The sequence below is a fragment of the Lissotriton helveticus genome, chromosome 5_1 (assembly GCF_964261635.1).
Source record: "Lissotriton helveticus chromosome 5_1, aLisHel1.1, whole genome shotgun sequence".
Taxonomy (NCBI): domain Eukaryota; kingdom Metazoa; phylum Chordata; class Amphibia; order Caudata; family Salamandridae; genus Lissotriton; species Lissotriton helveticus.
Window position 1 is genome coordinate 427,138,359 of NC_136065.1, and position 144,179 is coordinate 427,282,537.

The window sequence follows — 144,179 nt, forward strand, 5'->3', positions numbered from 1 at the left end:
GGACCGGTTTCTGGCTATCAGCCTTCATCAGCCTGGATAGCTTGACTCCAGTGGTGTGGAGAGCCTGGGACTCACGTCTGAGCATACCCAGCACACTCGGCATATAGCCAGTGTCTAACCCAGGGTGGTGTGGAGTGCAAAAACACGATGTATTTAGGCCCAGATCCTTGTACTGGGGTGAATGTATTACATTGTTCTACATTCTGTCCATTAACTGTGTTTTTTGCAATTTTCACCCCGAGTGGGCTGGGTATGCTCAGACGTGAGTCCCAGGCTCTCCACACCACTGGAGTCAAGCTATCCAGGCTGATGAAGGCTGATAGCCAGAAACCGGTCCTTGGATGCTTGATTCCGGTCTGGGAAAGACATGGCTTGGTAGTTCGGACTGGACTGTTCCCATGAGGCACAGGGTCAGAGCTGATTTGCATATAGCCAATGTCTAACCCAGGGTGGTGTGGAGTGCAAAAAAACGATGGATTTAGGCCCAGATCCTTGTACTGGGGTGAATGTATGACATTGTTCTACATTCTGTCCATTAACTGTGTTTTTTGCAATTTCCACCCCGAGTGGGCTAGGTATGCTCAGACGTGAGTCCCAGGCTCTCCACACCACTTGAGTCAAGCTATCCAGGCTGATGAAGGCTGATAGCCAGAAACCGGTCCTTGGATGCTTGATTCCGGTCTGGGAAAGACATGGCTTGGTAGTTCGGACTGGACTGTTCCCATGAGGCACAGGGTCAGAGCTGATTTGCATATAGCCAGTGTCTAACCCAGGGTGGTGTGGAGTGCAAAAAAACGATGGATTGAGGCCCAAATCCTTGTACTGGGGTGAATGTATGACATTGTTCTACATTCTGTCCATTAACTGTGTTTTTTGCAATTCTAAACCAGCATCCCCGGACTGCTCCTAATGAAAGAAACACTCCATAATAGGTGCTAATTTAATATGCATTGTTTGGGGATAATTTGATGTCCACATCTTGTGGAGTCTTTCTGAATTGTACCTTGAGGTATTACAAATGTTGATTTACAAAATGAAGGGTAAAGTTAGCAGTTCATATCTGTTTATTAAATTGGCCGTGTTAATTTTGTGGTAAAAAAATACGTTTTTTAACCCCCTTTTGAACTGAGGAGCTGCATGCACCTATCAAAGGCAGTGGGTGTTTTGTGAGCTTTTCTGCACTACTCGTGGCTACTCTCCTCGTGCATTTGCTTGGCTGTGGCAGCGAGCGTTACCAGCAGCCTTTGAGCGGGCCAGTTGAGTAATGAGTGGTTTCCAACAGCACTTACTACCCGCAGCTGTATCCTCTGCATGTGCAGCGGTGAGAGAGACAGTAGCCCGTTTTAAACATTCAAACTCTTCTCGTTTGAAACTTTGTCGCTTCCTTACGGGTTCACATGTGGAATTGTGATACTTCCTGCTTGGCTTGTCCGCTGCCTGGGTTGTTATGGAGCCTGTTGATGATTCTGCGATTCCGCCTGGGTATATTGCTTATTGATCGCATGTGCAAAGATGAAATATGGCAGGGTTCAGCATTACAGGATCGTATTCATGAGGCAGTTCAGGTTTTTGTAGGTAAACCTCAGGCCCAAAAAAGCTGGAGGGGAAAGTTGATGTGGATGTGGAAAACTCCCCAAGGGAAAGAATGAGCAAGAAGAGTTCTTTCTGGCATGTTGGCATATATTCACATAATACTGGGATCTTGCCCAGATTGTCTGGTGGATGAAGTTTTTGTTTCCCCAGTGCAGTTCTTCAGCAATTCGCCTCAGCATGGCATTAGCAGGGACATTCTGGCCTATGAAGGCAGGTATGTCGAAATGAGAGAATTTGGGGATCCATACCCACAGGGTCTAACGGACAACTCCATTTCGTCTCAAGCAACCTCTGCTTTTGGTATATGGGCCAGTGTGTATTCTCCCTGTGCACCACAGGCCCTCCTTATAGAATTTGGGCAACTATTTGACTATCTTCAGGATCTGGGGGACCCACCACCTATCCTAGCTGGAGGTGTTGGCACAGTACTATCTGATGCCATTTTTGATGTCTTGTGGGCTCTTTCCTTCTCGGTGAGGGCTTATGTGGCAGGACACGGCCCTTGTGAACTAAACAGTGGTGGTTCCTCTGCAATGGCGGCAGTAAAAGGTAAGTTTAATTTATTTGTTGATATTTTATTCTTCTCCGCGCAACTTCAGCCGCCCCACCACCCTTTGTCTATGGCGGCTGCCGCTGGAACCAAACCATGGCATCTGGATGCGGTACAGAATTCGCTGCTCCATATGCTACTGTCTGAGGGTCCGAAGTTGGTTGGGGACAAACTAAATGCTTGGTGCAGAGATCAGCTGATGAATGGCGATATTGAAACTTTTCATTCTGTCGAGAAGAAGACATCGTTTTTCACATTCAGAATTTCAGGCCGTGTTTTCCTCCTTGCATCCCTTTCCAGGGATCAGGGGTGGGAGTTGTCATTCATCTGCCAGGGGTTTGGGTCCCCTTTGTCGGTTTTCGTCTGATGGGTCAGTTGAGGACTACCCCATGTTCAGGGGACCTCCACTAATGAGATGCTATGTTGTGAAGGGTGGAGACACTGCTCACCAACAAGGCAATCGTCTAAGTGCATCCTGGAGAAGAGGGACTGGGGTTCTTCTCCATTCCCTTCTTGTTCTGCAAACCAGATGACTCCTTCTGGTCAATCTGGAGTTTAACAGCTCTCAACAAATTGGTGGAAGGGGGCTGTTTCAGATGAAGTCTTTGTAGTCTATAAAATACTTTGGTCAAGAAGGGCAATTTGTGGCCACCTTGTATTTGGAAGATGCTTATTATCAGCTCCCTACCCATGCACCCTGCCCCACGTTCTCAGATTTGTGATGAAATTCCAGGTGTTGCCATTCTGTTAATTGCTCCTTGCACCTTCACCGGGGTATTGGCTCCGACTGTTGGGGTTTTGCAGCTTTGGGGTACTCAGGGTTTCTGTTCCAATTGATTTGGGCTTTAACTCTTCCCAGGGCTCTGATGGAAGTGAAGGCAATGTTTTCTACTCTTCAGCAGTCTATGGAAACAAAGGCTCAATGTTCCCATAGGGACTGGGTTCCTTTGTTCCTCTAATTGGTGGGAGTTGGCTCCAATTTGGGTGCAGTTCTGGTGTTTCTGTCTCATTTTCAGAGGGCAAATCTGCTGATGTGGCTCACACAAACAGGTGGCTTGTTGTTCTTTGAATTGCCAGGGTGGTACTTGAAGCTCACATTTGTATCATCTGATGTTCCTGTTTTGTTCCAAGAGAGAGTCTCATCTCCTAGCAATGTGATCTGTTTACATCCAGGGGCAGCTGATTGGTCAACAGTTTGAAGCACAATCTCCCCTCCTCTGTCCTTTATGCTCTGTTAAGGGCCCTCTTCAGGGTCCTTTTTCTCCTTTGGGTTTCAGGGCTTACTGTCTTTGCCTTTCCTCACAAAGCCCTGCTTCCTTTCGATTCCTTGGCCCTCATGTCTTCTGTATGAGTTCCCTTCTGTTATCTTCTCCCAAAGGTGCTGCAGAGAATTCAGGTGGAGAAGAGGTAGGTGCTCTTGTAAGCCCTTTTTAGCATTATTGCCTTTGGTTTTGCTCAGTTGCTCCAGGTGTCTAAGGGGAACTTTGTCAGGTTGCTGGTGATTGCATCACCACTTCAGTTACTATTGCTGTCCTTGCCCCGTCTTCATCACCATTAATTGACAACTTGACTCTTGAGTGCTTAGCATTGGACACAAAAGGATTCTCTTCTCTGTTGGGAGCAGTTGTTTTGAAGTCCTGTAAGGATTCTACTCTTTCATCTTGCAATAAAAATTGGGGTTCCTTTGAGCAGTGATGTGCAGTTCACAGGGTGGATCACATTGCAGGGGATTGGGTACAGATCTATAGGTTTCCTTTTGGAGATGGGTTCTTGTAGTATTTGGCCCCCTCCAATTTAGCTGCTCGGTGGGCTGCTATGTGAGCTTGTTGTGATCTAGCGGTGCTCTCAACGGGATTGCTCCCTGGTGGGGAATTTTTTAGCTTCCTCACCCAGTTTCTCCAGTATTTGGTTAAGCCTGGAACTTGCTAACTGTTCTTCAGGGTCTCCAAATGCCTCTTTTTGAACCTTTAGTTGAGGCTACCTTGATGTTGTTGTCTGCTGAAATGGCTTTTCTGCAGATCATTACGTTGGCTTGAAACATAGGGGAGTTTGGGACTTTACTTGTGTCCTATGCCTATCTATAGATTCTGCCTGATGCAGTGTTTCTGTGGGTGGATCCTGCTTTTACTCCTGAAGTTTCTTCACAGTTCAATTAGTAACAGGAGGTTTTATTTTTGTTTTTCCTGGTGATGGTGATACTGTTCATCGTGCTCTTCAGATCTATTTACAGCACGCTGCCATTGTTTGCCTGTCTCCTGCTCTGTTTGTTTGTTGGAGGAGTTACTAAGGCGAACAAGGTTGCTACCTCGACTCTCAGTAGATGGGTAAAGCTGGCAGTTTTTCAATCATCTAACTTGGATCTGGTTCCTCCTATTCAGGTTTAGGGGCACTCTGCCAGATCTGTTTTTCACTTCCCGGACTGAGGCTGCAAGGGTTTCTGTCCAGGAGATTTGTACGGCTGACAGTTGGCAGTCGCTTCACACTTTTAGTGAGCACTCTCGATTGGATGTGTTGCATGTTAAAGTGGATAATTTTGCTGTTGGTGTTGTGAAGCAGCAATGTTATAAGCTTGATTATTACAGTTGGGTTTCCCTGCTGTCTTTGTGTCAAGCTTATTTTTTGTTTGGGCTTGTCAGGTCCTCCTACTATAATGACTGGGATGAGGAGGACCTTTGAGGAGGTAATGAGCAGTTAATTACCTGTAATCTTCAGTCCCCCTATTAAGGTCCTCCTTGTCCCAGTCATAGGAGCTCCCTCCTCCCCTCAATTGTTGTGTCTGGTCTTGTTACTGGCAGGCATGGAGGTTGGTGGGAGGGGCCATTAATAGCTGAAGAAAAAACATACAAGAGTGTTAGGTTGGCTGTCAGAACGCGGGCCCGCCTCATGATGTAATGACTGGAACAAGGAGGACCTATGTGGGGGTAATGGAGAGACAAGGCTCCAGTCTTGATCCTTATTTGCTTTTGCTGTGAAGTCCGAATCCCAATTCAACCTGAAACCTGTATTCAAGTGAACACAACATTCCTTTATCAGTGCTTATGAAAGGGAAGATCAAAAACCCACACTGCCTGGTAGGCGCCATGTTTGGTGGGTCTGGGTGTATTGTAGTTGCATCTTGTCTTTTACTTTATGCAGCCTACACATTTGGGCGCAGCACTAGTACAGATGCCTGTAATCTTAAACCAGCACTCTTGGACTTCTTCTAATTAAAGAACCAATCCATAAACAGGTGCTAAATGTATATGTATTGTTTGTGACGTCACAAGCGTCTGCGACCCTTCCTATAACACCAAAGTGTACTTTCTATAATATGGCCCCTGGTCTATCACCTGGACCTTCCAATTCCTTTTCTAGCTCCTGGACCTATCACTCCTCCTTGATTTCCTTATCCTACAATCTCTCATGTTACCTTCTGGAAATACTGGTAGTTCATAGTACTTTAGAGAACAATGGTTCTGGAGCCTCTGCCCAACTACTGTGCAGCCTGTCAGCTGTGAAACAATTACGATTTGTTATGCACAATAATGGGCACATGCATCAACCTATTTAGGAAGTGCAAACGGTGCGAATCGGTAAATTCGGCCGTTTGCACTTCCTAAATACGTTTTTGGGATGCATCAAACACTTTTTCAATATTCGCATTTTTTTGCATTTCTTAAAAATGCGAATGCATTTAAGGAATCGCATTTGTGCTATTCCTTAAATGCAATGCATCAATTTAAAAAAAAAAATGCAAATTTTGAAATTGGAAGTGCAAATTAACACGAGGTTGACCCTCGTGTTAATTTGCGAAAATCTTTCAAAATACAAAAAAATGCATTTTTTACACTGTCATGTTACAGACATACATGTCCTTAGGCCATGTGTGTTTGAAACATGCACTTTCAAATACATTTCAGTGGTGCAGGGGGGGGGGTCCTTTGGACCCCCCCCCCGCACCCTTGGAATGCATCAACAAAGTGCGAATTCGTAAATGCCTTCCCATTGACTCCTATGGGCCTTTCGGCCCATAGGAATCAATGGGATTTGCGAAAAAGCAGTTAGGAATTCGGTATTTATTTGCGATTCGGTAAAAATTGCGATTTTTACCGAATCACAAATAAATACCGAAAAAAATGATGCATAGCATTTTGCAATTCTTAATTTGCGATTCGGTAATTTTCGCAAATTAAGAAATGCAAAATGTATGAATGATGCATGGGCCCGTTAGTTCTTATAATTTATGCTGGGATGTGTTTGAACCTCTTATATGAAACGAAGAAAGTTGTGAAATAACAAAAATAAGTGAAATGACACACGAGCTTTACAATTAATTTGAAGCTCTAAGCTTGCTGAATTAAAAGCAGCATTTAACTCGAGACCAGGCGCTTGTGTATTATTTAAAGCTCTGAAACAACAGCAACCATGGTTGTACCTATACCAACTGAAACATTCGAAACAAAAAATATACATCCCTATACCATACCCCCTGGATAAACAATGTTCTCACAGAGTTTCACTGACTGACTGCAAAATAACTTACCTGCCTTTCATAAAGCGATTCACTAGCTCCTATCAATTTACAGGAGTAATATTTCCCTTGAAAAGTATCTGTCCTTTTCAACTCAGATGCGTCATTCAAACTTTCAATGTTAACTTAATGTTTCAATGTTACAAACTTCAACGTTTCTCTTCCTTCTCTACCACAAAAGTTTACATTCAACTAGAGATTGTATTTCTTTAATTTGTTGACAGCTAATGCTTTAGTAGGCCTTTGAAGAAAGACATTTTCCGACAGTACCACTCAACTTAAGATAGATTTCAGTGCACATTACAAGTAAAGCAACATTGGAGGATGCCAATATTCTTACGGCAATGGTGAAGAAAACCAACGAATATTAGATTCAAATATAAATCAAATCAACCAGAGAACATGAGTTACTAAATAGGAAGCGCAAGGCAGGTAGGCATTCGACGTGAAGCAGACAATGGTTTGGGGAGGACAAACACGAGAAGGATTTGGCCATGAGGTAGGATGGAGAGATATATAGGAGGTCAAGATGGATGAAGGGGTTGGAGCGGGGTGAAGAAGTGCTGGGGAAGAGAACAATGGTGCAACAAATGGAAGAGGGTAGGTCAAAAGTCAAAGGTGAGTAGAAGTTTGTGATAATCGGGAACATGGGAATGATGGAGGATAAGAATATGAAAAGGTTTAGGAGAATGAAGAGTTACATGGCATCAGTTAACCCGAAAAGATAAACAAGACACAACAAAGGAAGTGAGTGAAGGAGGGGACTGAGATTGAAGACAGAGAAGAAACAAGAAATAATTTAGACGCTGTTTAAATGGAATTTTATGGAACATATATTAGCAGACGACTTCAAGTAGGGATTTTCAGAACATAGGGCTGCTACAAGAAGATCGAGGAGAGGCAAGGTGTGTTCTAAATTTCTTAGATTCAAGTTTGAAAAGCTTCCAGCTTCTGAGGGTTTTACATTCTCCAGTTATAATTAACGAAGAATATAGATAGGCTGACTTATGTTGGTTTGTGGCTTTGAATGCAATGTTGGCAAGTTTGAATTTAATTATGGCTTAGACATGGCAGCCAGTGAGGAACACAACTTTAGCCGTGGAGTTCATCAAGGCAATAAGTGGTGACAAGTTGAATTTATTTGATAAAAGTTAGAACGGAGTTTTCATAGTCCAGTCCATGAATTGAAAATAATCGGATGAACCCTCGAAAGTATTTAAGTTGGAGAATAGGCTGTAATTGTTTTAGGGAATGTGAGAGTGTTTCTAATTCAGCTGCACGGTCTCTCACCACATAACTTTGCTCTGGTTTGCTTCTCATTAATGTCAGCCTTTATTTCTTAATCAGCTGCATCATCTCTCAAGCCATCGTGAATAGAGTTCTGGCCTCTATTGGTGGCAAGGTCGCCACTTCTGATGACTCTTTGCACAACCCCATTGAGGGCTCCCTCAGACTGGAGAAGAGAAAGTGCAAAAAAGAAATAACAAGGTGAAACGTCTTCCCTATCTATTTATCCCTGACTCCATCCGGACACAAAAACCTGACTGAAATTTAGGAAAGAGATGAAGAATAACTCCTTTGGCAAAATGACACCATGGCAAAGTAATACTCTGCTACAACTCTCTTAACCCTGCTATGCTTCAAATCACTTTCCCTCTAACTCTATAAAGTACTGTCTTTCAGCCAGTTTTGAACTACAAAATACCACATGCATATATCTCGCATTTGCTTCTATGATTTATTTATGAAAGAGAGAACAATCATTGTGCTGCAACAAACGGAACTCAAGAGGCAGTCACACTGGTTCCCACAAACAAACCTCTGTCACTGCAGTGCATATTTATCAGTGGCATTCCCCCCTCATCGCATGTCTGCCCGAGGGCACAGATATGTGAATACATTAGGTAAGGACTCAGTTTAACCCTGTCCAACCGGTGGGCAGGTACCTGATGGAGTGATTGAACATGTTTTGGTTACTAAACTGAAGGGTGTTCTTTATATTGATCCTGGAAGGCATGCTAAACTATTGAAAATGGAGGACGAGCCATTATTCTGCATTTGGGGGAGATGGCGTGCCTCTAAACGTAGAAGATTAGTCATGACTGGTGGACATTTTTTAATTCTGAAAATGGCAGACGAATTTGAATTGAAAGCTGATGAACATCTATGATTCTTACACTAGTTGACAGGAAATGGTCTTGGACCTTTTGAGCTCTTCATGGTCCTGAAAGAGACAGGCCAATATGGGAGCTGGTGGTTCTCATGGTATTGGAGACATTGGGGCCCATTAGGATGGTGGGTGGACTTTAGTCCATCCGCCATACTCGCAGTGCTGGGACCGGTAGCCAGATGTGCGGCCGTCCTGCACTACTAATTAGGACGCAACCACCACCCTGGCGGTCGCATTCCGCACATTTGACATTGCGGCGGGTGCTGCTGTGCGCAGCACCCGTCGCAATGCCAAATAAACATGTTGTGCATCCCAATGTACAACGTGGCAGTCACCCCGTGGTGCCTGCCACCGTGTGCATGTGAATGAAGGGTAGTACCATGGGGACCCCAAGTGCACCCCCACCCCCCACACACCCCTTGGGGCCTGCAACGGGCCCCAAAGCACATCCCCGCCAGCCTTTCCATGGCATCATTGCCAGCCTTCCATGACCGCATCGCCACCATGAAAAGGCCTTTGAGAACATGCATCCTAATATGGATGGCGGTTCCTTCTAGGCACCGTCACCATATTGTGCCCCAGCTCTGCCCAGCCGGCATTCGCAAAGATTGCAGACCGGCAGAAAAGCAGCGGACGCACTTTCTGTCCGCCGCGATACCCCCGCCATAAAAATATGGTGGGATTAAATCAGGTTGAGTTGGCGGGCGGATCGCCACTGCTGACCCGGCGGTGGCGATCCACCCGCCATCATAATCACCCCCATTGTGCATGAATAAGAGATGGGCAAGTCATATCTGATGGCTTTCCATGCAGGAGGTACAGATTGGGGGAATAAGAGCTAATTTTGGCTGGGGTAGCAAAATGCATTGTGCAGGTCCCGGTTTCAGTAAATACGCAGATGTTGCTGATCACAGGTGACATGTAACATATACGTTCAAGATAGACTGAAAACTTTTGACATAATTAATGCAAATTCTTATTGGACTGGACATTTCACAGGAAGTCAACATTGTCTCAAGACAAATGGTTGTACTTGATCAAAATATGCTGTAAACACAATCAAACGAGAAGCTTTTTTCTGCTATAGATGATTTCATTCAACCAGAACGAAGAGGCCCTGTGTAAAGGGATTTTCGTGGCCACTGTTACAAAAACATTAGCCATTATTTTCACGTGGAAAAAATATCATTGGGACACTCATCGATACTGTGTTTTTTCCCATGCATTTAAATAATATAGCCCTTTTTATTAGACACATCATGCCTCCGTCGATAAAGCATTTCTTAATTTGAAATATCATGTTTTATTAATAGGTTTTATTTAACTCTTAATAATAAATCCATCTCACCAGTGAATATGGGATTATCGTCAGAAGTGACAGTAGCGCTGATGTCGTTTTTAGGTACATCAGGTACATCATATTTGTTTTCAACCAGCAACACACATGGGTGATTAGTTTCAACAAAAGGCACATACCATCTAAAATATTGATTCGTCAATGACCTCAAAGCTTCCATCTTTTCTGTTGTGCGTGTGTCTTGGCTCTGTTCAATTTCATCAGTTTGCTGCGCTTCATCGTATTCCCCAAGTATACCTACAGTTCTCACTAACAAGTGAAAATGATGGCCATGTCTTTATTCCCTTGTTGATATCGTGTGCCTGAAAGCCTCTCTCATGCGATTCTGGCTTCAGACGTCCACTGTCTGATTTACAGTGCTCTTTCGGAGGTGACACTGGAACCAATTTGTACAAAACAAAGTTGAGCTCAGCAAATCTGACCACTTAAACGCGCCGACTTAAAGGCATGCATAAAGAAGGACTCTAATTCAGGCATTTGTCGTTTTCATACATCAGTCACTGCATATCAGCCGCTGACATTATTCTGTAGGGTAATGTGTCTGCTCCTGAGTTTTATAAGCCAACTGCAAGGCAGACTGTTGTCTGCTGACCTCCTAAGTAGATAACTACAGGGGGCCTGATTCACAACAGTAAGGTACACTTTTGAGTAAGTTTACTACTTTCCGGTATTCACAAACTGCATTTTTGTAGTAAAATACACTTTTGTAGTAATATTATTTTTAAACTCAGAATATGTTATTTAATATTTTATATTTAAATAACAAATATGTACTATTTTAATATAGGTTTTAAACATTATCATCATTTATATTTTTAAGTATTTTAAACAATTTAACTTAATTTATAATTATTTCCTATGGGGTTTTATTTGAAGTGCCTTGCCCCATTATTTTCAATGGCTGGGTGTTGCAGTACCACTGGTTGGCCGTGCATAGTGTCGGACTAATACAAAGTGTATGCTTCTAAAAAAGTATAAGTTACTGCAATAGTGCAGTTTATGACTATCGAAAAGTAAACTTACTCAAAAGTGTAAACATATTCAAATGTGTAGTTTATGACTGTGAGTGGAACACTAGAAGCATCTTTTATTATTTATTACATTTCGCATTTTTCCTGAATTAGTTTACTAAGGCAAGTGCTCCAGTTTATGCAAATTAATATACACCACATACGGCCTAATTTACAGCCTAATTACAATGTCGGTCGGAGGCTTTCCGACTGACATTGTAGTTTTAAAGTCTAACTGCCATATTATGATGATGGCGGTCAGAGTATAAACTGGGCGGGGAATCCAGTGTGGTTCCAACGGGCTCAAGGATCCTGCCGGGCAGTCGGAAAGACCTCATAATACCTTAAGGATGGCGTTTCCACCATCTCGAGTATGATGTTGGTTTCTGACATCCAGTCCATGGGGCCGATTATGATGGAGGATTTTTGAATCCTCCGGGCCGGCGGAAGCCACCGCCGGCCCGGAGGATGCGGAAAATCCTCTGCGGACCCACCAAAGACCCACCGCCACATTAGGATGGCTGGTGGGTCCTGGTTTCCGTCCGCAGCGTTTCCGCCGCGGATGGCTTACAACCGCGGCGGAAAAGCTCTAATATGGTAACGGTGTCTCTCAGACACCGTCAACCATATTAGGATGGGCTGTGCAAAATGCTTTTCCGCGGCGGATTTTCCGTTGCGGGCCCCCTGGGTGAAGGGTGGGTGGGGGTGCACATGGGGGGTACCTATGGTACCCCCCTGCATTTGTATGCAGAAATCGTCAGGCACCGCACGGTGCCTGCCGCTTTCTGCATACAAATGCAATGTATGCATTTTTACCATTGCGGCGGATGCAGTTTGAAGCTGCACCCGCCGCAATGGTAAAAATAGAGGATGTGACCGCCACGGTGGCAGTCTCATCCTAATTGCACAGGAGGGAACTCCGCAGGGCATGCGGAGGTTCCTTCCCACTCTATTGTGGCGGACGGACTCAGGTCCGTCCGCCATCATAATCGGCCCCTATGTTGGCTTTTCCGACATGAATTGGCTGTCGCAAACTGTTTTTGGAGCCCCTCTCAGGACCCCATTCCCCGTCCCCTTCGCATTTGCCCCTGGATGGGTACCTATTGAGCACCCTCAACATCGTTGCACCGTGTGGGTGCCTGCCGCATGGTGCAGAGATGTTTAGACATTTCCGTTATTCAATAGGAGCTTGTGCTGTATGCGGTTTCAGCCTACTGCTCTCGCTCTCATTGAAAAATTAAAGTTTCTGACCGCACCATGTGCGGTCGCATCAAAATAATGTGGGCAGAACTGCCGACCTGAGGTCGGTTGGTTCCCAATCCGCAACGGTGCCTCCGACATAGTAATGCGGGCCATAGTGTTTGACGGAATGAGAGCACTGATTAAAAGTGATGGACAACCCATATCCACCAAACCTGCAGTCATCCATCATCTGCTGACAGTAATCCTTGATCTCAGCACTCCATCTACAACAGGATTCCCGCATCCTGGAGTTAGTCACTCCTTCCTATTGAAAGTGGGGAGACTGCTCCTGTCCACTATGTGAAGAGTGGGCAGGAAAAAAGTATAATGGTCTCTCACATGCAGGGAATTCAATTACTTTCATGCATTGAGCAATTCTTTTTGTTTAGGGGAAACAATCTCCTTCATTGGCAGCTCACCTTCTGTAAATGAAAGGGTTTGCAGAAAAAGGGTCTGATTCACATAGGTAAACTTACATGTTTTTGTTAGTTCACACTTTTTCAGTTTTCACAAAACTGCATTGTAATAGTAAGTTTACACATGCCAAGACTCCGCAGTTCGCCAGCGAACTCCGCATACAAAAACATAAGCCTGTCCTGTCCTGTCTCTGTATTCCTAAACTTCATATTAAAGCAATTTTGTGAATACTTTAAAACTGTAAACTTACGTGTAGGTTTACCTTCGTGAATCAGACCTCAAGTGGTTTGAACATGGTTCCTTTCTGGCAAACCTGGAGTGCTGTGAAGTTAGACACCACACCCATGGCTCCCTTCACTTGTGGCAGGCGGGGATCACTAAATAGAAAAGACAGCCCTTCACACGTGGTTGAAGGTTGCAAGAGAGTTTAAATGACTCCCTTAGTGGCAGTCTGCAGCTGCGTAAACTAACGGCATGCACAATGTAAAACCATGGGGCATATTAACAACCAATAGAGATAATTTTTGTCTCTAACTTGTTTAGAGACAAAAATTATCGCCGCAAATCGGCGATTTTTATCGCAGATAAACCTTGCTATTAGCAAGGTTTATCGCAAATGCGATAAAAAACGGCCGCAATGCATGAATATCGCTGAAAAGTCAGCAATATTCATGCATTATCGAGCAAATGCTCTTAGCCATGTTATCCACCTCCCATTGGATAACATGGCTAAGAACTGCTCCTGGGCAAGTGTTAGCTTTTGGAGATATTCGCGCTTAGCGCGAATATCTCCAAAAGTTGGTAATAGGAGATAGCGATGTTAGCGACTGTTTTCAGTCGCTAACATCTTGGCACGCCTACTTTGCATGTCATTAGTGATAAATATCACTGACATGCAAAGCGGGGCCCAAGATGGTCACTATCTCCTATTAGCTGTCGCTAACTGGTGTTAGCGACAGCTTGGTAATAGGGAGATCATTGTATCTCCGCTTTCTTGGCTTTTAAAGCCAAAAAAGCAGAGATAAAGCCCCTTGATAATATGCCCCCATGTTTTACTCGCACTCTATTTTCTTACTCGCCATTGTTAAAATAAAACACAATATATCAGGAAACTCAAAAGTCTAGCATGTATTTAAAGCAGAAATAACACGCAGCACAGCAAATAACCAGCAGACAATTGTCATTTCAACTGACCAGAGCTCTCGCCCAAAAAGGTCAGTTGGAGCATGTAATACTAAAATGTATTCAATTTTGGACAGTTCTTTATATATGTTTTCCTCTGTACAAGTCTATGGTGCATAATCAAGTGACAGAAACTTGTTATTTCAGTAAAACATATCTAATGAGCAGGTCACAGGATCTTTTCACTGACAAAAATGAGACTTTCTTGCACCTAAGCTGCAAATTAATGAACGTGCTACTAAATTATTAATTTCCTAAAATCATGTTTCTGGTTGCCAACATTGAAAACAAAGGTATACTGTATTACGAGATGCAGGAATCATGTAATTGCCTCAAATAAAATAGCTTCTATGCCTTCGAGTGTCATGAAACTTGGCATTCATATTGTTGCGAATGGGCACTTTAGAGTAGTGAAGAAATAACATTGAAATTTGATTGTACATTATATCATTTTATATTGTGGTATACATAATCAGAGTGACATTAACTTTAAAGCAATAGGAATACATGATTATGTTTTCACACCTGTCCCTTTTTCTTTCTCGGAGGAAACCTTTCTTTGCAATATTTAATTGACAAATAATATTTAAACTTCCTCTTTTTGATCATTATAGTCACTGTCCTCATCATCTTCTAAAGTGGCAAGTAGAAACGTGTTTGCACTGCCTTTATTTGCACAAGTGCGTAGTATGATGCAAATTATTTATTTGATAAGCACATATACAACAACCTTAATTACAATTATTGCAATGATTCTTTCAAATATTTTCATTTCCTCAGTGCCTAAGTATTCCACCTAGCCATGCCCAGATGCCACTGAGATTATAATCTAGCTCGTTCTGTAAACCATATGGTTTCTTAACACTATTCTTAATGTGGTTTACTAGCTTATGTATGCTGAGTGAAGTGCTTGAAAGATGAGTGTAATTTACAACAAGGGGTGGTGATGGACAGAGTCTCTGAATTAAGCAGAGTACTCTCACCCAGTCAAGAGATCAGGGCTAGATCCAACACCGTTTTTTAGCTCATTGCACCATCCCAGTTTCAGAACCTGGCTGTATGCAAATTAGTCTGTCCCTCTCCCAGTGCATCATGGGAACAGGGCAGACCAGACTACAAAAGCCAATTCTTACACTGGGAAGGAAACAAGCTTCCGGGGACCGGTTTCTGCCATTTCAGGCGTCTTCGGCCCGGCTTGCTTGAATCCTGATGGTGCAATGAGCAAGGGACTCACATCTGCGTATGCCCTTCCACGCTTAGGGTGGACAAAATAATTTACAACAAGGGGTGGTGATGGACAGAGTCTCTGAATTAAGCAGAGTGCTCTCACCCAGTCAAGAGATCAGGGCTAGATCCAACACCGTTTTTTAGCTCATTGCACCATCCCAGTTTCAGAACCTGGCTGTATGCAAATTAGTCTGTCCCTGGCCCAGTGCATCATGGGAACAGGGCAGACCAGACTACAAAAGCCAATTCTTACACTGGGAAGGAAACAAGCTTCCGGGGACCGGTTTCTGCCATTTCAGGCGTCTTCGGCCCGGCTTGCTTGAATCCTGATGGTGCAATGAGCAAGGGACTCACATCTGAGTATGCCCTTCCACGCTTAGGGTGGACAAAATAATTTACAACAAGGGGTGGTGATGGACAGAGTCTCTGAATTAAGCAGAGTACTCTCACCCAGTCAAGAGATCAGGGCTAGATCCAACACCGTTTTTTAGCTCATTGCACCATCCCAGTTTCAGAACCTGGCTGTATGCAAATTAGTCTGTCCCTGGCCCAGTGCATCATGGGAACAGGGCAGACCAGACTACAAAAGCCAATTCTTACACTGGGAAGGAAACAAGCTTCCGGGGACCGGTTTCTGCCATTTCAGGCGTCTTCGGCCCGGCTTGCTTGAATCCTGATGGTGCAATGAGCAAGGGACTCACATCTGAGTATGCCCTTCCACGCTTAGGGTGGACAAAATAATTTACAACAAGGGGTGGTGATGGACAGAGTCTCTGAATTAAGCAGAGTACTCTCACCCAGTCAAGAGATCAGGGCTAGATCCAACACCGTTTTTTAGCTCATTGCACCATCCCAGTTTCAGAACCTGGCTGTATGCAAATTAGTCTGTCCCTGGCCCAGTGCATCATGGGAACAGGGCAGACCAGACTACAAAAGCCAATTCTTACACTGGGAAGGAAACAAGCTTCCGGGGACCGGTTTCTGCCATTTCAGGCGTCTTCGGCCCGGCTTGCTTGAATCCTGATGGTGCAATGAGCAAGGGACTCACATCTGAGTATGCCCTTCCACGCTTAGGGTGGACAAAATAATTTACAACAAGGGGTGGTGATGGACAGAGTCTCTGAATTAAGCAGAGTACTCTCACCCAGTCAAGAGATCAGGGCCGAAGACGGCTGTAATGCCAGAAACCGGTCCCCGGAAGCTTGTTTCCTTCCCAGTGTAAGAATTGGCTTTTGTAGTTTGGTTTGCCCTGTTCCCATCATGCACTTGGACAGGAACAGACTAATTTGCATACAGCCAGGTTCTGAAACTGGGATGGTGCAATGAGCTAAAAAACGGTGTTGGATCTAGCCCTGATCTTTTGACTGGGTGAGAGTATTCTGCTTAATTCAGAGACTCTGTCCCTCACCACCCCTTGTTGTAAATATTTTTGTCCACCCTAAGCGTGGAAGGGTATACTCAGACATGAGTCCCTTGCTCATTGCACCATCAGGATTCAAGCAAGCCGGGCCGAAGACGGCTGTAATGCCAGAAACCGGTCCCCGGAAGCTTGTTTCCTTCCCAGTGTAAGAATTGGCTTTTGTAGTTTGGTTTGCCCTGTTCCCATCATGCACTTGGACAGGAACAGACTAATTTGCATACAGCCAGGTTCTGAAACTGGGATGGTGCAATGAGCTAAAAAACGGTGTTGGATCTAGCCCTGATCTTTTGACTGGGTGAGAGTATTCTGCTTAATTCAGAGACTCTGTCCCTCACCACCCCTTGTTGTAAATATGAAAGATGAGTGTAACATTCAAAAGCTAAAATGCACAACTCCCACCCCTTCGCTGGTAAAATGCAATGTAATGACATCCTGTTCTGAGCCAGCGTTTTAGCACGGATGTCTATACGATCCACACCAATCCTAAAGCTGTTCCATGATCTCAGCATTTTTCCTCATCTAAAGAAACAGTTAAACAACAAATTGGAAACAAATCAGAAACGAATCTTGTAATAATTGAGGCTGCCTACCTGCTCCAACGTCAGTGTTAAGAATGATCACTAAAGTGTCTCATAGCAGGGATAAATATATCTCGGGTAACAAGTGTCAGTCCAATCTAAGGGCAGTCATAGACATGCTCTGGATCCACAAATGAAATTTGCATAGCGCCTCTGCGACACCACTTTTCAAACGACAGTCCATGGGGAAAACGGAATTCATTAGGTAGTAATTCAAAAGGAACAACATTACTAGATGTATTTGCTTTATGTTACATGTAAATCTTGACTCAGTCTGTGAAAGATGAGACAAGTATGGTATATTCGAGTTGAAAGGATTGTTGAACTGGTCAAAGTTCTGATTAGAAGTGTGGGATATGTCGGCACAGTCTGGGGGTCAGTGTCCATTATAGAAGAGATCAAGGCAAGTGTCATTCTAACTAAATGCACCAACATTCAAAGGGATACTCCACCTTACATCAACAGAAAGGGTGTGCCTACCCAGAAAGAAGAAATAATAATTGGTTCTCTGCACTTGTATAGTAGTATTAAACAGGATAGTTCCCTTATGCAAAGTGCAAGGATAGGTTCGGTACATTAAGCCCTTAGAATGATTGTCCCATTCTGCAGCAAGGATTTATCCAGCCGCTAACCAGACACTCAAGGCAGTGGAAAACATAGGAAGCCAGACCCACAAAGGGATCCACTATCAAGGAGGGATGGGTGCGTACCGTGGGCAGAGGTGGTAATGTGAAAGGGCATGAAGGCAGCATGTTATGGTAGTAGTGGAGCAGGCAGAGAAGGTGGTAGAAAACCTGCCCACCCACAGATGGCAAGATATCAGAAGAAACACTTCCAGAAGGGAATCCGGATCTGAGACAAGGCAAAGATCAAAAATCCGAAACTGAACCAATATTCTCTCTAAGATGAGCAGCTCAATTGTAGTGAGATGAGTGGATCTATGTCAGCAGACCATAGCATGCAGCATTTAATGGCTGAGCTGGTGATGAGCAGGACCTGACAGGGGTAACAACACCAAGGCTTCAGTGCTGTCTTAACACCTCCTCACTGGGCTGCACGGCATTGCAGAACTCCATCAGACAGTGAGGTAAGGTTGCTTCAACCTGAGAATGGAAACTGTGGAGTAATTGTATATACGTTCTGTAGTATCGCAAGGCTACATCATGCATTCAAATTGAAATTGAACTTAGCAGCTGAGACTGCTAGATTTGAAAGCAGCAGCATCATGGCAAGCATACATGACTATTACATATAGGGTTCAATGAAGGAATTGCTCTGATGGACCATAGTACTAGTAGCAGGTTAACAGACCATTTAAAATGTGTTTTTGAGCATACCTTACCTAGCTTGTTCTTGAGGCTATCATTGTTCATTTCTGCTTGGCTGCTAATTCTGGTTATATGCGCAGTGGAAATGTTTATTTATCCCTAGAGCCTTGCACACTGCCTGTACTACTGCTGTCACAATGCGTGTCCTGCATTTACTTAGAATCCACTAAAGTACTCTGAACCAAGCGATAAAATCTCGGAGCAACCACTTCGCTGCTGTGATTACATCCTACAGGTATGGGGTACTCTGAAATCATCCTAAAAACATAGAGCCAATAAATAAGACATATTAGTGTTAGTACAACTTGGCATCTTGATAAAACCCATCTGAAGTTGTAGACATGGGCCCCAAGAGGGAGGGTGTACAGCGGGGGATTTCATAATACCATTTTTGGCATTGTGTGACAGACATACAACACAGGGCTGCCACTTTAGGACTGATTGTGAGTTTGTCTGTATTCCCGACATACCACCAAAGCTGTGGTCGTAGGAAGCCATGGCGGCGGCGGTCTCCCAGCTGCCGTATTTCAATGTCACCACTGCCGACCGAAAGCCAACTCGTAATTCCGACGGCAGTGAATTTGATGCCCCCTGACAGGTGCTTCTCCCCTAACACCGTCATGGCAGTTTGCGAATGGCTGGCAGTATAAACAAACAAAAACATCTGAACCAGTATTATTGAGAAGACTAGTTATCAAGCATGCACAAATCATTGGAAGAAAGGAAGGTAGGGAGACTCATAGTTCGTTTAAATGTGCTCAAGGCGTCATGTATTTGAAAGAGTAGAAGACAATTACAAAACAAAAGAAACAAGGGTTTGGACGAATTGAATGAATGAATGAATGAATGAATACGCTCTTTTATAGCGCATGGCTACCCTGAGGCATCCCAGCGCTGTTAGACCAAAAGACAGGGTGGAAACAATCAGTGGAACAGATGTGTCTTTAATCACTTCCTGAAGGCCAGATGATTAATTTCAAGCCTGATGTTATCTGGGAGTTTGTTCCAGCACTTGGCTGCTTGGAAGGAGAACTGGCGGCCGCCCATGCGGTCTCGCTTCACTCTTGGTACTACCAACCGATTACGCTGATTATATCTCAACAATCTAAGGGACTGGTGTCGACGGAACAAGGGCTGAAGAATGATAGGGCCGGTGTTGAAGATGGACTTATGCGCCATGCACAAAGATTTGAACGAAATTCTTTCGTGAATCGGCAGCCAGTGGAGGGACCGAAGTGAGGCCTTCGCCGAACTGTGTCTGGGTACCTTCATGAGCAGCCGGGCTGCGCCATTCTGCACGGTTTGCAGTATGTGAATGGACCCTGCTGGGGCCCCGAGGTAGGCAGCATTTGCATAATCCAGCGACGAAAGAATCAACGACTGGACCAGCAATCGTCTGGCCTCAAAGGGAAGAAGACTCAAGACCTTCCTAAGTACCCTCAGTAGTCCATAGCAGGTCGCCGCAACCTTCTTAGCCTGGACTTGAAATCCCAGGGAGGAATCAAGCCACACACCCAGGCTCTTTATCTGGTTCTTTGGAGTGGGGGGAGGGCCCAGGCAGTTAGGCCACCATGGGTCGAGGTTGATGGGGGCTTTCTAACCCAGGAGCATGATGTCAGCTTTGGCCCCATTTAGTTTTAGAAATGAGGAGGTCATCCAATCCAAAACTTTGGTAAGACATGGGGTCCGGTTGTTAATCCCCTGGTCTATAGCGTCATTCCTTGCTAGGGAGACGACCAACTGAGTATCATCAGTGTAGGTGATGAGCTGAATTCCCCAGGGAAGCACCACCTCAGCCAGTGGTCTCATGTAGATGTTAAACATGTTGGGGCTAAGTGAGGATCCCTGGGGAACGCCGTGATCCAGTTGAAGTTGGTCGGATGACGTCTCCTCCTCAAAAACGGAGAAAAATCTCTCCGCCAGAAAGGACTTGAGCCATTTGAGAGCCATTCCAGCAACCCCTGCAAGGCGGAGACGGTGGAGCAGGAGGGCATGGTTTACCGTGTCGAAGGCTGCGCTGAGGTCCAACAGGACCACCGCAGCGCAGCCTCCGGCATCCACAATACTCCTGGTCACCTCCACCACCGCCACCAACGCGGTCTCTGTCCCCTGCTTGGCTCTGAATCCCATCTGGGAGCAGTGAAGGGCTCCTGTGGTCTCCACGAATGATGACAGTACCTGATTGACATATTTTTCTGCTATTTTACTGAGCCCAGGTAACAACGAGATGGGCCTGTAAATGGCTAAGTCATCGGGATGGATACAAATAGTTTTTTTTTTTTAAAAGGGCCATGACTTTTGCCAACTTCCAGGACGGGGGCACCACTCCCGACTTCAATGACGAATTGATGACATGCATTATAATAGGACACACCGTCCCCGACACCTGTTTAAGAGCCGCCGGGGGCGCAGCATCCAAAGGGGAGCCCGATTTGAGATTACCAAGTAGCCTTTCTGTAGTGGGCAAGTCAAGCAACGGGAAGGCTGTCGAGGCATCCAGCAAAGCCAGAGTATATGTTGGTCACCTTGGCAGCAAAGAAAGCGGCCAGATCATCACAGCGTTTCTGTGGATCAGGTAAGGCCCTGGTGGCCATGGGAGGGGTGACCAGAGATTGAAATATTTTAAAGATTTCTCTGGGCCTGTTGGAAGCTTCCGAGATTTTTTCCTGGAAGTAGATCGATTGTGCAGATTGTAATTGTTTTTTATGTAATCTGAGCGTTAATCTGTATTCATTTTTTGCGTTGATTGCGTAATCTTTACTCCATTTCCTTTCCGCCTTTTTACAGCGTTATTTGAGCTGCTTAAGATCCCAGAATACCATGGTTTTTTGTTTGGGCCCTCCCGGTGGCGGACAACCTTTTTGGGAAGGATGGAGTCTAATGTGGAGTCTAACCACTTATTGAAGGCCTCATTGGCAACGACGGGATTATCATGAGGAACCGGCGGGGACTTCTTCAGGGCACTCTCCCAGTTCTCCACCGATATTCTCGACCAGGTCCGGCTCAACTTCTTGGACAAGGTGACTATGTGGTTTTGGTCCGATGGAGACCAAACGAAGGAGAGCAGGGCGTGGTCAGACCAAGGAACGAAGCTGGGCTGGTCACATATAATATTACTTAGATTCGTGAAGAGATGATCTAATAAGTGTCCTGCTACGTGCATAGAGCCCGACACGATTTGTTCTAGTTGTACAACCCCCAAGGTTTCCAGCAAACACTGCGATGAAGAGGCTTCTACCTCATCGAGTTGTATGTTGAGATCACCTAGGATGGAAAAATTGGGAGTATTGCTGATAGAGAAAGTGATCTTATCCAGGAGGTTATTGCAGAAACCATGATGGTCTCCAGGTGGCCTATAAACAAGAATACCTGAGAAAGTACAGGTAGGAGAGAGGGCGATGGAGAAGCCTAAACTCTCACAGTCCAGGAGAGGGCCCTCCGAGGTTCTACAGACAAAAGAGTTCCTAAAGATGAAGGCCACTCCTCCTCCACGTCCTGTTTGCTGGTCATACCTACAGGTTGAATACCTAGGAGGTAGAGCCCGGACTATGTCTGGGTCTGATGCCTCGGTTAGCAACGTCTCTGTTAATAAAAGGGCATCTAGGTCTCGGTCCTCCAAAAGCAGGCAAATTTCCACCGCGTGCCTCGGGAGGGACCAGCAATTTAGTAGGGCGAAAGAGTATGATTTTATTTTGCAGGTCGCTGGCCCTATATGATTACAAAGTGGACATGGTGCCCTTACCTCCTCTAAAGGAGCTCAGCCGAGACAGCGGACGGTCGCGCTACTTCGAAGTGCCCGCAACTGCTCCCCGCTATAACATAGTAATTGTGGCGAAGGGGGTCCCATTATCAGCGCCCCTGGCCACGTCCTGGCCCGGCCTGGCACGGACGGGCACAGACGGGCTTTCCTTAGGCGCTCTTTTGGCGTGGGAAGGCGCGTTCGCTACCGCGTACGCTGCGCGTAGAGGGACCGTCTGATTTTGAGCGCTTGATCGCGTCGTATCAGGCGCCTCTTGCCAACCCCTAGAGCAGCAACCTGCTCCTACCCAAGATGGCCGCCAAAGTAGTCGGCCCCTCTAAGCCCCGAACTAAGTTCAGCTCCTACTCGGCTGAAAGGTGAACAAAACGGGTCCCTAATGTGGCGAAACTAAAGGTGAGCCTAAGCGCTCAAAGGTAAAGGGGATGCACACCGGGTAGTGTAGATCACGATATAAAAACAATCAAGATCTTAGTGCAGGAAAATAAGTCAATAATTAAAACAGTTGGTACAAGCTAGCTCTAGCTCCCGGCTTTCTGCCTCAGGAGCAAATAAAAGACTCTATGTCTAACCAGACCGATCCCGTCCCCCTGAATTTAAGCGCTTGAGCGCGTCGTATCAGGCGCCTCTTGCCAACCACTAGAGCAGCAACCTGCTCCTACCCAAGATGGCTGCCAAAGTAGTCGGCCCCTCTAAGCCCCGAACTAAGTTCAGCTCCTACTCGGCTGAAAGGTGAACAAAACGGGTCTCTAATGTGGCGAAACTAAAGGTGAGCCTAAGCGGTCAAAGGTAAAGGGGATGCACACCGGGTAGTGTAGATCATGATTTAAAAACAAGCAAGATCTTAGTGCAGTAAAATAAGTCAATAATTAAAATAGTTGGTACAAGCTAGCTCTAGCTCCCGGCTTTCCGCCTCAGGAACAGTTGTATCAGCACTGTAAGCAATTAGTGCGTAGGTAACCCGAAAACTTGGTGCACGTAGGTGCTCGTGACACTCAAAGGTGGACAGCGCACGTGACAAGTGAAAAAACAGCGACAGCGCAAAGTGGAAAAGTGACAATTATATACAGAGGTACTTGTGGTTCACAGTTAATTATTTACATGAATATAAAAGATTTTTAAGCGTTTTGTGAACCATAGTAAAAAGGCGCCAGAAGTTGCGCTGGCAGTGTCAGCAGTACTCGGGCGGTGTTTCCTCCAAAAGAACTTCAACAGCGCAATTCAGTGGGCAGACTGCCAACTGTGCAGAGGGGAATCTGACGCTGCTCCAATGGCAGTTCCCTTACAGCCTAACTTATAATCAGGCCTGAAGTCTGGGTTGTGGTAGAAAAGAAGGGTGCATACCAATGGGCTGCTGTGGCATGAATCAAACTGTCCTTACCAACATGGGCAGCTACGTGATACAACTTGGCAAGGGTGGTAAGTAGAAATACTAGTGCAGCCTAAATCCCAATGCTATCACTCCATAGTTTATCAGGATCTCTTTTAAATTTCTGCTCGTTTCAAGACTGTTTTTTTACCCTCAGAGGCTTGTCCCTGCAATTGTGACAAATCCTTTAGTGATGGGGAGGGAAACAAGTAATTTCTCATAATATACAATGCAACATCAGTGGTTTTGGACAAAGCACATGTTTAGCAACATTGGGCCAGATGTACTAACGTTTTTTGCGGATGCAAATGGATTTTAGACCCGTTTGTGACTGCAAAAAATGTGTGGCCAATGTACTAATCATATTTTGCGAGTCACAAATCAATTAGCAACTCTCAAAATAGGATTAGCAACTAGCTGTTAGGAAGTGTGTCCCTTCCTAATAGCGACTCCTGAAGCTATGTATGACTGATTTGGGACTGCAATTGCGGTCGCGAAAGAGTCGTAGTTTACCACCCTTCACAGAAGGTTGGTAAACCTCTTGCAAAATGGAAGGGGACCCCTTCTCCTTTGTGAGTGGCTCTAAAAATACTTGTTATGGGCAGGTTTGCCCCTAAAAAATGAAACTGGAAAGTTTCACTTTTATTTTTTAAATGCATCATGTTTTCGTGTAAGGAAATCGGGCTGCATTAAAAAAAAAAAAACAGCTTCATTTAAAAGCAGTCCCAGACTTGGGGGTCTGCTGACCCCAGCATGCCACCATCCCTGGGAGTGCCAACCAGTCCCAATGGGGTCGCAAATTGTTACAGCCTCATTAATATGCATGAGGCATGCAATTTGCGACCCCATAGGGAATTGCAAACAGTGGAGCAAGATTGCGCCTGCGTGATTCTCACCACACTACCGCCCACGGCGTGAAGGAAGCTCGGCTGTTGGCTATGCTGCCTGGCTCAGGGACACAGTTTTGCAAGGCAATGGGACTGCTTGGAAAAGCCAGCCGCCGCTACTCAAACACCGCCGGTCCTGGCAACTGTATCGGCAGTTTACGGTCTGTCTCGGTGAAAAAAGCTTGGGACACCCTTGTGTGTTGGTCTGCTGCTGTCCTTCTGCTCTGCTTTACTTCATGGAAGAAACTGTGTGGGCCCTCGAAGAAGCTCAACTTCCTTCCTGGCTGAGCATGTCTTCCTGAGGAGCAAGAGGGTCTAAAGCTAAAGCCTCTTCTGTCAGTGCCGGCCGGGGTGATGTGGAAGGACCGGACACCGCGCATAAAGGTACACAGGAGGCTGGGGCCTACAAAAGGATTGTGGGGAGAACGGGGGGTGGAGCTTCTAAGGAGGTTCTGATAATAACCCGGTGTCACAGGATCCTCTGACTCCTGAACCTACCGGTGAACATTTTTTTCCAGTATCGGACGGTTCTGACTCTGCTGCGGAAATTTGCTCATCTAACTCAAGTGATGGAGATCTACCCAACAAAAACAATAGCAAAACCCCTAAAGAAACTGGGACTGTTCAGTGACAGAAAAGTGTGCGCAGTAAGTCAAAGAGGTGTAGCCAGCGTAAATTGGATTATTCAGATTATCAGCTTACCTTTCCCTTTGGCGAGGAACCAACCAAAACCTTAAACCTGGAGAACACAAGAGTCGCACCAGAACCTATGGAAGAGCCCTTCCTAACGTCTATACTGGTCTCGATTAAATAGTTTCAGGAACAGGTTCGATTAGACAGCCGTCTCGCCAAGGGTGCGAACAAGAAACTGCAAGGAGGTGTGAGGAAGCTGAAAAACATCTGCACTGACATTGGTGATCGGGTTACCGTGGTCGAAGGCCACACTGAAAATCTGGAAACTGAAGTTACAGCCTTGAAAGAAAAAGGTTCTTCCCAAAGTGCTTGCTTGACAGATATGATGTGGAAGTTGGAAGAACAGGAGAACAGACAGTGTCGGAACAACCTCCACCTACTAAGGATTGCCGAAGGGGTGGAGGGAGAAGATCTGCGGCGCTTCATTTTGAAACTCCTGTGAGGAGCCTTTCCAGAACACTCGGATTGGAACTGGGACCATGAGGTTCAACGAGCCCACCGCTTCCCCTTCAACTTGAAGAAACCGCATGATGGCAGCAACCACAGTGGGGAAAACCCAGGGCCTTTTTGGTGTTTTTTGGGAACTTTTTGCTCAGACAGTTGGTCTACGACCAAGCCCGTTCAATTCTCAGAAAGACTTTGATGGGGTGTCTGTTTTTGCAAAGCCTGATTTTTTCCACACTACGGTCGAGTGGAGGTGGTGCCTTCGCCAGCTATTTGCCCCCTTCCAGCAGCTGGGTGCCCATGTTTTCTTAATGAATCCTGCCAGACTAAAAGTTATTGTGAATGGGGCTACTCGCACCGTCATGTCAGATATTAAAGCACAAGAATTCCTTGGGAAATTAAGTCAAGATATGGGCACAGTTAATTAATACTCTACTTGATAATTCTGACAGTTAGTTATTTTTTTTTATTTTTTCTATAGCGGTTTCATGGTGGCTTTTCTGGCCTATAAAATTCCAAAACCTCCGCCTGATAAACATGGCATGGTTGGGTGGCGGGGACTTACAATAGGCGACCATCATTCAGGTTTTTCCTGATTGCTCTAATTTGGTTGGGATGGGGTGGGGGTGGAGTAGGTAAGGTTGTGCTGGGGTGTGACATTGGGTTCTAATTTGTTTGTTATTTATAGTCCCTTCAGGTTTAAATGCAGAGAAAAAAGGAGAGCTTGAAAAAGTTACAAAAAAAGTGTGTGTCACTGTGTTCAGGATATTGGTATTCTCAGGGTCTGGAAGTGTACGGTAGTACCAGACATATTTTGGATGTAATTCTCATACTATTCACTCTTTGAATTTTATAAACGCTTTAACATTAACATTACAAACAGTTTTAGAATAGTTTCCGCAAATATTTGTGGCTTAAATGATGCTTAGAAGAGACAGAAGGTGTCCCATGAGTTGCGATTGCTAGGGGCCGACGTAGTCTGCCTATGGGAAACATATATTGAGGGATCGCAGATACACTTTTTAATCTCTTTGGGGTATAGAGTAATTGGGGGGACATCTCATGGAGCCCGGGTGAGAGGCGTAGGGAATTTGGCCCAACTGAACCATTTCCTGCAATCCACTAATATGAAGTCTAACTCTCTTGGGAGATGGGGCATAGCAGAATGCCGGCTGTCAATCAAATTTTTACTTTATGCTCCGTATACGGAAGCACTGCGACCCTGGTGTAATTAACTGGATCTCAGGGGAACTAGCCCATTGGCCTCTTCCAGTTCTTATATGCGGGGACCTCAATATCAATTTATCCAGCATCTGGAGAGCGGATAATCAGTGGAGGTATACAGGCCGAAAGTCAAAAGTACACCAAGCTTTAAGAAACTTAATGCGTACTCATGGGCTTATCAATGTGTTGGCTAATCTCAAACCAAATCAGACAGGTTTTACATATTACTCAGCCCCGCACCTCTCCCTAGCAAGGCTAGATTATTTCTTGGTTTTGTCCTCTGTGATTTGTGCCTGTGCTATTGCCTCCTCCCAGCGATATCTGTCAGATCATAATCCGCATATTCTAGACATAAAAGGCTTGGCGTCCGCAAAGAAATTTTGTCCTGGAACTTCGAGAGAGCACCTTTGTATGATACTGGTTACCAGACTTATATGAAAAGCTGGATTCAGGAGTTCCTTGAAACAAACATTGGGTCTGCCCCAGCTACGGTTGTATGGGATACGCTGAAAGCTTGCATCCGCGGGGAGATCTTACGGTACTTCATAAGGAAAAATAAACAAGAAAAGGCACAGATCTTTGAGCTCCAGAACAAGCTGGCAAAGGCAGAAGAGAAACTAACTGAGGCAGTCCAGATGGGGGTTGAAATCGAAACAGCACAACTAGAAGCCGCAGTCATCAAAGCTGAAATCGGGTAATAGTTGCAGTGAAAGTCACAACAAAATGGGCCGTTGCTCACGAAAAAATATACGAGTGCAGCAAGCTAATTGGCCATCAGTTGGCCACTAAAACTAGGCAGCAGGTCACCACCAATGAAATACACTCAATACAGGTTTCCACAGGGGAGATTACTAGAGACCCGAATAAAATTAGTGGGGCTTTTCGGGAGTTTTATAAATGCCTGTACACAGAATAGGACACCGGCCCAAAGGAATCTAGGCAGGAAGGGATCACTAACTATCTAGAAACAGTCCCTTTAATGCAACTTAGTGCAGAAGCTAATGACCAACTAGAAGACTCTCCCTCATGGGAGGAAATCGCTACAGCATTATCAAATCTACCAGATGGTAAAGCGGCTAGCTCTGACTGCATCACAGCAGAATTTTATAAAATCATTTCTTCTCAGCTAAAGGATTTTTTCACTACCTTAGTAGTTTTAATCTTTAACGGTGCTCCTCCACCCACTTCATGGTCGGCAGCTAAGATTATATTCTTCCAAAAGAAAGATAAATCACCTCTAGAAATGGGTTCCTATTGGCCAATTACGCTCATCAATGGAGACTCCACAGTCTATTCTAAAATCTTCGTGTCCAGAATATCCTCCAAAATTGAACATCTTGTTTCTAAGTGGAAGCACAGGTTCATTCCTAAGAAAGACACCATAGACTACATCCAGCAGACCATCACCTTGTTTGACGCTGAACAGATTATGGGGGATATGAGGGATATTCTCAAGAATGTCTGATAATTATCGAAAAATTAGCTTAACGCAACTTTGCACATTGCAGTCTATCGCGACCAAATAACACTGTGTTAACCTTGTATTCCCAACCCTGCGCCACCATGTGATAGTCTCACGATAGCACGCAAAATGACCACATTAAAATTAATGCAACAGCGAAACAATGTGAAACACAAACGCAAAAAAAGTTACGATGCCCCAAATCCTGATACAAGAATCATTGATAACCAGCGACAGGCCTGCAATTCCCATGCGTCATGCGGGAAAATGCACTATAAAAGCAACAGAAAAACACACTAAAACCAAAATAAACTGCGTAGCAACATTGGATGCACCCGGACCGAGTGCAGAAGACAACTCAAAACCCACAAGCCAAATGGAGGACCAGACAGGAACCCCGTGGTCGGGGAAGGGCAAGGAGAAGAGGAAGAGGAAGACGGGGTTCAGTCGGCAGGAAAACCGTATCATCGTCACGGAGGTGATAGAACACTACCAACAACTGTTTGTCACCTCCACTGTGTCATTGGCAACACAAACAGAAATATGGCAGTCCGTCGTGAATAATGTGAATGCAGTCGGAGTGTTGAGGAGGTCAATAGAGGAGGTCAAGAGGCGCTGGCATGATGTGAAAAGACAAACCAAGCAGAAACTTGCTGCCCACTGGAAGGCATCAACTGCGACTGGAGGTGGGAGTCCTGCGCTACAGGAGGAGCTGGATGAGCGGGAGGAAATGGTGGCCACAATCATCAGTGTGGAGACAGTGCAAGGAGTTGGGATTCCAGACACAGCTCGATATGACCTGACCCAACAGCAACAGGGTGGGTAACGACCAGGGACTGGGGGGAACGGGGGAGATGGGCACAATGGCACACATGCACAATTATGTGCAGCACACTGCAGACCCACAATCCTTGTGCAACATGTCCCTGATACCCTTGGCACACTGCAGCACACATAGAAACACCAAGTAGGCCCCTGTCCACTATGTGCACAAAGGGGCCCCCCTCCCTATATAAATGTAAATGTCATGGTACTTATAGAGCGCACTGTCACAGACGGTCACCTTGCGGTGTCGCCTATTCGGTTTCCTGACGCTAATACTCATACCGCTGTGGAACCCCTCCTGGCTTTCCCTGTGAAGTGTCCACTCCTGGGCACCCCCAGGGTGAAGCCAGGCATCCTTAGCGCTGTTGGGGCCGGTGTGGAGGCTAAGCAAGCTATTGCCCAGAGTTGCAGCATGGGACCCGTGATTAGAATAGGCACCGAGGCGAGTATTAACAGGTCCGAGGAAATTAAGCCCGAGACCCCGCCAAGGCGGGGTTCGAACCCTTGTCCCTGGCCAGAACTCTGCATCAGGGTCTGCCATTCTAACCATTGAGCCACACTCTTCCCTATCACCAATCCAACAACCTATCCATGCACATGTGCTGAATCCAGCAAAGCAGTGGCTCTCTGAGCCACACTGACAATACAAGTAACATTGCATGACCGATAGCATTGCTGCAGTCAAAATACAGGAGATGGTGCACGACACAACACTGAGGTGGCCCAGTGTGGATCACATCCTCAAAGTAGCAGGTCACACTCTGACACATCCACGTGCACATACAACCCCTGACATCAACAACACATCTGCAGACAAACAATGCACAAGAGTACAAAAAACGTCCAAAGTACAAATGACCCAAGTCACCAACATTTCAGCACCGTAAAAGAACACAAGTCAAAGGTGCACCACCTCAAAGGGATAAGGGGCTGCTAAATCAGAGCTGCAGGGGAGACTTGCCCACAATGCAACACACACACATGGCAATCACAGCACATAATCATTGACAGAAATGTGGTACAAAGTGCAACACTTTCATTACAGGACAGAGGACACAACTGGTGCTGCTTGTGCTTAGAAACTGGCCAATAACATATGGCATAGCAGGAAACTGTGAGATGATAATATACATGTACAACCTCACATCCGTCATGTAGTCGAAATCTCCACTGTCTCCCATCAAATAGCCAGCTCCTCCAAAACAGTCACAATGTACATTGCCATGCTGTCTGTCTGTACATTGCAGAGGGACAATCAATACCTCCTGTAGAGCAGACTAGACATCTCTTCAGGACCCCCTGGCCATCTGCTCTGATACCTTCCAACAGCTCGTGGACAGTCTCCGCACCACACCTCCAGGAGCAGGGCAGCCTAGCTGCATCAAGGTGACCCCACCCCCTGCACAGACCACACAGCAGAAAAAACCCACCACCACGGCTGGCTCCCAGCACTTCACGGAAAAACCCATGGCCTTCCAACGCCTTGTGTTAGACTGCCAGAGGGGGCTGGCTGAACAGGTGCAGGTGGGTTTTGACTTCATGGCGGCCAAACTAGATGCCATACGTGGGTGTATAAGTCCCATCAGGGACCACTTACAGTCTCTAACGGACACCCACAGTCCGTTCCATGCTCTACAACAATCCTTGGCTGACCTCGCTGGAGACATTACTACATTACTCAGATACAAGAACTGTCTAGTCAGACAGGCTCCAGAGATGACAGCACAGAGTTGGCACAGCTGCGGAGGACAATGGAGAACATGGAGCGGATGCAGGCTGGAAGGATGGCTGCCACGGCTGAACACCAGCAGGATGTAGCTGGGATCTTCCATGCCCTGCAGATCCTCATATTGCCATTGCTGCCACAGAGCCTGTCCCAGATGACTGCTGTAGGATAGTCAACACATACATCTCCGCCCACTGATGTGACAGTGGCACACAGTGTTGCAGCCATACCACCTCTACCCCCTGATGTGTCAGTGGCACACAGTGATGCAGCCATACCACCCCCACCCCCTGATGTGTCAGCGGCACACAGTGATGCAGTCATAACACCACCACACACACCTGACACACCTGACACATCTGACACAGAAGACATATCAGAGGACTAAGATGTGGATGGTAATGACTGTGTGCGAAAGGGGGTTGTAGCATTCTTACCCTCCATATAGCATGTTCCAGTTTGGTTCAGCCCTCTACATCATGCCCTGGAACAACACCTCCCACTAACCTACTCTGCGACATTCACCTGAACCCCAACATGGACTGTCATATCTGCTCTGGTTACTAATGACACAACAGTCAGGCTGCAGACTGAACTCTTTCTCTTCCGATTAACTTATCATTCCCTAAAGGCCCTCCACTGGGCAACCATGTAATGTGTGGTTTGCATGGCCAAGTAATGCCCTAGCTCCGACACACCACAGAATGTGAATAAAACATTCCAATCACACAGATGTTTCATGTCTATTTTCATTCAAGTATAAAAGTATCTATGTTCATTCAAGTATAAATGTATGGATGAATATAGGGACATTGATTACACAAAAAGGTACACCCTGGGAAATTACGTCAATGCACATGTTGGACCCTGACACCCATGGCCAATTAGATGACTGTGAATGTGTGAACTTGCTGTGGCCTCATTGCTCATGAACAGCAATCTTGCAACCCCCCAAAGTAGCCCCATGTTATGTATCAAATAGAGCTGTGTGTAATGTCAAATTCTGTAGCAGGCCCAAAGTAGTGACCCCATCACATGTGACAACAGAACATCTCTTCACATACCTACTCACACTCAACTCTGTGGACACAGCCTGTTTTGATGGATCACATTGATCCACATGGAAAGAAGTGGACACCATACTCACATTGCTGAAGACACGTAAGAGCACAGGTCTACCAGCAACTATCCGAACCACAAGGTCTGGCTCACAGAGGTGGAGCTGTCAATAGGGACTCACCCCCAATGGAAATGCATCAGTCAGTCCCTCCCTGTGTACGGACAATGCTCATTGAGGCCCACGATTTTTCATTCTAATCAACACTCAACACAGTTGAACACTAGTGAAGTTGCATAGACTTTATTAGCATGTGCGTGTCAGTACGGGCAAGACAAGGGCCACAACATGCAGACCAATGCATCAGACACTAACAGGCAGCATAGGAACATGCAGAGGTGCAAGAAATGGGGAGGCACCAATGAACACCAATCATTACGGATGGCAACGGTCTCAGCCCACCTTGCCTTGCTGGGCGAGTCATGTGATGTTTGGCGTATGCTCATTTCCCCATGTAAGGGGACACAACTCACAGCCCACGGGATCTGCATAGTGCTGTACCACCGGACTGCGATGACTGTCTAATCTTCTGACAGTGAGCAGGTGAAAGGGTCCAACAAGGTCACATGTAGTACTACATTGCCATGTGTGAACTCTCCCTCCAGCAGTATGTCAGATTTAGGAACGTTGTCAAACGATGCTGTGCCCATGGGACTACCTCACCTTGCACAGGTGTGTGTCAACACGGGTAGGTGCACGCGCATGCATTCTCAGTCCAGGCCAATGCAGACATGCCCACTGTTGTGGTGGGATATGTGATCTTTCCTCCAAGATGCAACAAGGTGTTGGGACCTGTGCTCTGGGTTACAATCAGTTGTGGCTGCAGGAACATAGTTACTTGTCCATGAATGTGAGCTCAGCTTCCTGGGCAATCAGTACCAAAAGCACTGGTTCGGACAGATGTGCTCCGTCCACGGCGCATCACCAATCTGCAACACAGCCTAATAGGGGACTGCCTCAATGTGGTCACTGCACACACGGACTTGTGCAATCTCCCATGCCCAACTGCAAGCACATATGCCAAATATCAAGGCATCCCATGCACGGGTATCACGGTTACACTACTGGTCGTGGGCCAACAGGGGCCGCACACACAAGTCAAATCCAGTTAAGCTACTGTTGTGTTGGATAGGCAGACATCCATGTGCCACTCGGATGTGCATGATCGACAGTGGAACCAGGGCTGGACGCAGGTGACGTACGCAATACGGAAGCTCAGACGGTAACTGATGCGCAACACTGCCAGTGGCAGTGCCTCCAACAAATGCAGCATACGTGCACGGTACAGTTCCACTGTCCTGCCATTGCATTGTCGGCTCTCGTAGAACCAGCACTCTTCTGACCTGCGGCAGTTATGTGGATGATATGCCACAGCTTGGAGCAATGAGTCATATGTGTGTGCAATGTTTGGACGTATGGGTTGTTGTGTACGTAAGTGTCAAGGGCATCCCATGCAGGAGTACCTCAAAAGGGGACCTCTGTGTGTGGGGTGAGGATATGTTGGTCTTTCATTAGCGCTGTGCGTGGTGTGGGAGTCGTCATCATCTGCTATGGTATCTCTCTCAGGGGTGCCAGCCGCATTCAAGACCAAGGTCGGAGATGCAGACGTCCTTCCGCCTTATGTATAGAGACAAAGGAACTTTCATCCCCAGTGTTAGTCCGACTACTGCTTGCATTCTGTAAATGTGACGTGGCTTTCGCGCTGCAATTGAGGCCAGGCATTGGGCTTATGGTGCACCAATAGCGATTCACACACATGAGCCAAGAGACCGAGTGGCCTTGCGCTCCTTGTACAGTCTCTCTCTTCCTCTCTCTCTCTCTCTCTCTCTCCCTCTCCCTGTCTCTCCCTCTCTCTCTCGCTCTCTCTCTTTCTCCCCCCTCTCTCTCTCTCTCTCTTTCTCCCACTCTTTCCCTCTCTCTCCCTCTCTCTCAGTTTTGCTCTCTCCCTCTCTCTCTCTTTTGCTCTCTCTCTCCCCTCCCTCTCCCTCCCTCTCTCTCTTTCCCTCTCGTTTCTCTCTCTCTCTCTCTCTCCCTCTTTCTCTCTCTCCCTCTCCCTCTCTTCCTCTCTCTCCCTTAATCTCTTTCTCTCTCTCTCCCCCTCCTCTCCCTCTTTCTCTCTCACCCTCTCTCTTTCTCTCTCTCTCCCCTCTCTCCCCCTCTCTCTTCCTCTCTCTCTTTCTCTCTCTCTGTGTCTCTCTCTCTCTCCCTCTCTCTTCTCTTCTCTCTCCTTTTTGCTCTCTCCCTCTCTCTCTCTTTTGCTCTCTCTCTCCCTCCCTCTCCCTCCCTCTCTCTCTTTCCCTCTCTTTCCCTCTCTCTCTCTCTCTTCCCTCTTTCTCTCTCTCCCCTCTCCCTCTCTCCCCCTCTCTCTCCCTTAATCTCTTTCTCTCTCTCTCCCTCCTCTCCCTCTTCCTCTCTCACCCTCTCTCTCTCTCTCTCTCTCTCTCTCTCCCTCTCTCTTTCTCTCTCTCTCTCTCCCTCTCTCCCCCTCTCTCTTCCTCTCTCTCTTTTTCTCTCTCTCTGTCTCTCTCTCTCTCCCTCTCTCTCCCTCTCTCTCAGTTTTGCTCTCTCCCTCTCTCTCTCTTTTGCTCTCTCTCTCCCTCCCTCTCCCTCCCTCTCTCTCTTTCCCTCTCGTTCTCTCTCTCTCTCTCTCCCTCTTTCTCTCTCTCCCTCTCCCTCTCTCTTCCTCTCTCTCCCTTAATCTCTTTCTCTCTCTCTCCCCCTCCTCTCCCTCTTTCTCTCTCACCCTCTCTCTCTTTCTCTCGCTCCCTCTCTCTTTCTCTCTCTCCCTCTCTCTTTCTCTCTCTCTCTCCCTCTCTCCCCCTCTCTCTTCCTCTCTCTCTTTCTCTCTCTCTCTGTCTCTCTCTCTCTCTCCCTCTCTCTTCTCTTCTCTCTCCTTTTTGCTCTCTCCCTCTCTCTCTCTCTCTTTTGCTCTCTCCCTCCCTCTCCCTCCCTCTCTCTCTGTCCCTCTCTTTCCCTCTCTCTCTCTCTCTCTCTCTCCCTCTTTCTCTCTCTCCCTCTCCCTCTCTCTCCCTCTCTCTCCCTTAATCTCTTTCTCTCTCTCTCTCCCTCCTCTCCCTCTTCCTCTTCCCCTCTCTCTCTCCTCTCTCTCTCTACTCCTCTCTCTTTCTCTCTCTCTCTCTCCCCTCTCTCCCCCTCTCTCTTCCTCTCTCTCTTTCTCTCTCTCTCTGTCTCTCTCTCTCTCCCTCTCTCTTCTCTTCTCTCTCTCTCTCTCTCTCTCTCTCTCTCTCTCAATTTCTCTATCTCACTGTCCTTTGATGAGTGCATGACACACCTTCTTATCTTGAATTTTGTCTTGCAGGTTGTGACTTGCAGATTGTCCAGGGAAGTCCCGACGAGACTCTTCCAAATAGTTGTTTTGAGTTAAATTTGAAGGAAATTTCACTGATGAATGTATGATTCCCCTTTTTCTTACCACACATGAATGTTAATTGTTGTAATTGTGCGACATCAGGCAAATTGTTTTGTTCATGAATTTGTAAAGTTGATGTGTAATATCTTTGTCTGGGGGTTGCCCGGGGTAAGGCGGGGCGGTTCTGGGGGTGGTGGCAGTGGCAACTGTTTGTTCATCTTTGGGAGCAGGTGTGGGGATGGGAGGGCCCTTGGATGGGTGTGATTTGTAGGAATGTGAGACTGAGGCCTGCTTCTTGGCCTGATGCCTGTGAGTGTCACTTGAAGGGCTTTTGCCTTTGAGCTCCTGTGTGCTTGTTTTGTGGTTTGGGGATGTTGTCTGTGCTCTGGGTCGCTAGGAGTGCTGCTGTTGTGTGCTGTGTTTGGAGGACTTGGGGCCTGAGGGCTGTGGCATGTGGGCACTCTCATCAGGTGGTGCCACTGGCAGGGTGGTTGCTGAAGGGACTGGAGCTGACTGAGAGCCTGTGACAGCTGAATGGCTGCTGCCACTGTGGACAAAGTCTGGACAGTTCTGTGTTGCCCACCCACATCAGAATGAATGCCCTTTCTGAAGACAATTACCTGTGCCAACTTCTTGTCATGATCCTGGAAGGCATTCAGGAGAGCAGCCTGACCCACACACAGCTGGCGCAAAAGGTCCACCGCCTCCAAACTGAGAGCAGCAGGGAGACAGAGGAAGGGGCAGCGGTGCCTGGGGGAAAGACACTCTACCCTTCCCCGGGCTGCAGGCACGGACAGCACTCGTGGTAGCAGCTGAGAGGGTGGGCACTGGACGATGTGTGGTGGAAGAAGAGGCAGATTTCGAACTCCCTGTGCTCGCCAAATTGAGGAGTCACCGGTGGAGTCTGATGATGTTGACGTTGGTGTTTCCGGCGTGATTCTTCCAGGGCACTCCTGTCCCCCTCCAAGGCGATGGTCACATCAGTGTGTAGCAGTCGTGGCAGAAGCTTCACCACTGGTGTCCGTTCCCCATCCTTCTGTGCCTACAAGGAGACGTAGGTTCAGTATAGTGCAATACTCACAGATATCATATGCAAGCAAAGTACAAAACTAGAAAATGATACCCCCATGTTGCCCACCACCATGTGCAGTCTACATGTACAACCTTTATGCAATCCTCAGAAGGTGCATGGAAACATACATAGTTGACATTAATTACCCATGTGACGTTGACACAGCCAAATAGATGGCCCATGCCTCCTTGTAACCTAACATACTACTCTCTGTAAGCCTACCTACGTGCCTGTAGGTGAAATAGATATACATCTCAACATGTTGTCTCTGTCACATATGGAGTCACTTTAAGGAAACAACACAGACACTGACTCCCAAATGTCCTTTGCAATGGCCATGAGCTACTGATACCCGCCATGTTGTGCTTTGAAGCACAACTACAGTTGCACATTGGTGTCAGATCACAATTTCCAAGTTAAGCACCGCACACATCGATGGTGCACACTGCTGTTCACTGCCGGGTGATGTCTATGACACCCATGATGCAGCATATGTCAGAAGGCCACATCTCATCTTGCAATGTCAAGGGCCATTGTATTAAACACATGTAGCGAAAATGCATGACAGCAGCACTCAACACAGATGCTACTTACAAGCCATTGCATAACACTACAAATATCACTGAGGTGAGCACTGGCTCACGTTTGGGAAACATGCAGTCACTCACACCCAAAGTCACCCTTTCGCAGAATACTCACCCCCAAGTTGCTGCAGATGGGCCCTCAAACGTCCATCCAGCTCTGGCTGTGTCACTGACAAAATGCGGGCCATTAGTGGTGTCATGCTCCTGAGCACCAACCTTCCAGTCCAAGGGAGCATCCCCAGCGTCATCTCTGCCATGTTTTTGCTCAGCCTGCAAATGTCATCCCACCTCTTGTGACAGTGTATGTGGCGTCAGTTGGAGACACCTAGAGCCCACACCTTGTGTGCAATGGCCCTCCATATGGCCCTACGCTGGTGGACTATAAGCTGCAGGCGTGGGAGACAAGAAGAGGAAGTTTCAGTGACACTGTTTTATGTAGCACTGTGTGTCAGTACATGAGCATGAAAAAACATAGCACACCAATGTATACATGTTGAGCAGAGACCATACAGCATGACACATATTACATTTGCATCAAATAATCTCATAGAAATATATACAGGTATGATGATGGACACAGTACCTGACCATCTCATACACATGCAGAGTGCCAGCACAGAAACCAATGTGAAGAAGACCCTCATCTGTGATGCAAAATGTGAGTGAGCAATACATACAATACATTTGAAATTATGTGTTGAGGCAGACTCACTGTGCCCAACACTACATACCCCTCAATGTCCTTGGCCAGTGAATGGCCACTTGTGTAATGGAGGTCACATTTAGGGCCATGATCTTACATTCTCACACTCTTCTCACAAGGTGTAGGCCTGTCTTGTGCAATCCTCAGGCCTAAGATAGGTCATTGAGAAATAGGGTAGCAGGCAACACATATGTTTCACTCTGTCCATTTAGTGATGTGTCCCTGTCAAATTGGCAAGTTTCTGTGCAGGCCAGGGGGACTCACACTGAGGTTAAACGTGGGCCATCAGAACATTCACATGCATGTAAAATATGAAAGGGCAAACAGTGCCTACACATGCGAGTCAGTACAAATTATGAAAACAAGGCTGGTATCTCAAAATTACATTAATCTGATGCCTCATAGGTGAATTACCACCAAGAGTGTTAGACTCAGGCATTTAAATCTTGTGCATAATGCACACATATCCATGGTGGCAATATGAAAAATGTACACACATTCTTCAGTACCCTCTGGACGAAATACATTTGTGATGTCACAAATGAGCATGTGAAAACCTCATGGACAATGATATCACATAGCATAAGTAATGTTTTTTCAGACTTCGACTGTCCAAACCAGCAGTGTTACTGTATGGCTGCAAAAACACTGCATGTCCCTCCCATCCTTAAATGCAGCCATGGAACTGTGGAAATAAGGCTACACACCCCATTGGCATGAAGTCAGCATGCTAGGCAGTGTATCACACATATACATTACCCAGTCTCAAACCAATATTTGTATTCTTTTTTGCTGAAAAAGGGCTGTAGAAATGGCCATCTTGCCATCCTTCCCAAATACTCAAGTGCAATATTTACAAGGCCATGTATGGAGCATGGTTTTAAAAAAATGAGGGAGACTGCACATTAACTTGCACTCACAGTCACATACTACTTTCAGAGCAACATCATGTGAGCACTCTCAAACGTTCACTCTGAAACACTTACCAGTACATCTGGAGCACCATATAGCCTCCCATACTGTGTAAGCACTGCATCAAACAGGACCTCCTTCCTCTGTGGTGAAGGGACGGGCCCTGATGTTCTCAGTTCTCGCCATCTCTGGGTCCAGGAGACAGGAACAGCAGCAGTTGGGGATGAAGAATTGCAGGCAGCAGTGTCTGGATGCAGTGGAAATGTGTGGGTCTCTCACAGACCTATATAGCCCCCTGGGGTTGTTTCAGTGGTACTCAGCTGCTGCAATTGGTGTTCCAGGTCAGCTTTTTTCAAATGTAGTCAATGACCGGGACCGCGGTGGCGGTGCATGCCTACCGCGATTTTCAAATGTGTAATTCACTACAGCTCTCCTGGTTCCCATTGACTGAAAGGGTATGGGCATTGGCGGTGTCACACCGCGGGGGCCAGGCAGTCGCTACCACAATCATGCATCTTTCAATTGAACCCAATGACCAGGCCCACGGTAGCGGAGCCCGCCTATCGTGATTTTCAAATGTGTAATTCACATTGGCTAAAAGGGCATGGGAATCAGGGTGTCACACTGCGGGGCCCAGGTGGTCGCTACCGCAATCGTGCATCTTTCAATTGTACCCAATGACCAGGCCCGTGGTAGCGGAGAATGCCTACTGCGAGTTTCAAATGTGTAATTCACTACCTCGATCACGGTTCCCATTCGCTGAAAGGGCATGGGCATTGGCGGTGTCACACCGTGGGGGCCAGGCGGTCGCTACTGCAATTGTGCATCTTTCAGTTGTACCCAATGACCAGCCCCGAGATAGAGGAGCACACCTACCGTGATTCTCAAATGTGTAATTCACTCTTGCGATCACAGTTCCTATTGGCTGAAAGGGCATGGGCATTGACGGTGTCACACCGCGGGGCCCAGGCGGTCGCTACCGCAATCGTGCATCTTTCAATTGTGCCCAATGACCGGGCCCCGGTAGCGGAGCATGTCAACTGTGGGTTTCCAATGTGTAATTCACTACCGTGATCACGGCTCCCAATGGCAGAAAGGGCATGGGCGTTGGCGGTGTCACCCCGCGGGGCACAGGTGGTCGCTACCGCGAATGGGCATTTTTCAATTGGTGCCAATGACCATGATTGCGGTGGCGGTGCACGCTTATGGCACCTATGGACACATTATGCTGTAGCAATGGCAATGGCCAGTTCTCTTCATTGAACAGTAGACACTTATAATGAATCATGCTGCCAGATTGTTAAATCCAATGCTAGTGTGACATTGAACTCACTGATGAACATGCCATGTCAGTGCACAGGATTACATGCATTGGCATGTAATTCCTCACATGTCACATATGATATTTGAGTGCATGTCCACAGATCCGTTGTGTTATGGACTCTCAAATATGTAAACATGTCAATGTGTGAGATGGCTAATCAACCCACAGTAATGATGGACTGACTACATAATGTGCCTATTCCACTGTGTAGATTGCTGAACTCATTTTGATAATTGATCTTTATACACACACTGTGCTCATTCTGTTTTTAATGGGTGCTCTGTCGGACTCACGCAAGAAGGTGTGGCAGGTACAGCAGCTACATTTAAACCAGCAGTGTTGCTGTTTCAAACATCTGCTGTGTCAACTACCCTCAGGGCTAGTGACACAAGATGTCGGATTGTTCCATCTTACATTCATATAGTCTGAATCTGTTTTTAGGGGTACTCACTATGTACATACTGAACACATGTACAACTACTTGAGATGAAGGTGTCTTCATGTGACTTGTGCTGTAAGCTGTTGTTTCAGTCCAGTCAATATTAGTGCTGTGTCACTCAAGACATACGATGTTGGACACATCTCATAGGGGAATTGAATTGACATGGGTCCACTTTTATCTTATGTCGGAGACGACCAAATGTGCATCGTCCGTTCACATTGCTGGTGGACATGAAGGATGAGGACATCATATGTAAATTCCCGTTTTGATCGACCTACCCTTCAAGACCTAGGTGGTCAGTTGGAGCCCCTTCTGAGGCCTCACAGAACCTATCCAACTGCTTTGACACCAACATGCAAGGTCATGGCTACCCTGCATTTCTTTGCAAAAGGTTTGATCCAGTACACGGTGTTCAGCACAGGTGAGATGTCTCAACCAATGTTCAGCATGGTGCTACAGGATGTCCTATCCCAATGATGACATACAAGGACAGCTACATCCATTTTCCCAAAAGTCATGAATTAGCACCTGTGAAGGGTGATTTTTATGTCCTTGCCCACATCCCTAATGTTGTGGGCACCATCGACTTCACACATGGTGGCCTGGTTCCACCACAGGCACGTGAGCACATATACAGGAACAGGAAACATTTCCATTCCATAAATGTGCAACTGCTTTGCCAAGAGCATAGGATTATCTCCCGTGTCAGTGCCAAATTCCCCGGTTCTGCACATGACTTCTACATACTGCATAACAGCATCATTCCACAATTGACTTCAAATCTGCATCCGGAGCATGCATGGATTGTTGGTGAGTACGCAGAGTCAAGTAGTGTGCTGTATGTGTGACATGCTGTCCTCAGCTACTGTTATATTACAAAATTGGTCTGTGTATCTCACACCTAGGTGACTCTGCATATCCAAACCGGCCTCGGTTGCTGAGCTCACTGAGGAATCCCAGGACCCCGAGTGAAGTACGCTACAATGATGCATATGGGAGGACACGTTGTGTGGTGGAGCGTACCTTTGGGCTTCTGAAGTCGAGATTCGGGTGGGTATCTGGACAAGAACGGAGGTGCACTACTCTTATTGCCCCAAAATCTGTGTCAGAACATAGTTGCATGCTGCATTCTCTACAACCTGCCCATGCACAAAGAGATTCACCTGCTCCTGGACGATGATGAGCAGAAGATGCCCCCCAAACCCACACATGTCCAGTGACGATGATAGTGGAGAGGAGGAAGGTGTCCACCTGCATCAACAGCTCATCATCAACTACCTCCCTTGAGTGTGAGTGACATTGTACAACAGTGACATTGTCTGCTGTCTTTAATGATAGTAACAAGGCCTAGAAGACCTTTTTGACTGCTGCCTGTTGTTGGCTCTGTGCTGATGGCTGATGTTTGTGGCACAGTGTAGTAACGACTAGCCACATGATATCGATCTAGATATTGATTCCCATTGCAATGTGTGCTAGTTTGTGCACCTTGATAACTAGTGTTGTGTACTGGCTCTGATGCCATTACCTAACAAGTAAATGTCGTTCTCTTGTGTCTTTCTAGGTCCCTTCAGCCTCTGAATGCCTTGTCAAAAGCTGCGCTTCTGGTACATTTGAATCTGAGTCAACATTGTACATACTGTGATGAACATAAAGGAGACACAAAGACATAGATGTAAAAGAGTGTTTACTTACAATGAGTATTTGTGACAGACAAGTGGTGTTTCACAAAATGGTGCTAAGTGAATTAATGAGTTGTCAGTGATGGTAAATGAGACAATAGAGTAGTCACCATATTGATGTAGTGACACAGTCCAACAGACACCTGCCCTCAATATGGCAGTGTGGGTAAGGATAGTCAACAAAGTCAATGGCAAGGGGAACAGAGGTGCCATCATGGATGGCTCTGCGCTGGCGTTTGGATGGTGCTTTGCCACATGATCCTCCTGTGGTGTTTCTCAGACGGCCCCTTTTGCGTTATTCAGGGGGGCCACGGCTGCAGTCTCAGCGGTGTCTGAGGAGTCATCCTGTTGCAGCTCACCCCTCTCTGTGGCCGCAGCTGAGGTGGTGGGAGTATCATCCTGGGGGCCATGGGAGGGGGGTTGAGCTGTCCTTTGGGCTGCATGACTGTCCCTCAGAACACCCACGAGCTGGCCCAATATGTCCACAATTTGGCACATAGGCGTGACCATGGACCTCAGCAGCAGGCGGAGCTCACGCACTTCTTCTAAATCCTGGCCCATCTGTACCTCGGTCTGCTCATATGCCCCAAGGACTCTGTCGATGTTGGCCAGGGCTTTGGTCCCAGTTTTCTCTCAAATTTGTCCCCCAGTTGCCCTTCCTCCTGCCCTGCTGTCCCGGACCTGTGGCATTGCCACTCAACGCACCTGCAGATGCTTCATGCCCTCCTTTGATTGTGTGGTGGTGGTGGGAACCACTGAGGCAGGGAGAGTGTTGCAGGCAGCACTGGTGGTGGTGGTTGAGGCCGCCCAGGTAGTTGCAGCAGGGATCAGCGCTATTGTAGTTGCTGAGGTGGTGATGGGGACAGTGGGGGCCTGGGTTGTGGTGCACCCTGACAGTCTGGATGGGCCAGGTTCTTGCTCCTCATCTGAGAAACGTAGGGAGTCTGCATCTGAGAGTCCATGTTTCGGGGGGAAACTGGCTCTGCAGGTTCGGTTGTCATCTGCAGCAGTTGCTTGTGGATCTCCTGTTGAACAGAGGTGAAATGGTCATTGAAGTGTACCCCACAAGCTTGGTGTTAGATGTTTAGATGTTACATGTGATACACCACACAGTCTTCATTGATATCGTTTTGTATGGCTACAAGGTACTGCACATCATGACATGATCTGGAGGTACCTACATTACTTGTCCATGGTGTGACATGTACATAGATACCATGTTCCACATTCAGATTGTGTGATTACAAGGACATGTCATCATCTAACGACTTTCAGCACATCAACTGTATGTGATGCGTCTTTTTGGTTTGCTCTGCATGGAAGACATTTCATCTGAGCAAGAACTAGCCATTGTAATCTTATGCATACCTTTGTCATATCATGTACTTTCTTTTACCAACTGAACATGCATGTTTTGTGTTCATATGGGCCTTCATGCTCTGACACCAGGGCACTTATACATAGCATTCAGTGCTGTGCATGATTGGGTCCTGAATTTCTTCAACATGTGACTTGGTGAGTCACAGTTTGTTTTCAGTGACTGTTACGTACGCTTAGCTGTCTGCACACTGGAAGTGGCTTTTTGATCTATGCCAAGTTGGATGATGTCATGGGCATGTGAGGGCTGGTGTGGTCATATGGCTCCATGGTTTTTGAGAGGGATGGCAGAGTGCATGTACTGTCAACCTACCTGTTCTGTGACACAGTTGAGGTAAATTGTGGCCACATGGTTCTGGGTGTGGGGTGTGTACCATCCTGCTGAGCTGTGGGACAAGGGGTCCTGCTGTGAGTTGGAGTGCTGGCTGCCTATAGATACACACCCCTCCCTGTTGAGAAGGCTACCTCCCTGTGAAGTAGAGCAGAGGAAGGCAGTAGGTTAAACATGGCTCTTGGATAGGGGGAATGTTCCATCCTGGTCAGCTGTGGGGCAAGGGTGCCTGGTGGGAGTTGTAGTGCTGGCTTCACCCTGGTCTTGATGTCATGCCACCTCCTCCTGATCTCCTTCTAGGTACGATGGGTGGTCCCTACTGCATTGGACTTTGTTGACTATCCTTTCCCACATTTGATTTTTAGTGGCTAGTGGTGTCTGTTGGACCATGCTTCCAAACAAATGTGGATCTACTCTGATTACCTCATCTACCATCACTGACAACTCATTGTCAGTGAATTCGGGCATTTTCTTCTGTGACATGGTGGGTGATGTGAAAATGTGTGAAAAGTGCAGTTGTGAAGGTGGAGGTGGTGATGTGTGTGGTATGTGTGTGGTTGTGAGGGTGTGATGTGTGCAGATTTCCCTCTCCTTTGTGCCTTGCGGTTGGGCCCTTCGGTTGTGGAGTTGTGCAAAGGATTCTGGTCAAGGAAGGAGCTGGTTTTATACTCAGCTACGTGGGTGGGTCAAATTAGAGTATTGATGCCAGGTGTGTTGTGTGGGTTGACCTGGGATATGTATTTTTTACTTGCCATGGGGATGTGTCATTGGGGTGTGTTAGGTGTTATTTGAGGCTGAGCCGCAATAATGGGCACACTTGGTAGCCTTGTTGTGTGGTTGCTTTTGACCGCCACTACTCTTCCGGAGCGACTGGGCGGTCAGAATACAAAAGCCCTTCCGCCGGCTCGCCCAATCATCAATTGTTGCGATCATGGCGGAAACAACCGACCGTTCAGCTGTCACCGCAATCGTATCCTAATTTCACGTGTGGTCAATCCGCTGGTTGTGTGGCGGTTTTGGGTCTATCCGCCACAAATCCAACTGCCGCAGACAGAGTTTCACCTGCTCCACGCAGTCCCAGCGGAGATTTGTGTGATCCGTCCGCCTCGGTCAGATTTTTCTGGTGGATCATTATAATTTGACTGTCGAATTTCCCACGGTGCCTGTGGATGGTTAATTTCTGCTACCAAGGCGGTCAAACTGGCCATCCTAATCGACCCCTTAGTGTGGTCTCAAACTCCCATTTCCCTTTGGGAGCTTGTGCTGCGGCTGTAAACCAGCCCTAGCACATGCTCCCATAGAGAAATAGGAGTTTGTGTGAATCCCTGCACCGTGTGGTAGGCATCTCATGGCACCTCAGCCCCCAGCTGTAGGCCACAGTGTTAGGGGGGCCCTGCTAGGGGCCCCCAATGTCACTTTCCGATAGGCTGTCTCAGAGTGAGTGCCACTGTCTGAGACTTTAGTGAGCATGCTGCTCATCACATTTGCGTTTTCATCAAAGTCACCCTAAGTGAAATAATACGTCCAAATGAGGTTTCTGTTGTTGGTCTGCCACAGGGTACCAGATATAACTTGCAGATATAACTAGGCTTAACTAAACTGATACTGGTGTGAGTAGATTGTGCTGTTGTCTGAAGGGAATCGGGCCTGGCAGTTTGAGCTGAACTGATCCTAATGGAGTAGGGCCAGTAATGCATATGGCAGCTCTCAGTCTGAAGTGGTATAGTGGGTGAAATATATTGGATTGGAATGTGGCCTGACCAGTTACTTCTCGCAAAAACATTTGCAAGCATCTCAGCTATAGTATTCAGTGCCTTATTTATGAGCCCCAGTGACACTTTTACGCCACTGTTGCGTCACTTTTTGTGACGCACCGGTTGCGTAAGAATGCGCCACGTTGCGCCCTATTTACAAAGTGACGCATCTAAGCAGATGCATCACTTTGTAAAGCCCTGTGCTACATTATACCTGCGTCAGGTATAATGTATGCAGGGCGGGCTTTCCCCCGCAAAAAGCCTTGTAGAAGTGGCGCAGTGAAATCTATCAGATTGCATTGCACTACTTCTAAGAAGCTACTGGGTCAATATCTTACGCCTGCCTCACAGATGGAGTAAGGCCATTTCACATGAGGCTTGCGCCATGTGAAATGACATATTGCTGGACTTGTGTCTGTTTTCAGACACACCCCAGCAATGCGTCACTTTTGCGCCAACAGATATGTCAGTAATATTGATGTATCTATCATTCCTTTCAACATGATGCGTCATACAGTAAATATGGCACATCCATCTTGTCGCAAGGAGGGCACAGTGAAAACTGTGGCCCTCAGTATGTGCCTTTCAAGATTCCTTGTGTGTGAAAAAATAAGCATAGATCAGGCTGATCGAGTATTACCTCCTCTGCAAATTACTACGGTTCGGAACATATTTTCAACAAGCAAAAACAATTGGCTTAACACATGCTTTCATTTATACTTGAGACTACATTTGTTTCTTTTCAAAACTGCCCCTTGCTTGCCTTTTGCCTGGATCCCCTAATCATGATCAACTATTTCCTACTCGTCATATGAAACACTTTTTGGGTGTGATCAAGAGCTTTGTGAACACTCATTCATCAGTAAAAGTTAGTCCAACATGCGTTTTGACTAATTAAAAGGAGAGCGGCAAGCTAATGGTGATGGTAACTATTTATTTATTTATTTATGTTATGCATTTTTATAAAGTGCAGACTTTACCCGAAGGTGTCAGAGCACTGTACAATAGAACCAGTTACGTTACACGAGAGAACTCTTACAAAAATGGAACAAACAGAAATAGCAGGCCATAGAATCAAAACAACGCAGGCAAAAGAAACACAATATCAAACACAATAAGACCAGAATGCACAAACAAAAGTATAAATATGTATGACAAATTTACAATGACTAAAGAACTTCCTGGCAAAAAATAGCAGGCCATAGAGTCAAAACAACACAGGCAAAAGGAACACAATATCAAACACAGCAAGCACAGAATGTACAAACAAAAACATAAATATATATGACAAATTTGCAATGACTAAAGAACTTTCTGGCTGGGTCTGTGAAGGAGTGAATTAGTTCTGAGAGTGTCTTTGGAATAGAAGAGATTTGAGGTCCGCTTTGAAGATCTCGATGGAGGTGATGGCACGGAGCAAAGGAGGAAGCAAGTTCCAGATTCTCACAGATTTACCTGAGAACGATTGCACCATCAATTTTTCCCTTTTAAAGGAGGGGGGATCAAGCAGGAACTTTTCCGTATTCCGAGAAGGTCTTGAGCCTCCAGACAATTTCAGTTTATTTGCCAGATAGCGAGGGGAGGAAGAGTGCAAAGCTTTGTGGGTGATGCACACCATTTTGTAAATAGCTCTAGCCTCGATGGGAAGCCATCGGAGAGAAGACAGGATAGGAGTGATGTGGTCACTTCGTTTGGACCCTGAAATGAAGCGAGCTGCTGAATGAAGGGCGGATTTGAGGGGGGAGAGGTAAGATTTTGGAAGGCCAGTCAGAAGAGAGTTACAATAATCCAGTCTAGAGAGAACTAGCGATTGGACCAAGGTGTTTAGGTCATTCTCCAGGATGAACTGACGAATCCCCCATAGAAGGCACAGCTGATAACGTGGGCTCTTGGCAATGGAGTTGATGTGTGAGATTAGGTTGAGTCTTTTGTCAAGTATGACACCTAAGGATTTAGCGCAGTCAACAATGCCGGGTTTACTGATGAGTAATTTTAACTGATACATCCAGGATTGAACAGGAGGCGGGGAGAGAGAGCTCGATAAGAGGAGGAATTCCGTTTTGGTGGGATTGAGAATACGTTGGTGAACTAACATCCAGTTGTGAAAAGAGTTGAGAGTAGAGTTGAGTAGTGAGAGATCATGAGAGGAAGACACCTTGAGGTAGATTTGGGTGTCATCCACATAGAGATGGTAGAGGATTCCAGATTTGCTTAGGAGGTACCCTAATGGTTCCAGATAGAGATTAAACAGAGTTGGAGCAAGGATAGAACCTTGAGGGACGCCTTGACCAACCACCAGTGGAGACGTGAGACTGTTTGCAATCTTGATCATTTGGGATCTGTGCGAGAGGAATGAGGCAAACCATTTGAGTACTGTGCCTTCCAAGCCCATTCTCTGTTGAAGAGTGTTAAGGAGGGTGTTGTGATTAACAGTGTCAAAGGCTGCAGAGAGGTCAAGAAGAATCAGAAGGCACGATTCCCCAGAATCGAGTATATGCAGCGCATCATCGATCACTCGCAGCAGGGCTGTTTCAGTGCTGCAATTTTGAATAAAGCCAGACTGGAACATGTCAAGGAGATTATTGTCCATAATGTGTTGGGAAAGTTGTTTTGCAATGCATTTTTCTGTGATCTTTGAAAGAAAAGGAAGATTGGTGATGGGGCGGAAGTTATTGAGATCGTTTGCATCTGCAGAGGGGTTTTTAAGAAGGGGGTAACCTGTTCTGTTTTGAGGACAACTGGGAGGGATCCTTGACTGAGGAAGAGATTAACTAGCCTGATCCAATAGGAGAGAGTGTTGGTATAGAAATCAATGACGATGACACTGGGTATGGGGTCAGAAGAATGGTTGGAGGGTTTGCTTTCGAGGATACATTTGAGGAGATCATCTTCGGAGATGGCGTCAAAGTTCTGCCAAGTGACTATGGATTTTCGCTCCTCAATGGGGGTGGGGTGGGTGACCTGTTCCACAAGAGATGTTACCTTTTGATCAAAGAATGTAGCAAACTCAGTTGCTTTCTTTGAAGCATCCTCAGGTTTGATGGTTTGGGGAGAACAATTTGGGTTTTTGATGAGGTTGGAAAGTTTTTTGGGTCTGTTGTTAGCTGAATCGAGGAGGGATCTGAAATGTGATGCTTTTTCCTGGAAGATGTGTTTGTGGTATTTAGACCTTGCTGAACGTAAAAGAGAGAGGTTGGAGGTGGATGGAGATTGTCTCCAATGTTTCTCCAAGATTCTAATGTTTTTCCTTTCGTCATAGAGAGCTTTATTGAACCAAGGAGCTGATGGGGTGGGTCTTATTCTTTTGCTTTGGAGTGGAGAAACCTTGTCAATTTCGACTGCAAGGATTGAGAGGCAATGGAGAGTGAGATCGTTGACATCCGTATTGGGGTCTAGAAGCATAGCAGAATCACATAGAGTCCCAAGATCATTGTTTTTTGTGTTGCAGAACCAAGTAGAGACTCTTTTAGGTTGGCCGAGTTATGAGGTGCTGGAGGTGAAAACGGAAGGGAATGAGGAAATGGTCTGACCAGTCTACACGGATGGGGGGAGCAGTGGTAAGCTGGTCTGATTTAGAAATAACAAGGTCCAGAATTGAGCCCTTGGCGTGTGTCATTTCTGAGCAGTGTTGGACAGGAACGTTAGCTGAGAGAAGGCTTGTAAGCTTGTTGACAGCCGAGTGTTCCACGGAGCTCCAGTGGAGATTGAAGTCACCCAGGAAGATCTGCTTGTCGCTTTGTGAATATTGGTCACTAATGTAGTCGATGAGTTCCTCCATGAAGGAAGAGCAATTACCAGGAAGGTGATAGATGGCATGGAACCTGAAGGGTGAGCCATGATGAACTTGGAGTTCTAGGGAAAGGCATTCAAAAGTGAAAAAGGATGGTGGGAAAGGCTTTGATTTGAAGGGGGTTTCTGAAGATAATCGCAACACCTCCCCCGATCTTGTCTGTTCTGTCGTTTCTGAGGATAGAGTAGTCAGTAGGTATGGTATCAAAAGATCAAATGCATATGAGTGAAATGGACGCTTCAAGCTGGGAAATGGAAGAGATGAGAGAATCAAGTTTAGTTTCCAGAGGGAGGTGAGCTGAGCACGGAGTGAAGGGTGGCTCAATGGTTAAGGGAGGGGGAGGGAGTGGCCTAGGCGAAGGAGGAAAGGGGGAAGTGGGGCACCGGGGAGAGTGTTTGGGTGCGAGGGTCGAAGGTGGGGGAGGAAGTGAAGTAGGCAAAGGAGGACAGTGGGCTGTGGGGGACTGGGGAGAGAGATGTGATGCAAGGGTCTGAGGGGGGAAAGATGGTGATAGAAAGGAGTGGATAGAGTTACAGTGATATTTTGACTGGTGTTGAGCAGAGGTGAAGAATAGAGATCATACATAGGAGGAGAAACTTGAGAAGTAGAAATGGATGGCGAGAGGAGGAGGGGTAGGAGGGGAGTTATGGGAAGGCCATGGATACAGTGAGATGAGAGGAGAAGGGGATGTACAGTGAGAGTACTGTTGCCCATTCCTAGCCTGACGTCTGCTGCCTCTTGAACTGATATATTCTGTTTGTGGACATTGCATAACTAAATTGTGACATCTTTTGACATACGTTTTATTGTACATTATTCAGTTCTGATCCCATGTGGACCTGAATTCATTTTACCATTCTGGGGCGTATATAAAAGCAAGAAAATCCTTCTCGTCGCTGTGCTCCACAAGGATTCTTCGAGACTGGTATTGTGGTTAATAGTTTAATTTAACTCTATTTGCAGGGAAAATTCTAATCGGTTATATTTGTGAAGTGTAGCCTGAACATCAACAACATTACAACTTTCTACCAGCAGCACGTAATTTGTTTGCCGTCAACTTCTACAACAGGAGAATGAACAATCGCTGACAGTGATATTCTTCCATTTTAATTCCTTAATATAACACTTTGGTCTTGGGAAGTTACAACCATGACTTCAGTACAGCCTTTTTGTAAATGTGTAAGTGTGTTTTCCACATCATAACATATGCCTAATTGTAGCTATGTCACTCCATGTCAGAAGATTACCCAAATATCAATAGCGCAGCAACTGCAGTGGTGCCAAAGTAGATGGGTCTATTGCTTCCAATTTATGCTGTTTTATACTACCAGAGGATGGAAGGCATTTTCCTTGGTTTAATTAGGAATAATGACACCTGTCAGAACCCCATTTCGAGTACCCCAGGGCAGGCACAGATTACCGGCCCACTGAGGTGGTTGGAGCCTGTTAGACCTGACAGTCTTAAGGTGGTCTTCCCCCTACTTTTTGCCTGCCTCCCTCCATTTTTCTGAACTCATTTTTGCTGGTTTTAGGCCTCTGCACATTGTATGACTGACCAGTGCTATAGTGCTTGTGCTCTTCCCTGAACATGGTAACAATGTTTTAACCCCAATTGGCATATGTAATTTACTTATAAGGCCCTACCTAGTAAAGATGTGCCCAAGGCTTGTAAATTAAATGCTACTAGTGGCTCTGAGGCACTCATTGTGCCACCCACTGAAGTAGCCCTCTTACCATGACTCAGGCCTGACATTGCAGAGCCTGTATGTTTAGTTTTAATCTGCCATTTTAACCTGGTAGAGTAACTCTCTTGCCAGGCGTAAACCTTCCTGTTTTATACAAACAAGTCACACCTAAAGCAGGTGCCGTCTAACCCACAGGGCAGGGTGGCTGTATTTAAAAGGCTGGATATGTACTTTTAAATTGTACATGTCCTGGTAGTGAAAAAGATCTCAATTTCTCTTTTCAGTATTGCAAGACCTATCTTTTCCATAGGATAACATTGGAATTACTTCATTATTCCCAATCGTAAAGAGATCGACTTTTCAAGTTTGGTGTCACTGAACTCACAATTTAAAATCACCACTTATGGTGAAATTGGATTTTAAGTTTCAGTTTAACAAATGCCACTTTTAAGAAATTGTCATTTACTTGCTTCAGCCTTTTGGTGCCACCTGCCTGTCTCTGAATTCACGTCTGGGGTGGGTGACAGCTGGCTTCCTGCATTCCCTCTGGACAGCCGCACACAAAAGGAAGGGTAGGTGTTATTGTGTGATCATCTGCATGTTGATGTGCCATCCCGAGTAGGATGGGAGGAGGAGTTGATAATCATACATGAAAGGGCTGCATCCTATCCCCCCTGTAGGGAGTCTGGAGCCAAGAAAAGCAAGGCAGGGACTCTGTACACTTTAAAGCTTTCTTGTTAAGTCTCCCCCACTTCAAAGGCATTGCTGGGTATAAGTACTGAACTTCTGACACCACCAAATGAGTACACTTCTGGTCCTGTGACTGCTCCTCTAGGAAGAATAACCACTCTGCTGCTAAAAGGACAGCCACTCTGCTGGACTTATGCTTTGCTGGACTCTGCCTTGCCGTACTCTTGACTTGCTGAGCTGCTGTTTTCCAGCCCGGGTGAGAAGGACTTGACCTGGATCACTTGAAATCAGCTTGCTGGCTTACCTCCTGTTCCAAGTCTCAAGTATATCACATTCTTAAAACCTGCATCTACGCCTGGACTCTACAAGCTGTGAAATTGCCATGCCAAATGGTGCCACCCTAATCCTGGACCCTAGAAATTGCGACCAAAGGTGCTCTACAGTCAGAACCCATGCATCTTCATCAGAACCGGCGCATCTTCGCCTTTGCATGAGTCAGCGCATTCTCATTGTTTCGTGGACTGGACATGGCTCATCGTTCTTGGAACCAGCACATCACCTTCAGAATCAACTCCTCAAACTGGGAACGGATGCATCGCCGCAGTTGCCTGGAGAAAATCTGCGTGGCTCGACACAGATGCATCACCTTGGTTGCACCTTGCATCCTTGTCAACGACGACGCATACCGGATCAAGGCATTTTAATTTACCAGACCTAAGTGGGTCCCTGTATTCAGCAAGTGCTCCATCCCGGTCGGCCTGAACTTTTGACTTTGTCCCAGTCTAGCGCGACAAGATAACCCATTTAAGTGCTTATTGCTTCTAAGAGCTATTTTGACATATTTGTTTTTAATTCATATTTCAACTTCTACTTATTGTATTTTTGGTTTTTTGGTCATGTTTTATTTAAAATACTTTACACATTGCCTCTTAAGTTAAGCCTGACTACTTTTTTCCAAGCTATGAGAGAGTGAGCACAGGATCATTTAGGGTGTGTTGTGACCTACCCTGACTAGGATTGTGGTTGCTGCTTAGACAGGGTACATACTTCTGCCAACCAGAAGCCCAATTTCCAACATAGCCATTTACTCCTGCTCTTCTGGGGCCCAGCCTACTATAAGCTCTGCGCAATTGGGGCAAGCACTACCCTACTATGGGTTGAGCAGTCCAAGGTCTTCAAAGGGAATGTAAAAGCTTAGTGAAGACATAAGCATATAACTCAACATGTCCTTCAGCTACCAACAAAAATCAGGTCCAACCAAATACTGAGTTTTATGGAAATAACTAACAATTGTTTCAACAAACAGTTCAAATCTGTAACAGTAAAATCATCAACACAGTGCCTTGCAAAGCCATGTTTCGCTCTGCAGGTGAGTTTACCTGAGCCTCTCAATTCTAGCCCCACTCCCCTGTTCTGAAATGTATAGATTGTATGAGAGGCAACTGTGGGAAGGTAGATTATGGCAACCCCCTCTGCTCGAGGCTTCGGTTCATGAAGTTTATAGAAGTGCCCAAAAGTATTTTACACAGTTCTCATATATGGCGCCTTATGCCTTAATCTCCAGGTCTTAATAAGCCCCTCTTCCATACAATAGCAACAATATCACAGTCCCCTTCTATGCTCTGGTGCATGCTCCAGTGATTTCAGTGCTGGGGTGGAAGTGCTGTGGCTTTGCATCGGGCAGAATACCTTGTGCGACATGGGAACCTTCTTTGGTGGTGGAGGACTCATTTGGCAGAAGTAGGTGGTCTGGCAAGAAGGTGGGAGCCTCCTAATATCCTCCTCAGGGGATCGGTATGGCTGTTGACAGCAGCTTAGCAGCTCCTGGTCATAGTTGCAGTAGCTCAAGTCAGGGTGATCTTGTCACAGTTCTGAACAAGAAGTGGGTTTTCAGCTTCCACTTTTATACTCTCTACAGATATGTGATTTAGTGACTGACCTTTTGACGTTTGTGTTGTGGTTTTCAGTCTCTTTGAAGTGCCCAATCCTCTGTTCTGTGTTTTTGTCTACGGTTCTCGCTGCCCCAGCAAGGGTGGCACCAGAGCTGATGGACCAACAAATCAGGTCATGGATGCAGCAAAGGGTTACACCTCTGTGTCAGCCTCTTGTGACATATGCCTCTCAAAGGTACAAAAGATTAAGTCTCCCCACTTCTATGATTCTGTAGTCCTGTAGAGTACCTTATCAGCCCCCCACCTACCATAAACACTGTGCTCTGGCCTCCCTGCTGAGTACCCTTCTTGAATCACAATATGACTTTGATGCACAAAGTAGATGTTCTACTCTCTCCCCAGTGTAGCTCTGCCCACCAACTTCAGGAATATCAGCAACCCACATCTCCTCTCTGAGTCTGCAGTCCACACTTCCATCTTGGAATTTTCTAGGCCCTGGGCTTCTCCAAAATGTAATACTCAATCGCCATATTATGTACTCTCAGAGGCACACATACAAGAACATGTGCACCCTTCACAGCTGTCTATACCACTCACGTAGATCTAACGAGTTGCCAATACAGCTGAGGAACTTCACCCAAGTGGGCAGGTAGGCTCCGCTCCTATGATATGAAAAACAACCCATTCATTCCACTTTCACGAAACGGTTATGCTGACAGACAGATAACCACCCATGGAGGATTAGGTCATGAAACGCATGCATGATCTGTGCATGTTGCATGACCAATTTTGTGACCAGAGTTCAAGATCTACCTGGAGCTGGGGCACTCTGGGCTAAGGTGAATATCTGTTAATATGCTGGGGACTTTTGCTTCCCAACAACACCCTTTCTACAATAGTGAGAATACACATCCCAAATTAAGGGATTTGTAAAAAGAAAGCTCAGGCTGGATTATGTGGTGTCATTCTGACATGAAGTAATAATACCAATCCTACAAATGCCAGGTCCAAATGTAATGTGAACTTTATACACAAAGATTTCAAGAATCAATTCCTCCTTTGCTGAACAATACATCTTACACTGCAAGGCTTTTAAAATGTGCTCATTGAGACATGCAACCTACATTTTAGATTTAGTTAGGAGAAATAGAAGTTCTCATTATTCATTATTATCACATTAGTTTGGTCCTCCCAACAAACTATTAACATGCAAATTGCCAATTATTACGGACATAATCACATACACCTTTCAAAAGTTTACTGTAGCCTGATACGGTAAATTGCACAAACTGCCAGCTCATTAGCAAGGTCCATATGCTATGCTGTAATTACTAAACCGTACCACGTGGGAGAGACGTTACTGAACCAATCATTATCAAAATAATCAAAACAGTACCAAGTCAGAACTTCGTGGTTTTCTCAATGACAACAGAGATGTGCCTGCCCTTGGGGAGAAACACATTCTGAGGCACACTTGCCGACTATCCCCAAGTGACCCCAAGTGGCACTGGAGATGTAGCGCAAAATTCATATTGTTTTGTAGGGGTGCATTATAATCACACATGTAGAGCGCATATGCATATTATCCTTTGTAGTGTTAACCCAAGTGTTAGGATCTTGTAATGTAATAACATAAAACACGGTGTGATTAGGTCATTATGTAAAACACATGAAGAACTAATGTGGAAGATCAATTGTAATCAGCAGAAAAAAGAAGCACTCATGTGGTGCAACTGACAACCATTTATTACTGAATGTGTTTATTAATTGTGTCATTTTATACGTAAGTAGAAACATTAACCGAATTTGCCTTATTTTCTATGCAGTTTCGTGAAGCTCATGCTTAATTTCTCTTATGTTAGCTGAATTTGGAGGCCTGATATACATTTCTCTGGAACTCTCTCATTAGAATGAATAGTTTGAATTTCATATTCATTTAGGATTTTGTTCTTTCTTATGTTTGTGTTGCAGGCGCCCTTGGTAGATAGAATAATGTCTTTGTTTTAGGAGTTAGGCAAGGAGAGAAGAGGATAAATTGGTAGTTAATGTCGATAAGGAGAATTGTTCCATTTTCTCATTGAAGAAGGCCTGGGAATCAAGGTCATCTTATTGCTGTTCGGGAGCATCGCCGACCTGTGGAAAACTACCAATGAGAATGTGGTCTGATCGGATTGCATGACCCGAAAGGAATCCTAGGAAGACACCTATGATATTGGAACATTGCAAGTAGGGAAAGATCCCAACTTCTGTGCTTTTGGAGGGCATCTTAGAACAAGCTCTGTCTAAGTAGCTTCATGCTACTTGACCCATTGACGTGCAGAGACTTCTAAGGTTGATTCCACACGCTGACACCTTTACCTATCATGCCTCGAAGAATGCTTATGTAGTTAGTATCAGAGTAGGGATAGATTAATTATTTATTTCTATCAACCTTTGAGGCAGGGGAATTTGGACTTGTGCTTTTTGATTCTCTGCATCCTATTTCTTGAATTAATTGCTTTGTGCATGCTGCACCGACTCAACTTTATTTGCAGAATTTGCTTTATGTTGGTTCCAATGTATTTCTATACCCTCATCTTGAGGTGTCTGTATATTGAGTTACTTTTTGGTTTGTAATAAATCAACTAACCTTACTTAGTGGTCTGTGGTTACTATGGCTCGGGAGAAACAGTTTTTGACATTGTTAATGACTTCTCTCCCCTCCACTCTTTCCTGCTGATAAAAAGTACCATTGACTTGTTGTTCTAGAACAGATCTAGAACATCCAGGCCCAGCTCCTTCAGTTGATAGTAGTGTAGGATTGTTCTCACAGGAAGCGAAGAGGGAATCCAGAATTATTCTAGAAAAGTGACCTAGGACCCATGAGCCCCAAACATAAAGCCCAATGATTGAGAACGGAGAGCAATGGAATTTGGCGTAGACGAATGAAGTTTGATGGTCCGGCGAGAACATGGGCAAAGGGAGGTCTTGTATAAATAGGGATGTGTCGCACAATAGCGGGGTTGCTGTGAGAGACGAGTGAATGAGGCCGGAAGAGGTCCAGGGATTGAGTTTTGAGTTTCAGGTCCCGAAGTGGCCTAAGATCCCAGGATATATTAAATGGTGTAGAAGGCACCAAGTTATTTTGATTGTCTGACTGAAGGGGTGAGGAATTGTCATGAGATGTCATCAAAAGTTCCATTTAAGACAGGGAACTTTGTGTGAATGGGACGTATGGAAATCATTTGGTAAAACTTGTGTACAGAGGTGAACTATGCTGATTCGGGTACCAGCGCAGGTCGAGGATTGCCGTGTGTGAACGTTCTTGGATGACTGAATTCTATTGATCATTTAGATGGCAGACAATTACGAAGTTTAAAATGATTGTGTGATTGAATGTGTACGGAGAAATTGTGAAGGTGGCTGAACCGCTGCCAGGAGTAAAGGTGACGTCAGAGTGACAGCTCTGCGATAGGTCGGTTGGTATATCGTTGTGCTGGGATTGGCTGGTAGTCATCAGGAAGTTGTGGTTAGGAAGACATTGTTCACTGTAAAAATGTAATAGCTTGTGATTGAATCGTGTGATGTTTAAGGGTATTGTGGGATTTGTTTGGGGTGATCATGGGGTTTTTACTCAAGTGGACGAAGAAGAACCACCCGGGTGCACTCCAGCACTATAGGGCGACAAAAGTAGGACTCCATACTGTAATTTGGCTTCAAAATTGGCACATAATCACTGAGAAAGAGGGGCAATTTGAGTTTCGGTGCTATGGTTCATTTAGTTTGGATGTGTTACACCAGTTGAGAGGAGTGATGTTTGCACTGCGACCTTTACCTAGATCAACACAGTTTGAGGCACTGGATGCATGGATGCGGGCAGCACATGCAAAAAACACGGAAAGATACCAAGGAAAGATGAAGAAAGCTTTGAGAGCTTCAGAGGGCACTTTCTTTCACATAATCTAGGAGTGCCCACGATTACAGCGTTATTTGGAGAAAATCGTCTCTGAATTAGAAAGGGTGAGTGGGAAAGCTATCACCAACTCCCCAAGGCTTTGTTTATTGAATGTATGGGCAGCTACCGACTTGACTCATATGGAACGCACATGGGCGTCGCGTCTCTGGGACTTGCACTGGCAAAGAGAAATATTACCCAGGGATGGGGGACCGGAGTTCTACCGAAACACTCAAAATGGGTCAATGATATGCACAATGCCATGATGGCGGAGAAGGATATGTTCAAACATTGAGGTTGTCCCGGGAAGTGGGATCATAAATGGGCACAGTGGAATGTGTCCTGCGGAGAAATTTATATCTCTCCATCAGTTGAATTGTGCAGGATTGCTACTGCCATTGATGATCTGCCTGTCTAGTGCTATGATCTATTGCAATGTAGGTTGTGTATCAAGTACGAATACTTTTCTTGGCTATGTCGCTGCTGAATGTTTTTGCTGCCTGTCACTTTACCACCAACCACCACGATTGTTTACTAAAAGAAAATTAAAAAATAAATAAATAAAGCTTTGAGAGCCTGTCAGGAAGCACGATGGGAAGCACAGCCTAAAGAATGGAGAGAAGACACCACCGAAGAAGAAAGGTTGTATCCAATGTTGGTGAGAGAGGGAGATTCTCAGAATAGGAATGGTTAAGCCTTCAAAATATCGATATTTTTATATCAACCTAGACAAATGTTGACTGTTTAATGTCGTAGGGACAGAATATCGATGTCTAGAATATTGTTGACCAGAATATCGACCTTAAGGTAAGTAATATTGTTTTTTTTATATTGAAGTAAGTAATATCGAAGTTAGTAATATCGAAGTAAGTAATATTGTTAGCAAAAATAATGTTTTTAATAATTTCGATATTTACATTAGTGTTATATATTTTTAGTATGTACTTTATATGTATGTTTAACATTTTTTGTAATGTATTCTATTATTTTTAAATGTCTGTATTAAATGTTTAGAAATTAGTAATTTTTTTAAGTAAATTTTGCGTTCTAGTATCAGAGCGGGTTGTGTGTTTATAGGGGTATAGGGTTGGGAAGTAATTTCATTATAATTAATGAATCAATTCCTTTTTATTTATTGTTATTGATTATTAATTTATTGATAAGTAATTATTAATTGGTAATTAATTGTTATTAATTGATTGGTTTATCATTATATTAATTATAAATAATTTATTATTTTATGTATTTATTGTTTTTGTTAATTAATTTATTGTTAATTCATTATTAATTGGTACATTTTATTAATTGATTGATTGATAATTACATTATTTTGTTAATTGTTATGCGTAGCGGGTTGTGGGTTTATAGGAGAATAGGGTGGGAAGTAATTTAATTATAATTAATTAATTAATAGTTTTATTTATTTATTGAAATTGATAATTAATTTATTGTTAATTAATTATGAATTGGTAATTAATTGGAATTAATTGATTAATGTATAACTATATTAAATATATTTAATTTATTATTTCTATTTATTATTATTGTTAATTAATTGTTAATTTATAATTAATTGCTAATTAATGTTTATTGATTATTTGACAATTACATTATTTGTGAGTTTTTTATGTGTATCAGGTTGTGTGTTTATAGGAGAAATAGGTGAGAAGTAACTTAATGTTATTTAAGTAAATATTAATTTAATTGTATTGTTATTTATTATTCATTTTTTAGCTAGTTAATTTTTAATACGTTCTTTATTTTTACAATTTTTTTAAATTAATATGTATGTTGATTTAACCCCTACGCTACCTTATATATTCCGCTCTGTTACATTCACTGATGTTGGAATATTAATTTTACACTCTACCCTATCCAACACTTTCCCTACTGTTGCACTCACTGGAGTAGAATAGCAGTGGTTACCCCTATGCTATCCAACACTTTTCCTACTGTTGCACTCACTGGAGTGGGAATAGTAATTTTTACCCCTACGCTATCCAACATTTTCCTTACAGTTGCACTGTTTGGAGTTGGAATAGTAATTGTATTATCTCCGCTATCTAATATTTTTTGTATTATTTTAGTTAATGTGGTATATAATAAATATTATAAAGGCTAATTGTTATTTTGTATTTGTTATATATATATATATATATATATATATATATATATATATATATATATATATTTAATTTGGATCTATATTATTGTTTTATGTGAATAAATGTATTTATATTTTCTATGATTTTTTAATGTTATTAAAATAATTATTAGCAATTATTAGTAAGTTTATATATTACATATTATATGTATATGTTTAATTTATTTTTCCATTATATATATATATATATATATATATATATATATATGTATATATATATATATATATATATATATATATATATTAATTATAATTTTTAATTTTTGTAAAATATATTTAACTATGATTATTTTAATTATATGTATCATTTACTTTATTTTACTTTTTTTTAACTTAAATTGAAAATTATGTTTTTAACAACAATATTTTTGACATCGATATTTTGTTCTCGACATTTTTGTACTTACCATAATGTAGATAGGATGTCAATATTCTTGACTTCTATATTCTTGCTTCGATATTTTTGTAGGTTGGTATTCTGACCTTCGATATTTTGTGAGTGATTCATAGGAATGGAGGTGAAAATTAAAACGATGGAAGAGATACAGACGACAGCTTGTTGGATAGGTTGTTATCCCAAGCGTCCTCCATTTTACAATCCACACTCAGAGAAGGGAAGATGAGAGTTGGCAAGTAGGAGACAGGAGTGGCTGACGTGGGGCATGCAGAACAAAGTGGAGTCAATGCTGCTTCACAGTTACCAGAAGCTCTTACAGTAGCAGTCACTATTGGTCCTGTTGTCTCTGTGTATGACCCAAGCTCAGTCGGAAACTTTTGTCAGCGACAGCTTGTGTAGACAGAGGGGATTAGATTGGGAAGATCAGGGAGTGCGAACAGAAATGCCCCATCTCTATCATCTGTAGAACCTAGTATCCCTTTACCAGCCACTCCTGATACTATGGGAATATGCTTTGGTTCCAGTACCATACAATCTATACCAATGGTGAACACAAGCTCAGACTTGAGGATGTGGGAAACTCCAGTGAGGGCACCAGCACGTGTGACATCAGAAGCTTGTACAAGCCAGGGAACTACCGGAAATCAACATGTCTCAAATGTTACAGACTTAGAGACTTGGCTGAGAGATCATAATAACAGTAAGGAAGGTCAGAACAGTACTTCAACTCAAGGAACATTAAAAGCCGCAGTAAAGGTGAAATTTTTGGATGTAGTGAGGTTGAAGACTGAGGTAGATGAGATGATCATTGGGAATTTACCTTTGGAAAGAATAGAGACCTATGAGCCAGATGAACTGTTATTTGTAGCAAAGGATGGCACCAGCACAATGAGACGAGCACATGAGAAGTTGTCAGAATTTGCTCAGAGATATGATGTTGACCTGTCTTGAACAAAAATGCTGCAGGGAAATCAACTACATTGACCAGGAGTTAGAGGAAAAGAGAGTGACAGGATTGAAAACACACATCCAGGAACTGATTATAGGAATATGGGCTTGGAGTACTCTTAATAAGTGGGAGGAAAGGTGTTCTGAGAAGAAAGGTGTTAGAAAAGCGACAGGGGAAACACCACCCCCAGGAGGGGGAAAATCAGGAGTTGATGCGTATCCATTATGAGAAGTGCCTAATGGGGGTTTGTGCATGTTCCTTTCAGAAGAGGTGATTTAGCTCCATCCACAAATGATTTTTCTAGGTTGAGGGAGAAGCCTGTTGAATAGTACAAGCAATTTGATCACTATGTTAAAATCTCAAACGTGTTCTGGATTGAACTGAATACACTGTTTGAAATTGTGTTCCCTGTGATCTAATGGTCTGCATGTAAAGTCGGTATTGATTTACTGGAGGCTGAGCCAGTGAGGGATCTTGGATTTCATGGTCCTTCGCCCTTGGTCATGAAAAAGTACAATCAGGTGATCACATGGTTCAAGTCCAAAATAGTCCCACAAACCATTGATTGTGTTAAGATAGATCTAACTATACTGGTGCCTTAGGAGTCAGCCTTAGCTTATCACGACAGGCTCTTGCAAGCCTTAAAGCAATACAGTGGGTTGGGTACACTCAACCCCTAAGACATGGGCCAATTGTTCTCAAAATTTGTAACAGGATTGAGACAGCAGAATCGCCTCATGATCCAGCAACATTTGATCTGCTAGCAAAATAAGCCCATGGATGAAATGCTGCAGCAATGAAGTGGATTCCAAACCCTAGGACGATAAAAGACAGGTTATTGCTGGTTCAAATGCAAAATGCACAAAGAGTAGATCAGGCACAGGCAACCAGAGGAGCAGTAGGTCAAAATCAGGGTAATGCCCAAGGGGGTGTTCCGAACTCACTGGGTGCAGCTGGACAGGTAAGAGGGCTAGGTGTCCCTATAGATCCCAAAACAGGAATAGATATTGCTACGCTGAAAAAGACAACCACTTGTAATTTTTGTCACAAGATCGGGCATTGGAAGCTCAAGTGCCACCTTAATCCAGTGAATCAGGTGCGGGAAGGAGACCTCATGCAAGTTGCAGATGTGGTAAATATCGTGACAAGGCCAAAATCCTATAATTGCACTGGCAAAGAGAAATATTACACAGGGATGGGGGACCGGAGTTCTACCAAAATACTCAAAATGGGCCAATGATATGCACAATGCCATGATGGCGGAGAAGAATATGTTCAAACATTGAGGTTGTCCCGGGAAGTGGGATCATAAATGGGCAAAGTGGAATGTGTCCTGCGGAGAAATTTGTATCTCTCCATCAGTTGAATTGTGCAGGATTGCCACTGCCATTGATGATCTGCCTGTCTAGTGCTATGATCTATTGCAATGTAGGTTGTGTATCAAGTACGAATACTTTTCTTGGCTATGTCGCTGCTGAATGTTTTTGTTGCCTGTCACTGTACCACCAACCACCACGATTGTTTACTAAAAGAAAATTAAAAAGTAAATATATAAAGCTTTGAGAGCCTGTCAGGAAGCACGATGGGAAGCACAGCCTAAAGAATGGAGAGAAGACACCATTGAAGAAGAAAGGTTGTATCCAATGTTGGTGAGAGAGGAAGATTCTCAGAATAGGAATGGTTAAGCAGTCAAAATATCGATATTTTTATATCAACCTACACAAATGTTGACTTTTTAATATCGTAGGGACAGAATATTGATGTCAAGAATATTGTTGACCAGAATATCGACCTTAAGGTAAGTAATATCACTTTTTTTATATTGAAGTAAGTAATATCAAAGTTAGTAATATCGAAGGAAGTAATATTGTTAGCAAAAATAATGTTTTTATTAATTTCGATATTTATATTAGTGTTATATATTTTAGTATGTACTTTATATGTATGTTTACAAATTTTTGTAATGTATTCTATTATTTTTAAATATCTGTATTAAATGTTTAGAAATTAGTAATTTTTTAAAGTAAATTTTGCGTTTTAGTATCAGAGCTGGTTGTGTGTTTATAGGGGAATAGGGTGGGAAGTAATTTCATTACAATTAATTAATAAATACCTTTTTATTTATTGCTATTGATTATTAATTTATTGATAAGTAAACATTAATTGGTAATTAATTGTTATTAATTGATTGGTTTATCATTATATTAATTATAATTAATTTATTATTTTATGTGTTTATTGTTTTTGTTAATTAATTTATTGTTAATTCATTATTAATTGGTAATTTTTATTAATTGATTGATTGATAATTACATTAATTTTGTTAATTGTTATGTGTAGCGGGTTGTGGGTTTATAGGGGAATAGGGTGGGAAGTAATTTAATTATAATTAATTAATTAATAGTTTTATTTATTTATTGAAATTGATAATTATTTATTGTTAATTAATTATTAATTGGCAATTAATTGGTATTAATTGATTATTTATAACTATATTGAATATATTTAATGTATTATTTCTATTTATTGTTATTGTTAAATAATTGTTAATTTATTATCAATTGGTAATTAATGTTTATTGATTAATTGACAATTACATTATTTCTGAGTTTTTTATGTGTGTCAGGTTGTGTGTTTATAGGAGAATAGGGTGAGAAGTAACTTAATGTTATTTAAGTAAATAATAATTTAATTGTATTGTTATTTATTATTCATTTTTTAGCTAGTAAATTTTTAATACGTTCTTTATTTTTACAAGTTTTTTAAAATTAATATGTATGTTGATTTAACCCCTACGCTACCTTACATATTCCACTCTGTTACATTCACTGGTGTTGGAATATTAATTTTACACTCTACGCTATCCAGCACTTTCCCTACTGTTGCACTCACTGGAGTAGAATAGCAGTGTTTACCCCTACGCTATCCAACACTTTTCCTACTGTTGCACACACTGGAATGGGAATAGTAATTTTTACCCCTACGCTGTCCAACATTTTCCTTACTGTTGCAATGTTTGGAGTTGGAATAGTAATTGTATTATCTCCGCTATCTAATATTTTTCGTATTATTTTAGTTAATGTGGTATATAATAAATATTATAAAGGCTAATTGTTATTTTTTATTTGTTATTTATATATATATATATATATATATATATATTTAATTTGTATCTATATCATTGTTTTATGTGAATAGATGTATTTATAATTTCTATGACTTTTTTAATGTTATTAAAATAATTATTAGCAATTATTAGTAAGTATATATATTACATATTATATTTATATGTTTATTTTATTTTTCCATTATATATATATATATATATATATATATATATATATATATATATATATATATATATATATATATATATATATATATATATTCATTATAATTTTTAAACTTTGTAAAATATATTTAACTGTTTATTTTAATTATATGTATCATTTACTTTATTTTACTTTTTTTTAACTTAAATTGAAAATTATGTTTTTAACAACAATATTTTTGACATTGATATTTTTTTCTCGATATTTTTGTACTTACCATAATGTAGATAGGATGTCAATATTCTTGACTTCGATATTCTTGCTTCGATATTTTTGTAGGTTGGTATTCTGACCTTCGATATTTTGTGAGTGATTCATAGGAATGGAGGTGAAAATTAAAACGATGGAAGCGATACAGACAACAGCTTGTTGGATAGGTTGTTATCCCAAGCGTCCTCCATTTTACAATCCACACTCAGAGAAGGGAAGACGAGAGTTGGCAAGTAGGAGACAGGAGTGGCTGACGTGGGGGGTGCAGAACAAAGTGGAGTCAATGCTGCTTCACAGTTACCAGAAGCTCTTACAGTAGCAGTCACTATTGGTCCTGTTGTCTCTGTGTATGACCCAAGCTCAGTCGGAAACTTTTGTCAGCGACAGCTTGTGTAGACAGAGGGGATTGGATTGGGAAGATCAGGGAGTGCAAACAGAAATGGCCCATCTCTATCATCTGTAGAACCTAGTATCCCTTTACCAGCCACTCCTGATACTTTGGGAATATGCTTTGGTTCCAGTACCATACAATCTCTACCAATGGTGAACACAAGATCAGACTTGAGGATGTGGGAAAAACCAGTGAGGGCACCAGCACGTGTGGCATCAGAAGCTTGTAGAAGCCAGGGAACTACTGGAAATCAACATGTCTCAAATGTTACAGACTTAGAGACTTGGCTGAGAGATCATAATAACAGTAAGGAAGGTCAGAACAGTACTTCAACTCAAGGACCATTCAAAGCTGCAGTAAAGGTGACATTTTTGGATGTAGTGAGGTTGAAGACTGAGGTAGATGAGATGATCATTGGGAATTTACCTTTGGAAAGAATAGACCTATGAACCAGATGAACTGTTATTTGTAGCAAAGGATGTCACCAGCACAATGAGACGAGCACATGAGAAGTTGTCAGAATTGGCTCAGAGATATGATGTTGACCTGTCTTGAACAAAAATGCTGCAGGGAAATCAACTACATTGACGAGGAGTTAGAGGAAAAGAGAGTGACAGGATTGAAAACACACATCCGGGAACTGATTATAGGAATATGGGCTTGGAGTACTCTTAATAAGTGGGAGGAAAGGTGGTCTAAGACGAAAGGTGTTAGAAAAGCGACAGGGAAAACACCACCCCCAGGAGGGGGAAAATCAGGCGTTGATGCGTATCCATTATGAGAAGTGCCTAATGGGGGGTTGTGCATGTTCCTTTCAGTAGAGGTGATTTAGCTCCATCCACAAATGATTTTTCTAGGTTAAGGGAGAAGCCTGTTGAATAATACAAGCAATTTGATCACTATGTTAAAATCTCAAACGTGTTCTGGATTGATCTGAATACACTGTTTGAAATTGTGTTCCCTGTGATCTAATGGTCTGCATGTAAAGTCGGTATTGATTTACTGGAGGCTGAGCCAGTGAGGGATCTTGGATTTCATGGTCCTTCGCCCTTGGTCATGAAAAAGTACAATCAGGTGATCACATGGTTCAAGTCCAAAATAGTCCCACAAACCATTGATTGTGTTAAGATAGATCTAACTACACAGTTGCCTAAGGAGTCAGCCTTTGCCTATCACGACAGGCTCTTGCAAGCCTTAAAGCAATACAGTGGGTTGGATACACTCAACCCCTAAGATATGGGCCAATTGGTATCAAAATTTGTAACAGGATTGAGACAGCAGAATCGCCTCATGATCCAGCAACATTTGATCTGCTAGCAAAATAAGCCCATGGATGAAATGCTGCAGCAATGAAGTGGATTACAGGCCTAGGATGATAAAAGACAGGTTAATGCTGGTTCAAATGCAAAACGCACAAAGAGTAGATCAGGCACAGGCAACCAGAGGAGCAGTAGGTCAAAATCAGGGTAATGCCCAAGGGGGTGTTCCGAACTCACTGGGTGCAGCTAGACAGGTAAGAGGAATAGGTGTCCCTATAGATCCCAAAACAGGAATAGATATTGCTATGCTGAAAAAGACAACCACTTGTCATTTCTGTCACAAGATCGGGCATTGGAAGCTCAAGTGCCACCTTAATCCAGTGAATCAGGTGCGGGAAGGAGACCTCATGCAAGTTGCAGATGTGGTAAATATCGTGACAAGGCCAAAATCCGAAAATCACTTAGTGCAAGTTCTGCAACCTCTGAAAATTTCACAGAATATTCGAACATACCATCAGATGTCCTCTATGGAAATGCTAGATGAATTTGTTTAGGACCTGTCCCAATGACAGTGCCTGAGGGGGATGAAGACTATACTCTTTGAGCAGTGTTAGAGGTAGAGCAGAATGGACCATATGTGGAGGCAGACATAGGTGGTCATCATATTACATTCTTTTTTTTTTTTATTGAGTTTTCATGAAGTATTACAATACAGAAATAACAAACATTACCAGCATGGAAATCATCGCACATTAAGGGGCCGATTTCGATCTGGGTTGGAAATCACTCCAAACAAGCCGGATCTGGGGTGTTTTCCGACCGATCTGGACTCCTGGTGTCCGACCAAGCAAGTACGATGCGGCCGTACGCTGTCGCACTCGTTTAGTTTGGGCTCCAATTGAAGTCAATGGGAGCCAGTCATACAACGCATACATGGGCTCCCATTTACTGAATGGGTACGTTCCAGACAAGTGCCCCCTACAGTGTGTACACGTCAGTGCCATCCGCACCGTACATGCCTGTGTTGACGATCTGTAAGGCTGCGGGTACCAGGGGGTCCGATGCGGACCCCAAAGACCAGCTCTGGGAGCTATTGTGTGCCGAAAGCTCCGACTCGATCCGGCTGTCCGAATCGCGCATCGTACTGACTTGGTCGGAATTAACCTCCATTGCACACCACGGTTAACTTACGGTTGAGACGTACGGAGCGGTTCGGACCCGGAAACAATTTGGCCCGAGATTTTGCGCTTGTTCGCATCGTACTTCGTCGTCCGGACCCTTGTACGAACCTTACAGAAATTCAGCCTCCGAATCTGGCCCGCTAATCCCGAACCCGATTCGGAGCCCTTCCGACCAAGATCGGAATCGGCCCCTAAGTGTTACAGTGTGCAGCACATTGCATTTTACATCATAGCCTCCAAGATCATATAAACTTGTTGTGAGGGTAAACCATGGGTGCAGCTTATACATCAGTTGTTAACAAATCAGGGTGACCAGTGAGATAGATCGTGAGAGGTTCCCAGATTTAGACGACTTTGATGAGGTGGGTAGCTCCTCTGCTTATAGTAGACAATTGTCTCTACAATATACAAAGTCCATTATCCATTGTTTCAGAGCAGGCAATTTTTTACTGTCCCAATGCATCACCACTCTGCGTTTCGCAAGGAGTAGTGCTTTGGCTGCAAATTTTTTCTTTGCAGATTTCAATGGTAATACATGACTCAACAGGCACAACTGCAGTGTACACCACGTTAGTTTACAGTTCAAAATTGTACCCAGCAGATCTACCACCTGTGCCCAATATGTTTGTACCTGTGCACATCCCCAGGCCAGGTGAGCAAAGTCAGCCTGGTCCTGTTTGCATCGTTTACAATTTGCGCTGTCTCGTGAACCATATTTGTTGATGTTGGTACTCGTAATGGATAAGACGTAAATTCCAGTTGGGAGTGAATAAATCCGTTAGTGCACAACATGCTTGCCAGTCATCTTCGGTAAGCGATGTATCTAACAGTGAGTACCATTTTTCACGAGATTTTACTGTACAATCACCAATTTCTGATTGCATAGCCCTGTATAGTTTAGTGACCATATGGTGTATAGTCGGACTGGTTATGAGTAGTTGTAGCGAGTCTAGTGTAGGGGGCTCTGCGGGGTGCGAAGTGAACAATTTCTTCATTGCTTTCCGTTATCTATGGTAGGTGAATTTGAATACCATGGATTGGTTATTGACTTATGCCAGATCTGCAGGGGTTATGAATGATCCATTAACATAAAGGTCACCCATCAGGGTAATATCCACTTGTTCCTATAGCTCCATGCTTCCTCTGTCTTGAGTGGCCAACAGAGAGGGGTGTTGTGCTAAATGCATATTTGGGGCTAGTTTATTAGCCATTTGGCCAAGTTTTAGCCATGCGTGAGATGTAGTGGGAATTGTGTTAATCTCCTGCCTAGCTAAGTGTGGTCTATTATGCGCCAGGACGGCAATGAGGTTAATAAGGTTGGTGTCTCCATCTTCTACCGCTATGTGTGGCATATATTTAATTGGATGATACCAATAGTGGGCGTATTGGGCTTGTGCACATAAATAAATATAAAAATAAATCAGGGACCGCAAATCCGCTCAATGCATATAGTAAAGTCAGTGTGTGCAAGCTTATCCGCGCTTGTTTGCCTGCCCATATTAATTTTGTCAGAAGTACCTTTAGCCTGTTAAATATTGGGGTAGGGGGAGTTATTGGAATATTTGTAAACAGACATAGTAATTTGGGGAGGATTACCATTTTTATCAGGGATATTCAGTCCGTGAGAGAGGGAGTGTGATCAATCTGCTTATTTGAGTTTCAGTTCTATCAACAGCAGTGCCACAATTTGTTCTTAGTACAATTTCTGGGTCGCAGTGAATCCAGATGCTCAGATATTTAATGGGGTCTGTCTGCCACACTAATGGAAATTCCAGCGGATGAGGACGGGTGGCTTCTGTTAGTGGCAGTATAGCAGATTTATCCCAATTTATTTGCAGGCCAGAATGTCTACCACATTTAATGTATTCTCTTAGAACAGGGGCCAGATTTGTGTGTGGATCAAGGACATAAAACACTATATCGTCCGCAAACATGGAGATGCTAATAGGGCGTAGACGGATTCTTAACACAGTCATATCTTACAGGCCAAGGGCTCTACTGCAATGAAGAACATTAAAGGTGATAATAGCCATCCCTGTCTTGTACCTCTCTGGATGTTAAGTACTTCCGAGACGTGTCCATTCACCTTTATACGTTCAGTCGGCTTGGTATACAATAATTTGATCCAGTTTCTTAGCATAGGAGGTAACCCAATCCTTTGTGAAATTGTAAAAAGATATGTCCACTCAATGGAGTCAAAAGCTTTGGCTGCATCCAGTAAGACCACCGCTGCTTCCATCACTGGATTCAGTTGGTGTAATAACGCAAATATGGTGCGTGAATTATGTGAGGTCGAGCGGTTGTGAATAAACCCAGATTGATTTAGTAGGACCATGACCTGCAATAGTGGCTGCAATCTTGTGGCAATAATCCAGGCTAATATCTCAGTAGCAGTGTTTTTCAGAGATAGTGGTCTGTAGAATTCCCCACAGTTCAGCTGTTTGTCTGGTTTTAATAAAGCCACTATCAGCGCCTCTCGCAGTTTCGGAGGCAGAGTTTGATTGTTATAGGCTTCATCGTACATTGCCACAATATGGAGGTTGAGCAATTCCGCATATGTTTTATAAAACTCGCCGGTAAAGCCTTCCTGCCCGAGGATTTGCCATTGGGGAATACCTTGACAGCAGCCTGTACCTCCTCCAGCGCGATGGGCTGAGCAAGTATTTCATGCTGCCCATCAGTGAACCAGAATAGCGCTATTTCCTCCAGATAGTCATTCATTTCTTGTGTATTGGCTGTGTCTCGCGTGGCGTACAACCTGTCATATGTTTCTATGAAAGTGTCCAATATACTTTACTGTCACAGTGCATTGTGCCCTCTAGATTCAGCATTTTTAGTACAATGTGTTGTTTCTGTTCTACATGTATTTTTTGCGCCAGATGGTGACCAGGTGTGCCCCCTTCACTCATTCTGCGAGCAGTATGTCTACAGGAAATATATTTCATTTCGTCCTCAGCAAGTTTGTTATAATTTGTCACTTTGTCTCTGATTTCCCCTAGTAATGTTGCATTTTGGGTATTCTCGTACTCCGTTTCTAGTTGTTTTATATGAGCTTCGCTCTTGCTTAATTGTGTGTGCGTATCTCGAAAAATACCGGCAGTTGTACTGATACAAATACCTCTCAAGGTCGCCTTAAAGGCTTCTCAGATAGTGCCTGCACTATCCACTGAGTTTGTGTTTAGAGTGAAGAAGTCTTCTATGGCTTTATGTATGGTTTCTTTATATAGAGGATCTAGAAGGGACACCGCATTGAATCGCCATGTGAATGGAGGAGGGGTATATGTCGGCACTCTGAGCGTGAAAACTACTAGCGTGTGGTCTGGCAAAATTTTTGGTAAGAGCTGTACATTTCGCTTCCAAGTGCAGGCTAATTCAATGAGCAGCCATTAATCAAGCCGGGCCCGCTATTATGCACGGAGGAGGACTGGGTGCTTTCTAGCAACAGTGGATTGCGCAGGCGCCAGATGTCTTGCATATGAAATTCCGACATCCCATGTAATATAGTAGTGACAGAACGCTGATGCTGCTCGGTAGTGTGGTGCAATATGTCACAGGTGACGGTCAGGGCAATATGAAAGTCTCCACCCCATATTAGTTCTATAGCCCGGAGAGTACGTAGTATTTCCCCTAAGTTAGCAAAGAAAACAGGGTCATCAACATTTGGACCATAGGTTTTAATGATTCCCACTCTGGAGCCTCGCAGCACGCCCGTAACTATGACATATCGCCCGTGGTCATCTATTAGCGTTCGCTCCTTTATAAAGTCTGTCCCTTTGCGGATTAATGTTATCACCCCTCTGGCATTTGATGAGTATGTGGAGGCTGCCACCAACTCCGCCCATTTTTCCCCAGTGTGTCAGCCTTGTGTTTAACGAGATGTGTTTCTTGTAGAAGAGCAATGTTTACGTGATGAATTAAATCTTCATAAACGAAAGATGAGTTAGTCTTATGTTTTATAAAGGAGCATCTATCTGCCCTTTTTTTCACAAAATAGTTTGTTAGTTATTCACTGCTTCAACAAGGGAGGGAACTTCTATACTTGTTGACCTGAAGAAGACCCAGGGCCCACATTGGGCCAACAATTGGGCTGAAACATGTCGGCACTAGGGTCATAGGACTTCAAATATCCCATCTGACCCTATCGACCCTAGCGAATTCCTGAGGCGGAAGCCGGGAATTATCACCATTTTACTCTCACTTCCGTGTTTTTAAAAGGAAAAATTGCACTTTGTATTTTGCACTCCTGATTTTTAAATTATAGCCTTACCTCTACCCTCTCAGCCGATTAGGCGCTGATCGAGGGATCGGGGCAAGGACACTGGCTCCTTTCTGGTGCCGCCATCTTGGGGGGACACACAGTCTGCGGGCTAGTTGTTTTTGCTGGGAGGAGATAAATTGACGCGCATGCGCCCATCCGTAGCTGCCCCTCCTCTCTTATTATTTATGACATCTACAGGGCGGACGCTTAGCGGGCGCACGCAGAAGGCCTGCCAAAGGCAGGCCCGTCTGCACCCGTCCGCACCTGGACGAGCCCAGAGACCAGATGCCCTGCACAAAATAGCCCCCTTGTCTCAGGTGTCGCCCGCCTAACATACTCTGGTTCTATGTTATACGACGTTAGAACCAGAGCGATCAGAGATTCCGGGTGTAATATCTGTTGTTCTACAAAGTTTCCGGAAGCCCTTGAAGGCCCAGTCGCTTGTAGTACCTGCAACTTCCATACACTCACAAACTTTACTGAGCGACTCAACAAACATACTAAACCCCCCCCCCCCCCGGTTTTCTAATTCCCCCACTCATATTTTAGGCAACATACGCTCACTAGCCAAACATTCGGTAGAGGTATGGGACATGATTGCCACTCATTCGCCCGATCTCTGTTTCATTACTGAAACTTGGATGACACCTACCTGCGATCTATTTGGCTATTCCTGAAGGATACAAAATCATCCATTTGGATAGAGTGGGAAAAACTGGAGGTGGTATAGCTATCGCTTATAAAACTCATCTATAGGTTCAATGGCTATCCTCCATAACAAACAATAACCTAGAATTAGGGCTTTTTAAAATGACCAGGTCCCCCTCGGAGGTCTGGAACGGAGCTTTAATTTACCGGCCACCAGGCCCAAAAGCAAATTTTGCCTATTATTTGATCGAACTTATTGCCATGCAAGTACTCGCCTCCACAAAGTTTATTCTACTTGGCGATTTTAACTTCCATGGGGAAGATAGCGCAAACCCTGAGGTGATTAAATTATTTTCCAGCCTCAACCTTATCGGTCTAACCCAAAAGGTTAAGGGCCCTACACGTCAGGCAGGACACATGCTGGACTTAATTTTTACCAACATGGAACACTTGAGTTGTCTCCCTGCCTCTCCACTACATGGACTGATCATTTTATGATTATGTTCACCGATAAATATCAGACTATCCTCATTCCTTCTGATCAACCACAACAGAAAAAGAAACAACGAGGTAGACCCTGGCATAAATTCACCCTGGAGTCTTTTAATGTGGCCATGCAGCAACATAGGGAAGTAAGGGAATATTAAAAAGACAATTCTGAGGAAAATGTCACGAACAGGTTGGATAATTTTAATTCTAAATTGACTGCATCATTTGATTTAGTCAGTCAGTCAAAATACTTTATTCGATTTCGTTAAAAATCACAAAAGATATAAAACATTTATGTACATTTAAAAAAAGAGTTTAAAAACTTACAATAATAAACAGTACATTGGGTAATTATCAGAACATTGGATCAAAGGTTGTGCTACATGTGCTACATGAGATCTACAGTTACAAAGGCTTCTTACATTACACTCAAATGCGCGTTACGTGATCTGATTCTAGACGCCGCTGCTAAGTAGTTAGCCATGCAAAATATGGTACGGATATTACTCAGGGACTGGAGGTACAATAATGCAGGCCTTACTTGAATGAAGCCAGCTTCCCTTAAGATTGGCAACAGGTACTTTTTACGTATCTCTGAGAACAGACCACAAAACATAACAAAATGCATAGTATCTTGCGTTGAGAAATTATCACAAGTGCAAGGTGAAGCATTTTCTGGTTTTACCCATGTCTGATAGTTTCCCAGGTAAAAATGAATCAAATTAAATCTGAGTTTGGTCAGTAAGAACCTATGAAATGGCCTGGTGACTATATTGAGGTAAGGCTCAAGCGAGTTGGAATTAGAAAGCAGATAGTGTGCTCTAACTGTGGTTTTCTGCATTTCCAATTCCTCGCGGTCTAGGCTTGCCCTCATCATGAAGTGCTTTTTTGTCCAGTCTACATCTTTTTTCCTGATGCACAAAGGAGAGGCGAAGAGTTCAGGGCGGCCCAGTTGTTCAAAGGACTTCCTCAAGTACTCCAGCCATGGAACTTTTTTAGAGTGATCTAGGGACATGACATCATTCATTATAGCGTGATTAAGGGTTAGTTCCTTATTGAGCCATGTTTTTAGCCAGAATGTTAAAGGTGCCAGGTTAAGCTTATCCGTAACATAGGCCAGGCCCACCTCCGCATGGATTGAGAAAGTTGGGGTGGACTGGGGAACGGACAGTAAAGAGCGTAAAAACCTATTTTCAGCCCTCTGGATCGGTTCAAGGTATACATAGCCCCATAGGGGTGAACCGTACGTTGCTAGTGGAATGCTTTAGTGTTAAAAACCTTCAGTCGGGCATCCATCGGTCTAGCCCCCAACCTTTTAGAGAAGCCCATAAGGGCCGCCGAAGACCTGGTCATGGATAGGCTTTTTGCTCTAACCTGGGGGCCCCACGAACCCCTCTCATCGAAGAGCACCCCCAGGTAGGGGAAAACAGCCACTCTAGAGACCACTTCCCCCTTACACCTGAAAGTTTTTGGTTTACCCCTATTTCTGTGGCATCCGACCACCATCGTGTGGGATTTGTTCGTATTAACCTTTCAGTCCAATTGGTCCATAAAAGCCCCGAACGCGTCCAACAAACGCTGGAGACCGATGCCTGTTTGGGCTATAAGAACTGCGTCGTCCGCGTATAGGAGAGCAGGAATCTTTACGTCTCCTACACGCGGAACATCCCCTTCCACCTCTTCCAGATGTCTACCTAATCCGTTAATATAAATGGTGAAGAGGAGGGGGGCCAGGATGCAGCCCTGCCGTACCCCTCGCATAGATTTAAATCGGGACCAGCACCTTCCCTCGTTGGTGACTCTGACTGTGGCGAACAGCTCCTGGTGTAGAGACGCCAGGAATTTAACCAATGCCCCGTCTATCCCGATCTTTAAAAGGATAGCCCGTAGTTTCACCCTGTTCACCAGGTCGAATGCTGAGGAGAGGTCCATGAATGCCAAAAATAGAGACCCCTCCTTAGCCACCGTGTATTTAGAGATCAGCAGGTGCAAATTGGAACACTGCTCCAAAGTGCCTCTCTTCTCTCTAAATCCGTACTGGATATTAGATAGCCCACCACATCTCTCGATACTATCCCTCAGTTTGACCAAAAGGACTCTGCCTAAGATCTTAATTGCAGAGTCCAGGAGGGATATGGGCCTATAACACCCCGGGTCATCCCGCTGGCCCTTCTTAAAGATTGGGACTATAATGGAGGTGGCCCAGGAGATGGGTCGTGAGTTGCCATTAGCGGCAGTGAAGACATTTGCCAGGACCCTGGCCCAGAGCTTGGGTGAAAATAAGTAAAAATCGTCGTGCCCGGGGCTTTATTCTTCGGTGTTGCTAGGATGGCTTTCTCCACCTCACTCTGGTTAAAGTACATAGGTTCAGCCTCGATGGCTAACATGGGGTTCACATGGTTATCTGTGTCCGTGTCTCCATACACAGCTCGGAAGTGGCCAAACCATTTGTCATCCAAAATGACACAGTCCATGTCAGTGTTTGCCGAGTCTGAGAAGTAGGGCTGGTTGATTATGGCCCAAAATTGCCTGCTGTCCCGCAGGACATCAGCGCAGAGTAAATTCTCCCAAGCAGCTTTCTTGATGCCATCTTTCCTGGCTTTAAGGGCTTGCTTGTACTCTTTCCTTAAGGCGATAATGACTGCCTTATCCCTCGGTGTATGTTTTAAGGCTAATATTAAAGTTCTATGTGCCTCGGAGCGATTCGAGATTTTTGTTGTCATGCCTCGATCTCGTCATCAAGTCTTGCGAGATTTGACTACAGATTACTTTGAAGGCCCCTATTATATCGTGATCTGAGGCCTTAGGGTCCTGGCAAGTCGCCATCTGTGCCTCAATTTTTGGTAGGAGCTCATCATAAAAGTTGTTCGGTGCCACATTTGCCCACTTTAGCCTTCTCCCCTGGTCCACCGAGCGTAAGGCAGGCCTCGGCTTAGCAGGGCAGGGCATTGGTCCCATGAAATCCCCCCAGAGCACATTAAGTGCAACAGGGTTATGGTCACTGTATAAAGAAGCAATAGTTCTATAGGAGGTAGCCCTGTTTAAAATACCTGGGAAAAAGAATATGTAGTCAATGATGTTGCCAGGTACCGAACCCTTATAGGTAATTATTCTTGTCCCCCTTTCCAAGGAAATAGGCTCAAATAGGTTGCAATTGGCCAACAGATCTTCTAGCTCCTCTCCAGCTTTAGTGTGTTCAAAGTGGGGAGGCTCTAAACCAGCTGCCCCCTCATATTGACTTAGACCACACAAATCACTACAGGGATGAATGTTAAAATCGCCCAAAAGGACAAACTCAGAATTCATATTTCTATTTTGACTGGCAGTAATTAAGAAGGATTCCAGGGTAGCGATATTATTGTTACCATTCTCCCTGTTCCATGAATTATAAAAAATAATAAAAATTGTTCTCCGGGTGGGTGTGATTTCCCTTTCTACTGCTAAGATATTAGGTGAAGTAGTTTTAACTGTTCTTAAAGTCCCTTTAAGTTTTGTGAAAAGAGGAGTATGAGGCCTCCCTTAGCTCTGCCGGCGTTACTGGGGGTAGCAGCGATGGCAAAGCTAGCCAAGCTATCTAGCCAAAAACTGAGTGTGGTATCCCATGTTTACTGGAATGCTATGACTTTGTGGCGGGTAACAAAGCCAACCCATTCTTCATCTTCTCTTTTGGCTCTGATACCGGCCACGTTCCAACTAAGGATTTTACAAACTGCGTCCTCTTCAGGGTCAGGTGTCCCGTCCGAAGGGGGCAGCGTTGGGTCAGATAGTCAATCAATTTCCTCAAGGCCTGACAGAGGGGCGAAACGATTGCTCAGGATAGGTCCGCTTCCCTCTGGTAGACTATGAGCTACCCGGGAATCTAGAGCCTGCGGAGCAGTCTCATGCCTCGGTAAATGTGGGAGTGTAGTGAACTACCCCATCCCTGGACTGGGCTCGAAACCCGGCCTCTCTCTGTGTGTCGATGTTTCCCGTTGATCCCCACTATGAGAGGATAAAAACTACCCCAGGGGAACCGGTCTCGTCTGATCTCTCAATGATATGGCGGAACCATCCCAGAATAGTCTATCTGCCAGGTTGGCCCTCTCAAAGTTGATTACTACGCAATCCCCCTGGAGCTTCTTTGGCTGCTTTCCAATCCAGCCCACCCTCCTAGCAAAAATGATTTTGTCTGAAATGATTTCCCCGCAGCAAGTATCAGCACACCAGGTGTTAGCTTTGGCCATAAGGTCAGCAGCAGATTCCCGCTCACCCTCTTTAAGTGGGGGTACTCCAATAAATGTCAATAAAGTTTCCCCTTTGGGTGAACTTATAAGCTAACCACAGTTAGACCATACACATGCACATTCAATTCAGTACCACAATTTAGGAGCAGCAAATGATATCCATAATACAGTCATACAACAAATGTACATTTTATTTTGGAATATTAAAAACATTATTAGAAACAATCATAATAAATAAACAATAATATACATTGATACACAAAAAATGTATCACATATAATGGGACAATAACACAAGGAAAATGGTTCCAATTAAAAAGGGGGAATACACTAGTCCGAACAAAAAACTAAATCACACTCCAAACTGTACGTTAGTTTCTATTTGGAGGAGTTCCTTTGTTCAATAACTTAGCATGTTTCCACCCAGCATAGCATCGACGCGTTTCGGTATGGCAAATATTATTCAAAGCCAAAAACCTTCCTCAGGATTAAAATAATAATATCCCATTTTAACAATGTATCTGGAATAAAAAAATACACAATATAAGATATACATGGTATGACTGATCAAAAAATTACATACATCATTTTACATAATTATACTCCTACACACTTCACCAAATACAACTTACATTTCATCATATACAGCACTCTATGTTTATACATCACCACTAGATGCTGGAATAACAGCATTCAAATATGTAGAACATTATCACATAATAACCCACAAAAATGTTTAAGGGCAAAGAGGTCTCGCTACTTATAAAAGAAAACTCTTGTGGCTAATATGTCTCTGATTTAAATAGCCAAGAGAGGCCGTTTTTCTAAGAATCAGTCAGTGGCAAGACAATTAGTATACTATTAATAGTATCATTCTTCGAGTCATATAAATACCAATGTATTTACCTTATTTGGGGTCAACAAGTGACCAGTATTGGTGGTTCTGCTATATCCAGCTACTAACCAGTAGTGCCTAAAAAGCCAATCCAAAATAAAGTTTATGTTAAAACACTCTAGGCTTTACACTTGCCTTGCTATTGATTTAATGGTATCAGGCTCTCTTAAATCTTCGCATTTTACATATCAACCCAACAAGTCGGTTGTTTATACAATTTGTTAGTGGGCGGGGAACAGGATTTGCTTTTAAAGTAATACTCGTATACCCCCGCCCATTAGCCAGACCAGCCCATCTATCCTTAAATAAACTTAAAGGGCAAAAGACCTTTACGGTATAGTATTCACATCAAAGCTACCTCAATGTGCGTGTAGACATACACTGCACTCAATCATCATCCAAGTTGTGATGACGCTGTTTCTTCCGGGAAGGATCTGATCCTTTTGGTCCCGTTGCAGTTAGACCGCCTGCAGTCTGGAGAAATTAAAAACAGAGCACGGAGTCAGAGACGCTGACCTCTTTGCTGTATTAAGGGTCTTAAACTCCTAGTAATGGAACGTACCTGCTGATAATAATAAGTCCAAACGGCCCTCGACACAGCGCGTTCTGGGGTCTTGCGTGGACTGCAGGGTTTATATATCGAAATCTCACGCGCTAATCCTGCGTGGTGTTTTCCTATTAAGCAGCATTACTTCCGGGTCACAGTGTCCCGTTAGCACCCATTTAAGTAATGAAAAAAGGACTCAAATTACTCGAGACAGTCTCAAGAGTGATCAAACCACTCTTAAAGTTGTTTAGAAAAACATCCGTAGGTCATTAAATACGGATGTCGCTATTATTTTGTAGTTGCATATATTTCTTTTAATCATATAGCGATTTCCAGTTTTTTATTTTAAGTGATCGCATCGTTTCGTCCTCAATATTATGCCTCAAGATAATATTCAAAAGGGCTAAATGACCAAGTTTTTCTTATCAGAGGTGAGATAACACCCATTATCCATAAACATCAAGGGCCCTTCAAAGATGGCGGCTCAAAATACGTCCGACCCTAATGGAATTAAAGTGTGGCTGTGAACTAACAGCCATGTATTATACTATCTAGTAAAGTTCTCAATACAGGAAAAACACAATATATGTCAATTTTCACAAATGTTTGTACAACAGAAACGCATCAAACATTTAAGCATTAATGTAGTGTTCACATGCTGACAATAGCAGATGTTGGTACATTTAAGTAGTATCACAATAATAGTGCATTTATCCATTATTGACACTAAAAATATTTGTTTTATATAGAAAGATCTTCTTTCTTCGTTTTACGGTCTTTTCCATTCTTACATAGCAAATCTACTGTTTTTTTATACATTAAGTCAGTACTAACTTTTGAATCTCTGTAAAACCCATTTCATACATGGCAAGTTAAGTGACATCTCTTATTAGAGGGTCGTCAAGTAGGTCTAATCAGACGCTCCCACTCTTCTTTGGAATTCAAACCCTTTCTGACAGTATTGAGGTGCGAAATATACCATTTTTCACGTGATTTACGTTTTGACAGCATATTACCCCCTCTTTTTCCAATTACAATTTTCTCCAAGATAAACCATGTGAAATCATTTTCACCATGGCCCAACTCGAGAAAATGTTCAACTAGGGGCGCAGTTAGCTTTCTGGTTTTTATTGCCGACCTGTGCTCCTGAAATCTAGTCCTGGCTTCTCTGCCCGTCTCCCCAACATAGCCAAGACCACAGGGGCATTGCAATAAATACACTATGTTCTTACTTTTACAATTGGTAAAACTTTTGGATTTCAAGACGTGATTATTAAAATTAATCTCCTTCATTTGTATACATTGCGGGCAAACATTGCATGAACCACACTTGAAATTTCCTAGCACTACAGTGTTGTCAAGAGTTCTTTGACAGGGATGTTGGTCTTCTCTATATGTATGCACTAAAAGATCTCGCAGATTTTTATTCTTTTTAAAAGCAAACATGGGTTTTTCAAGTTTCTTGGGCTCATCATGATTTAAAATATGCCGGTTCTTATTTACAGCATTTTTTATTTGATTGCTCAAATTCGAGAATTGGCTCACAAAAACCACCTTTTTAAGGGGCTCCTTCTGTTTTTCGTTTTTGTTATGTACCAGTGCCTCACGGTCATAAAATCTAGCCCTTTTCATGGAGTGCGAAAGGAGTTTTTTGGGGTAACCTCTATCTCTAAATTTTCTTCTTAGGATTTCACAATGTTTATAAAAATCTTCCAGGTCTGAACAGTTCCTCCTCAGCCGTAGGAACTGACTAAAGGGGATGCTTTCTCTCTGAGTCTTAGGGTGAAAGCTCGAAAAATGGAGGAGGTTGTTCTTTGCTGATGGTTTGGTGAACAGCTCGACCTCCAAAAAGCCGCCAACTTCCTTTATGGTGATATCTAAAAAATCCACCCTGGAAGTACTGAAAGATGATGTAAATTTTAGGTTTGGGTCACCCAAATTTAACCAAATAAGAAACTCTTCCAAAAGGTCAGTAGATCCTTCCCAAATGAAAAAAATATCGTCAATGTAGCGGTACCAGCCCGCTACATTTTCGAAAAAAGGGGCTAACTCATTATAGATATGTTTGGCCTCAAACGCTCCTACATAGAGGCAGGCCAGACTGGGGGCACAGGTAGCCCCCATGCTGGTCCCCTTTAGTTGCTTAAAACATTCCTCCTTGAACAAAAAAATATTGTTCATAAGGATGAGTCCTATGCATTTCACAATGAATTCCTTGCCAACTCCACCTAGGTCTTGGGATTCTAATATACCATCAATGACCCTCACCGTATCTAGTTGAGGTATGTTTGTATAGAGAGACTCAATGTCTTGTGTAACCAGACACTGAGTCTCTCCATTAAACTCCCTACCTTCAATAAGCGATATCATGTGGGCAGAGTCCCTTACATAGGACTTAAGACCACAGACCATCGGTCTTAAAAAATGATCTACATACTTACTAATTGGTTCAAGAAGGGAGTCAATACTACTCACTATTGGTCTCATAGGAGGGTCACGTTGGTCCTCATGGACCTTTGGGAGGCCATAGATAGCTGGGATCCTGGGTTCAGTATTATTAAGGAACTTAAATTCATCCTCGCAAATCCAGTTATTTTCTTTTGCTTCATTGAGAAGATTAATGCAGTCTTTAGAGATTTTAATAATGCTGCTACCTTGGATATGTGTATAGTGTTCCTTTACTTCCAGAAGTTTATACATCCTTCTGTCATAATCATTTGTATTAAAAACAACAATGCCTCCTCCCTTATCAGCAGGTTTTATGGTAAGGGATTTGTCATCTTTCAGGGAGTTGAGGGCAGATCTCTCTTGCATACTAATGTTGTGGACACTAGATCTTTTTGGTTTTACACATTATGTTATGGATATCACTCTCCACCGCAGTTTCAAAGGCTTCTATGTTTTTGCCAACCATAGAGAGCGTGGGTGGTAAAGGACGATTTGGGTCTCAAGCCTGAAATATTTATTCGTTCTCTAGGTTCCCTAACTTCCAAAAATCTTCTCAGCCTAACCTTCTTAAAGAAAGAGTGCATATCCTTTTCTAGCTGGAACTGGTCTATGTGGGTACAAGGAACAAAGCTAAGGCCCCTACTCAAAACACTCATTTCAGTCTCACTAAGTGCTTTGTCAGATAGATTGATTACTGGTATTCGGCCGTTCTCCAATAGCATTTGTTCCTTGTGCTCATGTACTCCTGTTGTTGTGGAGGGCCCCGGTTGTATTGTCCCCTCCCTGTGTTCCCATTGTAGCGCTGACCCCTCTTTGGGCGGGATCCTAAAAAAGACACTTGGTCTTTGGAGTAATTTCTTCCTGCCTGTTCCTCTCTTTGTAAGCATTCATCCTCACTGCTTGATCCCGATGTTTCAGAGAAGGTGATCTGTTTTCTACCTCCTCTGTTAAAAATGTGTTTGTTTTGTGATCTATCCCAGTAAGGTTCATTCTTTTGCTGATAACAGTTTTCTTTAAGGAATGGATATACCTTTTCAACAGAGAATCTTTCTATATCTTTTTTCAATTTGTTGGTTTTCTTATTGGTAAGGTATTCACTATACCCTTCCACATCTCTATTGATGTCCTCTAATTTCTTTTTTGCTTCTTCAAGGGCAGGGCAATTTCTAAGTTCAATTTCCAATTTATCAATGGCTTCTTTCTCTATAATAATCAGATCTTGGGCTGTTTCAATAATTAAAAGCATCCAATCACGGCTCCATCGATTGGATATCATAGTCCAAGTCTCTAAAAAAAAAAATTTTCTCAAAGAAAAGGCCAGGTTCATTCTGTACCTGTAAGCCTATAGGGATTACACCATATTTAATGTATTCGACCAAGAAGTCAGCATGAGCTTCGGTACGTATAAGTTTCTTTTTTAAATTGAGGAGCTTTCCCCAATTTTCACCTTTTCCAGTCAGAACTGTGATCTTATTGCCATTTTTGGTGTTAATAATTCTATTAAGTTGGTCATCGCTGAACCCAAAGGTTCTAATCTGATCCATTCTACTTAATTACACCAGTGAGTACAAAGGAACTCTCCAGCCACCAGGGCCGTGCACAATGTCTCTAACAAAAGAGAGGGACCCAATAAATCCAAAGGGGTAGGGTACCGGAAGACGAAATGTCAATAAAGTTTCACCTTTGGGTGAACTTATAAGCTAACCACAGTTAGACCATACACATGCACATTCAATTCAGTACCACAATTTAGGAGCAGCAAATGATATACATAATACAGTCATACAACAAATGTACATTTTATTTTGGCATATTAAAAACATTATTAGAAACAATCATAATAAATAAACAATAATACACATTAATACACAAAAAATTGATCACATATAATGGGACAATAACACAAGGAAAATGGTTCCAATTAAAAAGGGGGAATACACTAGTCCGAACAAAAAACTAAATCACACTCCAAACTGTACCTTAGTTTCTATTTGGGGGAGTTCCTTTGTTCAATAACTTAGCGTGTTTCCACCCAGCATAGCATCGACGCGTTTCGGTATGGCAAATATTATTCAAAGCCAAAAACCTTCCTCAGGATTAAAATAATAATATCCCACTTTAACAATGTATCTGGAATAAAAAAATACACAATATAAGATATACATGGTATGACTGATCTAAAAATTACATACATCATTTTACATAATTATACTCCTACACACTTCACCAAATGCAACTTACATTTCATCATATACAGCACTCTATGTTTATACATCACCACTAGATGCTGGAATAACAGCATTCAAATATGTAGAACATTATCACATAATAACCCACAAAAATGTTTAAGGGCAAAGAGGTCTCGCTACTTATAAAAGAAAACTCATGTGGCTAATATGTCCCTGATTTAAATAGCCAAGAGAGGCAGTTTTTCTAAGAATCAGTCAGTGGCAAGACAATTAGTATACTATTAATAGTATCATTCTTCGAGTCATATAAATACCAATGTATTTACCTTATTTGGGGTCAACAAGTGACCAGTATTGGTGGTTCTGCTATATCCAGCTACCAACCAGTAGTGCCTAAAAAGCCAATCCAAAATATAGTTTATGTTAAAACACTCTAGGCTTTACACTCGCCTTGCGATTGATTTAATGGTATCAGGCTCTTTTAAATCTTTGCATTTTACATATCAACCCAACAATCGGTTGTTTATACAATTTGTTAGTGGGCGTGGAACAGGATTTGCTTTTAAAGTAATACTCGTATACACCCGCCCATTAGCCAGACCAGCCCATCTATCCTTAAATAAACTTAAAGGGCAAAAGACCTTTACGGTATAGTATTCACATCAAAGCTACCTCAATGTGCGTGTAGACATACACTGCACTCAATCATCATCCAAGTTGTGATGACGCTGTTTCTTCCGGGAAGGATCTGATCCTTTTGGTCCCGTTGCAGCTAGACCGCCTGCAGTCTGGAGAAATTAAAAACAGAGCACGGAGTCAGAGACGCTGACCTCTTTGCTGTATTAAGGGTCTTAAACTCCTAGTAATGGAACGTACCTGCTGATAATAATAAGTCCAAGCGGCAAAGTGGGGTCCTAGGTCCTCGACACAGCGCGTTCTGGGGTCTTGCGTGGACTGCAGGGTTTATATATCGAAATCTCGCGCGCTAATCGTGCGTGGTGTTTTCCAATTAAGCAGCATTACTTCAGAAAGGGTTTGAATTCCAAAGAAGAATGGGAGCGTCTGATTAGACCTACTTGACGACCCTCTAATAAGAGATGTCACTTAACTTGCCATGTATGAAATGGGTTTTACAGAGATTCAAAAGTTAGTACTGACTTAATGTATAAAAAAACAGTAGATTTGCTATGTAAGAATGGAAAAGACCGTAAAATGAAGAAAGAAGATCTTTCTATATAAAACAAATATTTTTAGTGTCAATAATGGATAAATGCACTATTATTGTGATACTACTTAAATGTACCAACATCTGCTATTATCATCATGTGAACACTACATTAATGTTCAAATGTTTGATGAGTTTCTGTTGTCCAAAAATTTGTGAAAATTGACATATATTGTGTTTTTCCTGTATTGAGAACTTTACTAGATAGTATAATACATGGCTGTTAGTTCACAGCCACACTTTAATTCCATTAGGGTCGGACGTATTTTGAGCCGCCATCTTTGAAGGGCCCTTGATGTTTATGGATAATGGGTGTAATCTCACATCTGATAAGAAAAACTTGGTCATTTAGCCCTTTTGAATATTATCTTGAGGCATAATATTGATGACGAAACAATGCGATCACTTAAAATACAAAACAGGAAATCGCTATATGATTAAAAGAAATATATGCAACTACAAAATAATAGCGACATCCGTATTTAATGACCTACAGATGTTTTTCTAAACAACTTTAAGAGTGGTTTGATCACTCTTGAGACTGTCTCGAGTAATTTAAGTCCTTTTTTCATTACTTAAATGAGTGCTAACGGGAAACTGTGACACGGAATAATGCTGCTTAATTGGAAAACACCACGCACGATTAGCGTGCGAGATTTCGATATATAAACCCTGCAGTCCACGCAAGACCCCAGAACGCGCTGTGTCGAGGACCTAGGACCCCACTTTACCGCTTGGACTTATTATAATCAGCAGGTACGTTCCATTACTAGGAGTTTAAGACCCTTAATACAGTAAAGAGGTCAGCGTCTCTGACTACGTGCTCTGTTTTTAATTTCTCCAGACTGCAGGCGGTCTAGCTGCAACGGGACCAAAAGGATCAGATCCTTCCCGGAAGAAACAGCGTCATCACAACTTGGATGATGATTGAGTGCAGTGTATGTCTACACGCACATTGAGGTAGCTTTGATGTGAATACTATACCGTAAAGGTCTTTTGCCCTTTAAGTTTATTTAAGGATGGATGGGCTGGTCTGGCTAATGGGCGGGGGTATACGAGTATTACTTTAAAAGCAAATCCTGTTCCCCGCCCACTAACAAATTGTATAAACAACCGATTGTTGGGTTGATATGTAAAATGCGAAGATTTAAAAGAGCCTGATACCATTAAATCAATAGCAAGGCGAGTGTAAAGCCTAGAGTGTTTTAACATAAACTATATTTTGGATTGGCTTTTTAGGCACTACTGGTTGGTAGCTGGATATAGCAGAACCACCAATACTGGTCACTTGTTGACCCCAAATAAGGTAAATACATTGGTATTTATATGACTCGAAGAATGATACTATTAATAGTATACTAATTGTCTTGCCACTGACTGATTCTTAGAAAAACGGCCTCTCTTGGCTATTTAAATCAGAGACATATTAGCCACAAGAGTTTTCTTTAATAAGTAGCGAGACCTCTTTGCCCTTAGACATTTTTGTGGGTTATTATGTGATAATGTTCTACATATTTGAATGCTGTTATTCCAGCATCTAGTGGTGATGTATAAACATAGAGTGCTGTATATGATGAAATGTAAGTTGTATTTGGTGAAGTGTGTTAGAATATAATTATGTAAAATGATGTATGTAATTTTTAGATCAGTCATACCATGTATATCTTATATTGTGTATTTTTTTTATTACAGATACATTGTTAAAGTGGGATAATATTATTTTAATCCTGAGGAAGGTTTTTGGCTTTGAATAATATTTGCCATACCGAAACGCGTCGATGCTATGCTGGGTGGAAACACGCTAAGTTATTGAACAAAGGAACTCCTCCTATTAGAAACTAACGTACAGTTTGGAGTGTGATTTAGTTTTTTGTTCGGACTAGTGTATTCCCCCTTTTTAATTGGAACCATTTTCCTTGTGTTATTGTCCCATTATATGTGATCAATTTTTTGTGTATCAATGTGTATTATTGTTTATTTATTATGATTGTTTCTAATAATGTTTTTAATATGCCAAAATAAAATTTACATTTGTTGTATGACTGTATTATGTATATCATTTGCTGCTCCTAAATTGTGGTACTGAATTGAATGTGCATGTGTATGGTCTAACTGTGGTTAGCTTATAAGTTCACACAAAGGGGAAGCTTTATTGACATTTCGTCTTCCGGTACCCTACCCCTTTGGATTTATTGGGTCCCTCTCTTTTGTTAGAGTACTCCAATAAAGACAGCAACCAGGGGGGCAGCCTCCGGGGGTAGGTCTAAATGGGATTTGCTACCCACCGCCCTCCTATGGATGGGTGTGCTATTCTGCTTCCCAGCGCGTACTGGGTCAGTAAGATTGGGACCAGATGCCTCTCGACTCAACAGGGGGGCACTGATGGTCCGCTGTCCGCATACAGCAGCCACCCCTCTACTAGGAGATGGGTCCGTTCCCCTAGGGCTAACCATCTCCGTACAACCATCACCCTGCGTTGCTCTGCCTATGGTAGGGGCCTCTGAAGGCGGGGTATAGGCTTTGGCAAGTCTGTCTAACATTGAACATTTCTTCAAGAGACCTTCCAAGCAAGTGTTCAGTGTGTCCACAATGTCTTTAGCGATACCCACAAGCAGGGGCTCAATCCAAGCGACAAAGAGGGCCTCAAGTTTTTCTCCCAGAACGTCCAAAGGTGTAGTGGAAGTGCCTGGTGCATTGTTCGTTTTCCCCCGTGTCCGCTTCGGTGAGGTTATACCATTAAGCTGGGAACTCAGTGGATTGTGCAGTGTCTGACTATTGTCCTGTGTTGTGCCAGTGCCAGATGTGGCTGGCCGGGGGTAGGGTTAGCAATAATAACGACTGGGTCCAAAGGAACACCAGGGGCGTCAGCAGTGACAGAAAGCTGTGTCTCCTGAACGTTAGATGCGTTGAAAGGAGAGGTGGATACCAGACCCAGTTCTTGTTCTGCGTTAGCAATCTCTTTGGTAAGTGCCCCCACAGCAGATGACAGATATGACATAATGGTGTTAGAGTGTCTTGGCACCTTAGCTTTACTCCCCCCCTCATCAGTATTAGCATTTTTCTTGCGCTTACCCATACGTAGGTATAAAGGGTCCAGCCCCGCACTGCCTCTGACGACCACAGACGGCCCGCCCTTTGCCCGGGCTTAGCCCTGTGCCGCCCGCGCGCGTCCGCGATGCTGAAGAAGCTCCTCGCCTTTATGCGCCTCCGTGCGCGCTGTTGGTCGGAAGTGGGCATGTCTGCCGAGGAGTCTGGGAGCTGTAGTCTTCCCCCGCTGCGGCCTTGCGATGGAACTTGCGGTGGCGGCAGGGAAGACCGACAGCGTCAGGGCCCCAGACGTGTGTGGCAGAGCAGGTACTTGACACCCCTCCAGCAGGTGAGGCCTTGCGGCGTTTGTTCCCCGCTCCTCTGAGGGAGCTCCTCGCCTTTATGCGCCTCCGTGCGCGCTGTTGGGCGGAAGTGGGCGTGTCTGCCGAGGAGTCTGGGAGCTGTAGGCTTCCCCCGCTGCGGCCCCGCGATGGAACTTGCGGTGGCGGCAGGGAAGACCGACAGCGTCAGGGCCCCAGATGTGTGTGGGAGAGCAGGTACTTGACACCCCTCCAGCAGGTGAGTCCTTGTGGCGTTTGTCCCCCGCTCCTCTGAGGGAGCTCCTCGCCTTTATGCGCCTCCGTGCGTGCTGTTGGTCGGAAGTGGGCGTGTCTGCCAAGGAGTCTGGGAGCTGTGTCTTCCCCCGCTGCGGCCCCGCGATGGAACTTGCGGTGGCAGCAAGGAAGACCAACAGCGTCAGGGCCCCAGACGTGTGTGGCAGAGCACGTACTTCATACCCCTCCAGCAGGTGAGTCCTTGCGGTGTTTGTCCCCCCGATCCAATCTAAGCACGTCCCACCAACGATCAACTGCCACATGGTACTCAGGTGAACTGAAAAATGATAAATACAGCTGTAAGCGCCTGGAAAGACACTGGAGAAGCACAAAATGTCCCCAAGATGGCATATTTACAAACTGGCACTTGCCAATTATCACCAAAACAGTAAGATGGCAAGACGGAAATTTATATAGAATCAAATCGAACAAGCGACCAACTATTCTAAAGCTTTCTTCAATATAGTCAAAGACTTTGTGGCACCTCAAGCTTGCAAGTAATCCCCAGTGGAATCGCAGATACTCTGTGACTCTATTACGGAATTTTTTCAGAATAAAATCAAAGTGATTTATGCAAACTTTCCCACAATAACAGCAGATAACATAGATTTTATGATGAGGTCAGAGGAGGAGAGGGTTACTTTAACTGCTGGGTGTCTCGACCAGTTTAACACCATCTCGGTGGACGAGCTAGAGAAGCTTCTGCTATCGGCAAAATGGGGCTCGCCAGGAGACTTTTGCCCTCTTAAAATCATGGCTCTCCTTTCCTCTAGATGTGCGCGAGATATCACAGAAATATTCAACTGTTCGAATCAATCGGGCAGTATCCCCGCTGAATGGAAGGAAGCCTATGTTCGCCCAATCCTAAGGAAAGCTACCGCAGACCCCCAGGTGCTCAGTAACTATAGACGAATATCGTTGCTGGTCCTGCTCGGTAAGCTATTAGAAACATCAGTGAATAGACAGCTTAGTTCTTACCTGGAAGCGAATAATATCCTTCATTCATGGCAATCAGGATTTCACCCAGGGTATAGCACCGAGACAGCTATGCTCGCTGTAACCGACTCTATGAGATGGACACTAGATGATGGCGGGTCAATGGTTCTTATCCTTCTTGATCTCTCCGCAGCATTTGATACCATCTCTCATGGAATGCTTGCGGAAAGATTACATGCCTGCGGCATCAGAGGATTGGCTTTAAAATGGCTTAATAATTTCCTGACAGATCGATCACAAACCATTATGCTTGGACCCTACATGTCAAAGAAATATCCGTTAGACAAAGGGGTACCCCAGGGCTCATGCCTGAGCCCTACTCTTTTTAATATTTACATGACCCCATTGGCCTCTATTGTTGAGCCTTTTGGGTTTGAAATGATTTCATATGCTGATGACACTCAGCTCTTATTCCCAATTGGTTCAAATCCTGAAGAAGAGAAACTGCGTTTCTCCGAGGGCATGTTGGCCATCTCTAAATGGATGACCGAAAATCGCCTTCAATTGAATCCTGAAAAAACGGAGCTGATGCTCACGGGCATAGCAGCCCCCTTCTGGACAGAGGAGTGGTGGCTGGTCAGGCTAGAAAGATCCCCTGCCCCTGCTTCATCAGTAAAAAACTTGGGCCTAAAATTAGACCGAGCTCTTACGATGAAGGACCACATTTCAGCCACAGTGAGCTCCTGTTATTACAGCCTACGTCTGCTGCGCAGAATAATACCTTTTCTGCCAGAGAGTCATCGCAGAACCATAGTCCAGGCGCTGGTTATCAGTCGTCTTGACTACGGCAATGCCCTACTGGCTGAAGTGGGTGAGACATTATTGGCCAGATTACAAGTTATTCAGAACATGGCTGCCAAGATGACTTTAAATTGCCCGGCTGGCTCGCCATCACTTCCCTTATTGAAGAAACTACACTGGCTCCCAATAAAAAAACGTTCCTTCTTCAAGATTTTCTGTCTGACGTTTAAAGCTCGGGAAGGCAGGGGTCCCAAGTACCTGCAAAGGCTGCTTTTTCAACTGCTCTCGGGTCGTAACCTTAGGTCCAACTCCCTAGCTCCATTGAAGATTCCACGTATTCGCCTTTCTCGTACCGGTGGCAGAGCATTTTCCTATGTCGCCCCGAAATACTGGAACCAGCTTCATTTACCTCTGCGGAACTGTACTTCCTACTTGATCTTCAGGAAGCACTTGAAAGCATTCCTGTTTTAACGCCACCCTCTCTTTTAGTTCCCTCTCCTGTCTTCAGTGTATTATGCTAGGCGAAGCGCCGAGGTGCCCCCGGGTGATTCGAGCGCCATATAAAAAAAAAACTATATATGCGTATACATTTTAATATCCCAGTCGGTTCCAAGATAAAGGGAAACCGGGAACTGCCTCAGGATTTTTATATATGTTTAAAACCCCCTGGCGAAATCTTCAAAGACCTCCCTTAAATACGATTGAGCCCACCCTGACCTTTAGGAGTCAGGGTGACCCGATGATGAAGAATGACACCACTAGGGTGTGTGAGGGTAATTAAAATAAAAGGAATTTTTTCCTTTCCCACAACCGGGTGGGTAACAAATAGGATGCTTCAATGACCACCCTCTTACTCTTAACCAGGGTTATGTTTGTTATCTCAACAATTGTGGGGTATTTAGCGTGATTTAGGGATGATACTATTGCCTTGCTGAATCACTTGGCTGACGATGGGCTCAAGGTGTCACAGAGCAAACTTCAGTACTGTCTGACTGAAGTACAGTACTTGGGTCATCGCATTGAGAAAAGCAGGGGGTAGGTATCACCAGAGACAATGGTGGCGATAATAAAAATGAATCCGCCTACTACCCAGAAAGAGGTCAGAATGTTTTTGGAAATTGTATTCAATGGATCCTGAACTTCTCCTTGGTGGCAAAGCCTTTACTTATGTTGACCCACAAAGATGTAAGTGATTTGGTACCCTGGGATAATGACTGCATACTTGCCTTCTTGGAGCTGAGAGAGGGCCTTTGTCACACTCCAGCTTTAGGAATGCCTAACTACAACAAGGTGTTTTCGCTGTTCTGTTATGAGAGGGAAGGCTGTGCTCTTTCTGTACTCACCCAGAGGGTGCCCATAAACTAGTGGCCTATTTCTAAGCTATATTAGTTCCTGTAGTTTCAGAGTTGCCCGTATGTCTCAAATTCGTTGCTGCAACAAGTGTCAACATTGTGAGGTGTCAAAGCATTGTGATGGGTCATCCACCTATGTTCCACACTCAGTTGTACTCCTGATGACGAGAACCAAAACACAGCACTTGACTAATACCAGGCTGACTAGATATGAAAAATTCTGCTTGCCACAGTGAATGTAACCTTAAAGCACTGTACTGTGTTAAACCCAGCTATCTTGTTACATGTTCCAAATGTTGATGGGGAAGATTGCGAAGACCATGGCTGCCTGGATGCTACTAAGCTTTGTACAATACCTGACTTGCCGATGAACCATTGTCTGATCCGGATCAAGACTTTTTGTTGATGGTTCATGTTTATTGGACAATGAAGGTAATCTGAAAGCAGCATTTGCAGTCTGTACCATTTCTGGAGTTGGGGAAGCTGCTTGTTTACCGGGAGTCTACTCCACAAAAGTGGTTGCGATCCTTGCCTTGACCCATGCATGCCTTGTCTCTGAGCAAATCTGAATTACCATCTATACCGAAAGCCAGTATGGTTTTGGTTTGGTTTATGACTTCGGACAGATATGGTCACAGAGAGGGTTCCTAACGTCATCAGGATCTCCCGTTAGGAAAGGGGAATATGTGCAACAATTGTTGTAAGCCTTGCAACTACCCAAGGAAGTGGCAGTCGTGAAGTGCATTGTTCATGGAAAAGGGGACGACTTTGTCACTGTGGCAAACCGATACGCGTACAAATTTGCGCGTTTGTGCCACACATGTATGCAACTTTAAAGGGGAATATGTTGTTAAAAACACAGAGAAGACGGAACTCAGCATGATGCTAGCTATTGCAGGTGATTATGATGAAGTTAGGTTGTTACAATTTAAAGCAACTGTTCAGGAGCAAGCCAGGTGGATCAGAGCAGGTTGTGGAAAGGGAGAAGATAACATTTGGGTTTCAAATGATGGTAAAGCAGTGCTACCGGATCGTTTGCTGAATCCCATGGCAAGACAGATTTTGGTTGTTGTGTCCATGTTTACACTGTGGGTGGAAGCTTACCCGACTAGAAGGTGTGATAGCCTCACAGTACCAAAGTTATTGTTGCGGGAGCTTATCCCACACTTCGGATTTCCAACCACATTGGAGTCGGATAGAGGAACACACTTTCACAGTGAGATCATGAAGCTGTTGTGTACTGCCTTAAATGTGGATCAGCAACTGCATTGTAGTTACAGGCCAGAGGCATCAGGCATTGTGGAGCAGATCAATGGGATGTTAAAAGCAATGCTGGCAAAAGTGTGCGCTTTGACATCCTTGAAATGGACTAATGCATTGCCTTTGGTTCTAATGAATTTGCACAGCATACCTGATAGAAGAACTGGGCTATCTCCACATGAAGTCCTCATGGGGAGAGGGATACACTTACCTGCAGTGCCATCTACAGCATTAATAAATACCACAGATGATTGGGTCCTTGATTACTTTAAAGGATTGGCTGATATGATTTGTTCGGATGTATGACGGTACCACGCGTACTTTTACAACGCATACCGTTACAACGCTACTTTTACCACGCAAGTCGTTATCACGACTTGCGTGGAGGGGCGCTGGATAGTAAATTTTTTAATTTACTATTCCAACTCCTGTCCCCGTGGACTCTAGAGAAGGAGTTGGATAGTAAATTAAACTATTTACTATCCTGGAGCGCCCCCCAGCGCAAGTCGTGGTAACGACTTGCGTGGTAAAAGTAGCGTGGTAACAGTACCGCGTTGTAAAAAGTGCGTGCTAACCGTTGTATACCGATTTGTTCTGTGTCCCACCACGTTGAAGCTGCGACTGCATCGACCAATGTCACAAAATAAGCCCCGGAGACTGTGTGATAGTCCGAAAGCACATAAGAAAGAACTGTCTTGACTCACAGTGGCGTGGACCATATCAAGTGATATTGGTAACAAATACTGCTGTGAAGTGTGGAGGCCTGCCAAACTGGATACATGCCTTACACACCCGATGAGTCTCAGGGCCCTTGGAAAAAACAGCTCCTATCCCAGAAGTAATTCCAGCCATGTTCACAAGATCACCGGAGAGGGCAAGCCAAGCTGTGGGGGTTCCTGAAGAGGCTGAATACATATCAGATCAATTTGAGGGGGTCAAGCTACACAAGACCCAGGTATAGACTCTGAGGGAGACTTTAACATTGCGAGTGGTATAGAGTCCGACTCAGCAGAAGAGAGTGGTGTGGAGATTGTTCGTTTACAGTCAAGTAAGAAAGAAGTTGCAAATGAATTGTGACCTGTGAGACAGAAAAGACGAAATTTGACGCTTGAATCTGAGAAAGAACTTGCACCAATAAGCGAATAATCCGAATCTGATCAGAGTAAGTCTAAACAATCTCATAGGAGGGTGAGGAGGTCAAGGAGAGCAAGAGTGCCATGTCAGAGATACTCTTCTCCCCAATGGACTTCTCTAGCCTTAAATGCAGGGGAGAGTGAGGACCACAACTTTGATACTGATTATCAAGATCCTTCTGAGAGTTTCTGGAATAGAGGCTAATGTAATCTTGTCATTGACTGTGCCTAGTTGGAGAAATTGCGGCTAAAGGGTCTTGCTCTGCCATACTGCGGAGCCGTGGGATGTGGGAATTCTCTGTCTGCTGGAGCTGATCTGAGGGCCTAGGGACGAGCCGATGTGCTGAGGAGACTGCCTGGAGCCGTGCAGTGCTATTCACGCCATGACGGAGGTGCAAGGCCTTGACCGATGGTCCCTGTTGAGCCTGGCGGCTGTGGTCTTGGCATTGCTGCAGAGACACGAGGTGAGGAGGCACGTTGATGGCGAGTGCGGTTTGGGGCCCCGTTGTGTGTCATCATGTGCTCTGCTGGCCCCCCTCCTCCGGATCTTAAAAAACCTATTGGCCCATCACTCTAGGCCTGTCCCAGAGAATTCCTGGAGAATGCCTGCTGACCCTATAGGCCGGCGGCCTCATATGTTGTAATCACCTGCCCTGGCTGGGAAGCTGCAAGGAAACCCATTTGTTGCCTGCTGCCAGGTGGCAAGCGGTATCTGCTGGACCGCTGGGGACTATGAGTCCCATGACCCTCCTCTTCACGTGTGCATAAAAAGCACGTCACTGCACATCCGCATGCCCTGGCCAAGGACGGGCTAGTCCACGCCCGTCAGAGCCCATCGGGGCTGTCCTGGACCCCCCCTCTGACAATTGAGTCTGGTGAAAAGTACCCAGGCTAATCTCCAGGATAATCCCCAGGACATGCTTGGGAAACAGATGTTTTCATCCAGAGATGGGTAAGAGGAAGACCATTATCAATCAAGGCAGGGGGGACACATCAACTACCCTAGATGCCTTTCTATCTAGGGCCGCAAATGTACTCTCATATGCGATTGAGTTGACTGAATGTTGGCTATCCTTGGAGGATGGTAGGCGTGCACCCGAGATACCGCAGACTACATTTTAAACCACACATGATCCCTCCCTTGACCCTATGGCCAGTCAGCCCCGCGAGTCCTCCCCTTCTGCGTTAGCCCCTGCAGCCATATTGGTCTCACCGGTCCAGCTTAACCAGTCCACACAACCTGCTGCCAAGAGGAAAAGGGGAGGCAAAGCGCGAAACCAACCTGCGACAAGAAGCTCTGTATTGCCAAAAAGGGTCATTCATGGGACGAGAGTGAAAGAACCCCCCATCCCCAGCGCCAAGAGCTTCTATCAGGCAAAATTCTCACTTTAACTGGAATAAACTGGAAAACCTGGTCAAGGACCTGCTCATCCCTCTGCTTGACAGGCTTTTGAAAATTGAGGAGAAACTGGACACTAGTATCACCAATACCAAAACATGCACTGCCCTTCCACCCTCCCTACTGCCAATGGCCCACCCTGCGGCCAAAGGGAGCAGGCTGTTGTGCCATCTTTACTCTCTCTTCAGACTCTCCAGCTTCTCCAACCCGTATTACACCCCCTACCTTTATCCACTCAGAAGCAATTGGTAAACCGTAGGGCAGCAAGTTCCATTCTCACCCCTAGCACAGACTCTAATAGGATCCCAAATAACTTAGGGGGGCAAGGAAACGCTGTAGGCAGCGGACAAATCATAGGCCAAATAGCACAGTCCTGTGAGCCCAATTCAGTACTGGACCTCCCTCTTGCCGCTTCCCGATTGGTCCTGGTACTGGTAAATATCCCGATCCTGAGGGAAGGCCAAAGGGAAGATACTGCTCAAATCATGGATACAGCTCTCCACTGGCTGAGCACTTGGGCCTCTATCTTTGATGGTCCTACGGGCCTGGCCAGACACATTATTATGGCCAGGAGGGTTAGTTGGGTGGGCCCTTCATCCAAAGCAATCCAGGGGGATTGCGTAGTGGTAACATTTAAGAACAAACATGTTACACGGTCCCTACTGCACTACTTCCAGGTCAACCTCTCTCTTAGCTCTCAGTTTTCTGTACTCCCACAAGATCATTTTTATGGTTTCTATTCAGGTCCACCCAAAAAGTCTAATGGACCACAAACCATTGGGGCAGCGGGCTTTACCAAGTTAGGGCATTTAGATACAAGAGGGATGGTGTTATCAAATAGATTTGAGCCCTAACCCTGCTGGTAGACTGGGAATCCTGCGACTGAATGTCAGGGGTAGCCTTGACACAGCCATGGGACCCAGCAATAATGGTAACTACTCAGGGCATAAAGTCTATTCACAATTGTCAAAATAGGGGGGTTGTAACAAGGGGTTCCGCACTCACCTTAAGAATAGCTACATGGAATACATCAGGTGTAGGCCCAAAGTTAAGTAGCTCAGATTGGTGTGCCCAGTGGCAAGATTTAGATTTTTTTTTTGTATTCAAGAAACATGGGCAACAGAACCTATATTTTTAGACAGGTTTTGCTCATTCCAAACGGATGCGCTTCCATCAACCTCAGGAAGAACAAAGGGGAAGTTATTGACTTTGACTTTAAATACTTTGCCCCTGAAAATTATACATTTTTAGATGCCTGAGTCCTTATTTCCATATTCTTTTGATTGAGGGGAACAAGGATTGGGATTGGTTATTAATTAACATTTACAATATTAATTTTGGGGGTAATATGAAGGATGTCGTGGAGCACTTAGATATCAAAATTCAGAATAGTACAAGTGCTTCTTACAGGAAAGATGTGAACATCTTGTGGGTTGGATACTTTAATACCCAGCCATGCAAGTTTAATGAAAATAAGGTATGGGGTCTTGAGGATACTTTGGGAGACCCCATTCCTCATTTTACCCACCATTATTATGGCACTAGCTTAAATAAATTGTTAATTTTGAGAAATCGGGTAATCATCAATAAGGTAAATCCCACGAGCAGTATGTCTACAGGAAATATATTTCATTTCGTCCTCAGCAAGTTTGTTATAATTTATCACTTTGTCTCTGATTTCCCCTAGTAACGTTGCATTTTGGGTATTCTCGTACTCCGTTTCTAGTTGTTTTATATGAGCTTTGCTCTTGCTTAATTGTGTGTGCGTATCTCAAAGAATACCGGCAGTTTACTGATACAAATACCTCTCAAGGTCGCCTTAAAGACTACTCAGATAGTGCCTGCACTATCCACTGAGTTTGTGTTTAGAGTGAAGAATTCTTCTATGGCTTTATGTATGGTTTCTTTATATAGAGGATCTAGAAGGGACACCGCATTGAATCGCCATATGAATGGAGGAGGGGTATATGTCGGCACTCTGAGCGTGAAAACTACTAGCTTGTGGTCTGGCAACATTTTTGCTAAGTGCTGTACATTTCGCTTCCAAGTGCAGGCTAATTCAGTGAGCAGCCATTATTCGAGCCGGGCCCAGCTATTATGCACGGTGGAGGAGTGGGTGCTTTCTAGCAACTGTAGATTGCGCAGGCGCCAGATGTCTTGCATACGAAATTCCGACATCCCATGTAATATAGTAGTAACAGCACGCTGATGCTGCTCGGTAGTGTGGTTTCGATATGTCACTGGTGTCGGTCAGGGCAATATTCAAGTCTCCACCCCATAATAGTTCTATAGCCCGGAGAGTACGTAGTATTTCCCACAAGTTAGCAAAGAAAACAGGGTCATCAACATTTGGACCATAGGTTTCCCACTCTGGAGCCTCGCAGCACGCCCGTAACTATGACATATCGCCCGTGGTCATCTATTAGCGTTCTCTCCTTTATAAAGTGTGTCCCTTTGCGGATCAATGTTATCACCCCTCTGGCATATGATGAGTATGTGGAGGCTGCCACCAACTCCGCCCATTTTTTACCCAGTGTGTCAGCCATGTGTTTAACAAGATGTGTTTCTTGTAGAAGAGCAATGTTTACGTGATGAATTAAATCTTCATAAACGAAAGATAAGTTAGTCTGATGTTTTATAAAGAAGCATCTATCTGCCCTTTTTTTCACAAAATAAAAGTAGTTTGTTAGTTATTCACTGCTTCACCAAGGGAGGGAACTTCTATACTTGTTGACCTGAAGAAGACCCAGGGCCCACATTGGGCCAACAATTGGTCTGAAACATTTCGGCACTAGGGTCATAGGACCACAAATATCCCATCTGACCCTATCGACCCTAGCGAATTCCTGAGGCGGAAGCCAGGAATTATTACCATTTTACTCTCACTGTCGTGTTTTTGAAAGGAAACATTGCACTTTGTATTTTGCACTCCTGATTTTTAAATTGCAGCCTCTACCCTCTCAGCGGATTAGGCGCTGATCGAGGGATCGGGGCAAGGACACTGACTCCTTTCTGGTGCCGCCATCTTGGGGGGACACACAGTCTGCGGGCTAGTTGTTTTTGCTGGGAGGAGATAAATTGACGCACCAGGGCACACGCGCCCATACCTGGCGAATTCCTGAGGTGGAAGCCGGGAATTATTACCATTTTACTCTCACTGCCGTGTTTTAAAAGGAAAAATTGCACTTTGTATATTGCACTCCTGATTTTTAAATTGTAGCCTTACCTCTACCCTCTCAGCCGATTAGGCGCTGATCGAGGGATCGGGGCAAGGGCACTGACTCCTTACTGGTGCCGCCATCTTGGGGGGACACACAGTCTGCGGGCTAGTTGTTTTTACTGGGAGGAGATAAATTGATGCGCCAGGGCGCACGCGCCCATCCCTAGCGAATTCCTGAGGTGGAAGCCGGGAATTATTACCATTTTACTCTCACTGCCGTGTTTTAAAAGGAAAAATTGCACTTTGTATATTGCACTCCTGATTTTTAAATTGTAGCCTTACCTCTACCCTCTCAGCGGATTAGGCGCTGATCGAGGGATCAGGGCAAGGGCACTGACTCCTTTCTGGTGCCGCCATCTTGGGGGGACACACAGTCTGCGGGCTAGTTGTTTTTGCTGGGAGGAGATAAATTGACGCGACAGCACGCACAAGCCCATCCCTAGTGAATTCCTGAGGCGGAAGCCGGGAATTATCACCATTTTACTCTCACTTCCGTGTTTTTAAAAGGAAAAATTGCACTTTGTATTTTGCACTCCTGATTTTTAAATTGTAGCCTTACCTCTACCCTCTCAGCCGATTAGGCGCTAATCGAGGGATCGGGGCAAGGACATTGGCTCCTTTCTGTGAAATTTAGCCGCCAAAATAAACCAATTTCAATCGAACAACCCATTTTGTAAAACGATGGGTTACCTAGCAACTACCGACAGTCTTTCTTCACTCTTAGTCACCGAGCCTTGAAAGCTCTCTCCGTTGCTCTCGGCAGCACTTCCTGGTTACAGGAGACGCGCTCAGACGCCGCCCTGAACCCTCCGTAAAGCGTCCATCCTGATTTTTTCGGGTAAGTTTCTTATCAGACGCCGTGTGCGGACTTACCTGAAACCACCGCATATGTGTTCATATCAGTGACCGGCCTTTATTTCTTATTCCTAATCTTGCAGATATTGACAGCGGATCGTTCCGCTTTGAGCCTTGAATGCTCACGCCTCCACTCTCATTGACTGAGTCCATGGAGGACGATCGCCCTGATTTTCCATAATCCAGTTATTCTGAACGATTGGGTAAGCCTCTGAAACGCTATATATCAACCATGTTTATAAGCGATATTTACCATTTGTGTCCAAATAAATGACTGGCCCCCATTCTTCCGTTTTACAGATACGGACAGCAGATTGATCATTTTCAATCAATTCTCCAATAAGACAGGTAAACCCTTCACCGGCCATTACTTTTACGTACTGCCTATTATGTGTGTTGGTTCTTCCAACCTTTTTGGAATGAATTTCAATAGACTCTCTTAATCATATAGATTGTCCACGGACCACGTTTGGCCGCATCTGACACCTTCCGCCCCGCCAATACATCAGGTAACTAGATGAATGTAACGTTTTAGAGCGCAATGTGAGCTCATCCTCAGTATATATTCCTCAGTCTTTTTAGTAATATAATTTAACGCAACGGGCGGTTTTTTCCGCTACGGTTTTACGGGACTCTAATGAGACCGCTTTGAATAATTAGTTTCCCTTTTCAATCTAGGAATCAGCCCCTGTCCTACCCCCTCCTACACGTCCTGACGAAGACCCGTGCAGTAAGGATCTACTATCCTACAACTTCTGGGTCGAAACGTAGACTGCTATCTACATTATCAATTCCTAACAAGAGCATGATGTATACAGCTGTTTAGGATTATGTTTGTTATGAAAATGTTCTGATTTTGTGCTTGTTTTCTGTTTGGCCTTCTTTGTGGGGACCATTTAGCACTTATTTACTGTATTCATGAATTTATGTGTATATTAGTAATTAATGACTAGTGATTTACAACTATCTCAATCTTTCCCTTGCACCCCTTCCCCTTCCCTGTGTGGGCGTAAATGAATTTTGTAATACAAATGTTTTGATACACATCAATTAACCATTGAATGGTAACAAAAGTACAGTGAAAATAAAAACACTGCACTTATTTAATTTTTGGATTAATGTTTCTATCCCTTTTTGTTTAAATATTTGCAAATTTCATAAATAATCCTGTGTCCGGTCTGGGACCCCTATGCTTATAACGGAGCCATCTTGGGGGGGGACACAGTCTTTGGGCTAGTTGTTTTTGCTGGGAGGAGATAAATTGACGTGCCAGCGCGCATGCGCCCATCCCTAGCTGCCCCTCCTCTCTTATTATTTATGACATCTACAGGGCGGACGCTCAGCGGACGCACGCAGAAAGCCCGCCAAAGGCAGGCCCGTCTCCTTCCGTCTGCACCTGGACGAGCCCAGAGACCAGATGCCCTGCACAAAATAGCCCCCTTGTCTCAGGTGTCGCCCGCCTAACAAACTCTGGTTCTATGTTATACGACGTTAGAACCAGAGCGATCCGAGATTTCGGGCGTAATATCTGTTGTTCTGCAAAGTTTCCGGAAGCCCTTGAAGGCCCAGTCGCTTGTAGTACCTGCAACTTCCACACACTCGCAAACTTTACTGAGCGACTCAACAAACATACTAAACCCCCCCGGTTTTCTAATTCCCCTACTTATATTTTAGGCAACGTACGCTCACTGGCCAAACATTCGGTAGAGGTATGGGACATGATTGCCACTCATTCGCCCGATCTCTGTTTCATTACTGAAACTTGGATGACACCTACCTGCGATCTATTTGGCTATTCCTGAGGGATACAAAATCATCCATTTGGATAGAGTGGGAAAAACTGGAGGTGGTATAGCTATCGCTTATAAAACTCATCTATAGGTTCAATGGCTGTCCTCCATAACAAACAATACCCTAGAATTAAGGCTTTTTTAAATGACCAGGTCCCCCTCGGAGGTCTGGAACGGAGCTTTAATTTACCGGCCACCAGGCCCAAAAGCAAATTTTGCCTATTATTTGATCGAACTTATTGCCATTCAAGTACTCGCCTCCACAAAGTTTATTCTACTTGGAGATTTTAACTTCCATGGGGAAGATAGCGCAAACCCTGAGGTGATTAAATTAATTTCCAGCCTCAACCTTATCGGTCTAACCCAAAAGGTTAAGGGCCCTACACATCAGGTGGGACACATGCTGGACTTAATTTTTACCAACATGGAACACTTGAGTTGTCTCCCTGCCTCACCACTACATGGACTGATCATTTTATGATTATGTTCTCTGATAAATTTCAGACTATCCTCATTCCTTCTGATCAACAACAACAGAAAAAGAAACAACGGGGTAGACCCTGGCATAAATTCACCCTGGAGTCTTTTAATGTGGCCATGCAGCAACATAGGGAAGTAAGGGAATATTAAAAAGACAATTCTGAGGAAAATGTCACAAACAGGTTGGTTAATTTTAATTCTAAATTGACTGCATCATTTGATTTAGTCATTCCCCGATCCAATCTAAGCACGTCCCACCAACGATCAACTGCCACATGGTACTCAGGTGAACTGAAAAATGCTAAATACAGCTGTAAGCGCCTGGAAAGACACTGGAGAAGCACAAAATGTCCCCAAGATAGGCATATTTACAAACTGGCACTTGCCAATTATCACCAAAACATTAAGATGGCAAGACGGAGATTTATATTGAATCAAATCGAACAAGCGACCAACTCTTCTAAAGCTTTCTTCATTATAGTCAAAGACTTTGTGGCACCTCAAGCTTGCAAGGAATCCCCAGTGGAATCGCAGATACTCTGTGACTCTATTGCGGAATTTTTTCAGAATGAAATCAAAGTGATTTATGCAAACTTTCCCACAATAACAGCAGATAACCTAGATTTTATGATGAGGTCAGAGGAGGAGAGGGTTACTTTAATTGCTGGGTGTCTCGACCAGTTTAACACCATCTCGGTGGACAAGCTAGAGAAGCTTCTGCTATCGGCAAAATCGGGCTCGCCAGCGGACTTTTGCCCTCTTAAAATCATGGCTCTCCTTTCCTCCAGCTGTGCGCGAGATGTCATAGAAATATTCAACTGTTCGATTCAATCGGGCAGTATCCCCGCAGCATGAAGGAAAGCCTATGTTCACCCAACCCTAAAGAAAGCTACCGCAGACCCCCAGGTTCTCAGTAACTATAGACCGATATAGTTGCTACCCCTGCTCAGTAAGCTATTAGAAACATCAGTGAATAGACAGCTTAGTTATTTCCTGGAAGCGAATAATATCCTTCATCCATCGCAATCGGGATTTCACCCAGGGTATAGCACCGAGACAGCTATTCTCGCTGTAACCGACTCTATGAGACGGACACTAGATGATGGCGGGTCAATGGTTCTTATCCTTCTTGATCTCTCCGCAGCATTCGATACCATCTCTCATGGAATGCTTGCGGAGAGATTACATGCCTGCGGCATCAGAGGATTGGCCTTAAAATGGCTTAATAATTTCCGGACAGATCGATCACAAACCATTATGCTTGGACCCTACCTGTCAAAAAAATATCCGTTAGACAAAGGGGTACCCCAGGGCTCATGCCTGAGCCCTACTCTTTTTAATATTTACATGACCCCGTTGGCCTCTATTGTTGAGCCTTTTGGGTTTGAAATGATTTCATATGCTGATGACACTCAGCTCTTATTCCCAATTGGTTCAAATCCTGAAGCAGAGAAACTGCGTTTCTCCGAGGGCATGTTGGCTATCTCTAAATGGATGACCGAAAATCGCCTTCAATTGAATCCTGAAAAAACGGAGCTGATGCTCATGGGCATAGCAGCCTCCTTCTGGACAGAGGAGTGGTGGCCGGTCAGGCTATAATGATCCCCTGCCCCTGCTTCATCAGTAAAAAACTTGGGCCTTAAATTAGACCGAGCTCTTACGATTAAGGACAACATTTCAGCCACAGTGACCTCCTGTTATTACAGCCTACATCTGCTGTGCAGAATAATACCTTTTCTGCCAGAGAGTCATCGCAGAACCGTTGTCCAGGCGCTGGTTATCAGGCGTCTTGACTACGGCAATGCCCTACTGGCTGATGTGGGTGAGACATTATTGGCCAGATTACAAGTTATTCAGAACACGGCTGCCAGGATGACTTTAAATTGCCCAGCTGGCTCACCATCACTTCCCTTATTGAGAAACTACACTGGCTCCCAATAAAAAAAAGTTCCTTCTTCAAGCTTTGCTGTCTGATGTTTAAAGCTCGGGAAGGCAGGGGTCCGAAGTACCTGCAAAGGCTGCTTGTTCAACAGATCTCAGGTCGTAACCTTAGGTCCAACTCCCTAGCTCCGTTGAAGATTCCACGTATTCGCCTTTCTCGTACCGGTGGCAGAGCATTTTCCTATGTCGCCCCGAAATACTGGAACCAGCTTCATTTACCTCTGCGGAACTGTACTTCCTCCTTGATCTTCAGGAAGCACTTGAAAGCATTCCTGTTTTAACCCCACCCTCTCTTTTAGTTCCCTCTCCTGTCTTCAGTGTATTATGCTAGGCGAAGCGCCGAGGTGCCCCCGGGTGATTCGAGCGCCATATAAAAAAAAAACTATATATGCGTGTACATTTTAATATCCCAGTCGGTTCCAAGATAAAGGGAAACCGGGAACTGCCTCAGGATTTTTAATATGTTTAAAACCCCCTGACGAAATCTTCAAAGAGCTCCCCGAAATACGATTGAGCCCACCCTGACCTTTAGGAGTCAGGGTGACCCGATGATGAAGAATGACACCACTAGGGTGTGTGAGGGTAATTAAAATAAAAGGAATTTTTTCCTTTCCCACAACCGGGTGGGTAACAACTAGGATGCTTCAATGACCACCCTCTTACTCTTAACCAGGGTTATGTTTGTTATCTCAACAATTGTGGGGTATTTAGCATGATTTAGGGATGATACCATTGCCTTGCTGAATCACTTGGCAGACGATGGGCTCAAGGTGTCACAGAGCAAACTTCAGTAATGTCTGACTGAAGTACAGTACTTGGGTCATCGCATTGAGAAAAGCAGGGGGTAGGCATCACCAGAGAGAATGGAGGCGATAATAAAAATGAATCCGCCTACTACCCAGAAAGAGGTCAGAATGTTTTTGGAGATTGTTGGCTACTGCCTTCAATGGATCCTGAACTTCTCCTTGATGGCAAAGCCTTTACTTATGTTGACCCACAAAGATGTGAGTGGTTTGGTACCCTGGGATAATGACTGCATACTTGCCTTCTTGGAGCCGAGAGAGGGCCTTTGTCACACTCCAGCTTTAGGAATGCCTAACTACAACAAGGTGTTTTCGCTGTTCTGTTATGAGAGGGAAGGCTGTGCTCTTTCTGTACTCACCCAGAGGGTGCCCATAAACTAGTGGCCTATTTCTAAGCTATATTAGTTCCTGTAGTTTCAGCGTTGCCCGTATGTCTCAAATTCGTTGCTGCAACAGGTGTCAACATTGTGAGGTGTCAAAGCATTGTGATGGGTCATCCGCTTATGTTCCACACTCAGTTGTACTCCTGATGACGAGAACCAAAACACAGCACTTGACGAATAACAGGCTGACTAGATATGAAAAATTCTGCTTGCATCAGTGAATGTAACCTTAAAGCACTGTACTGTGTTAAACCCAGCTATCTTGTTACATGTTCTAAATGTTGATGGTGAAGATTGCAAAGACCATGGTTGCCTGGACGCTACTGAGCTTTGTACAAGACCTGACTTGCCGATGAACCATTGTCTGATCGGGATCAAGACTTTTTGTTGATGGTTCATGTTTATTGGACAATGAAGGTAATCTGAAAGCAGCATTTGCAGTCTGTACTATTTCTGGAGTTGAGGAAGCTGCTTGTTTACAGGGAGTATACTCCACAAAAGTGGTTGCGATCCTTGCCTTGACCCATGCATGCCTTGTCTCTGAGCAAATCTGAATCACCACCTATACCGAAAGCCAGTATTTTTTTGGTGTGGTTTATGACTTCGGACAGCTATGGTCACAGAGAGGGTTCCTAACGTCATCAGGATCTCCCATTAGGAAAGGGGAATATGTGCAACAATTGTTCTAAGCCTTGCAACTACCCATGGAAGTGGCAGTCGTGAAGTGCATTGTTCATGGAAAAGGGGACGACTTTGTCAGTGTGGCAAACCGATACGCTTACAAATTTGCTCGTTTGTGCACACATGCATGCAACTTTAAAGGGGAATATGTTGTCAAGAGCACAGAGAAGACGGAACTCAGCATGATGCTAGCTATTGCAGGTGATTATGATGAAGTTAGGTTGTTACAATTTAAAGCAGCAGTTCAGGAGCAAGCCAGATGGATCCGAGCAGGTTGTGGAAAGGGAGAAGATAACATTTGGGTTTCAAATGATGGTAGAGCAGTGCTACCGGATCGTTTGCTGAATCCCATGGCAAGACAGATTTTGGTTGTTGTGTCCATGTTTACACTGTGGGTGGAAGCTTACCCGACTAGAAGGTGTGATAGCCTCACAGTACCACAGTTATTGTTGCGGTAGCTTATCCCACACTTCGGATTTCCAACCACATTGGAGTCGGAAAGAGGAACACACTTTCACAGTGAGATCATGAAGCTGTTGTGTACTGCCCTAAATTTGGATCAGCAACTGCATTGTAGTTACAGGCCAGAGACATCAGGCATTATGGAGCAGATCAATGGGATGTTAAAAGCAATGCTGGCAAAAGTGTGCGCTTTGACATCCTTGAAATGGACTAATGCATTGCCTTTGGTTCTAATGAGTTTGCACAGCATACCTGATAGAAGAACTGGGCTATCTCCACATGAAGTCCTCATGGGGAGAGCAATGCACTTACCTGCAGTGCCATCTACAGCATTAATAAATACCACAGATGATTTGGTCCTTGATTACTTCAAAGGATTGGCTGATATGATTTGTTCTGTGTCCCACCAGGTTGAAGCTGCGACTGCATCGACCAATGTCACAAAATAAGCCCCAGAGACTGTGTGATAGCCCGAAAGCACATAAGAAAGAACTGTATTGACTCACAGTGGAGTGGACCATATCAAGTGATATTGGTAACAAATACTGCTGTGAAGTTTGGAGGCCTGCCAAACTGGATACATGCCTTACACACCCGATGAGTCTCAGGGCCCTTGGAAGAAACAGCTCCTATCCCAGAAGTAATTCCAGCCATGTTCACAAGATCACCGGAGAGGGAAAGCCAAGCTGTGGGGGTTCCTGAAGAGGCTGAATACATATCAGATCAATTTGAGGTGGTCAAGCTACACAAGACCCAGGTATAGACTCTGAGGGAGACTTTAACATTGCGAGTGGTATAGAGTCCGACTTAGCAGAAGAGAGTGGTGTGGAGATTGTTCGTTTACAGTCAAGTAAGAAAGAAGTTGCAAATGAATTGTGACCTGTGAGACAGAAAAGACGAAATTTCAGGCTTGAATCTGAGAAAGAACTTGGACCAATAAGCGAATAATCCGAATCTGATCAGAGTAAGTCTAAACAATCTTATTGGAGTGTGAGGAGGTCAAGGAGAGCAAGAGTGCCATGTCAGAGATACTCTACTCCCCAGTGGACTTCTCTAGCTTCAAATGCAGGGGAGAGTGAGGACCACAACTTTGATACTGATTATCAAGATCCTTCTGAGAGTTCCTGGAATAGAGGCTAATGCAATCTTGTCATTGACTGTGCCTAGTTGGAGAAGTTGCGGCTAAAGGGTCTTGCTCTGCCATACTGCGTAGCCATGGGATGTGGGATTTCTCTGCCTGCTGGAGCTGCTCGGAGGGCCTAAGGACGAGCCGATGTGCTGAGGAGACTGCCTGGAGCCGTGCAGTGCTATAATAATAATAATAATCCACATTTGTAAAGCGCACAATCACCCGATGGGGTCTCTAGGCGCCGTCGGGAAGATTAAGCAAGCTATTGCCCAGAGTCACATGGTGCTGGGCTAATCTGCTGCCGGTGCCGGGGATCGAACCGTGATCCCCAGATTCCGGAGTCAGTCGCCCTGGCCGCGGCGCCACACCTCTTCCTCAATTCATGCCATGACTGAGGTGCAAGGCCTTGACCGATGGTCCCTGTTGAGCCTGGCGGCTGTGGTGTTGGCATTGCTGCAGAGACACGAGGTGAGGAGGCACGTTGGTGGCGAGTGCGGTTTGGGGCCCCGTTGTGTGTCATCATGTGCTCTGCTGTCCCCCCTCCTCCAGATCTTAAAAAACCTATTGACCCACCACTCTAGGCCTGTCCCAGAGAATTCCTGGAGACTGCCTGTTGACCCTATAGACCGGCGGCCTCATATGTTGTAATCACCTGCCCTGGCCGGGAAGCTGCAAGGAAACCCATTTGTTGCCTGCTGCCAGGGGGCAATCGGTATCTGCTGGACCGCTGGGGACTATGAGTACCATGATCCTCCTCTTCACGTGTGCATAAAAAGCACGTCACTGCACCTCCGCACGCCCTGGCCAAGGACGGGCTAGTCCACGCCCGTCAGAGCCCATCGGGGCTGTCCTGGACCCCCCTCTGACAACTGAGTCTGGTGAAAAGTACCCAGGCTAATCTCCAGAATAATCCCCAGGACATGCTTGGGAAACAGCTGTTTTCATCCAGAGATGGGTAAGAGGAAGACAAATTATCGATCAAGGCAGGGGGGACACATCAACTACCCTAGATGCCTTTCTATCTAGGGCCGCAAATTTACTCTTTTAAAAAAAAAAATATTATTTAACTTTTGTTTCAACAATCAGCCAGACAATGAGCAACATAAGTATCAGACTCAAAAAAGGGTTAAAAAAAAAACATCATCGCAAATGTACTCACATATGAGATTGAGTTGACTGAATGTTGGCTATCCTTGGAGGAGGGTAGGCGTGCACCCGAGATACAGCAGACTACATCTTAAACCACACCTGATCCCTCCCTTGACCCTATGGCCAGCCAGCCCTGCGAGTCCTCCCCTACTGCGTTAGCCCCTGCAGCCATATTGGTCTCACCGGTCCAGCTTAACCAGTCCACACAACCTGCTGCCAAGAGGAAAAGGGGAGGCAAAGCGCAAAACCAACCTGCGACAAGAAGCTCTGAATTGCCAAAAAAGGGTCATTCATGGGACGAGAGTGAAAGAACCCCCCATCCCCAGCGCCAAGAGCTTCTATCAGGCAAAATTCTCACTTTAACTGGAATAAACTGGAAAACCTGGTCAAGGACCTGCTCATCCCTCTGCTTGACAGGCTTTTGAAAATTGAGGAGAAACTGGACACTATTATCACCAATACCAAAACATGCACTGCCCTTCCTCCCTCCCTACTGCCAATGGCCCACCCTGCAGCCAAAGGGAGCAGGCTGTTGTGCCATCTTTACTTTCTCTTCAGACTCTCCAGCTTCTCCAACCCATATTACACCCCCTACCTTTATCCACTCAGAAGCAATTGGTAAACCCTAGGGCAGCAAGTTGCCTTCTCACCCCTAGCACAGACTCTAACAGGATCCCAAATAACTTAGGGGGGCAAGGAAACGCTGTAGGCAGCGGACAACTCATAGGCCAAATAGCACAGTCCTGAGAGCCCAATTCAGTACTGGACCTTCCTCTTGCCGCTTCCCGATTGGTCCTGGTACTGGTAAATATCCCGATCCTGAGGGAAGGCCAAAGGGAAGATACTGCTCAAATCATGGATACAGCTCTCCACTGGCTCAGCACTTGGGCCTCTATCTTTGATGGTCCTAAGGGCCTGGCCAGACACATTATTATGGCCAGGAGGGTTAGTTGGGTGGGCCCTTCATCCAAAGCAAGCCAGGGGGATTGCGTAGTGGTAACATTTAAGAACAAACATGTTACACGGTCCCTACTGCACTACTTCCAGGTCAACCTCTCTCTTAGCTCTCAGTTTTCTATACTCCCACTAGAGCATTTTTATAGTTTCTATTCAGGTCCACCCAAAAAGTCTAATGGACCACAAACCATTGGAGCAGCGGGCTTTACCAAGTTAGGGCATTTAGATACGAGAGGGATGTTGTTATCAAATAGATTTGAGCCCTAACCCGGCTGGTAGACTGGGAATCCTGCGACTGAATGTCAGGGGTAGCCTTGACGCAGCCATGGGACCCAGCAATAATGGTAACTACTCAGGGCATAAAGTCTATTCACAATTGTCAAAATAGGGGGGTTGTAACAAGGGGTTCCGCACTCAACTTAAGAATAGCTACATGGAATACATCAGGTGTAGGCCCAAAGTTAAGTAGCTCAGATTGGTGTGCCCAGTGGCAAGATTTAGATCTTTTTCAAGAAACATGGGCAACAGAACCTATATTTTTAGACAGGTTTTGCTCATTCCAAACGGATGCGCTTCCATCAACCTCAGGAAGAACAAAGGGGGTATTGACTTTGACTTCAAATACTTTCCCCCTGAAAATTATACATTTTTAGATGCCTGAGTCCTTATTTCCATATTCTTTTGATTGAGGGGAACAAGGATTGGGATTGGTTATTAATTACCAGTTACAATAATAATTTTGGGGGTAATATGAAGGATGTCGTGGAGCACTTAGATATCAAAATTCAGAATAGTACAAGTGCTTCTTACAGGAAAGATGTGAACATCCTGTGGGTTGGATACTTTAATACCCAGCCATTCAAGTTTAATGAAAATAAGGTATGGGGTCTTGAGGATACTTTGGGAGACCCCATTCCTCATTTTACCCACAATTATTATGGCAATAGCTTAAATAAATTGTTAATTTTGAGAAATCGGTTCATCATCAATAAGGTAAATCCCACAACCTAGTTGAGACCTTTTCAAGAGACGATTAGGAATCAACCCTTGATTTCGTAATAGTGTCAGGCACAATTTAGGCTTATATTTACCAAAATAAAACCAAGTCATCCTCATTTAGTGATCATGCTATTCTCTTCGCCTCTATAGAGATGGGCGTGAGAAATGCATTGCCAACCCAGAAAAGTATGAAACCTATCTTGGGCAGGAAAAATGTCTTCCAGTTAAAATGGAATCAAACAGATTAAGGGAAAATAGACCTGCTAATTTTAAATAACTGTTTAAAGTCAGTAATGAGATACTTGGACGCTGATAATACCCCCTAAAAAATTACATCTGTTTTTGGGATTCTTCTTGGCGAAATAAAAAAGGCATTGACATGAGTAAAACAGTCTAATGATGCCCCGTCCATTCGTTGGCTTGACCACTCCTGCACACAATCATTAAATTTTTTGTGCAAAGCCCTGAATGAACGCCCACAAAACAGTGCCTTGATAGCATCACTCAGGAAAAGTTACCCGGAAGCCAGGAAGTAAAGGGAGAGAACCCTGAGAGAAGAGGCGTGGGAATACTTAGAAAAGGCAGCATTATTTAAATCTGGGTGTGATTTCTGGAAAACAATTAACGCTCCGCTATTCAAAAATCATGAAGATCCCACACTAGATGTTCGTGTGAAAGAAGAAGACTGGGTGGCCCATTCTGAGCGAGTTTTTGGTTCAGGGGAGAATGGACCAGTAGAAGTTCCCCCTATGTCCCCTCCCCTGTCAAAGTATTTGACATTCTCTCTGGAAGAGATACAAAAATGTATCGGTGGGAAGGCCCTGGGCCCAGATGGTGACCCAATTGACCTATTTCTAACACATCAGGAACTGTGCCCCCCCCCTTACGAATGTGCTAAATGCAATAGCAGAAAAAGGAGCCCTTCCTACATGGTAAACCAGCATAAAAAATCCTGATTTTTAAAAAGTGAGGTAAGAAGAATGTCCAGAACTTTGCCAAATCTCCCTATTGGACACAACAGCAAAGTTAATGGGGCGCCTATTGCTTCACAGACTGTTAGAGTGGGCCAGTGACAAAAACATATTGATAGAAGCACAATATGGGTTCCGAGACGGGAAAAGCACAATTGATCAGTGCCTAAACCTGAGCCTGTCAATTGATAAGTACACCAGAGCTAAGGGTAATCAAATCTATTCGGCATTTATGGACCTTAGTGCTGCATTTGACTCTGTGTTCCCTAATAATTTATGTGACCTAATGGCCTCCACGTGGATCGATGCCGCCATAATAACTTTTATCCGCAAATTATATGCCAATCCTAAACCATCAGTTTGCAGCAGCAAAAACGGAGAATGCACTCGCCCCTTTAAGATTAGTAGGGGAGTTAGACAAGGGTGCGTTCTTGCCCTCTTCCTATTCTCTATTTACACCAATGGGGTTGGTGAAGCACTTAGGGGGTCTACTCCGGATGTACCCATTTTTGATGGCTGCAGCATTCCGATACTGGTATCTGCGGAGGACGCCGCCCTGTTTACAAGAACAGGTTTGGCTCTCCAGCGTTTAATAAGGGACTATATAGCCTTTATGGTCTCATTAGATTTGCAAGTAAATTAGTCAACACCCTTTATTCTTGTACCAAGGTTGCCAGTAGGGAAAAACCACCTTCCTTTCATTTCAGTACTCGACATTTGGAGGTGGTAGATTCATTTCCTTATCTCGAAGTCATTTTTGACAAGTCACAGTGCTGGGCAGAAATTGTTGAAACAGGGCTCAAGTGATAAAGAGGAGTGCAGGCGCAATCTCAGCCTTCACTAGAAGACTGGGACTAAACCCTATTAAAACTATCAAAACAATCTACCAAGCTGAAGCAGTCTCTACCGCCTCTCATGGGGCAGGCGTTTGGGGTATGGCAGTTGTAACACTTCTCCAAAATGTGGAAGATAGATTCCTAAAGGTTATAACCTTTCTCCTCAAGTCTTCCCCAAACTATACATGTCATCTACAGTTTTAGCGTACCCTACTTCACTGACAGCATTAAGCTTGCGCCAATTATGCTATGGCATTCAGTATGGATTAGGGACACGGTGAGCCTAACTTAACTGATCATAAAAAATTGCGTTAGATGAGATAATTGGCACAAAATAGCGTGGCTACATTATGTGGAAAATACCCTAACTGACATAGCCTCTCGGATAGGGAATTCTTGGATGTGTCTTGAAGCCAATAGTAATTGTTGTGGTCTGGGTTATTTTCTTGTTGGGTTAGACATGGGTAAGCAAATGGCACAGGTCGAGGCCATGGGAGAATTCTATTAGAGAGAGAGAAAGAAGAGTGGAAATACTGATAGATAGTCATTATGAGAATCTTAAGCGGTTGGAGAAATTCAGACAGAGGAGACCACCTGTGACATCGGTCTTTCGCACATTTGTGCAGCAGGTGGAAGAAGAGCCCTTGTTAGTTAGAATAATGTCTTTGTTTTAGGAGTTAGGCAAGGAGAAAAGAGGATACATTGGGAGTTAATGCCGATAAGGAGAACTGTTTTATTTTCTCACAGGAGAAATCCTAGTAATCAAGGTCATCTTGTTCCTGTTCTGGAGCATCGCCGTACGAGGAAAACTACCATTGAGAATGTGGTCTGATTGTATAGCATGACCCGGAAGGAATCCTGCAAAGACACATGTGATATTGGAACGTTGCAAGTAGGGAAAGAGCTCCACTTCTTCTCTGCCTTTGGAGGGAGTGCGTTTTAGAATGAGCTCTGTCTCTGTAGCTTCACGCTACTTGACCTATTGACGTGGAGAGTCTTCTAAGAAAGACTCCATGCGCTGACACCTTTGCCTATCCAGCCCAGAAGAGTGCTTGAGTAGGGATGTCACCTTAGTATCAGAGTATGGATAGATTATTGCTTTATTTCCATCAACACTCGATGCAGGGGCACTTGGACTCATGCTTTTTGATTCTCTGCTATTTCTTGAATTATGCTGCACTGACTCAACTTTATTCGCAGATATGGCTTTATGTTGGTTCCAATGTATTTCTACACCCTCATCTTGAGGTGTCTTGATGTTCCGTTATTTTTGGCTTATTTTCATAAATGAGGCCCCAAGTCTCTGAGTGCAACCTTTTTAATGTGTTGCATTTGTTAATAGAGATCTTTTTCTCGCAAGTTAGATAGCACAACATGCTGTAGTCAACTGTCTAGTAGGTGGAGCAGCAGACCTTGAAAGTGATGAGGGTAGTTTCAGACGTCAGTAGCATTTAAGAGTCGTGGTGATCTACTTGTATTTGATCAATCTCTGTGTAAGAGATGTGTCCATAAGGATGCTCTTAAAAGATGCAATGTGTGCATCTGCAATTCTGGTGAGCAAGTGTACCTCTGCCCGGGCGGGACATAAATAATCTTTAAAATGCCAGTCTGGAGTCCAGTTGTGGAGAGTTGGTACTAAACTCTCTGAGTCTTTATAGTGAAATGTGTTATAAAGTTGCGGCTTCCAAAAATGTGGAATCTGAAACAGTTGGCACTGTTCTTCAGTTGAGAGGTCAGTCCATTGAGGTTCCCTACTGTAAGTCATTTTTAGGGCAGGCTTTGACAGCTTTAGCTGTTTGTCAGCAGATTTATTGTTTATAATTCATTAAAAATACCTAGAATAGGCTTTTGCTCATGATTTGGTGGCTTTTTATTTACCTCAGTTGTTTGGTTTTGATTCAGTGGCTTTCCTCACTATTCTTTTGTTTGTCCTGACCTGATATGGAGTATTTCAGTTCCCCAGTGTACCTACTAGATGAATGTTATCCTTTTAGTAATACATGCATGGCTTTACCAGCTTTCGCTATCACCTCCGTGGCCCAGCTTTGGCTTTTTATTTACCTCAGTTTTTTGCTTTTCATTCAATGGCTTTGCTCACTATTCTTTTGTTTGTCCTGACCTGGATTATTTCAGTCCCCATGTGTTCCGACTCTATGAATTGCATACTTTTAGCACTCCATGCATTGCTTTACTTGCTTTCGTTATCACCCGATGGCACAGCTTCTTTTCCAGTTTCCTCCCTGGCTCATACGATTATCTGCATCTGTTTATTTGTATTGGAAAGCAGTTAAATAGGTATTAGAAATGCAATATGTCTCGCATTTTTTGGAGTTAGAGCGATTGGCGATATAAATGGCAATGTCTTTTAAGAATGCAGGGGCATATTACCAACAACTAGCAATATTTATCGCTAAATGGGCTTAGCGAGTTTTCTTTTATCGCCAAGCATCGCCGGATATTATCGCAGAGATAACGTGCTATTAGCAACGTTTATCTCTAAAGCGATAAAATATCCGGCGATAGCGGCGAAATGCATGAATATCACCGAGAATACAGCGATATTCACACATTAATGCCAGTAGGGTCTTAGCCATAATATCCACCTGCCATTGGATATAATGGCTAGGACTGGTCTGAGCAGGCGTTTGGTTTTGGAGATATTCACGCTTAGCGCGAATATTTCCATCGCTACGCCTGCGTTGATAAAAGGCGATAGCGATGTTAGCAACTGCTTTCAGTCGCTAACAGGTTGGGTACGCCCACTTTGCATGTCATTAGCGATAAATATCGCTGACATGCTAAGTGGGCCCCAAACCGATTGATATCCCCTACAAGCTGTCGCTAACTGCTGTTAGCGACAGCTTGCTAATAGGGTGATTGAATTATCGCCGCTTAGCGGCCGAGAACGGCCGTTAAAACGGCGATAATCTCTTATCGCCCTCCTTGATAATATGCCCCGCAGAGCTTTGTAAAATATGCAGGGGATAGAGAAAGACCGAGAATAACCAAGCAATATCTGTTCTTTTCCCAACCCCCTCCCCAGCCCTAAACTACCGAAAGGGTGAGTCGGGGAGAGGCAGCAAGGTTGCCTATTTAAGGAGCTGCTTCAAGCCAGAATCAAACACGTTTTTCTTTGCCAACTAGTCTAAATATGAGTGACAGTTGATGACTATATGTGACACTTTCTTGAAGGAAAAGTCAAGCACCAAAAAAAAGGGAAACTAATATCACAAATTACACCCATTTGAGCAAGGAGAATCTCTAAGATCTAACAACTGCTCCAAAGCACCAGATATCCTTGTAACCTGATCTTACTGCAGACAGTGACTCACTGGGCAATGCAGAGGTGTAAGCTGTACCTTTAGGCTGAATGACGTGCTCCTAAAAGTAAATTAAATTAGGAAGCCAAGGTAAAGAAGATTACATAGCGGCAAAGTTTTCACTTTGCTTATGTGACATTTCCATAGTTTATATGTGTACTCAGGAGTGACATTTTAAAGCCAAATGTGTGACACTTTAAGTTTATTGTGACACAGACAGACACATGGGATATGTGCTCAGGATCGGCATGTGGGTAATTAATAGGAATCCTTTACTGTGTGGCACTAGTTCCTTTGATTATGCTATGTGACAAGGTGAATGCCGTCGGGGTGCACAAGAGGACAATGGACAAGGTCAAGAGGCAATGAAATGACATCAAGCGGAGGACCAAGGAGAAACTCTCCGCCAACCAGAAGGCAGCAACGCAGACAGGAGGTGGGGGCCCAGCACCACAGCTCGAGCTGGATGACATGGAGTAGCTGGTGTCGACAGTCATCAGTGTGGAGACTGTGGCTGGAGTCAGGGGATCGGACACTGCTCGACAGGACACAACACAACCGCAACAGGGTGGGTGACCACCAGGTACTGGGGGGCCGGGAGGAGATGGGCACAATGGCACACATGCACAATCAAGCACAGCACAGTGCACACCCACAATGACTCTGGGTCCTCGCCCAGATCTACAGACTGTCACAATGTACAATGCAATGCTGTCTGAATGTCAACATGTAACATGCAACTACATACATGTGGACACTTCGTAATACACCATCTCTCCTTCACATCGCAGGGGCACCGTCAACACCTCCTGCAGAGCAGTCCCAGCCACTCTTCACTGATGACGAGGAGGACAACACCACTATCGACATTCAAGCCATCCAAGACCATAATGGACCTCATGGGCAACTCACCTCCAAGATCAGGGCAGGCCAGCTGCATCAAGGAGACCCCTCCCATGACCCAAGCTACCCAGCAGGAGGCACCCACAGCCCCGGCACCCCCCCAAGACCCCCAGAAACAACACATGGCCTTCCAACGCCGTGTGCTGGAGTGCCAGAGGGACACCGCAGAGCAAGTGCGGTTGGGCTTCGGCAACATGGCAACCAAACTTGTTGCTATCCTTGAGTTTGTAGCCCGCTTCATGGTCTTCAACGAGCCCTGACTGACATCGCTGGGGTCATGACGTGGAGAGAAGAACTCCTGTCCACTCAGAGTGGCTCCAGCGAATCCAGCCATGAGCTGGCACACATGAGGAGGCTCATGGAGGACAGGGTGCGGATGGTGGAGGAAAGGATGGCAGCCACCGCTGCACATCAGTGGAACATAGCAGGGACCTACCATGCCCTGCAGATCATCATCATGGCATTGCTGCCACAAGGCATGGCAATGTTGAATGCTGCTGCCCCCACACCATCCACATCTCAACCCCCTGGTGTGTCTATGCCTCCCTATGCGGCAGGCCTAAACACTCCGGCACCTGATGTGACAGTGCCACACAGTGCCGCAGCCGGTACAGCAACACCCACAGGTGGGGCATGGCACACATCCAGGGATGAGGATGTGGATGGTATTGTGATCAGAAGGGCTCATTAGCATTCATTTCCGCCACCTAGCTTATTCCTGGTTGGTCCCGCATATGGCCTCATGCCCTTCACTGACACTCGATTCACTCAGATGCACTCACCTTGGACAGCGACATGGACCGCCAAATCCTGTTTGATGACTAATGACACAGCGACCGGACTGCGGACTTCACCCCTCCTTTTCCGCAGTACTTGTCTTCCACGGATGGACTCTGGATGGCCCTCCACAGGCACAGACAGTGTGGTATATTCGGCATTGCCCTGTACCACTCCAACAGAGGAGAAGCACTGGATGTGCAATAAACATCTAGCGACGCAGTGCTGTGTTATGTCTTTCCTCAAACCTGTATGTATGTGTGGATGAATGTAGGGACAGTGATTTCCCTTGCATCAATGATGCCCATCCTGTTTGATGTCAGTCATAGGGGGTAACATGTCAAATTGTGTCAGGGGTCCCGTGGGCACCACAACAGGGACACACGCAGCAGCCACATTTTTGTCTGGACATGGACTGAACCACGCCCAGTACCCATGAGTAATTTTCCCAAGGCCGGCCCTGTTTTGGCGTACGGCAGGCCAGACCACCCCGCTCACACTCCCAGGGGGGGGGCATCATTGCTATCCGTTGCACGACTACTCACTGGTGTTGTGCAGGTCACTGGTCTAGTTGTCAGCATGTCACAGCGACTCCCTGAAGGCAGGTTTGCACACAACCACACCCACCCAGCGCAGGCGTCACAGGTCATGTGACCTTGCAAATATAAGGGGCCGATGACATAACATACCACTCTGCCAGACGTGACTTGATGGTGGACCCGAGGCCTTGTGGCCGGCACGGGCCTACCACCAAGTGGCGCTGACCGGATTTGCACAGGGTTTGTGGCAGTCGCTGCGTTGCAGCCTCCACGGGCCTCCTACCATGTGGCGCAAACTGGGTTTGCACAGGGTTTATGGCGGATGCTATGTTACAGTCTGCTCGGCACCCTGCCACCGGACGCTGACTGGGGTTGGACGGGTTGGACGGGGTTTGTGGCAGATTCTGCATTGCGGCCTGAACAGGCACCCCGTGACAGGACGCTGACTGGGGTTGGACAGGGTGTGTGGCAGACACTGCATTGCAGCCGGCACAGGCACCCCGCCATGAGACAGTGACTTAGGATGCTGACTGGGGTTGGAAATGGGTTTGTGGCAGATGCTGCATTGCAGCCTGCACAGGCACCCCGTGACAGGACGCTGACTGGGGTTGGACAGGGTGTGTGGCAGACACTGCATTGCAGCCGGCACAGGCACCCCGCCATGAGACAGTGACTTAGGATGCTCTGAGTCATTTGCACCTTGAGCTGCTGAGCGGGTGTGCAGCCTGCGATGATGGGCCGTCCTGCCGTCCTGTCAGTCCGGACTGCCCAGGATTTGTGTGCCTTGCTGGACCACACAGTGTAGGCCGCACCAGCATCCTGCGCGGGCCTACCGCAATGTGGCCCCGATTCCGGGGTCACAAAGTTAGTGGCATTCATTGGGCTGAGCAGCTGTGCAGGCTGTGATGTTGCAGGGTGCCCTGGTTCATACCATGCCATGGTGTAATATGGTCCCAGCACCGGACGTGTTACCTGGTGGCCAGCGCAGGGTGGATGCATGGTGCAGAGGGTGCCATGTCTGCGGGCCCTGGCTCTGTGGCTTGCAGCAGCATGTGGTGGGACCTGCAGTCTACATGCCGGTGGCAGAAGGTGAGCAGAGAGGCCCTTGTGAGCATGGGCGGGCATGCTCCGATGGGCAGCCGAAAGGGCTGTGATGCCTATGGCTGGGTGTGCATGGGGGGCGGGCGTTACTGTGCCAGTCATGTCTCCGGACTCTGTTGCAGATGAAGGCGCTGTCTCAGATGTGGGACCCGGTGTGCAGCTCTACGTACCGGCAAGTGGTTGAAGACACACCGGTGGCAGCAGGTGAGCAGTGTGGCCTGGGTGCGCAGGGACGGCTCTCTCTCCCTCCCCCCTCTCTTCTCCTCTCTTCCCTTCTCTTCTCTTCTCTTCTCTTCTCTTCTCTTCTCTCCCTCTCTCTCCCCCTCTTCTCTGCTCTCTCTCTCTCTTCCCTTCTTACTCTTCCTCTCTCTGTCTCTCTCTCCCTCTCTCTCTCTCTCTCTCTCTCTCTCCCCTTCTCACTCTTTTCCTCTCTCACTCTCTCGCTCACTCCCTCCCTCTCTTTTCTCCGCTCTCTCTCTCTCCCCTTCTCACTCTTCTCCTCTGTCTCTCTCCCTCTCCCTTCTTCTCTCTTTCTCCATCGCTCTCTCTCTGTCCTTTGACGTGCGCAGGACACTCCTTCTCATCATGGGAAGTGTCGAGGGGAGCCGCCATGTGTCTTAATGTGAATTCTGTGTTTTTTCAATAAAGTTTAATTGTTTGCTTCAATAGTGGATGTGTCATGGTCATTTCACACATGCACGTCACCAGTTGTGATTGTGCAACATCAGTCGGATTAGTTGGAACATGTTTAGGTGTAGCTGGAGTAGCATTTGTTTGCCTGGGGAGGGCTCAGGAGGGGGGTGGGGGGTCCTGGGTGTCGTGGCCGTGGGTGTTGTGGCCCTTTTAGGTGTCCAGTGGGCATAATCAGTAGCTACTTGGCATATGTTGTTCTTCTGGTGTGGCTCTGTGCTTGGCTCCGATTTGTGGTGCAGGCTGCCGTCTGAATTTACATCAGGTCAGAGCAGGTGTAAAATTGCTGCGGCTAACGCGGCTTATCGCGTGTTTTGTGTTCTTAATGCCGATCTGTCTGGTCGTTGTGACTGTTGAGGTGTGGTATTGTCGTGGGTTTTGTCACGGGAACACCTACTCTACATCTCATTAGCGATAATTGAGGGGGTACTCTGTGGCGATGTTTTTTGCGGCTGCTGTTGTCGCTGGAAAACTGGGGCTGTGGGGTGTTAGCACCTGCTTGTGAATGGTGGGATAAATTTATCACAACTTTGGCTGCGATAAAGTGCAGTTATTTCCGCTATGGCTCCTTGTGAATATGCCCCAAAGTGTCTCTGCAGCCCACTGATTATACCGGTATGATCCTCATAATATTTGCAGCTGATATTAAACAAACCTAGTTAGGGTGTGCAGAATGTGTGTGACACTTACCCGGTCTCCCCTACCCCCCAGCACCGTCCAATGGTCCAGGACACTCTCGCGACTCTTGCCGCGCCATTGAGGAGTGGGGAGGGCGAGATGACGCAATTCTGTGTTCCAAATGTTGACACCAGTAGATAGCTTGCCCTGTAAAGTTTCACAGAATGTATAAAGTAGCAGAAAAGGATTAGGCAAGAAAAGGACAGAGCCGTGACTTAATATGAAATGCAGATTAGTCACTGCGCGTGGCGCCCAGACCGGAAGTCTTCGCATATATTTGCAGGGAGGCAAAAAAAACAAAAATAAATCAATAAAAAGACAAGAGGGGGTGCACATGCAAGGGCGGTGAGTGGGGGGCTTGTGGAGATTTGTTGGATGTGCGCATGTTATGGAGATGTCTTTTTGCGCATGTGCGCTAATACTAATGGAACCGGCATATTGATCTCTGGCTTAAATCATTTAATTAAATGCTGCCCGCTGTGAAAAAAAGAAGAAAAGAAGGTGCGTGGCCAAAATAACAAAAATATTTGCAGTGCATAATGTTTCGCATTTAAATGCAAGACCTATAGCTTTGCAGACAAGCTGCCGCAAATGTCCCAGCTGCTTTGAAAGTGAAAGCGCGCACTGCACGCTGAATCTAAGCAGAGCACTCGTGCAGGCAGGAAGAGAAACTAAAAAAAAATATTGCTTGCAAGACTTATGAACAGGTCCCGTGTAACAACCGAAGTAAAGGGGCCAGTTGCCATTGGACGTTACAAATGAGGACATGGCTGTACTGAGGCGAGACTAACAAGCCTCACAATCAATCAAAAGACAGCATTTACAAAGGACAAGCACACAAGCCAATAAAAAACAAGGGCGGGATATTAGGCAGAGCTTCTCTCCCTACTCTTTCCGTACTGAACTACCACAGCTCTTCGCAGAGCAGTACTTGCGCGCTGGCTCACGCTCGACCTAAAAATAGGCAATGAAGAGTGCTTTGTATATCCAATACTAAGCGGGCTGGCATTCCTTTCATGGACAAACAAGAATTGGAAAACAGACATTTTGGAAAATATACAAGGTAAAAAATATCACAGAGACACATACATACTGTTGAAGCGTTTTAGAGATGTGAAATTGTTTCGAAGCACGGATCGAAAAATATGACGTCTCTCTTCTACAAAACAGCCAGTTCAGCTGAAGCATGCTTGTGATATGCCCTGCATTTGCACCTGTAACTTTGCTACTAGGCTGCTTTTGGCCTTGTGACTTGAAAGCAGTAACACCAGGTAAAATGGAGGAATCTCCCTTGTGCCTTAATTCTATCAGCTGGAGCCAATGTCACCTACCACTGCATTGAACCTCTAGGGGGCACATACATAAGGATGAGGAATTGTGATTCCTTAATAGCGATTTTTAAGGAAACGCTATTTAGGAGTCGCAATTCCTTATGCATGTAGGAATCACAAAATAAATAGCGGTTCATGCTTATTCCCTAATGGCGAATCACAAATTGTGATTCGCTATTAGGAAAATGCATTCCCATTCACATTCACAATTTGCGATTACCAAATAGGTAATCGCAAATTGCGAATGCAATTACAAGGGTGCTAGGGAGCCTAAGGCCCCCCTGATGCATCCCCAAAAAGGTAAGTGTGCACATGTGGCGCCAACAAATGCCCTAAGGGCATGTGTATGCGCAACATGGCACTTTGAAAAATGCTGTTTTGTGCATTTTTTAAGGATTTGCAAATTACCATCAACTTGAAGTTGATGGAAATTTGAGAATCATTAATGCAAAATTGCATTTTTGAAATGCTTCATGCATTGCATTTAGTGAATCGCAAATTGTGATTACCTATTTTACTAATGCATTGAGGTTTAATGCATCGGAAATGGCCAAAGAGGAAGATAGAAAAACATTGACAAATACAGAAAGTAGGGATCAAAAAGAACACAGAGCAGTTAGACATATCTTAAAGGTATTGGGTAAAATGTTTGTGCAACACTTCAAACAGTTGAACTGTAAAAACACCACACAAAAAGGATTTCACACCAAGGTATGAAAATAAAGTTGAATTTAATAAATTAAACAATTTCAAAGCAACAAAAGTCCAATCAGCAGAATCAGAGTTATGAATTTTTATAGATTAAAGGGACCCTTTCAGGATGTTGTGCGGAAACTGTCAACCGACTCCTTGTCGGATTCGGTTCCGACCGACTCACAATCGCCGGTTCCGAACGACCAATTACATTGCGGAGAAAATGGTTGTCTGCGCAAAACCTTCCACTCTGTCATGGGCACCACATGGTGCCTGCAACACTGTGCATGGTTTACAGGGGGTCCCTTGAGTATCCCCTCGTCCCCAAACCGGAGGCCTCAGGATGAAGGGGGCCCTGCTAGGGTCCCCCAAAGTCAGTTTCGAACAGCCTTTTGTTGTTGGACAGACCGAGTCAGGAAGGCTATCGGAATCCGACATGGTAATCGGTCGGTCAGAACCGCTGTCCGTAGAGCTCTATGAATCAGCTCCGACTGACATAGATTTTCCAAGAGCTGGTTAGAACCGATTAGGAATGACCAAATGGTTTCCCTTCTGACTGCGAGCATCACATTCTGTCGGTCGGAATTGCTTCCAACCGAGTGGGGCGGATGTGTTCTGACATGGTCTAGGGGATTCCGACTGTCGGTCAGAGGCTTTCCGCGGGACATCGCAATCGGCACCTAAAGTGTAAAATAGCACCAAAAAGTAACAAGCATTGGCATAGCCAATAGGTCTTGCCTTTGGGACCTCACAAGTGTTTACCCATGCAACAGTTAATGTTGTTGCACCAAGGATATTGTACTGGATGACTAAACACGTATAAGGTCCCAAAGGCGAGACCTATTGGCTATGCCAATGCTTGTTTTTAAGATCGGATCACCGCATATTTGAACAGCGGCAAGCGACTGCATTAGAAAACTGTTTCACACCTCAGGGAACCTTTACAGAGGACATGTGGGTCGTCTTTACCACTGCAACCCTAACAGCCTTGTACATTGATATATAACTCTGAAACAATTATTTCACCAGAGAACTTCCTCCAGAATCCTTCTCATGGGCCTTCTTCGGTGACAGACACATTTATTAAATAGTTGTAGTTAGTAGATATCGCCATATACCTGAGGAATAACTTTTCCGGGCTGGGGATGGATCTGCTTTCATCGGTTAAGGCTTCAGGTGGAACTGCCCTATTGATTCAATACAATTTAAAGACTAAAGCACAGAGCGTGTTAATTCGTTAAAAGTAATCCCAGGACTGGAACAATCTGGTAACTCTGTAAGGAACAGGGGCCCAGATGTAGGTAAATCTGATTTACCGACTCTAGAATACCGAATTTTACGGATTCGGTATTCTAGATTCGGTAAATCAGATGTAGGTAAAAATTGGGTAATTTTTACCGGAACTGTATGATTCGGCAATTGCCATTGTAGGCCCATAGAAATCAATAGCAATTACCGAATCGGTAAATACCAATTCGGTAAAATGACCGATTTTGCAAGGGGAACGAGGTGTCACTTTAACACCCTGTTGCAACCCTGTTTTTGGCTTGTGTGCCATATGACACACATACATGCCCTTAGGGCATGTGTGTGTGCCACATGGCACAGGTGTACATGCACAGATGTGCATGTACACTGGAATTCGTTATTTACCATGCAATTGTATTACATGGTAAATAACGAATCGGTAATGGCCTGTGGCACTGTTTGCAGTGCCACCTACATCTGGATTTACCGATTCGGTAAATGTACAGATTCGGTATTTTACAGAATCTGTAAATTTGCCGAATCGGTAAATATACCGATTCTGTAAAGAAAATGCCCCCTACATCTCCATTTGCAAATACCGGTCGGTAACGGCCGAAATCGGCCGTTACCGACCGGTATTTACCGACCTACATCTGGCCCAAGTAAACCAAACTGGCCCTGTGAAGAAATAAAGCTTCATTCTCAGGGGTCTCACTAACACAAAGAAGAAGTTGACACAGAAGCTGGAATATAAAAAGAACATCTTTATTAAACTCAAATGAGTGAGACTACGTCACACAGAAGCCTTAGCAACTGAATGAGGCAGTCTGAAGAGTACAGAACACTGGGGTCTTATATATGTGAGAGTTACAAACTCAGCATAAAAGTAAGGGGCAGTCCTAGCTCATGCAAGCATGCAAAATGCCTAATATGACCATGCAAGATCTGCCAAATATTTGCCAATAGGAAAACATTCCAAACAAGGCATCATTTAACCAGAACGTTCCCCTTGAATCGTGTTTTTGCCCAATCCCATAAGTCAATCAATGACAGCACCTATACGTCAATCAGTAATGGCAGAACATGTTTGTGTGCTTCAAAGGAAAGGTTGTGGAATAGGAAAACACAGAGAGAGAATAGCGAAGGGCAAAAGATAAGATACGGCACGAGAAGAATACTAAAGGCTAACAGATAGTTGATATAGAGATTAGGTAGTTCAGACAAGGATTAGTTTAGGCCGCCTGGTGTCTGAGATGGGTTTCAAGACAAGGACAGAGGGGGTTTTTGACACGTTGCAGTCGAAAGGGCAGAGACACTTCGTGAATCATGCAGCCTGTGTATAGGCAACACAAAATGGAGTTGAATGTAAAATGTCGAAATTAAAGAACCTCAGCTCCTCCTTTTGCCATTACGCAGGCAAATCCTAATTCATTGCTAGGTGAAATGGGAATATCCTATATCATAGTACAGACAGAACATTACTTCAGGACCATTTTGGATGAACATATCCAACACCCACTTCATACAGTGGCACTGGAAACACTTGTACAACCACAACTACACCCAAAGTTCGTTCTAAGCCTCTCTGGTAAGCTTCTATCGTCCATCAAATCTGCTTCTGTTGTTTGCTTCCGCATTGGGCCTCTTAATTCAGGCCTTCCATGAAAATAGTGCCTCTCAATATCCGTTGGAGTGCCCTCCTGGCAAACACTCACAGCTCACTCGAAAGTCTCAATGTCTCAATGCAGTGCACCAGTTTCTCTCCTCTGCAGCAGACACTACAGATATTGTGCTCTTCATTGTTCATGGGCACAGATCATCTTTATGCAGACCCAAGTACTATTAATCGGGAAAGAGCAACAGACTTTCACACTCGGCAACACTTTCAGGCTCCAACACTCGCTATTCAGTGTCAGAGGATGCTCGGGCTGCTCTTTTATTTAATTTTTCTTTTAATCATGGGTACCACAATGTAGTTCCTTTTGCCAATCCTGGATCCTCCGGTACACTGCACTTCTGTTGGAGCAAAGAAAAAGGGGGTGTGTGGCCAAAACTTAGGCCAAGGGGCTCAAGGGACTGCACACTGTCAGACGTTACCAGCACATGACAGGTGGAAAACTGAAGCCTCAAAAACAACAGGGATCCTTCTCTTTCGCTCTTTTGCACTGAAACTCTGGTTCTGTGATGTCCAATGCCATCTGATGGAGCAAGTACGATGCTTTAGAGATACCATTGATGGCGCACTGGCGATCGCTGTCCAGCCTTGCTACTTTCTGGGTGCTGGGACTGTAGGGCCAAGACGTCCGGCCCTCATCTGTAGCTGTCACTGATGGAAATTAGGCTTAAATCAATGTTCTGCAGGTTATTGTGACTTGATACCGCAGAACCTAGTGACGTAGGAAATGTGACACAGTTGTTAGTTTCCTTCAATTAAGTACAAAAACAGTTCATTGTATTTAACAATGGGACTGCAAGCAGGTGGCCTGCAATCTGCGAGGGAGTGGCCATACGCCATGGGACAATTCTGGTCTGTCATTCTCAATGGCAATACTTCTAATCTCTTCAATTGGGTACCCTTCATTATCCTCTGCCATCTAAGGGTAGATAGTTACATGGGAATTCTAACTGAATGGATGTCCTCACATATGGTGTCATTGTCTAATGGTGTAAACATTTTTTTCTTTTTCAATGATTACGTCTAGGTGTTCCTAAATTCCTTATCTAGAACACCTCAAAAGAGAAATCACATGATACATATTATCAAGGACATGTGGATACCTCCCTTTAATAATTGTGCATCAGGTGCACTATGCAATACAAAGGCTAATGATCAAAATGAGGAAACAAAAGACAAGAACTAGAGAGTCTTGGTATTTCCATGATTTGGAACACATCTGATCCCACCGAAAAATTAAAGCAGCAGAAACAAAAGGGTAAAAAAAACAAATTAAAATAGTCATTGAAAGTTTGTCATGTTCACAAAATAAATGTAAGGTATCTCCTATTGAGGTGGAAAACTTGGCTTACTATAGTATTGAGTCAGTTAACCAGTCCATCACTACCCTGACAGTCAGACTGGAAAACATTGAAGTAGGCCTAAAGAAAATTCTTAAAAACCAGTCTGGTCATACAAAAGGGAATTATACATAATATGGGGGTCCCTGGTACATTACTGCAGTCTGGAAGTGTGAACCTGAACAATACATCAACAATAATAAAAGGGCTGACTGGTGAAAGGAATACGGAAAAAAGAAATGGGACTAGGACACAGCTAAAATCCCCAATAACTAGGCACAATGCGACATCAATCAGGGGAGAAAAGGCAAAATAAAAATCTATAGGAAGAACAAGAAATTACTCAGGTGATAGCCAAGTTTGTGACACACAACCAAGAGTATGGGTGATACATAAAAGTCAAAATAGTACACAAATGTTAACTCTACCACTGGCCGCTACACCATATACGGTAATCTCAGCTAATGTTCCAGTTCCTTCTTCAGGGAAAAATGAAACCTGGTTTCCTTTAAGGAACAAAGCCATACACTACTTAGGAAGCAGAACAAAACTGACTAATGTAATATAGAAATTAGGTCACCATGTACAAGAGTCACAGATCTATAATTTATCCTTACGTCCAATCAGGATACATAAATCTAGGTCTGCCTGTTCCTTAAGGGAAGGGGGCAGTAACATGACTAACTGCAGGTGACACACTTTGATCCTGTATATCTCTTTTATTTTTCTTCAATACTATTATAGCCAAATTTGACATACACTGGTGAAGTGTTGTCTGTCTTGTTCACAGCATGAAAATATCATATCTGTGAAATTTAGTATCAGAGCAAATCTACCCAACTGTTGTGCAGCGATATGCATCATCATGAAGATCCCTTCACAACACATGGGAACTTGTAATTGTATCAAAAGCAAAAGCGACAACATAAAACAAAAACATGCATAAAATAAAAAACGCACATGTCAAGCCATCAGATGTACTTACTGTATATCAAGCACAAAAAGCAAGCCATCAGATATACTTGCTGTATATCAAGCACAAAAAGCATAGACAAAACAATAGCATATGTAAATGAGCGGTGACGCACAACACTATGTCATGTACTTTATGCACTGTGAACCTGCAGCCCAACACCCAATATTCGGGCCTGCTTAATTTGTCAGGCTTAATATCAAAATTACACTTTCTTTTACTTTCCTCACCCTCCTTTTGACAGCTGGTCACCAGTTAGTGGTGATCGGCTGTCAAATACAACTTACTGTGTCGCTTCTGACAGACAGGCCCAGCAGGAACAATTCATAGAAGGACAAAATGCAAAAACATGAAAAACACACGAACATTTTTTTTTCTCTCAAAGGAGTCATACAAAAAACTCATCTTGTTTCAACATATTGCTGATACTTCACATAACACACAAAATATCAACTGTAACTAACCATCTTAAATTAAGGCAACTACATGGACATTATTTTTCAAAAGCAGAAATATGAATGTATCACTCAGATTGAGGCCCTGCTTTTCCAAGCAATGATTTCTCCATCTGTTTACACTCACTCCTAACTCCCACCTTACTGACCTCAAGGTCAAAATCTGCCTCGCGCTCTGCGCTCCTCAGCCCTCTCTCCTCACCCTGAAGCTTTCAAAGACAAAAAGCCTTCCTAACTCTTTCTAACCTGCAATAATTAACCCTATTTAAAAACACGTTATATATATTACTTCTGTTAGGGGCTACAATTTATTTCTATACTTAGATTATTAAAACAGTTACTGTGAATAATTCGCAGATTCATAATAACATAACATACTAGCTGTAGAACAAATGTTTGTTACTACCTTATGCAACGGTACTCAGTTCATCAACCTTAAATGAATGAACGTCTCAGTACATCCAGCTAGAGTTAGAACCTTCAACCCTGATATTAAACTCAAACCTCTGCACCGGGCACATTGGCTCACTGAGCCATTAAAAGCAACCCCAAATGGGAACAACCTGCAAATTTGTATTATACCTAAATGTATGCATTTACTGAAGCCTAAGGCACTTTAAAGCTGTTGTAAATGGCAAGAAGGCTGTTTGAATAGTCTATTTTACCCAAATTCGACTTTGATATTTGGGGCACTTAAAAATAAATATCCTATAATTGTGTTACATATTAATCATCCTCAGAATGTTCTTTACAGATTGCAGAGATTGGACATTAGACATATCTCATGTAAATCCTTAGAAAAATGAGTTTTTTACGCCTGCGCTAAGTGGAATTCCATATGCTAATGTCTTCATTATGCAGTACAACACAACTTAAATTATATTATAATGCTAGGAGGTCACAGTATGAGCATTAAGCTTCATAAATACCAAAAAAACGAATTTAGAAGCACTTATTTTTAATAATTATTTTTCATAATTAATAATTATTTTTAATAAACCCAATTATTTTTGATAGCTCTACATATAAAAGCAAGCTGCATCCCTTGCCTATCATTTTATTTATAACTATATACTGTTAAGAGCTCCTAGTGCTTGGGATCCCACTTTTGGATTTATCCCTGTCAGCACCCACTATTTTTAAGGAATTGAACTTCAATAAGTAACTGGATTGCACAACAAGTAACTGGATTGCACAACAAGTAACTGGATTGCACAACAAGTAACTGGATTGCACTCTTACCTGACTAACGGAGGTCAGGAGCCTGCTGAGTCCCGCGATCATCCCCACCTGCACCGGACTGTTTGTGGACATTGGCGGAGACCGGGTCGGATGGTCGGAGCCTGCCGGAGCCTGCTGAGGGTCTCACACACGCTTGGGAGGCCATCGCCGGGAGTCTACCCCACCTTCGACTGGCTGCTGCGGGACATTGCTGGGCCGAGGATTGGGGTCTGGAGCCCACTCGACTTCAAGCACCCCCACCTGCACAGGACGCTGCCCGGACCGAGCGGCTGGAGCATCGGGACAGACTGGACATTGCTGGAGACCGAGACGGATGGTCGGAGCTTGCCGGAGCCTGCTGAGGGTATCGCACACGCCTGGGAGACCATCGCCTGCGGACGACCCGCAGAACAGAGCGAAGCGGCAAGTCCCCCCTGCGGAGAGTGCTGACGAGGAATTGGCAACCCTGGGAGCCTCCCTGTTGCTACGGAGGCCCCGGATGTCTGATCCCTGGTGCTAGAGAGCCAAGCCCTGGATCACACGGCTCGCGACGGAGGTACCTGTGACCTCTCCCCTCTCGCCGGAGTGCCCGCCGGGTGCTGTGGCGGTGGATAGCGACGGAGCCCCTGGACAGTAGCGGTTGGGCTGCGGTGCTGCCTCGGAGAACTGGGCAGCAGGTCGTCTGGATCGCGGCTTCGGCAACCCCCGGGAAAGACACAGTGCGATCACGCACGGAGCGAAGTCGCTTCACAGCCCCACCCCCTCAGGAAGTACACTGAATATCACAAAACAACGCTGATAGCACAACCATCGGCTATCATGTATTAATGGAGTTTTTTATTTTTTATGGAGCCTACAATTGGAAAAGAGGAATGTACACACCGACAACTTGGAAAAAAGGGCGTGTTGAAGCCAGCAGAGCAATCATCTCATACAAAAAACGACCCCAGGACTATGGCAAGGTATCGTGCGTCTTGCTCAGTTTTTCATTTTTAATTTGCACCGCTTTTTAATTTGATTTACACGACTTTACTTCTGAGATCCTTCAGCGCAAAATGGCTGGGGCCATAAAATTGTAGTATTTACTCGACTCCATTTCGCTGAATTCCTCACAAAACCAGATCTATTACCCAAATTGGCTGGGGTCATAAACCTGCAACAACAAATCACCAGACCCTCACAAAGCTAATTTAAAAACACTGCCTTCCCCTTGGCTCTCCAAAATAGACATAGGACTCCCCTCTACCCTCCCAGTAAGATAGAAACAGGACTTCCTCGACCAGCCCCTGTTTAGTATATGAGACTTGTCTACATCTCTGTTCTCAGGACATTATAACAAACAAAGGACTACTATACTCTTTGCTATCTCTCTATCTTGGCGGCCATCTTAGACTAGTCAATCCTCATCTCTTCACCATGCCTAACGAAGCGGCCATCTTAGGCTAGTCAAAATCTCTACCCTTCCATACACACTTCTTAACTTTTCACCCACACCTCCCTCGCACACACCATAGCTCTTTTCCTACACCTACCCACACAGCTCCCCTCACCTACCTCTTCCCCTTCGTCCAACATGGAACCCACGGGCAAACACACATATAAAATTAAATACCCCCAGAGCTCTCCAAAAAAAACGCAAAACGTTTTAAACACAACTTCTTAAAGTCCCACCCTGAAACCCCCTTTTTAGACACCTACTTCTCTCTTATCAATGGAGCTAAGAGCACCAATATCATTCTATACACTACACGCAGAGCACAATGGAGAAAAGCATTCCTCACCCTACTCACCATCTCGACCACCAGGAAAACTGCCCATGGCATAACACTTTCCACCACACCATCCCAACTCTACCCAGCTAGAGCAACCATCACTATCTACAACAACGGCACTATCTTAATTCAATCCACAGACAGAAACCTTGACCTATTTGACAACCTGTTCCCCACTTTCAAAGAATACATCTCCAACCCTCAGATCCCACACCATCCGGCCTCCAATCCCAACACCCTCGACTCCACAGCACTTCCTACCACTAACACGCACCTCCTCCCTCCCCCCAGTACTCTACTCTATCACCCCCCGGCTACAGACACTTCACACTCCTCAATCTCAGACGCGGATCTCCTCTCCTCCACCAACACCCCCACTCCCTCCCCCTCTACCCCACCCCCACATAACCAGCACCCCACACTTCTGACTAGCTTCTCAGAACAACGCACCTCCCCTGACTGCACCCCACACAACATGACTCTCTCCCAACCCATCTCCCCCCCACTCTTTGCACTCCTGCCACTCCTAGCCCTCACTCTTCCCTCAACCTCTCCCCCCCACTCTCACTCCCCACTACCACACCGTCACCCCCGCAACCCCCAGCCTCCACTCTTCCCCCAATTGCCCTACCCCTCCTATCACTGTTTCCCTGTCCAATAGCACTAACACCATCACTAATCCTTTCACTCCCCTCCCCCCAACCTCCCTACCTACCCGAACATCAACACACTCACTGACACCTCCAACTCCAACTCCAACCACTTCACTAACACCCCCACCCCTCTCCCCCCCATCTCCAGTAACCTAGACACCTGCTCTCCTTCAGTGCCCACCCCCAACTCCTTACCCAACCCCATGCTGGACATGATTATGTCCACCCTCCTCCAAGTGAGAGAAGAACTCTACACCTTCAAAGAGTTACTCCTCACACACCCCAGACACCCCCTTCCCACCACCACTTCTCCACCTAACAACATATCCTCCTCACATCCTACTCACCACCCACATTGGACCTCTATCCCCTCTCGCAATACCTCCAACCGCCCCTGACGCACTATCAATACACTTTCGGACCTCGACATACACACCCTACTCTCCATATATGTCCCGGTTCTCCAAAACCACTTAGCCACCACACACCTGTCCATTCCTAGGATTCTCTCCAACCCCCTCAGGCACCCCACGCAAAACAACAGAGGCTCCGTCCCCAACAACCTCACAAAAGTCCCCCTCACTCTAGATCCCTCCTCCTCCCTCTGCACCCCAGACTCAGATGCACACTTCTCAACTGCAGATCGGCCCAAAGACACTCCTCGGAGGTCGCTGATCTCATCATTACTTTGAACCTTGACCTAGCCATCCTAACTGAAACATGGTTAACTGAATCTTCTACTCCTATCATGGATATCCTAGTCCCCCCCAACTACTGCATCATTAGACTTGACAGGTCCAGCAAGACAGGCGGTGGGATCGCATGCATTTACAGGAGCAACCTTTCAGTTAATAAAGTCACCGCCCCCTCTCTTGCCTCCTGTGAATACATCTGCCTTGATGTCATCAGCGAAATTAAACCTGTATGTTCACTACACATCATTTACCACCCACCTGGGGACAACCTCACCTTCTCCCAACAACTCATGGACACAATCTCAACCAATTCAGGACGGCAAAACACTCAAATTTTCCTTGGCGATTACAATCTTCACTGGAATGATTGCAGTTACGCAGTGGTAAATAGCCTCAAAAACGTCCTTAACGCTTTTGACCTCACCCAAATATGCAACAGTCCGACCCATGACAAAGGCTCTATCCTCGACCTTATCATCTCCAAAGAAGGCACTATTCAACTTGATTCAATCCAACCCTGTGACTGGTCAGATCACCATATTGTCACATTCTTCATCAATGAAAAATTAAACTTAACCCGGTCCAATCCTCCAAGCCCAAAGTTTGGAAAAGAGACCTGAAGAAACTCAACCCAAACTCTTTACCCCCTAACAGCTGCAATCTCCTACTTCCCCCTACCGGCGTTACTGACGTTCAATACTTAACTGACCACTATCTCAACGCTATGACCTCAATAATCAATGAGGCTGCACCGATGCAACTGAAAAGAGTCTCCACTAAGATCTCCAACCCATGGTAAGACGGGAGTCTCAATGAAGATAGACGGGCCATGCGAATGGCAGAGCGCACCTGGAGATCTGCTCCCTCGGCACTGCACCTAAAAATTCTGAAGAAAAAGAGAAACGCCTACTTCAGGAAAATAAAACGCTCAAAATCAGATTTCTTCAGACTCCAGCTCGACCAAACAAAAAACCGTCCAAGAAAACTGTCTGAGCTAATCAGAACACAATCCAAGGAACAACCCCAATCAGTCAGCACTATGGGCGATGCACCTTCCTGTGAAGACTTCTCTGATTTCTTTAACCAAAAAACTGACAACATAAGGAGCGATCTCCTCATTGACGCAAGCCTTTACTCCAAACCCCACTGCATAACACCCACTGAACCAAAAAACAATGCTACATGGTCATCTTTTGGCACTTACTCTGAAGAAGAAATTGACAGACTACTCAGCACCTTGAAACCGTCCAATCACCTCACTGACCCCCTTCCTGCTAGCGCTGTAAAAGACTTCACCCCTTTGCTCCTCCCACTCTGGACTAAAATTATCAACAGCTCACTTCAACAAGGATCCATCCCTGACTCCCTCAAAGTTGGACAAGTCACACCTTTACTAAAGAAACCAACAGCCGACCCCACTGATCTAAACAATTACCGTCCTATTACCAACATTCCCACTCTCGCCAAACTGTTGGAAAAATGCGTTCAACTACAATTGACAAAGCACATAGAACAGTTTGATCTCCTCAACCCTCATCAATCAGGCTTCCGAGCAGGGCACAGTACCGAAACTGCTATGACTCACATAATTGATGACGCCCTCCAAATTTTAGATCAAAACGATACCTGCCTCCTCATCCTTCTTGATCTCTCTTCAGCATTCAACACTGTTAAACATGAGAACTTACTCGAACTCTTAAACACAAGAATGGATCTTTCTGGGACTGTTCTCCAGTGGTTCACTTCCTTTCTACACAACCGGTCTCAGAAATTCAAGAGCAACAACTTGATGTCCTCTCCAGTACCTGTATCGTTAGGTGTCCCCCAAGGATCCTCCCTATCCCCAACTTTGTTCAACCTAGTTATGGAACCTCTCACCACCTTGCTACAAGCATCCAATGTACACTTTCACATGTACGCTGATGACACCCAACTATATCTCAAATTACAATCCCCCAAAGACATTATGCTTCTGAACTCAACGATCAGAAGCACCCAATCCTGGCTGCCGATAACCACCTCAAACTCAATGCTCTGAAAACTGAGTTCCTTCTGATCTCACCTCCAGCGAAAATCTCTACCACTCAAACTTGGCTTAAGCACCTAACTGCACTCAATGTCCAACCGACCATCGTGGATTCAGCAAAATCTTTAGGCATAACACTTGACGCCAATCTCAACATGCAGCAGCATATCAGCAAGGCAACTAAGGGAGCGAACTTCCAAATAAATACAGTGAGGAAACTTAAACCCTTCCTCCCAGCCAAAGACTTCCAAACTGCAGTACAAGCACTAGTCATCCCTCGCATAGACTACGGCAGCATCGCCCTCTGCGGTCTCCCCCTAACTACAACTGCACTCCTAAGAGCTTCTCTAAACGCAGCAGCGAGACTCGTCACTGGATCTAAAAAACACTCACATATTTCCCCTGACTTTAAATCCCTGAACTGGCTGCCCTTTAAAGCCAGAATACATCTGAAAATTGCCTGCATGACGCACAAGGCTGTACACCTGAACTCACCCGGCTACCTCACTCAGAACCTGACAATTTCTGGCAGCTCCAGAACCACCAGAAGCACAAACAATCTTCTGCTGAAGCCTCGAAGATTCCAGAAGGAAAAAACTTACAAACGCTCCTTCTCAGGAATGGCGCCTAGTATCTGGAACTCACTCCCTCCTGAAACCAGGCTCATCTCCTCCAATCCTCTTTTTAAGAAAGAAGTAAAAGCTATCCTCATGGCTAAATACACTTGAACTATTACTTTGGACCCTTTAAGACTCTGCGTCGATCTGTACTACTTGTTTGATCTCTTTGCCCATGTGTATTACTTGCATTATCAACTTACCTGATTGTCCATGCTCCCTCTTATTTGTACTATTTGTATTACTGACTTACCTGCCTAACTATGCTCCCTGTGTACCTACCCTACCACTCACTTATTACCTACAATTACGCTATGCCCAAATGCCTGTTAGGCTCTCTCCTGTTCTTACCCCTTGCCTTTGTTAAGCGCTCTGATATCTGCAAAGATCTTGTTCGCGCTATATAAAACTTTCAAAATAAAATAAATAAATACATTTTAGACGCATTCATTTATAAGCCTAAGCACAGAAGCCTAACTTCAAACATGACAACATTTTGCGCCACATTTTTTTTTTTTAAAGGACAATTATTATTTAGCAACAGAACCAAGAATATGCTAACAAAAATGCTTAAAGAGAGAAAACCCTTAATTGAAATGTCTTCCTGTAATACAAAATAATGAACCTTATGTTTGTAACCTTTTTAAAAACACTATTCTGAAATGCAAAGATTCACCCGTGTTTAACTGAGGGCAAAGTCCTGGCTGAGTAAATATTCCTGTTTATTTAGCTTGTCTCTAACGGCCACATGCATCAACCTATTTAGGAAGTGCAAACGGTGCGAATCGGTAAATTCGGCCGTTTGCGCTTCCTAAATAAGTTTTTGGTAAGCATGAAACAATTATTCTGACCCCGCAATTTTTTGCATTTCCTAAAAATGCGATTGCATTTAAGGAATCGCATTTGTGCGATTCCTTAAATGCAATGCATGATTGTTTTCATAATTGCGAATTCTGAAATAGGAGGTGCAAATTACCACGAGGTTGAACCTCGTGGTAATTTGCGAAAAGTCATGAAAATGCACAAAAATGCATTTTTTAAACTTTCATGTCCTTAGGACATGTGTGTGTGAAACATGTACTTTAAAATACATTTCAGGGGTGCAGGGGGGGGTCCTTTGGACCCCCCTCTGCACCCTTGCAATGCATCATCAAAATTGCATTCGCAAAAAAATATTCGCAAAAAGGCATTGATTCCTATGGGCCGCTAGGCCCATAGGAATCAATGTAATACCATTCCTTAATTGCGATTCGCAATTAAGGAATCGCAATTTCCGAAAATTAAGAAATCCTAAAAACTTTTAGGATTTCTTGATGCATAGGATTTTGCAATTCCTAAATTGCGATTCCTTAATTTTCGCAATTTAGGAAGTGCAAAATCCTACAATGATGCATGTGCCCATAAGTGTTGGAACATGAGCACGGTGGCAGTCTTTTTCAAACTAAGACATATCAATGTGTGTTCTATAATATGCGTTTGAGTTCAGCAAAAATTTACTTCAGCTGAAGTGTTTGCCTGTTAATATCTAATACAATGTATGTAAGTAAAAAATACTATAAGTTTGTTTTTCTACAAAACACACCATTCGTTTTTGAGGCCTTTTTATTCCTAGTGAATGTGAATTTTAATTTTATTTTTTTAAGCATTTAGACATTTTGCTTAATAGACTGAAAACATCAAGAAAAACCACAAACACACATTTGAGCTCATTTCAGACATAAACAGAAAGGGGTCAAACACTCAGGACACACAATACGGCGCGATTTAGCCATTCATTTCATAAATAGCGCCATTGCTATTTACTTACAGAAGCTGCACTAATGGGAAAACCACATAGACATTTAGGGCGATATGTATCATAGTTCCATTTTGCGAATGCTAAATAGCGATTTTTAAGGAATCGCTATTTAGAATTCGGAAAACAGTATGTATGTAGGAAATCGCTTTTTTATAGCGATTCCTTACCATTCCTAATTTGCGATTAGCAAATTGCTAATCGCAAATTACCCATTCATTTCTATGGGCCAGGAGGCCCATAGGAATGAAGGGGGAATTTGCGATTAGCAAATTGCTAATCGCAAATTAGGAATTTTTCCAAGGGTGCAGGGGTGTCTCAAGAACACCCTGCTGCACCCCTGAAAATGACATGTGGGGCATATGGCGCACATACATGCCCTAAGCGCATGTATGAGCGTCATATGGCACCTTTGGTTTTTTTGTAAAAAGCTTTTTGAAAAGAATTCGCAACTTACCACCAACTAGAAGTTGGTGGTAGTTTGCGAATCCTTATGGGCATTTTTTGAATATTTTTGGTTTGATACACTGCATTTAGGGAATCGCTAAATTTGCGATTCCTTAAGTACAATCGCAAAATAAGGAATAGCAAATTTTGCGATTCCTTATTTTGCATCAAACATGTTACATACATACCATTTAGCTAATTAGCATTCGCAAAGGCCGAAATTCGCAGAATTTCGGCCTTTGCGAATGCTAATTAGCTTGATACATATGGCCCTTAAACACACATTTAACCCACAGATCAACACTTAGAACTGAAACAAAGGACAGCCCACAGACTGTACATAAACCAAACCATTTGTACATACTAGTTGTAAGTCATATTTACAAGAAACGCTTCTCAATAGTGTTCCAAAAGACTGCAAAAACAGACTGCTGTATATCAAAGAAGCCAAAATACACTCAATTCACTAGCTTTGGCTGGCAGAACACCAAAAATCGCTCTGCAGATCTTCATTCATAAAATTGCGCAGAACAAAGGATCCGTGTTTGTATTTTGTCCATATTTTAATTCCCTGGGGAAACAAAATCACCAAGGAAGAAATATGTTTTTATACCTAAACCTATTTAGATATTCCCTCTAGGGGAGCCGGCTAATTTACTTCACATCACACTATGGTACCCCCCCCCCAAAAAAAAACACATCCTTCCATGTGAGCTTGAAACAGACAAGCCAAAAATATTGCAGAATATGCAAATATTATAATCAAAGTAGTGCTTAAGGTACTCTTCGTACGTGCACCGTTCATCAAAATCAGATAGAGAAAAATCTCCTCATTACCTTCCTACACAAATTGCAATTTGCATATCAAATCCATACATATCTAAAGTTGGCCAACACAAATTCCAAAATTCCAAAGCTACAGTATGCGTTCCTAAACTACCTTACTCTTACCAATCAAAAGGTTGTCCAAATTCTAACTGTCAAGTTCTAAATGACCTAACGGTCTTTTTTAGAATACTCACACCAAAAAGGTTCTCAGTCAGGAGTGACATCATGTGGAGGATCAAAATCAGGAAGATCAGGAATATACTGGGCTGCAGAGACAAAGAATCCCCAGAATCTCTGTGCACAGAGTACCTCCTTAGTAGAGTCCTGTCCTGTCCTCCTCAGTAGATTTCAGTCTCCTGACAAGACCACTCCCTCAGATAGCCACTTCTCGGATGAAGCCCACGTTGACGCGCCAATTGAAGAAATCAAACTTCATTCTCAGGGATCTCACTAACACAAAGAAGAAGTTGACACAGAAGCTGGAATATAAAAAGAACATCTTTATCATACTCAAATGAGTGAGACTACGTCACACAGAAGCCTTAGCAACTGAATGAGGCAGTCTGAATAGTACAGAACACTGGGGTCTTATATATGTGAGAGTGACAAACTCAGTATAAAAGTAAGGAGCAGTCCTAGCTCATGCAAGCATGCAAAATGCCTAATATGGACATGCAAGATCTGCCAAATATTAGCCAATAGGAAAACATTCAAAACAAGGCATCATGTAACCAGAACATCCCCCCTGAGTCGTGTTTTTGCCCAATCCCATAAGTCAATCAATGACAGCACCTATAGGTCAATCAGTAATGGCAGAACATGTTTGTGTGCTTCAAAGGAAAGGTTGTGGAATAGGAAAACACAGGGAGAGAATAGCAAAGGCCAAAAGACAAGATACGGCACGAGAAGAATACTAAAGGCTAAGAAATAGTTGATATAGAGATTAGGTAGTTCAGACAAGGATTAGTTTAGGCCGGCTGGTGTCTGAGATGGGTTTCAAGACAAGGACAGAGGGGGGTTTTGACACGTTGCAGTCCAAAGGGCAGAGACAACTTCGTGATTCATGCAGCCTGTGTAAAGGCAACACTAAATGGAGTTGAATGTAAAATGGAGTAGAAATTAAAGAACCTCACTGTTTTCAGACAGCTGGCTGATGGGTGTCAGACGTGCAAGGTTCGGGATGAAGGTTACTTCAAACTGCAAAAACCGCTTTGACCTTGTCTTACACCAAAAAGCTTATATTTTATATTACCCATAATTCTCAGCTGCATATTAGTTTGACTTCTTTCAGTGAGTAACACGGTACCTCCTGCTTGTCTGTCCCAGAAGGCTTCTTCTTGCATTACAGGACTCTGCCACAAATTATTAAAGATTCTTTGCGGGCTCTGTATTCAATTGAATAAGGTTGTGTGACTTTCGGAATGAATAGAGCCTTCCTGTGGCTGTGATGTCCTTACAATATAAAGTTTGAGAAGTGTGCACTGTAGAGATATTCAATCTATGTTCCTCAGGTTTTTTGGCAATGCAAAGGTTGTGTTAGAGGATAATGGCCCGCAATAAATGTATCCATTTCTACTTCGCTTTCGTATATCAGGCCTGTCCTTACGTAATAAGTAACCCGTGACAAGTTATTGCTGACAGGACTAGCAGAAACGGTATAAACACCCATTATCTCTTGGGTGGGAATATGTTGATTCTATATAATGTTCTCTCTTTGAGCCGCTAAGAGGATGCCAATGGGCAATAGATGACACTTTGAATGAATGAATGAATGATGCACATTTGTAGAGCGCACGGCTACTCAACAAGTGTCCTGGTGCTAATAGTCTCAGACCAAACGGCCACTCTTACCCATGGAAGAACCAGGTTTTAAGAAGTTAAAAACCACCAGGTCAGTCGTAGTTCTTCTGAGGGTCACCAGTAGTCTGTTTACAAGCATAACTACAAAATCAAACATAACAATTCCAGTTGCAGGCCTGCTAAAAATTTAAGGCCACGCCCAGCAGTTGTATTTATTATTCTAATGAATGCAGTACTGACTCTGCTATAAATAACATATTATACGTCTGCTCTGAGTTCTGCCTCCTCGAGGTGATCGTGTGCAATTTGCAGTGCACTGAACCCCTTCACAGCGGCATGTATCCCAATGCCTGTCACAATTTCTTCTTGTAAAGGTGCCGCAGAATTGCGGGAAGAGGCGGTCTTTCGGTTTCCCTTTTATATATCTGTGCAAACAAGGGTTATATTTAAGAATTCTCACTTCTACTCCAGGTGCGTCCATTAACCAGAAGCATTTGAGGATTCCTCACTGGGAGCCCCGGAAAGGCTCTTCGATGCACCTCTCAATGATGTTAAACAGACAAACAGCAGACAGTGCAAGACCTTGTAGGAACTGGGAAGCTTCTAGAACAAGATAAGTGGCGGGGTAAAAGGTAAACGGCCTAATGACAAATCACTCAGCCTCTTCAAGCCCTTGTGGTGCACTGTGAGCCGTCCTTGGCAAGGTGGCGTTACAAGGGTGTGGAGGCACCAGTGGAAGTAAGGAAACTGCCACTGTCCCCCCACGCCCCTTAGTGAACCCACTGTCTTGGTAAAGTGGGGCTCTCACACCGCGCACGTGTAGGGAGTGATACTTCGTTGCACGTGCCTCTGTCGGTTGGTGCATCCCTACCTAAATCACTGAGTTTAGTTGTTTTCACTCTGTACCAAAGCTGCAGGAGTTGGAGGTAAAGGCGCCTTGTTCATTGGTAGCAGTCTAGGCTCTCTATATGCCTTCTTCCAGTCATACAATATCTAAACACTAGTGAAACAAAATTAGTGCCTTGCACAGAGCCATGCTGCCTGGCACGGAAGTGGTGCCAGGTGCCCACCCAGCATCTCACTCGCAGAATTGCCTCTGAGTTTTCCTGAACACAAACCTTTTGACTTGTTACAGACAGACTTTCTAAGTCTCTAATCTACCCCTTGCGACATCACGGAAAACCGGTCTCTTCTTCTCTACACAGACAGGATGTGGCTTGATGGCTAGAGAGGCCGACCTTGAAGCTGGGGCCAGGTTTGAGTCGAATGGGAGGGTCAAACGCCCTGTGATTCTGGACAAATCACTTTATCTCCCCGTGCCTACAAAATGACTGTGTCCCTCTGTTATGCAACTGCCGCTCAGGTAAAGCATTCGGATAGTCGAGTTTGCACTGTATAAAACTGCAACAAAAAAAAAATCAATCACTCTGGCATACGCATAGTCACCCCCTGAAACACAGACAAACACAGACAAACTCCACATCCCTACAAACACACACCTAAAGGGGCATGTACCGCACCTGTCCAGCAACGAATAACACACAGGTGCGGTACATGCCCCTTTAGGCTCACTCTCAATTGATGCCCACCCGCTCATCTCTTTTCCTCAGCCCCCCTCTCTGCTCAATGTCCCATCTGCTGGGGCCCCTCAGCGATGCTATCCTCTCCGTTTCTCCCATCCTTCCGGCACTAGACCACTCACCCCATCCGGGCCTGGTCAGATTCACGTGATTAGGTTGGCAGTGCCAACCTCGCACCCGCAAACGAACACTGGCGTTGTTCTACACAGTGCTCCGGTGCCCTCTAATTATGATGAATTGCCTCTGCCCACCGCCACCACTTTACCCAGAACACCCAGATATCTGCCAACACAGAGATGCCACTCACCACACCACTACCTCTGCCACGCACCCCGTACTCCCGTCTCTCCTGGTTTTATTTGCAAAGGTATAAACAGAGGATTAACATCCCTTGCCTACACACTGCCACCCGACTATGGGCAACATCAAATCCCTGTAGGGCATTCATGTTGCATATAAAAAAAGTGTAGAAACTTAAACTTTGACTCAGGAGTGTGCCGCTGATGAGAGCAGAACTCCCATTACCTTGAAAAACAAGCACGCGCGGCAGCAGGGGGAGGGGAGAGAGGAGGGGGCCTGCGTGATTCCCTTGCGGGAGCGAGCGGCAAGGCGCGATAATTGCTACCATATGGTGCCAGCTGCTCGCTCCCGCAAGTGAATCGCCAGACGTGCATGCGTTGCCATTGGAAGCAATGCAACGCGTGCACGTTTTTGCAGGGAAAGCTGTGCGAATGACAAAAGGACTCTTTCCTATGCAGTGCATGTGCGCTGCATAGGCGAGACCTAAAAAGCTCTATCCGGCACTATCTGTTCTTACTGGACCTAGTCACAGTCAAAAGTTCAGGCTGACCACGATGGAGAGCGGGTTGGATACAGTCCCAGATTAGTCTTGCTGAAGTTTTACCTTCTCAAGTTTTGGGCCAAGAGTCCCGTCGTGTTGGAGAGGGCTGTGAGGAGCAAGGAGAGCATCGCTGGAGGTGACGGTGTGGTGCAAAGCGCAGGCCAGGTATCTCGGATGGGAGGTCTAGGAGCTTCTCGTGGGCAGTCCCCGCAAGTGGCAGATGCTGCAGTGCCAAGAGATGGGCTGGTGACTGCTCTCACTGATTTTTGGTGGAGGCAGCGGGGTCTCGGTGCGAACTGTCTCATTCGAGTTGCAGGGAGCAAAAAAGCTTCGTTTAAACTCACTGAGCCACACTAAGGGTCTATGCTCTCTGTGTAAATTGTGATAATGATTGGTCATCCATGATTGGCATACTTGAAGTCCCAAGTAAAGTGCACTGAGTGTGCCAGGGCCTGTAAACAAAATGCTACTAGTGGGCCAGCACCACTGGTTGTGCCACTCACATGGGTAGTCCTGGAAATGTATCTCAGACCTGCCACTGCAGTTTACTTGCAGTTGTACACTGATTTGTTAACCTGGCAAGTGCACCCACTTGCAAGGCCTTAAACTTTCTTTTTCGTACCTGTAATGCACCCCTCAGGTAGGCCCAAGGTACCCCCATGGGCAGGGTGCAGCGTATGTGAAAGGTAGGATATGTACTGGTGTGTTTATGTATTGGTGTGTTTTACATGTCCTGATAGTGAATTACTGTGTATTTTCTTGTTCACTATTGAAAGGCTGTCTGTCCCATAGGCTATCATTGTAGCTACACTGTAATATTTTTTAACTTTCAAAGAGAAAATGGAATGGTGCACCCATGAAAAGACAAAACCACAAAAAAAGTATGTCCGTTCGTTAGAAACATTATTGTTTTATTGAAATCCAACTGTAAAATTGGGAAATCCAAAAGCTATAAAATCGAGTCGATGTGTTTCATTCAAGTTCCAGTGAAATTCATCAGGGCTCCTCCTTATAACTTATTCTTCAACAATTTATAATATCCATATGCAGGCGATCGTATGTTCTATTTGATCGTTCAATCTGAAATAGCCTGTCACATCCAGTATAAGAGCCTCTTCTGTCAGTTTCCAATCGGTGTAGGGGTATCAGGTTCCCCTATCCAACACCACAATCTGTATTGTGAAAACAGCATCTGCGTCTCACTGATTGGAAACTTACACAATTTTTTGAATAAAGCAAGAATTTTTCTAACAAACGGACATGAAAATGTGTGGTTCTGTCTTTTCATGGGTGCTCTATTCCATTTTCTCTTTTCAAGCATCACTCGCTTTGTAGTAATCTCACACAACAGCTGATATTGGAATTAAAGCGCACCATATTGTACTAATTGGAACTGTGTTTGATGTGCGCTTGGGAGATCGGCCTTTGAGGTGCACTTTCCTATTCCTTTGCTATGTATAACTTTCAGTTGGGACAAGATATATAAATGGAGTTTAGGCTCTCTGAAACCAGAATTTAATAAAACACCTTTTAGTGAAGGTGGTTTTTGCATTGTGTGTTTTAGAAAGCTGGCATTTTCTTGCTTTACCAATCTGTATTCCTCTGCCTGTTTGTGTATTCACCATCTGGTTTTGGATTGATAGGACCTGGGGATTTACATTAATTCTAGACAGTCACAAAAGGGCTTGAGGTGTGTCCTGCCTTGCCTGGATGACTCATTGCTAGGCCGAATAGACCTGGTCTGCATTGAGAGTAGTGAGAGGAGTTTTGCTAGCACCTGAATAGGCTGTGCCTCCTTTTCACAATGCGGTCTCCACCCCCTGTGGTCATGATAGACCAAGTATGCTAGGGCTGGTTTGGACTGGGCTCACTGACCCTTACCACAAAGAAAACAATGAGAAAATGAAGTATAAGTATTGGACCTACAACCCTAAGATTTTAAATTACTTCTAGAAACAAGAGGACTTTGCTAAGAAGAAGAGTGGGAGAGCTGTGTGAGAGTGCTACCATTTCGGTGTGGGGGTGGGTTGGCGTGCAGTTGCTGCTTCCGTCTGTGACAGAGGAAAATGACTGTGGTATCCTGTTTGTGAAGAATCTCTAAGGGCTTGTATGTGCTAGCCTACCATTGGAAGTCTCAGGGAGATAAAAAAAACTTCAAAAGATCCTTGCTGGATTCCAAAGTAACCTGCCTGGAAAGAGGCCTAAAAAGCTGTATGATGAGCATTACCTTGTCTGTCACTTGAGGGGTAGGTTGGCCTGCAACGGCTGCTCCAGTCTGGAGCAGGGAAAGGACTGGACTGCTCTTTCACATATTTTGCAAACCAGTGCATGGAAACGCTGTATTTTTCATCTTTAAGGAGACTAAGGTCCTGGGTAGCGCATTGTGCTTTGATCTTCTAGGGCTGGTGAGCACTACATATAGCTAAAGGGATCAGCGCATGACCGATCCTCTCCAGTAATGGTTTGGAATGCTTCCCAGGGCCCAGGCCAGGAGAGTGTAGTGAGTGCTGACCTCATGCTCCAAGATACAACACTGAGCGCCTGCAGGGATTTCCCTTCTGTTCCCAACTCC